The sequence below is a fragment of the Hibiscus syriacus genome, unplaced genomic scaffold (genome assembly GCF_006381635.1).
Source record: "Hibiscus syriacus cultivar Baekdansim isolate YM2019G1 unplaced genomic scaffold, ASM638163v2 tig00112353_pilon, whole genome shotgun sequence".
NCBI lineage: Eukaryota > Viridiplantae > Streptophyta > Magnoliopsida > Malvales > Malvaceae > Hibiscus > Hibiscus syriacus.
Window position 1 is genome coordinate 79,817 of NW_024063313.1, and position 116,850 is coordinate 196,666.

The window sequence follows — 116,850 nt, forward strand, 5'->3', positions numbered from 1 at the left end:
ACTGATTATGAACAAACTCGGTGAACAATCGACCGATGAGTTCCGAACTTGGTCGTTGCTTTAGGGAGCAATGCCTTCATTAACAACTACTTGATGCCCGGTTTATAGTGATTCCTGGAAATATAATGATGTTCAATACTTTATGGAAACAATTGAGAAACAACTCCTGGTGAATTGATTACTGATCAAACATTATTCATTTTCGACTGCAAGGCTAATTGATTCTTTTAAGATGTTGCATAACTTGGGAGCACGAAAGTTAATGGTTTTCGGACTCAGACCGATGGGCTGCATAGCACTGCAGAGTGCAGAGGGTGTTAAGTACATCAGGACAATGCCAGGAAAGAGCAAACAAGTAGGCTATCGGTTTCAACAAAGCCGCAAGCCAATTATTAAGCAACATGCAAAGTAGACTTCCCAGTGCTTGTTGTGGAATTCGGGTTAATTTCCACCAATAATAACAAATTCACATTGAAAACTATTATCTAGGTGACTAGTGTGAAAACGATTGTACTAAAAATCACATTAAGGTAGTTTCCAGGAAAGAGGAGGGGTCACAATGGACCCTCTTAAAACCCACTTTCCTTAGACAGAACTACCAAGACAAGTAATTTTAATAGGACAATAATTAACAAATACTATACCCGACAATAGCTATTAAATAGACATAAAGAGAACACCAAAGATTTAACGAGGTTAGGCCAAAATTATGCCTACCTCCTCGAACACTACTAAAATAATATTTCACTAGTAGAGGAAATATTACAAAGAGAAAGAAAGAATATAAATAGCATTTAATATAGAAGAAGGCTTATATTTGTGGGATGATTAACTAAGGAGGAGTATGGCTTTATTTATAACAAAAGAATTTCCCCTCCTCCTTATACACAACCAATGTGGGACTTTGCCAAAAACCAACAAATCTCCACCTTGGCAAATTCCATACACATCTCTAAAAAAACAATCTTTTAATTTGTAACAATATTGACCAAGTCTAAACAATGTTTAAACTTGACTGCAGTTACCACTTTTGTCAATATATCAGCAGGATTCTCAATGGTCCAAATCTTCTGGATTATGACTCCACCTTCTTCTAGAATCTCTCGTACAAAGTGATATCGAACATCGATGTTCTTCGTCCTTGCATGGTAAACCTGGTTCTTTGCTAAATGAATAGAACTCTGACTGTCACAGTGCACTTTGATGTGCTTTTGTTTCATTCCCAATTCACCAAGCAACCCTTGAAGCCAAATAGCCTCCTTCACAGCCTCTGTAACTGCCATATACTCTACCTCTGTAGTAGACAAAGTCACTGTTGACTGTAAGGTGGACTTCCAACTGACTGGTGCCTTTGCAAATGTAAACACATAACTAGTAGTTGATCGACGCTTGTCCAAATCACCTGCATAGTCTGAATCACAATACCCAACTACACACTGACCGTCTTGTTTGTCCTGCTGAAAGACCAAACCAACATCTACGGTGTTCAGAATATACCGCAGAATCCATTTCACAGCTTGCCAATGCTCCTTTCCAGGATCATGCATATACCTGCTCACAACCCCAACTGCATGTGACATATCGGGTCTCGTACACACCATTGCATACATCAAGCTACCAACAGTACTTGCATACGGAACCTTTGACATGTATTCCCGTTCTGCATCATCCTTAGGTGACATTGATGCACCGAGCTTGAAATGAGAAGCAAGAGGTGTACTAACTGGTTTTGACATCTCATTTATGCAAAAACGTTTTAGTACCTTCCTTAGATATTCTTTCTGAGACAAACAAAGCCTCCCCAATTTCTTATCCCTTGATATCTCCATGCCTAGAATCTTCTTCGCTTTACCAAGATCCTTCATCTCAAACTCCCTGTTCAATTGAGTCTTTAGTTTCGCAATTTCTGTCTGACTAAAACTATCAACATATCATCAACATAAAGAAGAAGATATATATAGGATCCGTCTTCTAGCTCGCGTAAATACACACAATGATCATATTTGCTTCTTTTGTACTTCTGCCCTATCATAAACTTGTCAAATCACTTGTATCACTACCTTGGAGATTGCTTCAATTCGTACAACGATTTTTCTAATTTGCACACCATCTCTTCTTTTTCAGCAACTTTGAATCCATCTGGCTGAGTCATGTAGATTTCCTCATCCAAGTCTCCATGTAAAAATGCAGTTTTTACATCCATCTGAACTAGTTCCAAATCTAACTGCGCTACTAAAGCCAACAAAATTCTGATGGAGGAATGTTTTACAACTGGAGAACATACTTCATTATAATCAACTCCCTTCATTTGAGCGTAGCCTTTAGCCACCAATCTTGCTTTGTAGCGGATGTTATTCTTGTTAGGAAATCCATCTTTCTTTGCATATACTCACTTGCACCCAATTGCCTTCTTTCCCTTCGGAAGACTAGCTAGTTTCCACGACTGATTCTTTTGAAGGGATTGCATTTCTTCATTCATGGAGATCCTCCACTTTTTATGTTCTGAACTTTGAATTGCTTCATTAAAAGTGACAGGAACGTCATCAATTGCAATTGGTGATGCAAAAGAGACCATATCAGCATAACGAGCAGGTTGTCTAATGGTCCACTTTCCCTTTCTGAGTGCAATTGATTCATGTTGCTGTGGAGGTTCTTGGGTCTGAACCTCTTCTTCATCTGACTCTTCTTCTACCATAGGAGAGTTAACATCAGTTTCTTTATTGGTTGGGACAATATTGATTCCTTCAAACTCCACCTGTTTGGGAGTTCCATCTGTTTGCTCCAATTTTTCTGAAGTCACCTTTCTCAACATGGTAGATTCATCAAAGGTAACATCCCCGCTGAAGATTATTTTCTTTGTTTCTGGACACCAAAGACGATAACCTTTCACACCAGAGGTGATCTCCATAAAGATCGCCTTCTTTGCTCTTAGATCCAGCTTTGACTCCTTAACATGGTAGTATGCAGTGGAACCAAACACATGTAAGGAATCATAATCTGTAGCAGGTACTCCAAACCATTTCTCTAATGGTGTTTTACCACCAATAGCAGTCGATGGTAAGCGGTTGACAAGGTGACAAGCATAGACCAAAGCCTCAGCCCAAAATTCTTTGCCTAACCCAGCATTAGACAACATACACTGAACCTTCTCCACTAATATCCGGTTCATATGCTCTGCCACCCCATTCTGTTGTGGTGTACCTCTGACAGTGAAGTGCCTGACAATACCTTCATCTTCACAGACTTTTAGAAATGGATCATTTTTGTACTCTCCACCATTGTCTGTACGGAGACGTTTGATTTTTCTGCCTGTTTGAGTCTCCATCATCTTTTTCCATTTAAGGAAAAATCCTAGCACCTCATCATTTGTCTTCATTAGATACACCCAAACTCTCCGGGAAAAATCATCAACAAATGTGACATAATAGTGTGTTTCTCCCAATGAAGTTGTCTTGGAAGGCCCCCATACATCTGAATGAACATAATCCAAAATATCTTTAGTATCATGGATTACTGTTCCAAATTTCACCCTTGTCTTCTTCTCTTTGATGCAATGCTCACAAAAAGCTAATTTGCAAGCCCGAGCACCCTTCAATAATCCTTGATCTATCAGCAATTTCAAGGATTTTTCACCAATATGCCCCAAGCGCATATACCATGACCTGGTTGCTTCTGACTCCTGTTCATCAGTAGAAGCTGCCACTGCTGCTCTCCCAACAATTGTACTACCCAGAAAGTAATACACATTGTTTCTTTTCCGGATTCACTTTATTATCACCAGTGCACCAGAGATAATCCTCATAATCCCATCTTTTGCCCTCACTTCTAAACTTTTTGACTCTAAGGTTCCCACAAAGATGAGATTTCTCATTAAATCTGGTACATAATGGACACATGTTAAGGTTCTGATTGATCCATCCTGATTCCTCAAGCGAATTGAACCAATCCCAAGTGTGTCAAAAGGGGAATTATTTGCTGCGTAGATAATTCCACCTTTTAGTTCTTTAAAATCAAAGAACCATTCTCTATTGGGGGTCATATGGTGGCTACAAGCTGAATCTAACAGCCATGAACTGGAACAGCTGGTTGATGGCGTAGCAGCGAATGCGAAATCTGAATCTGCATCATCATACTCGACCACATTTGATTCTGAGACAGCCTTTCCCCTTTCAGGTCTGCCTTTGTTCTTTAGCCTGGGACATTCTTTCTTCCAGTGCCCTTTTTCTCGACAAAAGACATATTCATCTTTGCTCAATCTGGACTTTGACTTCGATCTCCCTCTCTTTCCTTTATTCTGACTCTTCGAACGGCCTCTAACAACAAGAGCTTCTGCTTCGACACTTGTGTTTTCTTGTTTGTCTTTCTTTCTCAATTCATAACTATACAAGGCATCAGTTACTTCACTGAGAGACACATCAACTTTCCCATGAAGTAGAGTAGTTTCAAGATACTCAAACTCATCAGGAAGTGATCCCATCAACATCAGAGCCAGATCTTCGTCTTCAAAAGTCCCGTCCATATTCATCAGATCAGTTACCAGCTGATTAAAGCTAGTAATGTGATCATTCATAGTGGTACCTGGTACATAGTTAAAGCGGAACAATCTCTTTTTCATGTAGAGCGTGTTCTGACCGCTTTTCTTCAAAAAATTCTCCTCCAGTGCCTTCCACAATTTACTTGCAGAAGTTTCCTTAGAAAATGCATACTTCTGCTCTTTAGAAAGACACGATCGAATAGTACCACATGTCAATCTATTGATCCTCTTCCATTCTTTCTCCTCAACATCATCTGGTTTCTCTCCTTCAATAGCAATGTCTAGACCCTGCTAAAATAGGGCATCTAGAACCTCACTTTGCCACATGCCGAAATGACCGGTGCCATAAAAAATCTCCACTGCAAATCTAACATTTTTCACAGTTGTTATCGACGATGTGGATGTTTTTGTTGCGTCTGTCATTTCTGCTACAAATTCTATTTAATAATTGTCAATGCGGAAATCCAATTATCCCAAGGAAAATTTTTCTGATGTGAAAGATCAGCCTAAGCCACAACCACAGAGCATACTAAAATAAACCAATAGCGCTGATACCAATTGTTGTGGAATTCGGGTTAATTTCCACCAATAATAACAAATTCACCAATAATAACAAATTCACCTTGAAAACTATTATCTAGGTGACTAGTGTGAAAACGATTGTACTAAAAATCACACCAAGGTAGATTCTCAGGAAAGAGGAGGGGTCACAATGGTCCCTTTTAAAACCCACTTTCCTTAGACCGAACTACCAAGACAAGTAATTTTAATAGGACAATAATTAACAACAACTGTACCCGACAATAGCTATTAAATAGACATAAAGAGAACACCAAAGATTTAACGAGGTTATGCCAAAATTATGCCTACCTCCTCGAACACTACTAAAATAATATTTCACTAGTAGATGAAATATTACAAAGAGAAAGAAATAATACAAATAGCCTTTAATATAAAAGAAGGCTTATATTTGTGGGATGATTAACTAAGGAGGAGGATGGCTTTATTTATAACAAAATAATTTCCCCTCCTCCTTATACACAACCAATGTGGGACTTTGCCAAAAACCAACAAATCTCCACCTTGGCAAATTCCACACACATCTCTAAAAAAACAATCTTTTAATTTGTAACAATATTGACAAAGTCTAAACAATGTTTAAACTTGACCGCAATTACCATTTTTTATGTTCTGAACTTTGAATTGCTTCATTAAAAGTGACAGGAACGTCATCAATTGCAATTGGTGATGCAAAAGAGACCATATCAGCATAACGAGCAGGTTGTCTAATGGTCCTCTTTCCCTTTCTTAGTGCAATTGATTCATGTTGCTGTGGAGGTTCTTGGGTCTGAATATCTTCTTCATCTGACTCTTCTTCTACCATAGGAGAGTCAACATCAGTTTCTTTACTGGTTGGGACAATCTTGCTTCCTTCAGTGCTAACTTTAAGTTATGAGATGCTTGTCGAAAACGTGATCCAGAATCCGGACAAATACGGTGAGTCCATGTACGAGAAAAAGAAAACTAACAACTTTAACTATACTGCAAAGTTATACATGCATATTTTCACAAGGCTTCTATAGAGTATTCGTCGCCACTGAGTTCCGTACTTCAATGTTTTGCAGGGTTTAGTGAACCCGATTCGCCGTTGTTCGTAGGGAAGAATTAGACCGGCTCTCACATGCTTAGCGGAATCGACCTTGTGTTCAGTTCGAAGTAAGTACGTGTTTTGGGACGAGTATCATCCGTCGGATGGTGCCAATCAGCTCATCGCTAATGAACTTAACAAAAAGCTGGGGTTCCTTAGTGGTACTTCAAATTCTCCTGCACCCGCAGCAGAATCTGCCGTTGCTCCACCTCCAGATGAAGAAAAATTATTTAATTTTTTTCACAATTTTCATATGCTTTAGCATGAATAATCCATTTTGGATTGTAATCATATGAAAAATTCTAGTAAAAATGATCTCTATTCATAATTTGGTTCACAGCTACCTAATCTCGAACCACTGAGTGCAAGACAAGAGATGGTTGTCTATTCATAACATTAGAAATTGAAGCATTTTAAGTAACATCCAACTTGTTATGGGCCCAGTCCCCCCATTGGTTGAGCCCCACATGAACATGGTTTCATCTTCATCAACAGGAGTCGGCAGATTAAGATCAATAAACTCAGGGATTTGATGGATTTTTGGGTTTGTATCAGTGAGTAAATGGGATCTCTTGTGACCACCCAATGCCTGTCTCGATGTGAAAACTTTGAAACAAATGGGACATTCATGCCTTGTCTCATCTTCCTCCACAAGCTTTCTTGTACTATTTTCAGTACAGCCGCCATTGATTCTCTTGTGGCTGGCTCTGTGGCCTCCCTGTGCTTGGTGAGAGAGAAAATCTTTGTTACAACCACTGCATTGAAACTTTCTTTTGCTTGATTCTAACTTCTTCAAGCTATTTGCACAAGTTTCATCCATGGCAACCCATTTATCCGTACCTCTAGAAAGCATCATCAAGCTCAAAGCAACCTCTTCTTGTTCTTCTTGCACGATCTCAGTCATGGAAGATGAATTTGCAGGGACAACCTCGTTGTACCTTGTTCTTCTTTTGGTTTCGGATCTAAAAACAGAATTGTCTGATGAATAACACTTCATGTGACCAAACAATGATACTCTACTCCATTTCTTCTTGGGTTTCTGTCTTAGAATATAGCCGCCATTAATGTCTGGTTCAAGCTTCTTCTTGATGAATTTCTCGTCTGTTTCAGCTGAATTATTCATGTGAGACCTCATGTGACCACCTAAAGATCTACCACAAGGGAAGCTTTTCGGACAAAACTTACATACTTGAATCTATCACCTTCTTCCATTGATAAAAAAAATGCAAGAACTCAGATCAGAAGAAAAAACAAAACAGGAAACTGAAGCTTACAAAATCTGGTCGAACAATCGTTAAACAATGCTTCTATTTCTCGATCTAATCATTCATTAAAAAAACAGATCAAAACATGTTTAAAAACAATGGATTCTGCTGAGAATTCAATACAATTATCTGGTGAACTCTAAGTTGATTCAAGTATGAACTATAGCTTAAGTATGGAGAAAAGATCAAAACTTTGAAGGAATTGGGGAATTCTTTTACTTTTTTTTTAACAGATGGCGATGAACAAAGGCAAATCACAGTTTTCTGAATTTAAAGAATTTTCTGGGAATTTGGAGGAGAAGTCCATGCAAAGAAGACAAGATGAAAAAGATAGGCAGCACACGTGGACTAAATTGAGAATCCTACGCCATCATCATCAAATTTCATTGGCTGCGATTTGTCCAGTTCAGCATCTGTATTCTTGAAAAAAATAAACACACAACTGCCCTTGCCTATTCTTTCCTTTGTCCTACTAGTAAGGAATAGCCATTAGCCAGTCCCCACCTTCTTTTTAGTTAATTGTATATAAGGTACACAAAATATGACCCTTATTTTAAATTAGTTCCTAAATTTTAATATGTTTTATATCAATCGTTAAATTATGACCCTCATTCTAAATTGGTCTCTAAACTTTAAAAATATTCTATATTATTCTTCAAACTATCACTATTATTCCATTTTAATCATTTCATTCATTATTATTAACTTTACTGGTTACAAAATAATCTACTTTTGAAGGCCATGAAATTTTTTAGAATGTCGTGAGTTCAATTCCTAGGACATACAAAGATAAATTAAATTTTTTGAAATAATAAAATTATCAGTACGTTAACAAAATGATCAAGATAGAATGATATTTTAAGGATTGATATAGAATATGTTAAAGCTTAAGAAACAATTTAGAATGTAGGTTATAGTTTGAAGATTGATATAAAATATTTTAAAGTTTATATATCAGTTTAAAATGAGAGACATAATTTAATATATAATTATTATTTTTTAAATATCTAAAAAAATCTAAATTCGAGCTACTGCATCTACATAGTGTATACATTTTTAATTGACTAACAAAAATTTCGAATACTCTTGTCATATTCACAAGGTAATATATTGTTAGTATCATAGTCATGATTAGGGATAGGCATTTGATTCAATTTGCTTGTCAAACTTCTTCCTTCTTCCTTTGAATTCTTGGAACCCTTCCATCTGAACATTTTCTCTGTTAGTAAATTTCCCCAGGAAACTTGAACGATATCTAGCACTGAATAATGGAGATACTCGCTCGCTGAAACTGATCCATTGAAATAGGATTGTCATGAAGCGCGATATTCTGAAGAGCTTTGCAGTCTTTCAATAAATTAGGAGGAATCTGTCATCAAAGTGATATCCGTCTATAAATCGCAAGCAAACTACTTAACATTGCCCTCAAACAATGTTTATTGAACAAAAACCACGGAGCTTAATATTCGGAATTTCTCTTCCCACTCAGTAGCCTGAATCTACAATAGTTCCTACGTTCATATTTGTATAAGATGCATTCACATAAGGAGTTACATGCTATGCTACTTGAACTCGGATGCTGACTGTTGGGCATATTTTTTGTAGGTTTATCCAGGTATTGGGAGGATCCTCGGAAGATCATATCCCTATACCCACATTCGAAATTTTCAGACGTGACAAATCTGGATATCTTAAGGAATATAAAGAGTTGAAGCAACCAAGGTTCTGTGCAGCCGATACACGAGAGAAATCTTAAGAACTATGTTGCTCAAACTCTTTATTTTTGTTTAAGTACGCATGTTCGGCATTTGTGTCCTATACATCTCCGGACATAAGGGGATATGGCTTTCCAAATACAAAACAAAGGTGTCAAAAACTCATGTCCAATACATGGGTACATGGATATGACCTCCAAGGATCCTCTGAACACTTCTGATCATACTTCTATCAAACACATACTTGCATTCGACATTCCACCTGAATCTGAGTAACCAGCACAACTAATGCAAGGGGTAAGAAAAGAAATACACACACTACCTAGTGTTGTGCAGCAGGGGAAGTTAGAAATGGTGTGAACAGTGTATTAACTACCTGGGTGACTTTGTTATTGTTTAAGCAAAGTGACTTCAAGTGAACAAGATTGCAAACAGATGCAGGAAGTTCTTCGATAAGATTATCTGCAAATTTGCACAGTTGTAAACCCATACGATACAGAAATATGATAGAAATACCTGAAAGTGTACCACCGCAACTATTGTAGTAATTAATTACAAATCTACGTGAAATATAGAGTTCAGATTTGGCCACGAAACCTTTCATCACCTATCCACTAAATGACAACCAGAAAACCTGACACTAGCATTTTATTTTAGCCGGGCTATGGATTATGCATCCCAACTCTGGGGGACCAAGGCCGGATCTTATTTATAGCTCATAAAAATATCTCAACTACAGTATGAAGCTTTTCCGGGTAAACACACCAGAAAATTTTCAGAACCAACCATGATGCTACTAAACCAAAGACAAAACACCATCTAACAGGACAGACAGCATCCCGAACAGATATTCAAAAAAACTTATTTAACTGGTGATCTTTTGAAAGCAGACGAGCAGTTTTAGTAACAGTTAAATATGCATGCATAAACATACCATATGCTTGCAGTTCTTCCAAAGAAAAGCAGCTCCCAACTGATTCAGGTAGATACTTCAACTTGTTGTTAGACACATTAAGCAATGACAACTACTTTACAAAAAACGAAAATAAGACCCATGAACTATCTGAAACATTCTAAACATATGATATACTCCACTCATTTATTGTTGGTTTACTTAGTGAGTTAACGAATGTTTAATCCCTCTTGGCATTCTTTTTCTTCATTAACATATGACAACATAATTACTCATAAAAATAAAAAAAAAAGATCAACTTGGTTGATCTCGAGATTATTACTGATGCTTAAACCTGTTGCGGAAGACGGCTATCGGATAGAGCAAAATCGCAACTGATAATTTGAGAAAATAAAAATGAAGATAAAAAGAGATTCAAAATTTACGTGGAAAACCCCTAAATAATATAAGGTAAAAACCACGGGCAACGGTAGAAGAATTTCACTATGAGAAAATAGGAAGTATAACCTCTCTCGATCTACCAAGGAGAAAACAATGATAATTCTCTCTTGATAAAAAAGAGAAAACAACTCTCAAGAAACTCTCTAAATTCTCTCTAGTATTGGAAGAAAGCTAGAATGCTTTGGGATGGTTTTGAAGCTAAATGAGCTAGGGTATTTATAGTTGAAGCTTTAAGGACTAACTTGAAAATACCCTAAAGTACAATGACTAATTTTAGCTATTTTACCATTTATTAATTTAATAATTGGTGGCCAAAATTGATTAAATTAGCCGCCCATTAATGTTGAAGCCGCCCCATTATGTTGCTTTGATTTTTCAACAATCTCCCACTTGAAGATTTGATTAGAACAATCATATCTTCACACCATTCTTTCTACCATGTACCTTCATGTTGCTTACGTCTCTGACAGGCCACAGGAGGATCGACACCAAGTAAATTTATCAGCGTTGATCGCCTTCGTCATAAAATCTGCTATGTTGTCTTTGGTATGGATCTTCTACATATCTACTGTCCCTTCTTCCACCTTTTCACGAATGAAATGGTACTTGATTGTGCTCAAGCTCCTCCAATAACATCTTCAACCATATTGCTTCTTTATTGGCTTGTGTAGCTGCTACATATTATGCTTCTGTTGTGGATGTAGCCACAACTGACTGCAACTTAGAAACCCAGCTTACAACTCCATCAGCAACTTTGAACACATATCTTGTTGTAGATTTGCTTTTATCCAAATCCCCTGCATAGTCAGAATCTACATACCCATTGATTAATAATTTTGATCCTCCGAACATAATGCAACATTTGAGGTCCCTTTGATATATCTCAGGGTTCTCTTCACAGTATTCCAATGCTCTTTGCCTGGATTCGCCATGTACTGACTAACCACTCCCACTGCTTGTGCAATGTCTGGTCTTGTGCATATCATAGCGAACATTAAACTTCCCACTGCTGATGCATACGGTACTCGAGACATCTCCATCCTCTCTTCTTCACTGCTAGGACTCATACTGGAGGATAATTTGAAGTTAATAGGAAGAGGGGTAGAAATTGGCTTACAATCTTGCATGCTGAATCGTGACAAGATCTTCTTCAAGTAATTCTTTTGTGAAAGCCAAATCTTCCTATTACTTCTATCTCGGTGAATTTGCATCCCTAGAATCTTGTTTGCTGATCCCAAGTCCTTCATTTCAAATTCCCTAGCCAGTTGTGCCTTTAATTCTTCAATATGATCTTTGTTGGGTCCTGCAACCAACATGTCATCCACATACAACAACAATATAACAAAATCGTTATTACCAGACCTCTTGAAATAAGCACAAGGGTCTGCATTAAGTCTGTTGTATCCAAGGCACATAATGAAGGAATCAAATCTCTTATACCAACACCTCGGCGCCTACTTTAGACCGTACAGAGATTTGTTCAACCTACAAACCAAGTTCTTCTTTTCTTTTTCTTCAAAACCTCAGGTTGGAGCATGTAAATCTCTTCTTCAAGATTTCCATGAAGAAAAGTTGTTTTAACATCTAGCTGCTCTAGATGTAAGTTCAATGTACCACACATTGTCAAAACTACTCGAACTGTTGTTAGTCGAACCACAAGAGAAAATATTCCATTGAAATCAATACCTTCTTTTTGAGCATATCCTTTGACCACCAGTCTTGCACGATACCTCTCAACTTGATCGTCACCATTTCGCTTGATTTTGAAGACCCATTTGTTACCAATTGGATTTCTTCCTTGTGGTAGTGGCACAAGGTCCCATGTATTATTTTTATGAAGGGCTTCAATTTCTTCTTGCATCGCCATCATCCATAGTGAAGCATCTGAGCTGTTTATTTCCTCCTCGTATGTTGATGGCTCACCGTCCTCTGTTAAAATGCATTATGCAATATTTCCTTCTATAATATAATCTGAGTGCCAATTGGGACGTCTTCTCACACGATCTGATTGATGAGATGTTGGAGCTTCAGAACTCTCTGGTTCTTGTTCATCATGTGCTGGTTCTGCTTCAGAAGAATCTCTTTCTTCAACCTCCTTTTCCACATGTATCTGTGTAGTCTCTGACTTTTTAGTGCTATCATCGTCTTCTTTTCTCTGTAGTTTATCTTCTACAAAGATAACATCCCTGCTGATGATCACTTTGCGGGTAGTGGGATCCCACAAGCGATACCCCTTGACTCCATCAGCATACCCCAAGAATTTGCATTTCCTGGATTTTGGATCCAGCTTTGAGATTTCTTGGGAGTTATACATCACGTACACATTACTTCCAAATACATGGAGGTTTGAATAATCAGCTGGTTTACCAGTCCACATCTCCATTGGTGTCTTCATCTCTATTGCAGTTGATGGAACTCGATTCACCAAATAACAGGCGGTATTGACTGCTTCTGCCCAGAATGATTTTTCTAGGCCTGCATCCCTCAACATTGCTCTTGTTCTTTCTAACAAGGTTTTGTTCATCCGCTTTGCCACTCCATTTTGTTGAGGAGTGTTCGCCACTGTGAACTGTCTTTTGATGCCTTCTTTCCTGCAAAAGTCATCAAATTCTTCGCTTGTGTATTCTCCTCCATTATCTATTCTGAAACACTTGATCTTATTTCCAGAATCAAGTTCCACCCGCGCTTTGAAGTTTTTGAAAGTTGAAAACAAGTCTGACTTCTTCTTAATAGGGTGCACCCAACATCTCCTGGAGTAGTCATCAATAAATGAGACAAAGTATTTTGCTCCACCTAGGGATGTTACTGGTGCTTGCCATACGTCAGAGTGAACCAATTCTAGAACATTTTTGCCTCTAGAATTTGATGTGTTGAATTTCAACCGGTGCTGCTTACTTGTTATGCAATGCTCACACAAAGTAAGTGATACCTTTGTTAAGTCTGGAAGTAGCTTTTGCTCCACAAGGACTTTCATTCCTTGTTCTGACATGTGTCCAAGTTTCTGATGCCATAGAATTGTATAATCTGAACTACATGAGGCAACAGAGGCTTCTGCTTCTAGCAAAGTTTCTCCCTTCAACATGTACAAGTTTGCTGCTATCTTTTCGCCTTTCAACACCACAAGTGCTCCACGGAACACCTTCATGATTCATTTCCGTGTTTCAATCTTGCTTGCATTATTATCCAACAATCCGTAGGATAATAAAATTTTCTTCAGGCCTTTCACGTGCCGCACATCTCAAACAACTTTGATTGTTCCATCGTACATCTTCAATTTAATGGTTCCCACGCCAATGATCTCTAAGGCATGATCATTGCAACTATACACAGATCCTCCTGAGACAGGTTCATACTGATGGAACCATTCTCTTCTTGAGGTCATGTGATATGTTGCTCCCGAATCAATGAGCCATATATCTGCAAATCGTTTTCTACCTTCCACGGTGGTTGACGCTTCACAACATAGAGCATCTCCATCATTTGAAGTGTTTGCGGTATTGCCTTGTGGATTGGAGTTTTTATTTAGACTCCAACAATCCTTCTTCAAGTGACCCTTCTTTCCATAGTGGTAGCACTTTAAATTCTTTTTGCTTCTTGACTTCGATCTACCATGTTTGTGACTGCTGCTTTGGCCACGTTCTGTTGATCTCCTTCTCATCGTTGTCAACGCTTCTGCTTGTTGCAGATTCACTTGTCTGTCTTCCTTGTTCTTGCGCCGATTTTCTTCTTGGAGAACAGCAGCTGCAACATCATCGAAGACTAGACTGGTGACATTACTGTTTGTCAAGTTGATGATGAGTTGATCATACGAATCAGGTAGACTTTGAAGTAGAAGTTCAGCACGTTCTTGTTCTCCAATTGTACATCTTAGGGATGTAAGCTGAGAAAATAAAGTGTTCAGCTTGTTTAAGTGCTCCGTCACTGAAGTAGATTCTGGCATACGGAGAGTATACAATTTCCTCTTAAGGAAAATTTTATTGTGTAACGATGTGGCCTCGTACAATTTGGTGAGATGATCACATATCTCCTTAGCTGTCTTCTTCTCCTCGATGCTTGACAATACTTCATCTGCTAATGCTAGATGAAAGTTTGTCATAGCATTCCCGTCCATCTCGTTCCATTTGATGTCATCTGCGAAATCCACCGGCCTTTCATTGATAGCCGCTAGACACCCGTCTTTCCTTAGGATGACCTTCATCTTTAATTTCCACAATGAGAAATTTCTCCCATTGAATTTTTCAATATCAAATTTCGTTGCCATAGCTTCTTTTACGGATAGCTCCCACTATTTCACTATCGTGAATAGTTCTCTGGAACCTTCAAAGAATGAGTAATAACTTCTTATTTTCTTATGTTTGAGGATCTACCTTTTGGTGGCAACCACAAAGACAATAAGCATATGTTACACACTCTAATCTAGCTCTGTTACTAATTGTTGCGGAAGACGGCTATCGGATAGAGCAAAATCGTAACTGATAATTTGAGAAAATAAAAATGAAGATAAAAAGAGACACAAAATTTACGTGGAAAACCCCTAAATAATATAAGGTAAAAACCACGGGCAACGGTAGAAGAATTTCACTATGAGAAAATAAGAATTACAACCTCTCTCGATCTACCAAGGAGAAAACAATGATAATTCTCTCTTGATAAAAAGGAGAAAACAACTCTCAAGAAACTCTCTAAATTCTCTCTAGTATTGGAAGAAAGCTAGAATGCTTTGGGATGGTTTTGAAGCTAAATGAGCTAGGGTATTTATAATTGAAGCTTTAAGGACTAACTTGAAAATACCCTAAAGTACAATGACTAATTTTAGCTATTTTACCATTTATTAATTTAATAATTGGTGGCCAAAATTAACAAAATTAGCCGCCCATTAATATTGCTTTGATTTTTCAATAAAACCAGGCAAAGATGCAAATATCTTTTGAACCAGTTGTCAAGAACTGCTCCACAAGGTTAATCGTTCAATAAGTAGAGTCACTTACATTGCGCAAGCTGTCAATAGTCTCGGGCAAGGACAATAACATATTTCCAGAGATCGATAACTTCTCAATTCTTACCAGCTGGCCCACTGGACAGAAGAATGGAGTTAGAAGCCATTGAAACAGTGCACTTAACCCATAAAGTTTGTAGAAATTGACGCGTAGCAAATCTGCAAATGATGGAGGCAAAGAAATGGGTATATATTAGATTTTTCTTACTTATCTAGAAAAGGGTATTACATTCATCTGGCAAGGAAGTAATTTGATTCCCATCAAGTATCACAACTTTCCGAGACTGAAGCTTCCCGAGATTAATTGGTAGTCACTCGATAAGATTAGTGGCTAAAATCTGTGCGGGGAAAAGGAAGAGATACTTTAAAAGGTAGCTAAGCTTTCACCATCTTGATACCATCCCATCTTTCAATCTTTCTTCTAATCTTCCTACTTTTACTCTAAAATTTAATCAAAATATATATATATATATATATATATGAAGAAGAGAAGAGGAGACTAAACAGATGAGTCAACAGCTTTGAACACTCTTCATATTGTATTTTCTGGTTTTACGACCGCGTTCGTTGCGGACTTATGACGTTTTCTGTTTATAATTTGGATTGTAAGATGGGTCCTTAAACTTGAAAATATTTTCAATCAGGTCACTGCACTTGGATTTTTAGATTATGCACTCTAATTCCCATGATAATGCTAGCGACTTGGTACAAAATTCAATCGATCAAACAACATTTAAAGGCATAAAAATCCAAATTTCACGTGGTAATATGGGACTGTGGATTCCGATATTTGCTCAAATTAAATCCAAAATCGCGGTGGAGGTATTATTTATTCAAATTGTAATGTTTAAACTTAATAAATGAAATCAAATTTTAAACATTTATCTAATAAGATAACGACTAGATTTATATACCGTCATGATTACTTTAATTGAAGGATTAGATAGAACGAATGCTATAGTTCGTCATGATTAAGGGGGAAAAATATGATTTGCCAAATGAATTTAATTCATTTAGTGCTGTTGTCAGAATAATATACAAGAGATCAAATATCCGTTTCATGGATGAAGAAAAGTCGGAATAATGTAGACAAAATAGAAAAGTAATCTTAATTTCCTCCATGCTCCATTGTCATCCCTAGCAAAATAAGAGATGATGAGAAATGCAGAAACCCTTTTACTTATGAATGAAACGCATCCAAAAGGCTTAATAAATACACAAACAATATTCGGCTTACCCCTCAAAAATATTTCAGACTCACCTTTTTCTTCTTCCCTATTTACCCAAAAATCATGGGGCCTTATCCCTCAATTTCTCTCAACATTCATTTTCAGACCAATATTCAATGATAAAACTTATATATCTCCGCAAATCAACTTGAATGGCCTCCAATGGTAAGATCTAAGAGCCTCCATTGCTTTTAAACTTAGAGATGCGTGAGGGACGAGAAGATAATTGGCCAAAAAAAGATGGAAAAATCTTTTTCAAGTAATTATCACAGGGAAAGGCATTGTACTCTGTCAGGGAGATTCCGGGGCATAGGTAGAGCAATTACGTATCTCTGGGAGAAGAATTTGTGAGAATTATCGGAGGACGATGAGGTTTCAGTCCCGTCAGCTTGCCCCCGGCCATGGAACTTGGCGAAACGATTGATGACAGAAATCTTCTCTAGATCCTGACATTCCAATCTTAGGTCCAAGATTGAGGCTCTCTTGTCCAGACTGCATAACAAAGCAGAAACATTCGAAGATGAGATAATTGCCACGGTCGTAAAAAGTGCTTAGGGCAAAATAATTAATGGGGCAGCCGTGGGAAACCAAAGGTATAATTGTTATACGCTAATTAGCCATCTTATCCATTGAACTAGCTAGAAGCCATACTTCAGGTCAAAGTACTAAGCAAAATAACAGTAAACATATGCGGCAGCATACTTTCAACAGGCAGAATGCACCTCAAAAGCCATCTTATCCATTGAACTAGTTAGAAGACATTAATAACAATGTTGCAAAAGACTAACAAAAGAAATGTTATGCATAAAAGAAATTGGCAAGAACTAGATGTGGGTTACCTCTGTAAACCATTTTCAAGTTTCTTTGCTCTGATGATAAAATCTTCTGCTGCCTTTAAGGTGGACTGGTTTCTCTCCTTATGCTTTTCCGAGAGGCTAAAAGCAAATTGAAAGGGGGGAAAATCATCAGATAGTACCAGTTAATAGCAACAATGATTGGCAGATGAGATCCGGTAAAAACAGAATTCAAGGATTTCGAAGGATATTAACATGTTCTTACGTGCTTTCACTGTCGGGACGAATAGCAGTACCAGTTTCCAATATACATGCTGTGCTGCATGCATCTCCTAAGACTGATCTGGCAACAAAATAGGCCACAATCTCATAGTTTTTGCTAGCACCTGCAGTAAGATATGATCTTGGAGGAGCATGAAGTAGTTGCTGCATAAGCTGCCTTGTCAAGATGAGCCTTCTTTTTGATCTAACCACTGGTGGCCAATCTTCAATCATTTCAGGTTCATCTTCAACCTGTGATTAGATCAACGTCTTTAAGCTATGAACTGTCACAGCTCTAAGAAATACTAAGATAACAACAAAATAAAACAGTTAAAAACTGAACACACCTTCTCAATCAATCGATTTACTGCATGTGCCCATTCCACCTCTCCCACACTGCGATCAACAGAAAACTTCAATATAATTCCAAAATTAAGAAAAACATATATATAGTGAAAGAGGAGAGCAACTAATTTTTGCATAGTAACAGTATTAGAAAATACTTGAGTGTTTTCGGTCATTGACATCTATATTGCTACAAGTAATTGCAGCAAATGGGTTACTTATTCCAGTCACCTGATGTTCTGAGATCTTTGAGAAACTTGTGTCACTTCTCTATACCATGGTAGAAGCTCAAATGCCATACTTTTACGCTTTCTTGCTTTGATAACAACCAAATCCTGATTTGTGATATCAGGAGGCAACGAGTGAGAGGAGGTATGCTCAGTCAATATTGGCTCTGAGTTTTTACAGGCACTATCGAGCTGACTAGGATCAGCAGCGGCAATAACCTGCTCACTTGAATGAAGAGCATGCGAACTGTCAAAAGGTCTACCAACAATAAATGCTTTTTCTGCAGCCTTCACCATGGCAATTTCTCGAACATCATATAGAGAGGACATTTGCTCATTTTTAAACGTGCCATACCGATCAAACCAGGATGGAGCCATCTGGGGACTTATTTGAGAGTGTCCACCCTTGAGATTAGCAGCTGAATTATTAGCACCAGAGAAATGACGGGAATCATTCTGAGTGAATGCCACAATATCATTAGAAGGAGCTGACACACTATTGACAAGAGCATCTTTCATCCTAGTATCGGATCCATAAGATAACTGCTCTGAGCCTTCAGAACTTACCTGCTCTGAGCCTTCAGAACTTACCTGCTGAGTATCCAAAGCAGAGTCTAGACTTGGGCATTTAAATCTTTTGGCGCTCCTATTACTTGGTTCAATCTCTATATCTTTCATGGACGGCACCTGATGCAACAATGAATGGTTCTGATGTACCGTATTATTTGGTCTCAAAGAGTTGCCAAGAGCATCAATGTCTCGGAGCATAGCTGCAGGATTTGGGCTGGCACCATTCTCTGCCAATAACTGCTGATCTTTTTTTGCTGGTTGCTCCTCTCCAACAAAGCTCTGTGGTTTAGCAGAGCCTGCAGGTGACACAGACTGACCAAAACCTCCTGCCTCAGCAATTTGATTGTCCAGCTTCTTTGTTCCAGGAAGAGTTGTTTCAGAGTTAATATTCGATTGATGATGGTACTTAAACAAATTTTGGGAGTCCCAAGATGACTGTCCTCCTAGTAAATGCTGTGGGGCTGAAACACTGGTCCACACATCAGGCATTTTGGTAAAAGCACCTGGCTTTGGAGATTCAGATGTAGCAGATGGTTGGGAAGCTGGCAGAGCCTTCAAAACTGGAAACTGCTGGCCTGGATCCCTTGCATGGATTTGGTCACTACTACTTGGCCGAGAAGTCTCTGAAGAAGCAAGATTGTTATCTGCAGTAGATTTAGGTATGCGAGGTGCTGGTTTCCTTCTCAATTGACTAGTTTGAGCTCTCTCGGAAGATTCATCAGTCTGCTTGGCAAGAGATGCCAACCCACCAAAAGGTGCATCCATAGATGCACTTAGTGTTACCTGACTACCCACATTAGTAACATGCTGGCCTTCAAGATGACTTTTTAAATGGTAATCAGAGGTAAAACCAGTAGAAAAGTTGCCCTGAATACTATGTGGTGACAACTTATTACTGATTTGACCAGAAATACTTGAAACATTATTCCTAATGTCTTCAGAGGATGCTCCATGAGTTGGGGACTGTACCGAAGTTTTTGGATCCAACCATGCATGACCCTTCCTTCCTACCACAGAAGAGACATGAACTGAATTTAGAGAATTAACTACTTGGGGAGAACTCTGTGATGAGATTGCACGATCAGGAATGATAAACCTTTGAGATGGAAGACCTAATTGTAAGCCAAAACCTTGGGAAGTAGAAGGCCTGTTATGCTGAATCTGGCCTACAGATCCATCAGAAGTTTCTGTATCAGGCAATTCAGATGATAGATTGCGTTTGGACGAGCTTAAATGTGTTGCACTATCATGTTCTCCTAGCTGATCAAACTTGGGAAGAAGCTCCAGCATGTTTTGACTGAAAATTACATTAAAAGGTAAATAAGAAAACCAGTACAATGATAATAAAAAACAGATTGCAAATATATGGTGATGGATACATTTTTACTATCATAGTTTTAACAACCAAAGAGTATTATTTGTAGCTAAATGTTTTGAGAAAAGCAAGAAATTCAACTCAAGCCAAAAAAACAAGTGCAAATGTTCAACTACCTCATTGGAGCTGTCTTGTTTGGCACAGAACCAACAAAGGATCTGTCAGAAGCAGAACCTTGATTTGAGCTTTTTGAAGGTACCTCGTCTACTTGAATGCTGGGAAAACACCCCTAAGCAGGAGAAAAATAATAGAAGATTATTTAGTTTTCCAAAGGATTATATATTCTAAAAAAGTGAAGTAAAATTCAGCAGTTGTACAGAGGACAGAAAAATATTTGACAGTTTAACACCAAAAATTACCTTCTCAGTTTCTAAAGAATCTCTAGAAGCATGACCAGTAAATTTTGACTGCCCAAAGTATCCTTGGTCATGCCCTTCCAATCGTTGTGAAACATGTTGTGATATTGACTGTGAATGTGCAACACCTTTAGTTCCATATGAAGGTTCCGCCTCAATATCCAGATCCCCCATAGGATGATACTGAAATTTACGGATTCCAGAAGGCTTATGACTAATACGAACAGATGACTTCTGTTTTCCTCCACATGAATCATTTACATCCATCCAGACATTGTCTCTCATGCCACTGGTAGAAGAACGGTGGAATGTGTTTGGATGAAAACTGTCATTGCAAGTTTTTTTGATACTCTGATCCTCCAACATATTTGCTTCATTTTCTCCCTTGTCCAAGCAATCATTTCCAGATGAATCAAAAGCTTGATAGTTCTTATCCTTAGCTTGAACCTTGCTTTGTACAGAGTTTAATTTAGAATCAGTACTTCTCCTGAAATTAAGATTATGATTGTTTGGAAGTTGCTGGCTGCTATCAGTGACCCTTATTGATCTTGAATCTGTTACTGCAGCAACATTATCCAAGTCAGAACCTTCCCTATTCATCTGTGGGCTTCTCAAGCCGGAACTGAAATTTCCCTGCTCGATATTTGCATTAGGAACAGAATGATCAAGAGCAGAACCATGACCTTCCTCCTCATGCAGGGCACCTCTATGATCACTATTATGAGAAGGTTGTAATGCACAATCAATATCCCGACTTTTTGATATAGCATTACCACTATGTTGTGAAGAATCAATGAAGTTCCAACCATTTGGCTTATTGTGTGGCTGTTCACGCATAGTATGTACAGCTATGCCTTGTTGGTAACCTGAAAAGCTCTTTGCACCCACTTGCAAATTAGGAGAATGGGCAGCATTTCCAAAGAATTGCACACTTTCAGCTACAGGCTTCTGTAGAGGACTGCAATCTATCCATTTGCTTCTTTCTCCTGTCAACTGTTGAACAGATTTCTGAGATGAATCGATATGCATTTTCTCATTCTGTTCATTTGCAATCTGGACTCCTGATTGCTGAACCCCAGGGATGCTGAAAAAATCAAGATTGATATTGGCATAACTAGACATTGGAAAAGGTTTAGAGTTCGATGTCGAGCCAGTCTGCAATTTGTTATTAGCCCAAGCTAATTGATGTTTGCTGTCATCATTGACACTTTGTGATGGCACATTCAGGCTTGGAGGTTCACTATCCTGCACACCTAAACCACCCCACTGGTCCTGTACCCCTAAATCATTACTAGATGTTTCTGCCACAGCAGACTGCATAAGTGCACTCCAACTGCCACTTTGCAAAGAAGGCAAAGCCCCAAAAGAGTCCACACCATCCAACAATGATCCCATGTTGGTGCTCCTTCCAAAGATATCCCACACACTATCATCTGAACCAAACAAAATCTTTTCTTCAGTTTCATCTAGCGTGGCCACACTCTGTGTGGGGGCAGCCTGAATTGCTGACTTGTCCAGGGATATTTCTGATGGACCAGGAAGTTCTTGCCTTCCACAAGACTCCTGCATCACAATGTTTTTGGGCTGGATAGTCTTTTCCTGTAAGTTTTCTGAATGAAATCCAGTATTTAAGCCTTGTCCTGCTGCAGCCCCAAACACATTTTTACCCTGATCAACCTGTCTAGAAACCGAAGTTCCATCTTGCAAGCTACCTTGATCTGTAAATACAGCATACTGATTACCTGGAAAAAAGTTACTGCTGGCTGGTACCTGCTGCATTGAAGGTTTATTCATTTGAACAGAAGAATGATGATATGGGTTTCCTCTTGCGCCATCAGTTGAGATACCATAAAATGATTGATCAACCTGTTGAGGAACCAAACCCATCAAAGACATCTGCCCTTCCTCAGGGGAAAACGTAAATCCTCCAGAGGATACATGCATGGCAGAAGATGCACCATGCTGCAGCCAATTTGCATTTGGTGTCATGTGCTCAGGCTGCCAGGAATAATTTGAAGCATCATGGAGAGGAAAGCCATTGATTGGAGCTGGAGAAAGGCTACCCAATGCCTGTTTTACAGTAGAGGAAACCTGACTTGCGGAGCTCAACTGCCTTGCATCTGGTAGCTGAAACTGTGGCTTCAGGAGTTGTTGCCTCTGTAATTCATGCATTTGCATAAGCATAGCATGTTGTTGTTGCTGTAATAGCTGCATGTCATTCATTCCTGACTGCTGCCTGGGCAAAGGCTGGATCATGCCGGAATGCTGTGCACTAATTTGGTGTTGCCGTCCAAAAAAATTGTAATTTACGGGAGATTCAGTAGATTCCAACCTCAGGGAATTTTTCTTATGAAGATCAGGACCATTTCCTATCTGTGAATCAAGAGGTGATAAGCATCTAGATGTTGCATCCACTCCCAAAAAGTTCGTTTCATTCTGCCTTGCCTGAAGAGCCTGATGCCCTAGAAAATAGCCATTTCCATTTGGTGATTGGTTTTGTAATTGACTTCTAGCTATCTCAGACCTCAAACCTGAGTGAGTGAAGTTCATGTCCTGCTGCTGACTAGAAGATTGACCACTATGTCCTCTGTCAGACTCAGCTAATGCCAAAAGAATATAATGAAGACAATTAAATAGTGTTAGGAAGCATGCTACAACCGTGCGCTAAAATCAAAATTATAGTAACAGGAGAGCTAGATGTCTTCATATTACCTAATTGATGTGCACTAAAATTCTTCAAACTGGAAACAAGAGGTTCACCGACTTGTCTCTGGCCTCCAACCCATAGATTGTTACTTAATCCAGGCCAGGCAGAGTCAAGGAATGGCGAATGATGCTGGCCTTGGGACAAACCCTCTTGACCAAGGAAATTATGGATCCTGTCTCCAACTTCGTTGCCAGGCATAGAGATAATCCAAGCCAAAAATACTCAGCAGCTAAAGCTTTGAGAGGAAAACTAGAGCCTAAAAAGAATTAAGTCTTAACATGTTTTCAATTCCATTATATGCCACACAACCATAAAAATCCTTCTTTAAATCAAAGTATAATTAGAAACAAACCTCTTCTGTACATTTAAACGTTCACCCTGGTTGTGACGTTTCCTGCATGGATAAAATCCAACATATCACCTCTTAACGGAAACAGAAGTTAAAGCAAGTTAAGGCAACTATCTGTTCATGAAAATTGTTCCACCTTTCTTTTCTTAATTTGGTATAGCAATCTAATCTAATGCCAAACTTCGTCTTTGTTTTCTAGTCAATTTATGTACCACACTCGATAATCAACATGAAACACATGCTTCATATTGATGAAAATTAATGAAAGGTAGATTCATTAAATCAATAAATTTAGATGTACATATGAGAAGTTAGCAGTCTGATACATCAAGTACATAAAGATACGCACAACAGAAAGGTAGTAATAAAACCAATAGCGTATCAGTCGAAGGAAAAAGATACCTCCCAATTAACAAAAAACAAAACATCAAAGGCTACCATATCAATGTCAATGAACTCTAACTAACACACAAAAAAGAAGACACTCGAGAAGCGTCAAAGCAGAATACTACAAGTTCAGTACGAACATAAATTCACTAATCACTACTAATGACAAAGCCTTGAAACTAAATTATTTATAAAAACCAAAACATTAACCTTTCATAGAGATGAAGAAAAGAACTACTACAACCTCAGCTCAATTTAAAATTCGCAATTCCCATCGATGAAGATCTCTGGCGCCCCTACCTTTTCTCGGCAAACAAACAGACACTAAACTCAAAAATTCCGTAAAAATCGCACATTTCTAACCTAGCCTACATATGAAGATCGAAACGGCAGCAAGCAATCCCCGTCACTAAAACGAAATACAAACGACGCAGCTGCCCATCCCTGTACTATCAAACCCTTACCATCGATTCAGCATCTCATATAAAAAAATATTTGAAAAGTGGAAAATTTACGTTAGGTACCCTAGAGAGAGAGAGAGAGATGAGAAATGAACTTACACTGGAGTGGAGATGACATTAAAATGGAGCTCGAAAAACGATCATTGAAAGAGTGTCAAACTTGTTGGAAAATTTATTAGGGTTTGAAAAATTGGGCGTTTTTTGTTATAGCTAGAAGATAGAGATGGAGATAGAGCGATAAAGTGATCGAAATAGTGTGCGAAATTTTCAACGAACAGAGGAGCAAAATTGAGGTTCGGATCAGAAGGTAAGCTTTGGGAGGAAAAGTAAACGAGGTTTGGAGTTGAAGCTGAAAGGAGAAGGTTGAAGGAAGGAGGAATTGGGGGTGCAATGTTTGGGTGCACAAGGAAAATAAATAATTTTGATGGTCCTGTCACCATACCTTGACACCTGTAACATCATACGGCGGCTTACCCTCTTTATAAAAGTTGAGGATTCCACCGTTCGATCCATCTAAAACGTTATCTTACTTTTCTTCGTTTCAATTTAAATTAGGATAAACTACACAAATGGTCTCCGGTTATAGAATAATGTTTAATTAAATCTTATGACTATTAAACTTTACAAAATAGTCCCTAAATGTTACTTTGTTGATTCCTTCGAATATTAAAAGTTACAAAACATGATTATATCATTGAGTCAGTGCTTGAAAGCAATGACGTTGCCAGTAGGCATTATTAAAATATGATTTTATCATATCTTATTCAACATGTTAATGTACAACTCAAATGACAATCACTTTTTTACTGGAAAATGAAGAGTTTGGAACATATGAATAGTTGAGTGATCATTTGTAACTTTTAATTTTGAATGACTCAACAAAACAACATCCTATAGTCGAGAGATTAATTTATCACTTTTAATAATCGAATGACTCAACAAGGCATCACCTTATAGTCGAATGACAATTTGAGTTCTTTACCTTTTAAATAATTATTATTTTCAAAACATTAAAAATTTGGGTCAACTATACAAATGATCCCTATGTTTTCATATCGTTCGATTTTGGTCACCGGTTAAAAAAATTTATTTTGGTCGTTTATGTTATCAATTAGTTTGGTTTTGATCTATCAGTCATTAACTCTCATTAACCCATTAACGAAAGTTTGAGTTAACAATTAAAAAAATTCTTCTTCTTCTTCTCCTTCTTCTCCTTCTCCTTCTCCTTCTCCTTCTCCTTCTCCTTCTCCTTCTCCTTCTCCTTCTCCTTCTCCTTCTCTTCTTCTTCTTCTTCTTCTTCTTCGAAGTACTTTTTGGTTGCAAATACTACAAAGTGCTATTTTTTTATCAGAAGACACTGAATTGTGTTAAATTATTCTTTTTCTTTCAACAATTATTGACTTTTCTTTAAACATAGTCGGTGGTCAATTCAATTTTAACTTTAAATTTTCAAGAAGAAGAAGAAGAATCTTTTAATTGTTGACTCGGATTTTCGTTAATGGGTTAACATAAGTTAACGACTGACAGGTCAAAATCGAACTAACCAATAACGTAATGAATCAAAACCATTTTTTGAACCGATGACCAAAATTGAATAAACAAAAAATATAGGGGACCATTCATATAGTTTATCCTAAAAACTTAATGGTAAATTAAACAAATAGTCATTGAACTTTTAGGGTACTTTTACTTTGATTACTGAAATTAAAAAAGTTTCATCGGAGCTATTATCATTAAGAAAAAAAATTTAATAGTCATTAGATCATTAAACCATTAACAATAGTTGACATGACATCTTAAATATTCTAGTAGTCGATGTTCCTTTTTTTTCAATTCAAACTCATCAGAAAACCTTCTAGGCTTCTCAAATTTCACTCAAAACTAAAAGTTAATTTTTTTTAATACACCACTATCTGTTGGATCTACTTGAAATAGTATTATGCTAATTTTTTGATCAAACGAAACATTTCCATCATTGAGACTGACCGAAATTGCTTCGTTCATCATAAGCTTAACCTTTACGACGACTACCAATTTGGAACATTAAGATTTTTTTATAGAAATTTATTATGTCATGTCAAATTTTCTTAATGAAATTTAATGATTCTAAAGTGAGTTTTAAAAGTTTGATGATCAAAATAAAATGTCATAAAAATTTAGTGACCATTAATGAATTTACCCTAAAATTAATTGATTAAATGTTAAATGAGGGTTGTATACAGAAAATAGAACAAATTTTGAGAAATGGTGATACCCAATTACTATTCAAGAAATTGTAGTGTTTTTCATAACAACAGAAAGTTGTCCTTGAAGTTGAATGTTTCGCGAACACATATTTTCCACGTGTAAAAGCTCATACTGTTTTTTGATAAAATAAATTTATTTTAGTTTATTTTTTTATTTAATTTAGAATTTGTAAGGTTTTTGAGTTTGTACACTTTAGTCTTATTCCAGAGTCGTCAACAATTAAGCACAATTTTAGAGAATTTGATGATAATTATTGATGATTGTTATAATATTTTTTATTAGATAGTCTTATTAAATTCATTAATTATTTATATATTTTTTAATATTGCATATAGATATTTGATATGATTTTTCATAATTTATTTTTTTAATTAATTTGAGGTGATTATAAAATAATATTTATTTGAAAGATTTTTAACTATTTAACCATAAATATTTATACACTCCTTATAATCCAAAATTTCAATAAATAATAATTATTCTTTTAATCATTAAAATAACTTAATTAATATAAATTAGTGTATATCTTATTCATTTTGTATTGTATCATATCTTTACATTATTTGTCAAAGTGATTTGCACTTGATTTTTGTGTTCGTGTTAAGAATCAAATCGCTCCATATTGTACATAATTTTTTTTACATTTTGGTATTTTTTCGATCGTTTGATCGTCGTTTTTATTTATCTTTTTTTAAGGATTGATTATACATCGTCACAACTAATAAAGATAACACTTATATAATATATTATTTATTTTCTCTGTTTTGGATCCTCGAATTGGATTTCGATACCCGTTATGCGTTCGTAGATAACTTTTCACATCGTTCGAGTCTGATTTGTAGTTTTTCGGTGGTTTAACTTCATGTTTTTGTGGTTAGTTTGTCGATGCGATCATGTATGTTTATATCTATATCTTTGTTCGAGTTTTCTTGATTAAATTTTAATATTTCATTGTATGGTCTTTATGTGATCTTAAGTTATTAGTTTTATTTTAATATTATAGGAAATTATCTTAATTATGTGCTTAATTTAATATTATAATTGTAAATATTTATTAATTTAAGATATTTATTACTTTGAATAAAATTAGTGATTTATTTAAAAAATTAATTATTTTAATTTTAATTAAAACCACGTCGTTCGAAAAGTGGTCAAGTGCAAGACAAGCCTTGAATATTGACAGGAGCTGCTAAAGGTCAAACCCACGACTTAAAAATTTTCCAGCCAACTGAGAGACAGAATTTAACTCCATGGTTTTTAGAACCGGATTGGTTAATAAATCGGTCATACTATCGGTTCATTGATTTAATCGGTTTAATTAGTCTGACCGGTCGAAAAAATCAGACGATGTCATAATTATTTAAAAAATTAAATAAAAATACCAAAAATATTTAATAAAAAATAATTTTTTATATCACAAGTCATATTCAAAGCAAATAATAACATATATAAGTTAAAAACCATAAAATCAAGTGAAACAAAATGATTCAAATTAATTACAACATAATATTTAAGGTAAAACATATTAAATAATAAATATAATTATATAACTATAATTAAAAAATAAATTTATGGCTAAAAATAATAACAAAATGATATTGTTTTGTTTAAATTTTTTTAAAAAAATTAATCTCACATAGCTAAGAAACATAGAAGAACATCCCAAAAGTCTAAAGAGTACAAATATAAGAACAAAACAATCTCACATGACTAAGAAACATAGAAGAGCATCCTAACTAACTCCTATAAATAATAGAGTTAATTTGACATTCAAAATTATGGAGCCTTTTGGTGAGCATTGAGTGAATTATTCTTTCACTTCAATCAAGCTCGAATTTTAGGCTTCAATCGAGCTTCTAAATTTTTTTTGAGTTCAAACATTTTCGAGTTCAAGTTTCAATATTATATTTCGAGTTCGAGTTGAACTTGATGATTTTTAGCTCGTGAGTTTGAGTAGAGTTGAACTTACTTTTAAAGTTTTCAAGTTTGAGTCGAGCTTAGCAATACTCGAGTTCGACTTGGCTCGTTTAACAATGTTTGGTTTAATTTTAAAAAAAACAAAACAAAATTGGTGATTTTTTTCGGTTTTCAGCCCGTCCGGTTCGAACGGTTCAGCGGTTTCAACCGGTTCAACCGATGTAGATTGAACCGGATTAGGCAACGGTTCCCGGTTGAATCGATTGAACCGGATTAGACAACGATTTCCGGTTGAATCGATTGAACTGACCGATCCGATCCGATTTTCAAAACACTGTTTAACTCCTTCGAAAATGGAAAATAACATTAAATATAGTTCAATAATCAGATTTTAAAAGTAGAAAAATAAGAAAGAAAATCCGACTTCTGCATTTTCCCACGAAATTTACCTCTTTATCTATCTAGTTTCTTTCAAAACCCTCCATTTGACGTTCGTTTGCCTTTATTCTTTTTCTGGGTTGATGCTGCTGGATTTCTATGATTTCAAGGAAAACAAGTTCTAAGGTATGATGGGTTTCTTTTCATTTTCTTCTGAATTTTTTAAACTATTATTTGCCATGTTATCTTCAAGATTAAATTTCATTCAATAAATGGCTAAGTACAACCTTACATTTGTCATTTCAGCTTAATCTTTGTTCGACTAATGTTCTAAGTGGATCATCTGAAAATCCCTTTTGATTTGTCTGGGGTGGAGAGTTATCAAGTTGTAAACTGCTTGATTGATTTCTTCGAATTCGAAAAGGATCCATTTGTGTAGATCTGAACTCAATGCAAATCATCATCCTTTTGATTTATCAAGTTGCAAACCGTTTGATTGATTTCTTCTAATTCCAAAGCATCGGGGGTTTATTGAATTCGAATCATGGTTTTGGCTAGTATATGGTTTAGGTTCTATATATCATCGGTAAGTTGAAAGGCTTGGCTTTATTGCCTGGGAAGTTACTTGGTGTCGAGTCGATTACTTGATTGGTTTGTTCGGTTTCTTTTGTGTATTCTTGGTATTGATATGGACGGATGTCAATATACCATCCCGACATACGAAGGAGATCTTCATGTTGTTGCTGCAGCTCATCATATTGTCAAGGCATTAGGAGCTATTAAGAATCTTAGCGATGATTTGCGGAAAATCCTTATCGATCTTGATGCTCATTTGTCAATGATAAATTTGAATACAGACAGCAAGGGACGAAGGGGATTTGTGGATGTTGAGGACCGACTCAAACAAGCAGAGAGAAAGATTCTGAGTTGGGAATCAGATCCGATGATGATATGGGATTCTGGGCCTAGGGAAGCTTCCGAGTATCTCGAAGCTGTTGATGAAATTCAGACACTGGTTGATGGTTTACAAGGGCTATCCGTGCATAAAAATAGGAAGCAGAAGGAACTTCTTAATCATGCAACGAATGTTTTGCAGATTGCAATGTCTAGGCTTGAGGAAGAGCTTATTCATATACTTGTTCAGCATAGGTTTGAGCCCAAACACGTCTTCTCGATCTACTCGAAGGGACGTTGTTTACGATGATGAGTCATTTGTTTCAGTTGAAGATGAACCAGCCGAGGAAACATCTAGCCAAAACTGCTCTAGCGATGAAATTGGTGAGGACATTGTAGATTTGGTGCATGCAGATGTAATTCCTGATATTAAGTCCATTGCAAAGGTTATGTTTACTTCAAATTATGGTCCGGAATTTTGTGAAGCTTTCATTGGTGTACTGAAAGAAGCGTTGAAGCAGTATTTTGCCATTCTTGAAACGGAGAAACTCAGCATCGAGGATGTGCTGAAAATGGAATGGACTAGCATGAGTAGCAAGATGAATAAATGGACCTGGTCCATGAAGATAATTGTCCGGGTCTATCTTGCTAGTGAAAATTGGTTATGTGATCTGGTCTTGGTGGACTTCGGATCTGTTAGTTCGTTTTGTTTTCTTGAGATTTCTAAGGCAACAATTCTTTGCCTCTTGAACTTCGGAGAAGCCGTAGCAATGGGGCCTCACTGAAAAGCTGCTTTGTTTGCTTGACATGTACGAGACTTTGGCAGGTCTTCTTCGAGACATAGATACATTGTTCTCGGGAGAGGCTACTTCTTTTGTTCGGCTCCAGTTCCATTAGCTTCTGGAGAGATTGGGTGGCTCTTCAATAGCAGCATTTGAGGCATTTCAAGCTGCTATTTCTTCTAATGGATCCTTTTATCCCTTCCCTGGTGGTGGTGTTCACCCTCTCAATAAATATGTAATGAACTATATCAGGATGTTCCCTGAATATTGCAGCACCCTCAATTTGCTTCTTAAGGACCAACATGCTGGTGTCTCGGAGCAAGTTACTGCGACAGATAATGGGCCAAATGTGTCTCTTTCAACTTCTTGTCCCATGGCTTGTCGCCTTCGATCAATCACAAGTTCTTTGGAATCCAATATTTATAGGAAGTCACAATTATACAAGGATGAGGCTTTACAGTATATTTTCTTGATGAACAACATCCATTATTTGGTTCAAAAGGTTAAGGGATCGAAACTCAGACTCTTCTTAGGAGACGAATGGATTCGTAAGCATAATGGAAAGTTTCAGCAGCATGCAAAGAACTACGAGAGAGCCACTTGGAGTTCGGTTATTTGTTTCCTCAAGGACGATAACCCGGGCACAAGTTCCTTGTCGAAATTGACCTTCAAAGAACAATGCAAGGGCTTTAGCATTGCTTTTGAGGAGGTATACAAAACCCAGACAAGTTGGAGTATCCCAGATCCTCAGCTCCGCGAAGATTTGCGAATTTCAACTTCACTTAAAGTAGTCCTTGCTTATCGAACTTTCCTTGGGAGAAACCCAGGTCATATTGAAGACAAATGCGTTAAGCATACAGTAGAACATGTGGAAAAATTGCTCTTGGATCTTTTCGAAGGATCACCAAGATCATTGCGCAATTCACGCAGATGGTGAACACTTAAGGTCATAAGTTTCGACCATTCTTTCTTTCTTTGTCACTCATTTTCCGTTTTCGGAATTTTCTTTTTCATGATAAAAATCTTGCTCGTCATAGATGTAAATGTGATTATAGTTAACATGTTATAGTACCAGCAGTTGGTTCTCTGATTGCATACAAATGGCTGAGCCCGTGGTTCTTTTGGCTTGAAAAATAACATGCTTAGCTATCCTACAAATGTTAATCAATACTTTTATGATAAATTCAGTCCTAGGCATATGATCCATCTCATTCTGTAGGTTGATTCTTGAGTTAGGATTGTTTGTTTTCTGGTAGCTTTTTTAAAGTATGCTTTCTACATACATCTACTCTATGTTACTTTGAGTCAGGCTCGGGTGTGTGTTTGGCACGAGAACTTAATTAAGAGTATATACATGTGAATCTGAAGCTTTCTTACCTTTCACGAGTGCTTTAAATTTCAAGTGGGACGCCATTGATGCCCCCACTTAGCTTCTCTAGGTTTAATGAAAGAGTAAAAGCTTCATATGATGCTGATGTAGCATTTTATATTATATTAATGCGTAGTCATGGATATATGTAGTTTTCATCATGGGAAAAGGACCTTCACATTGACGGTGTTAATGTGAATGTGCGAAATGCAAGTTATTGGTCAGTTAGGTACATCAAAGGATTTAAATAACGGCTTGACCCTAAATATAGGGCTCAAATTTTGTCCAAACACATTCGTATTTGAAAATATTAGAGACTCATCTCGGAGTACCCTTGCTACTTGAGACAAATTTGGCAACTCATTGCTCCACAATTGACTACTGGTACACTAGAAGTGCACATTCCGGGTCCTCTCAACCAAACTGTCTGACAAAGCTCTGTCAATATAAAATTCATCCCAACATCAAACATGCCTGAATGCATGTATTTACTTCTTTAAGAACTCCATTGTTGATCTACTTCCATTTTGATTTTAAAGGCATACATGCATTAGAGATCTATAATAAGTAACTCAAAACAATTTCAGCAACCATCTGAATGTGTGCATTTCGTTCAATTCCAAACATTTGCATATTTAATGGTTATAAATCAACCGAGGCTATTGTCAAGTTCCTAAATTTTCATCCTCAAAAGTCAAAAGCAACAAACGAATGCATTTCGAAACTGTTGAGGCAAGGAGAAAACTACACCATCGTACTAACTGAATATGAGATCTCCCGGAAGCTCTTAGTCTCTCCTTGGTTCCTTATATAGCCATAAGATCACCATAATTGCGCATTAGAAGAATTGATCCAGCGAATAACCCAGCAGCTCGCACCAGTTTCTGCAGAAGGGGGGGGTGAAAGAAACATAATTTCTCAGGAGTCAGGATGCAAATGGAGAACTCTGAGACATGATCACACTAAGAAGCAAACTTTCATTTCAAGTAATAGAAGTGAACTGATGAGAAGGTATCAAAACCTTTTAAACCATGTTCAAATTTTTAGACTGCTGGACGTGCACTGTTTTCCCTCAAGAACATGGTGAACAAAGGCTAAAGCGGAAGGAAATTACAAGAGGCAACATAGATCAAAATGCACAATTTGGATCTATTATAATCGGCGTTGCTCATAGAACCCTAAACAGTCAAATTCTTAACTTTTGACAACAATAAAAATGGGAAATGATCAATCGAAACAAGAATTGTATTTCTTATAATCTCTTTCGTATGTACAAACATCCACACACTGATGTATCCATGACCATAATAGTAAGTTTAATTCTTCAGAACCAAAATATTCATTTTCTTCTTCGCTGTTCCCCCCCCCCCCAATTTCCTCATATCAATGGAAAACACATTCCCAGAAACCCAAAATAATGTAAACAAAATCACATTAAAACGCAACCAAATCGAAAGGAATACCAAAGAAAAGGAAAAAGGGAAAAAAATGAGATACCATGTTTTGCGTCCAATTTTCCTCATCGTGGACTTGAGAGTGCAAGAAGCCTTTCACCTTTTCAAGAGAGATCATAGCGTCCGCCATTGCTTTGCTGAAAAATAATGCTTTGTTGCCTTAGTACTCAGAGGGTTTATTGGGGACTTACCGTTAGAGATTAGGGTTTTATTGATGAGACTTGAGATTCACAACAAGACTCGTCCTTTTAGGTCAAATTTTGACATTAACATTGTTCTATGTATAGATTATAGAATTAATTTTTATATTTTAAATCGATTAATTTTAATCTTTCTAGTTTTTTGTATTTTAAAATTTCAGTCTTAAATAAAAATATTTTAGTTGTATCTACCTATATTATATAAAAATTAATTAAATATTAAAATTTTAATAAAATAGGGTAAAATACACAAATGGTCCCTCGAATGTAAGGTGTTGCTTTTTTGAGTCCTCTGGCTTTAAAAGTTACAAAATATTCTCCAATTATAGAGTATTGCTTTATTGAGTCCTTCGACTATTAAAAATTACAAAATGATTATATGAATATTCATATGTTTCAAACTCGTTATTTTCTATTTTAAAAATTAATGGTTGTTTGAGTTGGACGTTAACTTATATGATAAATTTATATTTTAATGATGTCTATTAGCATTGTCATTACTTTTAAGCACTGACTTGATGGCATAATGTTTCAAGTACTGACTCGATGACATATTGTAAACGGAGACTCGATCCACAAGTTAACGCCTAGTTTAGAAGACCGTCATTTTTTTTAAAAGGAAAAGGATAAAATTTGGAACACATGAATAGTCGGATGCCTATTTTGTAACTCTCAATGATATGGAAACTTTACAAAGCAATGCCTTATAGTTAGGTGACTATTTTATAATTTTTACTTATTGAGGACTTAATAAAACAACGTCTTATAATCTTCGATTGATTGTGTGCTTTACCCAACCCTTAAAGTTATTTTTAAAAATAATTTTATCTTATAAATTTTTTTAAAAATTAAATGTTATTTTTTCACTTTTATATAGTGTTATATTAATATAGTGAATTATCAAATAAATAAAGTGAATTATCATATCAGTATAATTAATAATTGTGTTATTATAATAACAACCAACATCGATCACAAAATTAAATTAATATATAATTTACAAGTTCGAGAGTTAATTAAATAATATTTTATGAAATGATTAAATTGATTTATTTGGTATGAGTTATGGGGGAAAATACCCTTTTCATGCCTATTTATTTATTTATTATTTTCGCAAGCCAATTTGGATTACCATTTTGAGTCATCTTCACAAAATTTCTCCGTCAAGAGACAAACTATCAATGGCGTCCAAAGTGAGCAGCTCCTCCATTTTCCAAAGCCTGAAACGGTACATCAAGAAGCCATGGGAGATAACCGGACCTTGCGCCGACCCAGAGTACAGGAGCGCTTTGCCCAAAGCCACGGAGTACCGTGTTCGTTGCCCGGCCACCACTTTGCAGAAGCCCATCGTTCCCACATCTGACCCCGAAACTGTCTTCGACATCAAATATTACGCCCGCGATCAACGCCGCAACCGCCCTCCGATCCGCCGCACCATCTTGAAAAAGGCAGATGTGGAGAAAATGATGAAAGAGAAGACCTTCGATGTCAACGATTTCCCTAAGGTTTACTTGACGGCCAAAGTTGAAGAAGATGATAATGCAATTGGTGGAGGCTACCAGAAATAGGTCAGTCAGATTATCGAATTTCTTAAAATTCGAGGCTTTATTTAGCTGTTTGTGATGTTTTAAGTTGTGGGTATTGTTTTTTTAATGATTTTTTTTTTATCTTTTAAAGATTTGGTCATTGGTTAATTTTCTGATTTGAGATGCGATGTTTGGTTTATCACTATTAGTATGTGTGAAGGCTTCCATAAGTAAGTTAGATGATCGATATTATTAAAATTTGAGGCTTTATTTGGCTACTCCTGATGTTTTAACTTTAAGATGTGGGTATTTATTTTTGTTAACGAACTTTGATGTTATAAAGATTTGGGTGCTGGTTATTTTTCCGCTTTGTGATGTGGTGATTGATTTCTCACTGTTGATGTGTGTGGAAGCTACCAGAAACAGATCAGATTATTATAATCCTGAAAATGATTTGAAGCTTAATTTAACTACTTGTGATATTTTAAGATGTGGGTATTTGTTTTTTTAGTGAATTTTGATATTTAAAGATTTGGGTGTTGATTAATTTTCTGTTTTGGGATATGGTGATTGCCTGATTGGTTTTTCACTGTTGGTCTGGTTTGGGTTTTTAGCAACTAAGGTTTCGTGTTCAATTTTATTGAATCTTGATCATGAGTTACTATATGATTGTGTAGAAGTGAAGATATTGAGGATGAATGTGATTTTCTAAACTATGTGGTTTTCAATGTTTTCCCTAATTTATTAGGTTCTAGAAGGTTTAGTTTTGGATGGATTTGGGGTTATCATGAGATTTTAAATGTTGCCTTAAGGATGTTAAAGTTTGAAGGTATATACTTCTACGAGATATTATATGTTGCTTTGATGCACTAGAGGTTGATGACAGTACATTTTTTCATGCTCAGCCTAGGTCTTTCTTCATAGTTTTTCATCTATGTGGTAATTAGACTTGCCCCTTGGGAATCTGTTGGGTCTTTTAGAAAGACTCAATCAAAGGGGGCACAAACAGTAAATCTTTTTTGTGGTAATCTTGTAAAATTCCACAGCCAGCTTTCATTTCTGATCTTCTGATGTTAGCAGTAAAAGTTATAGATCCCACTGCATGCTCTTATTGTTTCCACTTTATAAATTTGGATCCATAAAGCAGATTTTCTCTCTCTCTTGACTGCAATGCAAAATAATGCTATCAAGCATTTCTTTTGTCTTTGGTGGTGGACGCCTACGTGTGTCTTTGAATTATACCCACCATATTCTACAAGTTCAGTATCTACTTGTATTCATATTTGAACTTATGAAATAAAAGACCTCACTGTTTCTATGCTTACCGGGGAGAAGGATAGATAGAGCAGAGTGATGCAGTATGGTCATATATGATATAATAAGACTTTTATGTTGCCAGAAAAGGTTTATTTATGTTAGCCTATATTACTTGGACCCGGATGTGAATGCTGAATGTGGGTAGGTGTCCACTGTCCAATATGGGTATGTTTAATATTTTTCTTTCAAGATTTCCATGTATGTGGAGGGTTACACCCATGTTTGATATGCGTCATACACAGTTTCTTTAAGAAAAAATGAAGAGTTGAAGCTCTTTAGACTCTTTAATCGATATGTAATTCCAATACTTGTAATCTCATCTAGATTGTGTCTTTTGTTTTGTTACTAAAACTAATATTACCTACTTCTATATTGTTTCTGGCATGTGCTCAGGCCTCTGGGGAACATGTGGAATTTTTTAATGTGCCCCAGTTTTCTTTTGTCTTGCTCTCTTGTCGGCCTTTCGTGGAACAAATGCAGGCTATCTAAGCATTAGCTGTGTCTTGAGACTCTTGAAATTAAGGAGTGTGCAGTGTTCAACATTAATAAGGTTGTTTTCCTGGATTTTGTTTATTCCATTAATCGACATGTTTGCTTGAATGTATAAATCCAGATGCAACTGCAGTGGGATGATGGACGATGTGATTGATCGGTTCAATCTTGTACATTTTTCTTTTCTGAAAATCTTGCATACTGGTTCTATTAGTTATTTCTGCAATAAGAAATGAAAAATATGGAGCCTGCTCTTTTGTTCCTAGTTCCATTACTCCATGCTTCTATCTTTATTTTAATCTGAACCAGGTATGACTATTGTATATGGGTACATGTTTGACATAAATATGTTTCATTTCCCCTTTTTTTCGTGGAAATTGGAAAATAGAACAGATACGGTTGATCCATAAAGTTTTAATCTCAACCATCGGTGTAAACTCATTCAATGATTATATGGTTTGTTTTCCAACTGCGATGATACAGTTAAAATCCAATGTCGGATGACAAAATTTGCTTAAAACATGAGCATATGTGTAAAAGATCTCATATACTTTTTCATACATACATATGTGTATGGTTTCATAATCTGATAAAATGTAACATTTTTTGTGATATAACAAAGGACTGCAGTTCTTAATCTTATCCATGAATTATTGAACTTTCGTGCAAAGAAAAAAAAAATCAGAACAGAGGGAGAACAATGGTGAATGATGAAGAAATAACCAAGACATTTTGCGAACAGTTTACTTGGAAAACGGCTGACGCCTCCAACGTTGTTGTTGATTAGATTGCAAAACACCCCCTTAGCCGATCACGACCTCGTTGACTAAATCCTTGAAGACCAACCGTTCAACATCGAGAACCATCGTGGAAATATCGCGGTTGAAATCTGTCCAGCTTTCGGATCGACACATAACATCTTCCCACAAGATGCTTTTCAGACTATATTCCTCTTCGTCTGTGTTGCTGTTCGATTTATTGGCTTGAAGGAGCTCTATCTCCGTACAGAGTTCCTTCAAAAGCTTTTGTGCATTTAGGGTCTTCCTTGCCAACTTCCCGGAGTTCATCCAAGGCTCCGGAGAGGCTCCGGCTAAAGCTAACTTTCCAACAAGAATCTTGTTAACCAAATCAAATATAAGCCCCCGATGGAATTTCTTGTGATCTGGCTTTAAAAGCGAAACCTTTCCAGAGTTGCTATCTTCTTTCGCTAGCAAAGAGCTCGCTTTGGTTTGCTCCAAAACGAAGAATAGCTGTGGGTTGATGGGATGACCTGATGGATGGAGCTGAAGCATCGTGGAACCAGAACCTAGGTCTCTCAGTAGAAGGCCAGAGGCTAATAATATCTCAGAAATGTATCTGTGATCCGAATTTGCATTATCGCAAAGTGATGCAATGTAATCTGTACCGGCTTCATCATGAGTGGAGTTCAGTCTTCTAAGCTTTTGGACCAAATGCTCGATCTTCTGTAGTTTCTTGCGATTAATCTCCGAGACAGGACCAGACCCCACATTATTCAACAAGCAGTTATCTGCAGAGTTCCATTGCTCATCTTTGTGTCCGTCATCGAAACCTTCAGCAGCAATACCTGATACAACAGAGATATTAAAGTGAGATTCAGTTCATAGATCCCGAAACAAATGTAATCTCTCTAATATAAACCTAGAGACACATCATCTTGCATTGGAAAATACTAGAAAAATATGCATGCCTCTGATAACATCTTCTCATTCCATTTGATTCTTTGTTGTTTACATCGTGATTATTTTCTCTCTTTCGGTATCATCCAGTCAGGAAAGGGTATGAAAGCTTAAAAGTTACTCGGAATCACTCCATAACAACATTAGCAATGGTGGTGACCACAATGAAAGATGATGATGATAAAATTTCCATCATGTTGCCTTGTGCACAATGGAAATGCATTGCAGCCTAAAAACTAAGGTAACTACGAGGAAGAAGTGAGCGGTAAAGTTTGTAAAAAAAAGGTTGCCGGGATAAAGCAAATACGAATCTTCCTTTAATTCACAACAGTTTACATCCAAATAAGCACCGTAGAAAACAGACGTGTTACCTTCTGGGATGTTCAATATCTGCTTTACTGGTGATGAAGCATCATCTCTATAAACTGAGGTGTCAAGAACAGAAACCGGTCTCAGATGTTCTGGAGCAGCCATAGCAAGTTCTGCAACTGATCCATCCTCAACCAGTCTTGATGTTGATTTCTGACAAAATCAAAAGGTGCATGTAAGGTTAGGTAACCAAAATGAACAATTGAATAAATGGCAAAGACGAGATTTAATATAACCTACTTTCTGCATTATGCCAGAAGTCAAGTACTTGGCAGCATTCATGGATGGTCTTTGACTACTATTGGTTTTCATAGATCGTTCATGACTGGTGACTTCCATATCTAACTTGGACTCCAAGTTAATATTGCTGTCTGATTGCAGAGATATCTCATCTCCTTGGTGACTCGAAGTACATGATTCGGAACTTAGCCGACTCAGTTGGTCGTCACATTGCTGCATGTTGTGAGATTTTGGTCTACGATTACCTCCAGGGGAGCTTGATTCCAACAAATTCCGGTTGGGTTGCCTTCCAGGTTTGCTTGGATCAGATGGTGGAGTGGGCGGACGAGATCGTCTGTCCAACTCAAGCATTTTTCGCTGCAGTCGTGGGCTCCTGGATCCTCCTGAACTCTTTATTGAAGTTGTTGTGCTTCCTTTTGGAGGTTTTCTTGAAGGTTGTATGGATCCGTCATTCCTACTACTAGCTCTCTTATCAGTAGAGCTGACAGACGAAGTGCTTTGACTGCTTTGGGCAGTATGATCTCTAGTTGATCGACTACTTATCGGACCTTGCCTATTATCTACAGATGCCCCACTCAGAAGCTTGGGGAGACTGGAAATGTCATCTATGGGAATTACAGTTGAAGCATGCATACCACCTTTATCAATAAGTTTCGCAGGTTTCATGACCACAATAGGAGATTCATATGTTCTCGTAGAATCTGAACCTCTAGTTGTGGAAGTGTTGATGCGAGTATTCTGCAGGTTTCGCTGACCTCTCAGATTCTGACCAGGGCTTGTGCATTTTGGTTCAGAGTTTCTTTGAGACAACAAGTTTGCAGTTTGTTCTTCTTTCCCGGTCTCGAGGAGGCCCTTCACTTGCATTGCTTCAAGTATCTGTTTAAGAGCTCTAAGATCCTTTCCAGAGTGTTTAAACTCTAGATCTTTCAATCTTTTCTCGATCTCACTATAAACCGATGGGGAAGAATTTGGAGTCTTGGGCGGAACTTTTACAAGCTTAAGATGTTTCTGAGAACCTCGAATTCCATCCGCGTGTCTCCATGGTGCTGGCTCAATAGGGAACCTTGAACTGGAAACAGGCTTCATGATCTTGTTGGGATTTTTCCACTGTGGTGAAGTTGAATCTTTTAAAGAGCTTCTTGTGCTGTTAGAAGTGCGTGTTGGCCTGTTTGGATCGTTTGATCTAAGAGGCTGCGAGAAAGGATTGTTACCCTCGACACTGCAGGTTTTCACCACAACTAACTGCTCATCACCAGTCGAGGAAGAATCTGGCAGTGGACCCAAGCCCATCAGCTTTGCTACGATATTGGAAGGGCTGGTGCGGGATTGCGGTGAATTAGTAACTCTGCCATTCAAGTCGTCAATATTATGGAAACCTTTAGCAAGGTACTTTGAACCCTTCATTGACCTTTCTCTACCATCCAAAGAAAGTCTTGGTTGCTCTTTAAGTTTTGGTGTAGATTTGAAGGTGTCCCTTGATTCAAAAGAGAAACGATTAGTCTCCCTTCCATCGTAAGAAAATCGAGGAGTGTCCCTTGACATTGAATTCCACGAGCCGTTTGCTTCACTTGATGATCTTTCAACTTGTCTAACTTCATTGTTGTAATACCAAGGTGCTTCCTGAAGTTTTGCAAGACCTCTAACAGACTCCTCCAGATCAGCAGACACGTTTTGCTTTCCGTTGACCCCAACACCATAAGACCTGTCCATCGAATTTGGAATCGAAAATGGCCTTGGGGAATCTCTATGCTTCACAGCACTGCCCAATACTTCCTCCCTGCTCATTGCTTTAACTGATAGTCCTCTACCTTCTCGATACATTGAGCCCTTGACCACATCTCGAAGGTCAACAACACCTTGTGACCCTAAATGAGTAGTAGTAGTTGGTTTGTTCATCATGGTCTCCCTAGACAGAGTTTCGGGAAAATGGATTGTATCAAAGGAAGAGGCCTCTTGCTGAGGTGTCTTGTTACTATCAAGGGATGACATGGAAGACGAACATGACGAAGAGAAGGAGGCTCTCGAAGACTCCGTGGAGATTCTTTGTTTCTCAAACAGGGTTCTGTCCATATTCGTTTCCTGGAAATCAAATGAGTGTTGGACAACAACTAAGAAATGAAGCACAAAACACACAGAAAATTGCTGGGAACAAACAATTGAGGTGTGGCTTTGGTATACATTATTGGGACCACCTTCTAGGACTCCATTGTTAAACAGGGAATTCCCTGTAAAACGATCAGATAGTTCAGATAGTCTACATCTACACATAACTCGAGTTTCAGACAAGAACATAATTTTCAACAGTTGAAATTGAATTCCACCTACATTCATCAATATACAGACAGATAGCAGTTGAAATGAATAGCATCTGTTGGAAAATCGGCCCCTCCATGCGTAAATATACATGGTCTAATTCATTTAAACCAGAGAGCCTAACATTAAATTCAGAGATAAAACACCCTACCTGCAGCTGCTAGTTTCCGATGGCTCAGACGCTTGGCGGTAATCATATGATGCGGATCGAAGACGTGGAAAATCGCGGTCATGCATCCGATTTGCTTCTGCAATTCCGGGTTTTCATCCGCCAATGAATGTAGCAGCTTCGCAGCCATCTTCCAGCTCCGCTTGGAAACTCCTAGTCACTACTCTCCTAACACTTGAATTGAAATCATCATTTCATCTTCAAAACCAAATTAAATTTGATCCCTTTAAGCCTCTTTGAACCTATACACATTATAACTGATACTGCTTTGAACCTATACAGCTCAAAACCAAAAGCTTTTGGCTTCCCTCAATATCAAAATTTGTCTTTTTGCCATGAAAATCTTCAAACTTTATTTTCTGAGCAACCAAACAAAAGTGCAAGAAAGGAAGGGACCCAAATACCCCATTTCACTAAACGCACATAATGTAAGAGCAAGTGTAAAAAGGAATATGCTCAGATCCAATAAGGATTTGAAAAGAAAAGAAAATGGTGTCCCTGAGACACCCCCAGAAATGATAGGAAGGTTTGTTGTTATGCCACCATGTCAAACACCGATTCTGGTCAATCATACCCAATTAAAATATGCTTGTCATTTGTATGTGAGGGAGGTCAGAGGAGAGGAAGTGGACATTGGAACATTACATGCCATCATAATACTATAATCAAAATTAATCCAAATACGATGTAGGTTTAAATTTTGAGAATGCAGTCGTATTGAAGATTATAAGTGTTTTATCTGATACATAATTCATAAAATATTTGAAGGATATAAAACAAATCAACCAGAGCTTAATCGGTGTAAACGTAGGGTCGTATCCATGTGGGTGGGTCTGCCTTGCCATGTGATTCTGTCAGTATCTACCCATTCCGCTGCTTTTGCTTTTTCTCCATCTTAATTGCTTTAATATATAAATTACTCCTTGAATTTATCAAATTGGCCTATAATTTTTTTATTTTTTAATTAATAAAAACAATTAGTATGCTTAGTTTAATACATTTTATTTTACCAAAAAACTCTCTTTTTTTCTTATTATTTTTAAGTTATAGAATAACATGGCCTTTGGACATTCTTGCTTTGTCTTTGCATCTTTGCCAACTCAAAATAATTAAAAATTAAATAATAATGTAAGCCTCTAAAATCGCCATACATGGAGACCATGAAGCCCTACATGTTGTTTTGTTTTATTTTATTTCTCCTTTTCAAATTAATTAGATTTTTTTATTTAATTAATTAAAAAAAAATCCAGTTAAACTTAGTTTTTTTAATTAATCATTGGTATCCGATCTATTAACCGATTAATCTAGATTAGGTACTACAGAGATGAGAACGACATTCCTAACCCAATTTACTCCATTCGAAAACACTAAGACTTTAAGCTAGCTTGATCAGTTTTTAATAGGACAAGAGTGGATTGGGCTGATTTTTTGTTAAAATTTTTGGATTGAATTAAGACCATGTTTAGATGAAATTCATCCAACCCCATGTAATTATTAAAATATTATTAATTGTATTTTATATGATATATTTGATGTTTTTATTTAAAAAATAATCCAAATAAAATAGGATCGAATTACATTTTTATCATTTAAACAACCACAAAAATTAATAATGACTAACAATAATCCAAATAATATATTTTTCTGTTGGAAATTATTTATTCAACTCTCCAACTACATTTTAGTGGAATTTGACTTCATAATGAACATAAATAAATATTGTAACATTATTTACTATTTTTTTGTTCAATGAGAAAATAACATAATGTATCAATAACGAGTAAAATAAGACTTTATTTTCATATCCGTCCACCCCTCTTAATGGATATGTGATTTTTCAAAAGCATGAGATTCGTGTTAGTCTTATTATCGTCAAACTAAAATTATATTAGGGTCAGATAATTTGTCTATATCAATCTTATGTTATTAATTTAAAGTTAAAATTAAGTATAAAATCGAATCGGATTAAATTCATTAAACATTGTTTTTCTTATAAGTGAGATTCGGATTAGAAAACTTTAACTATACACATAAAATAAAGTGAAAAATAGAAGAGAATAATTAGGGTATAGTACAAAGATTAAGTGGACAAGAAAGAAAGATGTATCATGTATTAGGAAAAGAATTATTAAAATATTTTATCAAACAATTTGAATTCTTTTATAATCAAGATACTCGAACTTGACTTGATAACAATGGAATTAGGAATATCACCTTAAAACCAAGCCTTTCCATAATATAATTTACTATTATTGAATTCTAGACCCACTTGTGATGTCCAAGGCTGGGCCTAGCTTCATTTCGGCCCAATATTAGTAAATTATATTATCAAAAGTTGTAATTGGGGCAAGACTTGTGATGGCCCGTAAAAACAAATTATTATTTGATTAATCTAAATGTAAATACAAGGTAGTATCTGTTCAAAAACAATTATTTACTATTTGATATTAAACCTCACAACTCTAGACATTCACGGTGCTCGAATCCGGGACCTCAAGTTCATTTACCACTAAGATCGTGCAAAAAATATATATATCGATTGAGTATTAAATAATTTATTTCATAATAGATTTTATATATTTTCATAATTTAAATGAAAATCACTAATATGGCCATAGCCCATAGGATCAGTCACGAGTAGGGGACGGGGTGTGCGCATCAGTTGAGTTTTTACTCCCCGACTCAAATTTTATAATGGTAATATTTTTTCTCTTATACTATCAGTAAGTTCAATCATTTGAAACGGATAAACAAATAAATGAAACATTTAATCTCCAATTTGAATTTTAAAACATTAATTTAACCTTAAAAAATAATAACGAGTAAAAGAAAAGGGAAGGTTAAAATGTTGGTAGTAATTAAGACAAGTTGTAACTCCACAAATTTCTCTTAATTATTTCCCTTGATCACTCCAATGTGATCTCCCTTTTCATTCAGTGGCGGTAACTCTCTCTCTCGTTACTTCCATGCATTCTCTCTCTTAATTTTCAAATTCAAATCCCCCATTCGCTTCTACCAATCAAATTATTGCAGTGAGAAAACATCAAATAAGAAAAATGTATACTCCATCACTATTTACAAGGTTTGTTAGATGGAGAGTAAAAGACTTTGCTTCATGTTTCTTGGCTTGCAGCTTCCCTGCAGGTAAATACAGTCCATACTACGATGTCTCGGGTCGCTATTTCCATTCGTTTTTGTTTCTGATTGTCATCTTAATTGATTGAGATGACATCTTTACTGATATATTCGTAATTGATTGTGACAACATATTTTGTGTGTGTTGAATTATAACGTTGATCATTGTTGTGATCTTGCTGGTTACTTAATATGATGTTTCGGGTCGGGACCTTAATTGATCGCCAAAGCATATCCGATGTGTTTTTCATGTAGAAGAAGAACCAGCCGAGACTAATCCACCTTCGTCATCGAAACATCCGAAGGGAAACATTGTTTCCGAAAGGAATGTTGACTCCGGAGGTAAGGAGATTAACGAAAGACGGAATGAATGCGACAACGGAAGACGAAGGCGAACCCTGAGTTCGAAAAACAGAGTTTCAATGGACGATGGAAGCGAAAACTCAAGCAGGCCATGCTTTTCTGATGAAGAATACATAGTCTTCTGTTTTAAAGAAGATGGAGCGTTTCTAGTTATGGAAGATGGCAACAAATCAGAAGAATCCAATACAAGTTCATGGGCAGTAAATCGAAAGGTTAAGTACAATGTTAGTTGGACTCTTCATTTAGCTGATTTATATGATCCATAACTAAATTAACCTACTTCCTAAACTGGTTTGGATGGGAACAGCTTGATTTTGCTGAAACAGATAAGCACACAAGTGACCAAGGAAGATCAAATGAAGCAGAGATCAATGCTGCTAAAGATCAGGTCAGCCCTATGCTTTTCTTTTCAATATTTGTTCACAATTTTTTTCAACTTCAAATTATCAAGCTTTAATTTAGCTTAGCTTATTTTAGTCCTCAATCATTAGTAGGATTGTAAACGGGTCACTAAAATTTTAAAAAAGTTATAAATATATCACTCAATTAGTCGGTTGTTACACCTCCGTTGTAAATAGAATGGATGTTAACTTTTTTTTAGTTACAATCAAGTCACTTAGTATATCTATTACAACAATATAATCACTTTAATTTATCGATTATCCGGGTAATATTTTGATAATACGTATAGGGTGAAGGAGAAAGGAGTAGCAATTGGTGGGAAGAAGAGGAGACACCAAACCACCGTGGGACCGTTTCAGTTGAATCAAGTGGATCCAATCAATCTGATGGCAGCACTGGATCCTTTGCCTTTCCCGTGTAAGTGCAAGGGAACTCTATTTCTATGCTGCTCGGATATTCTCGAGTGAGTGTCGGATATTCGTGTCCTACACATATATGATCAAAACTCTCTTTTTTATAGTATATAGTTGAAGAATAATATTTGAATATAAATATCAAATACGAGTACTTAAACGAACGAAAAATCGTAACTTTGGTGAAAGCTGTTGCAGATTAGGATGGGAGTGGATGGGAAGTCCAGTGCAAATGCCAAAATCACAAGGCATTATTAACACAAGGAAGAACAAGGCCCCTTCTCTTCATTTTCATTGTTTTAGATTCTGATCCTCCACTTCTTTCTTTTCCCACAACATTTCTTTTTTAAATTATGTTTCTTCTTTTATTAAACTAATATATGTTAAATGAATTCCAATGAATATCAAATATAAATGTGTCAAATACGGTTAAACATAAGTTATATATATATATATATATTGGCATAATTATATTCGTATACTCCATCTGAATATGTCTAATTTTTGTTGTTAAAAAAAATATCAAACCCTTGGATGTTTAATCGGTTAATTCAATTGATGGCTGAAATGAATTCGCCAAGATCAGATTAATAAATTTTTTAATTGTTAACAAAATAATTTTTTTTTTGAAAATTTATTAAACAAAATGAACAGAATTCGAGTAATTTGTTCAATTTTCAAATTAACCAAAATTCGTAATAAAAATTTTTAGTTAGATTAATTTTGAATTTGATATATGTATTAATTTTCATTTGGGTTAAAATTTGATAGTCTTCAAAGTTTAATAGGTCTAATGTAATTAAAACAGTTGGATCTTGATTCTTAATGGATTGATGCTAAATATATATATATATATGTAAAGTATATAATATTTAATATTTTCGGTTACTTCGATTAATTAACCGATTTTGAACCGAATTAATCGATAATTAAACTTTGAATTTTTTTAACCGTTAACCAATCTAACATCTAATTACAACTGATCAACCGAACTAAATTTCGATTCAATTGATTAATTAGTTCAAACCGAACAATGAACACCCCATCCAAACCCCGGTTGCTCGGAAGAGAATTTATTTGTACATGTAAAAAAATGCATGCATTTAGTAGACAATTACGAACAGAAAATGCCATACATAACATAAAATAATGCCATACAAAAGTAAACTAATGCTGCAGCACGAACATGATATCCCAATGCATAGGAGTTCGTGTGAACCTACTTTGACATTAAAAAAATCCTTACATTGCTTTTCTTATGCAACTTCCAATTTGAAAAGAACGGATTGGAGATACAACCTTGCACTGGCTGCAGCCGCTAGCGATTCTTCATCTTGCTTCTCTTTGGCAGCATCGACAGCAACGATGTACGCCCGCCTCGCTTCTTCCACTTTTGGCATCTCCTTGTCATCTACATCATCCTGTTTATCCCAAAACCATATGATTATTGACTACGACATGGTAAAATTCAAATCTACACTTAATGGAATTTAAGGTAATGATTTTGAAATAACAAAGAAACTAGTAGCACTTAAGAAAACATATTCTTTCTAGCAATTTCCTCCATATGCTATTACCGAGTATGCACAACCACCATTTGATTTTTCCAAATGGTGCAAATTTACAAATCAACTATGGTACTCGGACTTTGAGTGAGTGTCAGATACAAGCATGTGCTTGAAATGGATATGTTTTTTTTCCATGTTTTGGATGATTCTTGCACCCATGTCTGGATTTCATTCAATACAAATAAGTGGGAGCAACATAGTGAACAAAAGCCAGGAAAACTCAAATTTAAATAAGATGATTAGGAAAAGGATGGTGAGCTTACTATACATGGGAGATGCTCAAAATGATATGGTGCTACATCGTAATCTTCAGCAAATGCGGTGCGATTATTCTTTGTCAAACCATTTAATAGCTGCATAAAAGATGAAAATTCTCCTTGCATGGAGTCTATATCATTTTGCAGCTTCTCCGACTTTTGCCTAGATGTCATTGCTTTCCATTGTGTCTTTTCCAAGGCAGCCTGCTTGTCCGCTAGCTTAATCTAAAGAGAGCAGCACTTATACCAATAAGGAAACAAAAAGGAAGAGCTCCGGCTTCATCTCAGCAGGTTCATGCAACTATATTATGAGGCGGTATTAATTAAATCTGGGATTTGAATCCCAACCTCTTCTTACTACCTCCAAATTATGGGAATAAGAAAATGAAGTTTAACTCATCGGTTCATACAACCATCTTATGAGGTGATATTGAGCAAATCTCGGATTTAAATCCCAGAAACTATAATCTCTCCTCCTATCTCTATGCCAAGGCCCCCTCTTTATATCAATTAAACAAATAATACTTATAAAATCAATCTTAACTTCCAGAAATACAGTTACTTATTGCAATTGTAACTGCTTTTTCTTTATCAATTCCTGAATAATTTCACATCCAAAATTTATCTACAAATAATATAAATCTTAATATTAATCGATATAGACTCCATATTTATATTCATCTGCTGCCTCCTACAAAATTTCAAAAGATTAGTTTTCAGAACGCAATTACAATGCACTACAAATTATACAAAATCTATGTTAATTGGACTTGGGTGCCGGTGATGGATAGAGGTATGTCTCTGACACAGGTAATGATAGATTTTTCTAAATTTTTACACGCATTTGAGGGGGTCCTTAGAGGGTCATAACCCCATTTCCATGTACGGAAATGTATTGTACATAAGTTTCAGACAAGGATACTTCAAGAAAAGCAAAAAAAATAGGAGCGACATAAGAGAGAGATATACATCAAACGTGTATACCTTGGCATCAGAGAGTTGCAGCTGAATAGACTTGATTAGAGAGTCCTTTTCTGCAGCATGTTGATTCAGTTGATCAAATTCTGTTTGAACAGCATTAATCTGGTTCTTTAAAATCTCTGCTGATTTCAGAAGCTCCTCCTTCTCCAGTAACCTTTTTTACAGATCCTCCACTTGTTCTCTCAGTACAATTAACTCCTCGTTTTCTTTTCCTGCTATCAAATCCCTCGAGGAAAAGATTGATAAACTATCACCATTTTGGTCATTACTACCATTCTTGTCTACTCGATCCTTTTCTTTTTCACTGGAATATACAGAGCTGCATTCCTTCCTTTTACATCGCTAACCTTTATGAACAAAAAGAACAACATGATACATTTATATAAAGAAATTATATATATATATATCTAACAGAAGAAAAGCTATTAGATTAAATCCAGGAATATGAGGAAAAATGATAGGGAAAAGAGTAGTATATTGTAATTCATGGAAAATTGTAATTGAAACCCATTAAACACTAGATGTTTTATATTTTATATCTTTGCTCTCCAAACAAATACCTAATAAAGAATCAATTATGCATACTATAATAAGACTACCACTTCAGTTAAACAAATACCTAATAAAGAATCAATTATGCATACTATAATAAGGCAGCCACTTCAGTTAAACAAATACCAACAATTGATACCCAAAAAGAAAAACAGTTGAATTTAAAACCTTCATAATAAAGAACCACTGCCAGTAAAAAATATGTCAACGCCTTCTGAAGATTCCTGCCTCCCAAAAAAGCAGCGCCGCCGCGATGAGAATCCACCAGACGATCCAAACCACCAGCCTGGCCCCCCGATCACCTCTATGGACTGCGATAACTCTTCTGCCCCTGACTCTAGTGATAATCCCACAAAGCCAATCATCTCTTATAAAGATATGGTAATTGGAAAATCTGAAAACTCCCCCTCAAAGATCTTCTTCCCCTTGATGATGATGATGGTATCGATTTCTAGAGGAAGATATTCGGTAGGAGAATCTGACGGAATGCCCTTCATCGATTTTTCAGATCGTGTTCAATACCTTGCCCTAAAATGCATGGAGTTTACCCTTCTTGTCAAAGTCCTTGGCAGACGAGTCGGTTACAACGTTCTTCAAAACCGTATATTGTCCATATGGAAGCCTTCACACCCTTTGAAATTGATTGATATTGAACATGACTACTTTCTCGACAAATTTTCTTCGAGAAACGATTATATTCACGTGCTTTCAGATGGTCCGTGGACAATTTTTGGGCACTACCTCACTGTCGAACCATGGTTGACTAACTTCAATCCTTCGCAAGCACATCCGAGTAGAATCATGGTTTGGATCCGTCTCCCGGGGCTTTCTAATACTTGGTACAAACGAAGTCTGATTGAAGCAATTGGAAACCTCATTGGTTCGGTTGTTAAAATTGATTATCAGACCGATAATAGACATCGGTGCAGATTTGCTAGGATGGCAATAAACATCAATCTGCGTAAGCCTTTGGTTTCAAAAGTCTTAATTAATGGTCAGATCCAATTTGTGGAATACGAGTCCCTTCCAATTGTTTGCTTCAATGGCGGCATATATGGTCATTCGAAGGACTGTTGTCCTCAAAAGTTAATCAAAGTAGTGATAATCCCGCTGACACTGCTGCTGCTCAAACTGTTGTGCAACCCCCGATACAGCGAGACCCATATGACCCCTGGATGCTTGTTGAAAAACAACAGAGGCGCCAGACCAAACAACAAATCAATCCAGAACCTAAAGGTACGCCCATTCCCATTGAAAACTCCAGGTTTAATCCTATTTATGATGAAAAAATGGATGTGAATGATTTAGCCAATATGACAAAAAATGATGTGGATGCAATTCCTGTTGAGTCACCCAGGATATCCCCCACAGTTCCTTCTTTAGATCATGCCCCAAAAGGAGCTCAAGGAAAAGAAAATTCCCCCCGACCATCTGATTCAGAAAAGAACAAAGGGAAGGTTGTTCTTTTTCCCCGAAAACAATAGGCTACTCCTCTTGGTCCAAAGAATCTGAATTTATCTATCTCTCGCAAATCAAACACGGGTTCTACAAGTACTTCTCGTGCCACAAAGGGTCGTCCTTCTCTCCTCAATCCCTCAAAGCACTTTGCTATAGAACTCCAAACAAATGCAGCACCTACTATGGTAAAGTCTCAAATTTGTGCATTCCTCAAGCCAAAGACCCTACAGCTTTGGTTAATCAAGAAATGCATAACCAATCGAGTGATGGGTGTGATAGTATTTTGCCACCCTCTGTTCAGAATGATCTAAACCGGACATCAAACTTATCCAGTGCTACTCCCTCCTCAGATATTCAAGAGATTCCCGTGCATGGTCCCACGGACATGATTGAATAACATTGATTTCTCTTGACTGCTTTTTTTCTTCCATCATTTTATGGATTTGAAGACCTTTGTATGGAATGCCCAAGGTTGAGGGCATAAAAATTTTGTTCGACTAACAAAGCAGTAAATTCGTGATCACCACCATGATATTTGTGTTTTTCTTGAACCTCGGATTAGTGGTAGCCATGCTGAAAAGGTTATCGCTGCCCTTGGAATTCCTAATTCCCACAGAGTTGAAGCTATCGGATTCTCCGGAGGTATTTGGCTTTGTTGGTTTGATCATGTACATATTGATATTCTTTCATGCCATTTTTCAATTAATCCATTGCAGGATTTCTAGCTCTCATTGTCATGATGCTTTTTTAGCCACTTTTATCTATGCAAGTCCGAATTGCAGGTTGCGTACTTTATTATGGTCTCATTTGAAAGATATTGCTATGTCCATTTCCGAGCCTTGGATAGTTCTGGGGGATTTTAATGCTACTCTAACTTCTGATGAGCGCAAAGGTTTTTCCAAGATTTCGCCAGAAATTGATTTTCAGAACGTGGCTTTTGATTGTGGTCTTCTTGATCTCGGCTACCAAGGTTCTACCAAGGTTCTAGTTTTACTTGGTACCGTGGGTTTTGTTCAGTTTCTTGTCAGGTGTTTCGGGAATGATCTCTGGTTACAATGCTTTCCTGAATTTGTTTTGCATCATCTCCTTCGTATGAAATCTGACCATAGGCCTATTCTGCTCTCAACTTCTGGTTTGTCTCGTCTTCCCAAGAATAGACCCTTTCGCTATCTCTCGGCTTGGAATCTTCATAAAGATTTTGATCGTATGGTTCGAGACAACTGAACTCTAATCTTTCCTTTCCGGAATCTTTAACCAACTTCACCGTAGCTGCGACATCTTGGAATAGATATGCTTTTGGCGTAATTGGTACAAACAAGAGGCTCTTAATGGCTCGCCTCCGTGGGGTCCGACGATGCTTGGATCAACAGTGAACACAAAGCATGGTTAAATTAGAATACAAATTGCTGCAAGACATTGAAACCATTCTTGACCAGGAGGAGCAGATTTGGAAGCAAAAATCACGTATAGACTGGATAAATTTCGGTGATAAAAACACGAAACTTTTTCACTCGAAGGCTGTGTGTAAACGAAGAAGAAACACCATTCACATGCTTAAGATGAATGGCGAGGAATGGCGGGATGACACTGTTGCACTTAGGGATGCTGGCTCGGTTTACTTTGAAAGACTCTTTGCTGATGATTCGGCTCCTCATGGCAATTATCCCATATCTGGGTTGTTCCCTACCTTATCGGATTTTGATCTTAACTTCTTAAATTCCTGTGTTTTGGATGATGAGATACGAGACGCTCTTTATTCCATGGCTCCTCTCAAAGCCCCACGAGTTGATGGTATTCACGCTCATTTCTATCAGAAGAGTTGGAGTATTGTTGGGCCGTCGGTTTGCTCCATGATTCGTTCAGTCTTTAATGGAGCAGTTTTGGATCCCATGTTCAATCAAACGTCCATTGCTTTAATTCCTAAGACCAATAACCCGGAAACTTTTGCAAACTTTCGTCCGATTAGCTTATGTTTTGTCCTATACAAGCTAATCACAAAGGTTGTTGTTCGTCGGTTACAACATGTTCTTCTGAAACTCATAGGACCTCATCAAACCAGTTTCTTGAAGGGACGAAGTATCTCAGAGAATACGATTATTAATCAAGAAATTGTTCACTCCATGCATGCAAAAAAAGGGGCTGCAGGTTGGATGGCAATTAAGATCGACCTCCAAAAAGCTTTTGATCACTTGAGGTGGAAGTTTATTGAAGATACTTTGGTAGATGCTGGACTGCCAGGTGATCTTATTTGATTAATCTCTCACTGTATCTCCACTACTTCCATGCAAGTCCAATGGAATGGCGAGCTAAGTAGAGAATTTAAATCTCGTAGAGGTATCCGCCAAGGTGATCCCTTATCGCCTTACCTTTTCAATTGAGCCATTATATTTCGCTTTCTGTTTCTTCTGGACAATGGACAGCTTTCAAGCTTGCTAGACATGGCCTCCCTATCTTGCATTTATTTTTTGCTGATGACATGATGCTTTGCGCTAAGGCTGACATGGTTAATGTTGTGAATATTGATTCTATTCTTTCAACCTTTGGCCATTATTCGGGTCATACTGTGAACAAGCACAAAACAAATATTTTTTCTCTCCTAATACTTGTCATGATGTGCGCTCTGAAATTTGCAATCATCTTGGATTCCAAGAAATCACAGATATGGGAATGTATCTTGGGGTCCCAACTAGTCACATTGGTTCTCCAAAGATTCTTTATAATTCTTTGATTGATAAGATCCAGAGGAAACTTGATGGGTGGTCGGCTAGGACCTTGTCTTTCACTGGTCGGATCACTTTAGCCAAATCTGTTCTTCTGAGTATCCCATCATATATTATGCAATCATGTAAATTACCTCTCAGTATTTGTGACAGAATTGAGAAACTAGTTCGTCGTTTTATTTGGTGAGGAAGCTCGGATGCAAATCGTATCGCCTTGGTCAAACGGTCTTCTCTCTGCCAACCTCTTCAGAATGGTGGTCTGGGTATTCGTAATATAAGAGGTACTAATACTGCTTTTCTTATGAAATTATGTAATGCTCTTGTTCAATCTCCAGATGCACTTTGGGTTCGGCTACTCCACGAGAAGTATAAGAATGCAGTCTCATTGTCCGTCTTCTATTGATCATGCCAATAACTCTTCCTTTTGGCGTACCCTTATTGGAATCTGGCCTACTTTTCATGCCAACTTAGCTTGGTCTGTAGGGAACGGCGAGTCTATTAATTTTTGGCAGCACAATTGGATTCCTGAAATTGGCCCTCTCAACGGTTATGCTAATTCTCGAATCAACACTGATGAAGATCTTCTGGTATGCAATTTTGTTTCTAGTAATGGTTCATAGAATTGGTCGGCTCTACACCATGCTCTCTCTCTGATTGTTCTCCCTTATTTTTGCAATAATCAGCCCTCCAATCACTCTCTCGGGCCAGACTACTGTTATTGGAAGGATGGCTCAAAGCGAAAATTCTCCACAAAAAGTGCTTATAATCTCCTTTGCTCCCCCCCTTTGGAATGAAAACGACCATAGCTGGAAGCTCATCTGAAAACTTTCGGTGCCTGAAAGAGTCCGAGGCAAATTTTATATATAGTACACGATTATATAGTTACAAATCTGACTAGCAAATTACAACAACGCACCACATCAATATTTTTCTAATCTTACTAGTAAATGTTACTTAAGATGAAACGGCAAGCTCTAATTCACTATCAGTATGAATTCCACAAATTTTGAATCAACGTTTTTGGAAACTTAGATCATACATTGTCATTGAAGAAAATACATATCATTTTTCAAATTCTTGAATTTTTTAGATGCTAATTTATGATGAACTTGAAATGATGAATTTAATACCTTCCATATATATGATAATACTGAATCTTATCCAATTTATGCATAATATAAGCATTCCATTCTCAAAATTAATACGTAATATCAAACTCAATCCGAAATTTTCAAGTCATTTTTCCAAACAAGCCACAAGTAAATTCAACAAATTAAATTTAAAACGAAGGATCTAAGAACTTACTTTACGGGATAATGATTCCCTTGAAGGTGTCTTGGTATACACAATCGATCCACGCCTTGTAAATGAACTGTTTGGTTTACGCTCCTAATCAAATCAAAGTTTACAAAATAATACTAAATCAAAACTTAAATACACACTTCTCTTTGCACTTTCCAGATAGTGAAAGGCAAAATAAACTAATATTCTTTATTTCCTTCCATTTTTCTTTAATTTCAAACAGAAACTGAAAAAACAAAAAACAAAAAAAATAAAAATAAAAGGAGGAGCGGAGATTACGATGAGGGACTGAAATAGAGAAATCATCTCTACTACGAGATCCTTGTAGAGTTCACTATCCACATTTCCGGGGACAGAGCGGGCGAGTAAGGACTCAGCTCGATGGTGAGTCGGGGACGAGTTGCTGTTATCCCCCGACAGCCAGGATCCAAAACCTGAATTTTCTTGTAAATCTACTAAATGTTGCGGCTCAAACATTTTTTTTCTTCTAAAAATTCAAAGAATAGAGAAACATTTGTTCGTAGGGAATTGAAATATGTGAAGTAATTGTAATATGTAAGAATTATAATCTAAATTTGAAACTTTATTTAGTTGGCAGTAAATTGAATTAGAATTTAATTTTATGTTTTGTTTGGTTCGCAGATATGTCAGATGAATTTGATTTTAGTAATGTAAAATGATATAATTGTCTTTCTTATTTTTTTTTTTGCTTAATTTTAGTTTGTTTTATAACTTACATGTAACAATATATTATAAAAATTTTAAAAAATATTAAATTTTCATTTTATTGATTGATTATTCATTTCAATAAATTATAAAAAACATACTAATAAATATTATAAGTTAAACTCATCCCAATTAGGGATGGCCATGTGTTGGGTTGGGTCGGGTTTTTGATCTACCCGACTCGACCCGAGAACAAGGGAACCTCCACCTGAGACCCGACCCAACCCAATCTAACCCGACTAAAATAAAATTTCACCCGACACAACCCAACCCGACCTAAATATATAAATTAGAAACCCGACCTGACCCGACTCGAAATAATAAAAAATTTGTTTTTATTCAATAAAAACAGTGACTTAATTAAAATATATATATATATAGTGGTATTATTGTAATTATTCCTAAATATATAAGGTAAAATTATATATATTTTTCGGGTCGGGTCGGGTATTTTTCATCCTAAACCCGAACTCGACCTGAACTAGGGATGGCAATGGGTCGGGTCGGGTCGGGTTTTTGGGCCACCCGACCCGAGAAGAAAGGGGTTTTCACCCGTGACCCGACCCGACCCGAAATAATAATAAAAAAAATTTATTCAATGAAAACAATGACTTAATTGAAAAAAATTATATATGGAGGGATATTATTGTAATTATCCCTAAATATATAGGATAAAATTATATATAATTTTTCGGGTCGGGTCGGGTTGGATTTTTTTCACCCTAAACCCGACCCGACCCGAGCAGTACATTAAAAAAAACCCGACCCGACCAGACCCGAACCCGAATTTTTTTTAAAAAAATCCGACCTGATCGAGTCGGGTCGGGTCGGGTCGGAACCCGTCGGATTCGGGTTGAGTTGCCATCCCTAACCTGAACCCGGTTTTTTAAAAAACAAATCTGACTCGAATACCAAAATATTAATGAGGGTAGTATGGTCAAATTTCACATTCTCTCCTCTAAAGGATTTCAATTCTATCATGTTATGGATGAAATTTACTTTCCCTCCCTTGATGAAATTAGATTCCAATTTTCTCTTTGAAAATTTGAACTAAACATAAAAAAATGATCGAATTATATTTCAATTCCCCATAATTCTAAAGGATTCCAATAAACCAAACATCACATAAGAACCTGAAAGAGTTTGAAAGCGTAAGCGAAGCTATGAAAACTCTCGGTAGTTATAAATGGCTTTTTTTCTTTTCGTATTTTCTTTAAATCCCAAACTTATGATGAAGGTAATTTATGGTATTACTAAAGCACCCCTGAACTACCTTTAGAATACGATGAATACAAATGCCCAGGACAAAAAGGAAAAACAAATTGATTTCATTTTTTGTGATTTATTTGAATTTTTACAATTTCTCAAGTAATTAATCTTTATTTTTTTTTTCGTGCAGAAACTATGAATTTGAAAATGGGTAAATTATATTATTAGTCATTAAACTTTAGTTGTATAGCGAATTTAACATTGAACTTTGAAATATTTCAAATTTATCCCCGAATTTTAGTTTAGGTTTTTAATCAAGATATTAGGTTCTTTGGTCGATTTTAGCTAGTTTACATTTTTAATTAGGATAGTATCAACTTCTCCAGTCGTCCATCTTTGATAGCCATTCGCAATAAGATTAATACAAAATGTTCATATTTCACTCGTAACTTTTAATTTTTGATTGATTTTCTACACAATTCACTCAAAATCGATGAAAATTCATACATAACTTTAATATTCTAATGCATCAATATCCTCTTATAGCCATATGATGACGTTAGTTTCTAGTTATATTTTTTTGTATTATGAGAAGAATTTTTTCACTATTTAAATCCGAGAAAGCCTTTAGACCTAAAAATGATATGTTTTATATTTGGTTTCATGAGTTTTTAAAAAGATTTTGAGTAGTTTAAACAATAAAATGATAAAGGACAATCAGACTTGTTTATATATGTATAAGGTGACTCTAAAAGATGTCATACAATAGTTGCCTCTAATGATGACGACTAAAATTATGTGAAAAATCTTAATTTTGATGAATGGTAAGATAAAGTAAAAATAAAAAATAATTTTTGAACTACAATGTCGGTATATGTCAACTTCCGTAACAATATTAAACTATTACTTCATCTGCTTTTAATTCCACTATTATTGCTCTTGTCCCCAAAATTCCTAATCCTTGTAATGTTAAAGACTTCAGGTCAATCTCCTGCTGTTCAGTCATCTACAATATTATTTCTAAAATCATTGTCACTAGATTGACTGAATTCCTGCCTGACATTATCTCTTTAAACCATACTGCTTTTATCCGAGGTCGTGATATCATCGATAATGCTCTCCTTGCTCAGGAGATGGTAAAAGGATATGGTAGGAAATCCATCTCTCCAAGATGCTCAATGAAGATTGATCTTCATAAAGCTTTCGACTCATTGCATTGGAATTTCTTATTAGCAATCCTAAAAGCCCTCCATCTTCCTCAAAAATTTATTGATTGGATTGAAATCTGTTTCTCTCAAGCTAGGTACTCTATTGCTTTTAATGGTACCTTAATAGGCTATTTCAAAGGGGCCAGAGGTTTAAGACAAGGGATCATCTTTCCCCTTATCTTTTCATTATAGCAATGAATGTCCTCTCTAAAATGCTTAATATAGCTGCATCCAAATGAGTCTTTGCTTTTCACCCAAAATGCAAGAAAATTGGGTTAACTCATCTCTCATTTGCAGATGGTTTACTGATTTTCTGCAAAGGAAACAAGGACTCAGTAGCTAGAGTCTTGAGCGTTCTCCACCAGTTTTATCAAGTTTCTGGACTTCACTTAAATCCCTCCAAATGTGAGATCTTCTCTGTGGGTATCTCTCCTAGGGAATTTGAGAACCTAAAAATTATCTCTGGTTTTAAAACAGGCTGCCTGCATGTGTGGTATCTTGGAATACCTCTTGTTACTCGAAAACTCTCTCTGAAGGACTGTGAACCACTCCTTGACAAAATTAGGCAAAGGCTACACCACTGGTCTACAAGAAATTTAAGCTATGCTGGCAGACTCGAGCTAATCAGATCGGTTCTTTTTAGTGTCAGTAATTTCTGGTGTAGACAATTAATTGTCCCAGCTACTGTTTTAAAATCAGTGGACCAATTATGCTCAAGGTTCTTTTGGAAATGAGCTGACAAATCGGCTGATGGAGCAAGAGTTAGTTGGGACCAAATATGTCTTCTAAAATCTGAAGGAGGCTTAGGATTGAAAAACATTACCACTTGGAACTAAGCTTGCATTATGACCATAACTTCTGGCAGTTTAAGATTGGGTCTAATATCAGCTGGAATATTAGAAGAATTCTCAAACTGAGAAATTCTGCATTTCCCCTTTATTCTTCTGGTATTCTGCAGGTGAAGGAAATATGGGGGAAATCCGAATGCAAGGTCAGAAAGTGCATTGGAACCGTCTAGCATGGTATCCTATGCACCTACCAAAGCATAGTTTGATTACTTGGATGGCCATCTTAAATAGGTTACCAACTTGTGATCGCTTACAATGCATGGGATTAGTCACTGCTGGACTGTGCGTTAACTGCAGGGCTGCTAACGAAAGTAGGGATCATTTGTTTTCTCAATGCCCCTTGGCTATAGACCTCTGGAAATCTGTGCTCCAATTGAATGGTATGAACTACACTGTAATGACTTGGGAAGAAATGGTCTATCGTGCAAGCTCTATGTGGAAAGGGAAGTCTCTAGTCACCACTATATTGAAAATTTCATGGAATGCTTATATCTACTTTTTGTGGCAAGAACGTAATCCCATACTATTTCAAGGAAGATCTCGAACTGTTGATAACTTGCTCAAGGAAATCATTGAAATAGTTAGTATAAGACTTAGAGGAAAAACTATAAACATGCTTAATTGCACTAACTTTCATCTTTGTAATGCTTGGAGTATAATCTAACCAATCTTTTGTTCTTTTGTATGTTTGTAATGTTCTTTTGTCTTGATTGGTGATTGATTGTAATTTATATTACTCTTGGATAATAAAATTCTGATTTATAAAAAAAAAGTGAAAATATATTAAAGTTGAATAGTAAGATTCCTAAAATTTAATTACATTAACCTTTGGAAAAAGTACACAACAGTTTCCAATAATATAGAAAACCAAAGTGAGCGGTAAAAGAAGATAGTTAGTGGACATCAACTATTTGTTTAAAAAAAAAATAAGCTATTAGTGGAATTGGGTATCCACTATGTCAGAGCCATCATATCCTATTAGATCTAGTAGTATTTATTTTCTTTAATTTTTATATTTTGGAAGTTAGTCATCCCTCAGGTCCAATTCATCTGCTAGCAGATGAAGTTCATAACATATATAAACTAAAAAATTTATCACATTCTTTATATATTAGTTAATAAATAATTTCAAAGGGAGATAAAAGGTAAAGATATAATTTACGGCAGATATAATGTTGGCTGACTTTGATTCCGCTACGTCCAATCAACTGCTCCGTTACAAAGATCAACCAACTCCGTCCGTTGTTCTCCACTCCCTTCCCAATCTCCTCCACCCTCCGATCTCTTATGCAATTTTGAAAACTCAATCAGCACCGTCTCATCAAACATATTTAGCTGCCACCGTGCTTGATCAGTTAACAGAGAACCGAAACCAAACGGCACCGTTTCATCCTTCCACGATGTGTTCAAGCTGGAAAAGCTCCACATCTCCGTCTAGCCTAAATTATTTGGACTCCCGTAAAACTTCGAATCGCTGACGTTTAACAAGCTAGATTGAGATGTTACTGCCGACGACGCTTCGGTGGAGATATTTTTGTTCTCTTTATTCGTCGCCGTTACGTTAGAATTGGCTGCAGTAAGACTCGAACTCTCGCTGCTAGAAAGGGAATTCTCTTTGAGTTGATGTTGATGTATCCGTGGATGTGCAGAGACGGAATCGGCGGCGGAGTCTGTGATGATTTCGGATGAAGGTTTGATTTTGGAGCGCTTGGCTTTGCGGCAGCCACCGCCGACGGGAACGTTACGAAGTACGCCACCTCTTGTCGAGTGACGACGGCAGCTCTTGCAGAAATGACGTGGCTGATAGAGGTTGTAGTTGTTGTAGTAACAGAATTTTATGTTGAGAGAGTCGCAGCGGGGACACTTGAGCGGTTGGTGCTGGTGCTGTCGTAACCTACTGTCATCTCCACCACCGCTTCCGCCGCAGAATATACGGTCACCACCTAAGATGGAGTGTATGGCTTGCATTGCTCGCAACAATTTTCGCTCCGAAAAAAAAGGATATTTATTTTTATTCCAAGAAAAATGATAAAAAAAAAGAGAGAAAAACACAGAAGAGTACTGTTTCTTTGAGCTTTGGAAAATATCGTTTTGTATACATGCAAATCTATATGCACTCCATTTCATATAGATATATAAAATTATTGCCATTCACACTGCATTTATTTTTCATTAAGAACACTTTCACAATATAACATGAAGTAGGTTTTGAGGGATTATTAGTCATTTAATGCCATTCTTGTTCTTGTATATGGCTTGACGTGGTTAATCATTGCCTTGGAAAGTGGCATTGTGATGTAGCGTAAATTATAGATTTATAAATTAATTTGAACTCTAGCTCGATATTAGGTTATCTTGATATTGATTGATTGGATTTTAATTTAATGTTAAGATTAAAAGTCTCAAATAGTATAAATCTTATATCAATTCATGAGTTTCTATAATATTTCTACTTAGACAACTTTTTTAAGAATGTAATGTTTGAAAAAATATTATATTTATAACAATAAATAAATAAATAAAATTGCACAAACTAACACTAATCAATCAAAATCGATGCACAAAACAATGCCCAAGTTTGTCAATAATATAAAGACAATATTGTCAATAAACGCACGTAAGCAATTTTCGTTCTTTTTTCATCCTTTTAGAAACAATGGTAAAATATGTAAAATCGAAAATTTTGCTGCTAAGCAAAGATAAGAGAATACATACTTTGTTTTCTTAAGTAGTATTGAACATTTATATTTGTATCCAGCATCTGGCTAAATATGAATTTGAGTAACGTGACCCTTGAACAAGGGAAGGCTACTCCAAAAAATAACGTTAAAAATGTGTAAGCTATACTCTTTTTTTTTTTCAGGTTTTGAGCTTCTTTATGAGTCGATCAGAATCCTCAATAAATCCAACTCTTGAATGTGCCGTCCCTTGATTTGTAGGAGTCTCTCTACTACTCTAAAGCAGAGTAAAAATTGGGAATAATTAGGTTAAAATTACTTATAATAAGAGAAAAATGGAAAGATGATATATATTTTCAGGGCTTTTTCATTATAGGTACAAGTTTGAACATATATGTTTTTAATTATATAAAAAATAAAGATATATATATATATATATATTTAACACTTATCAACCAAATTTAAATATGGATACGATTTTTTGGATAAATATGTACGAATTTATGACATTTACCCTATTCCGGATAACACAGAAGGAAATAAATAAATAGCAAAGGCAATGGAAACAAACCTTAAGTGTGGATTTTGGAGCAGTAGAATTAATACTAGATTGCTTCCCGAGGTCAATTTGCACTGATATGCTGGCATGTGACAAATCCACTCCAGATGTCTGCAGTGCTTGGGTTAGAGTACTCGGCAACCTGTCTCAAACACCATGGTCGATTATTACAACCTCTGTTTCATAAAATGTATGTTTATATAAATAGATCATTCGTCAGATTAAAAATAAAAATGCTTACCCTTGAGAATATACATTTGAGATGCTAATTGTGCCACCTTCAACTGTCAGCTCTTGTACTTTCGGCTTTTTAATTGGAAGAGGACCATTGGTTTCTGCATCAGATAGCAATCTGGATGTACTCTGGGGAGAGGTAATCAAGTTCGGCTGTGGTGACACAAGAAAGGGCATTGCCTTATTCATCATAACAGGACCAAGGTCTATTGGTCTCAACGTGGTAGCTGTGTTCACATCAGATTCTACAGGGTTCGTTGCAGCTCCGGGGATGTTTGGGGCGACCGAAAATGCCAAGGCCGGAGTCGACATGCCATTTATAGCTTGAGTTTGATCAGCATGATCTTCACTGGGTCTTTCGTTGTTGCTCTGTTTTGGATAAGGTCGATAAGTTGTTGATATTCAAAAGCAATTTTTAATTAATAAAATCGAGTATAAAATGTACCCATGGCACCGATTTTGATGGTTCGTGGTTCCATCCTTGATATGCTCCCTCGTATTTGTGTACTTTTTCTTGTAAAAACTGAATGTACTCTATAACCTGTGAGTAGATTGAACACACCATTGTTAAAAGTTTTAAAATTTCGTAGATAGACAAAAAGAACAAATCACAACTATTACAAGAAATCTATGTACCTCTAATAAGAATGAGGCCTTATCCCTCTTTTGATCACTATTTGGCATGATACCTCTTAACATCTGAAATCTGCAAAAGAATCTCTGGCTTTTAATATCTAATAATGATTAGTATTTAGGTTTTGGACTTGAGTGTAAGTGATGAATACAAATATATCTCATATATGAGTTATAATTGTACTTGCCTGTCATTAATTTTACTCCGCCTCCGCTGTTCGGTAGCGGAATGCTTCGATCTTGGGGTGTTGGCCTTCTGATCGGCTGCACTCTTTCCATCCACTTTTACTCTCAGTTCTCCAGCAAAAAGAAGCAAAAACAATAAGGCAATAATATACAGCATTATATTATTCTCACTTATTGGATACCGTTTATATCCAAATCCGAAAATATGTTGAATTCATATGTTCGAATATGAATATTTTAAAAAGCTATGAATGAAGGAAATGGTTATGTTTACTTTGGGTAGTAGTAGAACTCTGTTTCTTGAGAATGAAATCTTCATCCTCCTCAAAATCGTCATATTGTGCGCTACCCTTTGCTGATGTTATCATTGCCATGAAGCTTTTCTGCTTTGATGATGGTCTGGTTGAGATCCCAAAAATACTCTATCAATTTTAAACGAAGAAATAGAAGGGCAACGAAAGAAACGAAACTGAAATTGGACTAACCGAGAGGAAGAGAGAGAGCTGAAACTGTTGTGATAGTTATTTGTTGACGATTGCGATGCTCTCTCCAACGATGATGTGGCCCATTGAGGCTCCTTCCTTGCCGCTTCTGTCAAAAGTATTCGTCAAATTACATTCAATCGTACCAACGTAACGGCTTTTATGCTAATGGAATAAATATTTTTACCTTATGCGTACAAAATTACATCTCATCATATTTTCCACATTTTTATTTGCAAATTTTGGTATTATACTCTTAAAAGTAAACTAATTAATAAACAACTTATTTTCACGGAGTATGATTTTCATAAAAAGTAAAGGAGTAATAATATAAACACCAAGTATTAAGTGTTGAATGCAATGATAATACGTTACATTTTCCACACAAAAAATTATGTCGAACTTAAGATAATATTATAAGTAATAACCATAAGTTTAGAATATGAACAATAAAATGGACAATGGACTCTAAAAAAGGACTAACAATACAAGAAGAATAACAAATTACGAAATATACCCTATTTTCATATGTGGGGATTAAATCATTGATCATATCGTTAAGGGACAAGATGAATAACCACTAGTTACACCTCGTTATTAACAGGTACTTACCTAAATTTGTAACATCGGTGCATGTGGTCATCATTGTCTAATAAAAAACATGCATAAATCCATCAATAATTAGTCGCGTCGAGATCAGTTAGGTAAGCCTTGTATGCTACGAAAGCCCCACCCCACTCACCAACTTGAAACTATAATGATTGCATGCTCATGCAAATGAAATGGGAAACAAACAAAAAGTAGCATTTATTTTAGGTATATTTTAGCTGACATTTTTCTCGTAAATGTAATCTCATGTGCTAATAATGGTGATGCTATATGCATAAGTTTATTTACTTAACCAAAAATCTGTAAGGACTAATTCACTCATGTCCTAGTTATCACGATTATAATCAAATTTGAAGTACTAGAAAAGACCAAGAAAAGTTTTACCTCTTACGGCGGGTGTTTTTCCGGTATTCTCATTCCCTGTCTTTCTCTTAGTTGCTGCAGATTCTTCCCATAGAGTGAAACCACTTCCAGTGTAAGAACTACAGTTGGAAGTTTCATCATTTCTCTCGCTACTACTCCTTTGAGCTACAGTAGTGAATAATGGCCCCTCTGTTTTGTAGGAAATATGACTTATACTGTAAGTTCCAATTCCACCCGGAAGAATATGTTCCACAGAACGAGGTGGTGGTGCCGGAGGTGCCGGGGCCGGAGCCGGAGGCTTCTCAGCCATTGCTTCCTCGACTGGGGTTTCTTCTTTTGCAGTTGCCTTCCCTAGTCGTTCCAGTTGTAGGAAGTCGTGAGTTTTAAGATACCCACCTGCTCATTTAGATGACCAAACAAAGCAAATTTAGGATAAGAAGAAACAGCATTCTAAGTGTTTATACACACATATTTGCATAATTTTTATATGATTTATGTGTCATTGTTCTTAAATATTTATTATCAATATTTATTAGGAAATAGAATTTAAAATTCAACAATAACTCGATTTTAATATATTTTTTAGAATTAGTTCTTTAACGACTGTTGTTCCGAATAATATATCTTCTCTCATTTATTTCATTTCTAACGACGGCCCCTTTGTTTAATTTAATTTCTCATGTGCCCATATAAAGTCTCGATCGGGCAATTCGTTAACGGAAAAATACAGTCACGTGCACTCCACATCCCAGATGCTGAATAAAACTCTATAGATGGCCACCGAAACACACTAGAACATGAAAACAAACTGGAAGTGTAAATTCGGCAAGAGAAGCGTAAAAATATAGTTCAGGAGGTGGAGGATATTGAGTTTTTTTTTAACTATTATTTTTTTCCTTCGGATCTTGAAAATAAGGAAGAGAGAATTACCTTGAGAAGGTGGCCTTGGATCTTGTTGGACGTTTGAATGACTGTAAAGTGACAAAAAGTCGTGCGTTGATTTCCTGCCTGTTCTTCAAAACCAAATTTATTATTAATAAAACCTTTAATTCACACTTATTTCCAGTAAATTTCTGCTGATTTTATTTTCTCGTAAATTTTCAGTAAATTTACATTAGGTGTAAATGGATCTTAACCTTCAAATGAAAGGAAGAAAAAGCCGTGGTAAAGTAAATTACCTTCAGCTTCCAAAGGCCAAGATCGAGGAAGCTCCATCTATGGCTTCAGATTTTTTTTCCTTCTTGGCGGTTAAACTTTGGATCCGAAAATATTAACTATGTAAGATGATTTCTGACGAATAAAATTCAAAATTCTACAGCAATTCGATGATTACGAAGAGTTTGAACTCTAGGATTTGAAGGGAAAAAGCGAAGAGACAATTCTCCAATCCGTATTGCTTTAGATCAGATCTGTTTCACGTCGAGACTCGAGAAAGATGTTCGACGGGAAAATTTACGCCTCCACCTGAGATCGGAGTCGCATTCACAGACGCTTTCAAAATAAAAAGCTTCCAAACAATTGACTTCAGATTCCAAATAATAATAATAATAATCCGAACTCTCGTAGTTTTTTCACCGAGAAAATTCGACAGATTACAGCTCCGCGAGATCTACTCCGCCACTCGTTTATCTGACCGAAAGGCACAAAAAAATTAAGAGAAAAACGGTGGTTTAAACAACTTCAAAAAAACTCAATTATGTATAGTTCAAGTCCAAAACTAGCTAACTAGTCCAAAACAATAACAATCCACGAAACAAAAAATGAAGAAGATAAAGGACATACCTGCTTTGATCTGGACCCAAACAACCAATTTTAAAGTGGAATTTCAGCTGAACCAAAGATTTGAACCAACAAGAACCGCTTATATGAAGATTCTGAACACTGAATTGTATACTCGGAAAGAACAATCGTGTAATGATGCAGCTACGGAGAAAATGAAACTCTCGCTTGCTCTTTCTCTCTGATTTTCTTTATCAATTTATCCGTATACCAGGCTTTTGGCGTCGGAGAAAATGAAACTCTCGCTTGATCTTTCTCTTTGGTTTTCTTTATCGTTCGTCCGCTTTGATTGAGAGATCTTTTATACGCTTTCTATTTCGCGTTATTACTTTTTCTCATATTATATATACCGGTTTCTGTTAACGGCGTTGAAGTAACGACGTTGCGGCTGGGTTGACGACGTTAAGGCTAAGTTGACGGCTTCATTCGATTCTTTTTTCCTTTTAAATGTCATTCGGGTGTGGCATTCTATGGATCACGGAACTCGATGATTTAAATTATGTTTTTTATTTGAAAATAATACTCCACATATATTTTTATTTATTATTTTAATGATTATTCCAAAAAAATCACCTTTTATATCTTTATATACCTCTCAGACACTCTTTCATCTTTATTTACCGATTTAATAATTTTTGTAGAAAGGAATCTTACGTTGATCTGGTGCTACGTGGGGTAAGGCGTGCCCCCTGCAGCGCGTCTTATGCTAACATGGTTACACGCTGGCTAAGGCGCGGGCCCTATGCCAAATAGGAATATAGTGCGGTACATAGGTCGTGCCTTCCTGCAATTATGACACGCGTCAAAAAGACGCGCCCCTATAGCGTCTCTTTCCTTTAATTACCTAATTATCCCGCCCGTTCACACCTCATTCCCTCCCTATAAATACCTCCATTCTCAATCACTTTCATCAAATCAAATCCTCTAAACTTCTCTCAAATACTCTTATAGCTCTTTAAAATATATTTTATTATATTTAGTATTTTGTTAGTAATTTATTTAACTATTTAATTTTTTAAATATTTTATTTAATTAATTTTTTTGCATATATAAAATGGAAGGCGATCTATTTCGTTTGGATGAAAATCATATATCTCGATATTTTGCTGATATGGTAACATTTTAACATTTTAATTTAATTTAAATTATTAGTAATAATTTATTTATTTAATGCATGATTATTAGTTTATAAATTAATTTTTGTAATTATTTATATTTTAGGAGAGCGACCGTATATTAGATCTTTTTATTAGGAACCTTAAGTTAGCGATACTCACACATTCCATCTTCCGTGCGGAGAGTGCACGATTACGCTTGAGGATGTTTCTATGCACTTGGGGCTTTCGGTGGATGGAGATGTGATTTCAGGAATGACGCACGGTAACTGAACTACTTTGTGTCGGGATTATCTAGGAGGTGTCCCGCAAAATTTTAACGGTGGTCGGATACCGTTAAATTGGTTATATGCAAATTTTCGGGAGTTGAACGAGGATGCCTCTGATGATGAGGTTAAAATGTATGCACATGCATGCATACTGTAACTGATAAGAGGGTTGCTGATGCCGGACAAATCACGCAACTAAGTTCATTGTATGTGGTTGCGACATCTTGACGACTTTCATATGGTCAGATCACTGAGTTGGAGCTCGGCAGTTTTGGCTTTCCTGTATAGGGAGATGTGTCGAGCAACTGACAACAGAAAAAATGTTATTGGTAGATGTCTCCTTCTGCTGCAGTCTTGGGCATTGTATCGCTTGCCCATTTTATATTATGTTGTGAAGAATCCATTCGTATTTCCGCTACTATTGAGGTAATTACAAAACTGATTTCGTTTATTAATCATTTTACCCAGTGTATAATAAAAAAATTCCCTGAATAAGTGGTCTACTGACAGGAAAAATCATCGGGAGCTACCTGATGATTTAGAAAAAATGAGGGTGCTAATCGATCAGAAGGCTGGCATAGAGGTATGCATTTTAATGTTTAAAATTCGATTTTTATTATAGTTATATAATTAGATTATTATTTTGATAAAAATTATATATATTTGTTTTAGTTTGAATGGGTTCCATATTTTAATGATGATGTGAGGATATGCATCCTACCTGAGTTGAGGGGCCCATCAGATGTTTGGATGGTGGCGATCCCTCTGATCTGTTATGCGATCGTCGAGTGGCACTCCACTGATCGTGTGCTCCGGCTATTTGGTTTTATACAACCAATTTAGGAAGCACCTCGTAATATGGACGAGTTGCATAGCATATATTGACGCGGCAAGACAGATACAAATTGGCTGGTAAAGCATCATGAGTGGGTAGTGATGTGGGAGGATCGACATCGACCCCTTCCCCATAGAGAGCCCATTTATGATGACCTCTTGACGGTTGCATATGATTATTATGAGTGGTTCAACAGTAACGGGAAACCGTTTCTGCTTTATGAGGATGTACGAGGGCGGAGCTTTTATCGACGTCGACATAGACGTGTGCCGTCAAAATCCCATCGTCCCCCAACTCGTGGACGGAGAGCAGGTGCTTCTAGTTCGTCCTCAGCTGCACCAGCAGGACCTTCACAGTAACCACCATCTGCAGCGACTTACATACCTCAACCATATATGATGCCGCCACCGCCTTTCCCTTACCAAATGTCGCTGCCTCTATCATCACCTAGTTTTATGACCCCGCCGCCGCCACCATCACAGAGTTATATGACCCCTCCTGGAGGATATTATAAGTCTATGTTTGTAGATCTGACTTGGGGTTCATATACTGGTTATTTGGCGGGTGCAGCCTCATCACCGATGGCTGCCGCACAGACACCTCATGTACAGTTTTCACACTCATCAATGTCTGGGTTTTATGAGTTTTCATAGTTATCTATGAGCGATGGGATAGTCAGTCATACACCTCAAGGGTCCTTATTCTATGGAGGTGCTACATCGTCATTAGTTCCTCATCAACAAAATGTATCTGCTCCTGACGACAACGATGATGATGTTGGTGATGATGATGACAACGACGAGTCAGAATTAGTTATACGAAGAAATCCTCCTCGCGAGACAGACAAACACCGCCCTGCGGAACACATTCGCATCGCAGACATCGATAGATTTTGATATTTTAGTATATTTGTTTTTAGTTATTTATTGGACTTTTTATTGTGATTTTTTATTTATCATTTAATACTTACTTTATTTTGTTAATTTGGTTGGATTTTTTTTTAATTATTTTTGTTAATTTTGTTTATTATCATTTAATATCAGTTATTGTAATTTGGTTATTATTTACCATTTAATACTTATTGTAAGTTTGTTGTATTTAAAATTATATTCAAATACCAAATTACTATTAGTTTGATAAAATTTAATAATTGTGTTCGATAACTTTCTTAAGTTTGTCACTTATTATCACTTTTATTATAATCACATACAACGCCAACGTCCAATCTCGTTTTCTTGTATCGTTTTTTTAATCTTCATCAGCGGTTATCGAATGACATTAACTTTAAGTAAATGCAAATTAAAGTACAAGAATTATTATTTGATAAACAACAACTACATCAGTTCCTCATCAATGGTTACTTGATGATAACAGAAGTGGACATGTTCTCCTAGTGTGTCATGAGTTTCTACCACATTTTTTGTCGTGTCTAGATGTTTCTCGAATATCCACATCACAATGAATTCGAGTGGATTTTGGAAGACCACTGTCCCTTAATAAAGTCGGGTCTGGTACAATTGAAACCCAATTCCAAACCTCATTAGGGTCTTCGTCATTACCTATAGGGGGAACTCAAATTCGTTTACCTTAAATACTTCTAATAGTATGTATACTTTAGAGCTTGAAAAAACTCGCAGTCGCACCATATTTCCTATAGATTTACTCTTAACGACACAACTTCAATCCCTTGAAGAGGTTTCGACAACTCTGTGACACGAAACAATTCATGTGTTCTAGAGAAGCTTGTTACAGACATTTCATTTGATGCATCAATTTTTTTTGTAGATTTGCAACTAATCTAGGGTGATAGACATGACCTCCTTGCATCCAGGTTTGAGCTTGTCCCCTGAGCTTCGCAAGAAGCGTCCCCAAACAAAAATATATAGTTTTTACCAAAGCCGCTACAGGTAAGTGATGTGCACCCTTTAAGGTCAAATTGATTGCCTCAGCCAAGTTGGTCGTCATGTTTCCATATCGATATTTACCATCATATGCGTTTATCCAAATTTCTTTATCAATGAGGCTGATGTAATTGTATAATTCCTCGTTCTTCACCCGCAAATCTTGAAGCATGGATTCAAATGTTTGAGGAAGTAGTTCGTAATATGATAAAAAATATAGTACTAACTTTGTTTCCTTAAAAAATGAAAATGATCAAAAGAAAAAAGGTGGTTTTGCTTACCCATACGCACAAGTAATTGACGCTCATAATTCTTCTTGAACCGTCCATGGTAGTTCGCAGCAATGTGTCAGATACAATACCTATTTTGGACAAAGGATGGTTGCCACAATAGACCTAAAGACTCTATTGCTTCTTTGATCTCAGCTTCGTGATCTGAAATGACACAGATTTTCTCTCGTGATAACATGTGAACATAAGTTTCGGAGGAAAAAACCCAAGAATCTGTATCTTCTCCTTCAACGAGAGAAAACGTAACTGAAAGAATGTTTCTATTACCGTCTTGGACAACTGTCAATAGTAAAACTTGCTTGTATTTTCCATACAAGAAAGTCCCATCTATTTGGACCACAGACTTGTAGTATTTGACAGCATTAATGCACTGTGGGTAAATCCAAAAAATCAGGTAGAATTGGCATCGATGGCGAAGAACTCGATCATTATGATATGCATGAGAGGTTTCGAAGTCCACAATTATCCCAGGATTCAACCTCCGCACCAGCCTAAACCAACTTGGAAGTTCGTTGTAAGATGCATCCCATTCGCCGTAAAGTTTTTTAATGGCCATCTGCTTTGCCTTCCATGCTTTTTTGTTTGAGACGGAATACTCATACTGCAATTGTATAGCTGAAATCAACACAACAATAGCTATATAGGAGCTCGCTTTTACCATGGGCATGATGACTTGGCAGATCACTTCATAGTCTAAGTTGGGATGATCTTGGTTGATCCCTCCAGCACAACATGTGTGAGGACCGTTGTATACTATTAGTTCACATCTATTGTTTTTTCTCTTCGATACGCGAACCATCCAATTGCATCCGTTTTCACGTCGGACACAGTTGCAGACATACTTTTCTAGCGTAGAGCGGTCGACTTTGGATTGAACAAAATTACGGATATTGTAATTTTTTATAGCCATCATAGCTTCTTTTTTGGTTGAAAACTCCATGCCTAAAGATAACTCACAATTGTTTATTGATGAGTAAAATCCATAGTCACCGAGATTAGGCATATCCGCAAATTCTGGCCCGTACATTGCACCATAATCAACTTCATACATATGTGCTGGAGGGTCAGTTTGTGCCACATTTGAGGGAACTTCATCTTCTTCATCATCATCATCGGAGTTGAATTGCGGTGATTCTGGGTGAATGAATAGTCCAGTCTCAACACCATTCTCACCTGGCTCACGAAGCGGTTCTTCTGGTGGAGATGATGGTTCCTCCATGCTCTCCATATTTAGGTCGAAGAACCTACTACTTGCACCCCTTCCCCTTGAACTAGAAGGCATATCGACATTAAGATCAAAAAAGCTCACAGTCGAATGCCTCCCCCTGGAGCTTGAAGTTATCGTGTCAAATGGAAATTGCATAGAATGTTGCGTCGAGGGCATCTCCATATTAAGGTAAAATAAATTTGCAGATGAATGTCTTCACCTTGAACTGGTCTCGATGTTGTCATACGAATTGTTCGTGTACCCACCTCGGTACAGATCGTAAGGAGTTGTTGATGAATGTCTCCCCATTGAAGTTGATAGGACGGCAACATGATGCGAATTTCCCATTATGGAATTAAAATCATTACACATTACTGTTGTCGGGTTGTCAACTTGTTCAGCTAGCCCATAGTAGGAGCTTAATGACAGACCCCAAACAGCACGCACTTGAACAAAGTTTGCATACATCTCAATATCGGAGTCTGAATAATTACTTTGAGAATCAACCATCATTTCAACATCATCATTGTTCGATAGTTCGAACGTTGTATAAGTTAATGACAACAATGATGTTGGAAATCTGTACTGCAACGACGACATTCTTCTACTACTTCCAACAAGAACCTTCCTTGAAATATTCGTTATCAGCTCCTCAAGAGTTATGTTTCTCTTGAATGATATTTTAACATAATGATTTGATACGAAAACAACACCGGTTTCATCTTCTCGAATTTCTCCATCATAATAAACAATAGCTGAAATTCTCTCAATTCTTAGAGTTTAAAAGTGCGATAATATTATATCTGCAAAAAAAAAACAACTGAAACAAACTTAATTAAATAAATAATATATGAACGAAAATATAACACAATAAATTTTTTACACATAAACGTAAATAGTTTAAATAATTTAATTTTATATTATTATTGTATCGACAAAAATATTTCGATGTACGCTCCTGCTTTCCAATATTTCAACCACAAAAATTAATTGAAAATAATTAATAAAATATTTTTTTTCAAATAATCATATATAATTATAAAAAATATTATAAAAATTACCTTATAACGAAAGATCGAACGAACTTCTGAATAAAATATAAAAAGATTGCCGGGTGTTTTTTTACTGGTTGAGAGGATTATTGTAGTAGTTTCTCGGTTGAGAGGGAGTTGTGAGAGAGTTTTAGGGGGAAGGGGTATTTATAGCAGAGAGACGATGTTTTAAAACCGAAAAATTCGGCTGAAATTATGCAAGGCGCTGCCAGCATTATGCATTTGATAATTGGAAGGCGTGACCCCTACACCTCACTACACCCCTACGTGGCATAAGGGGCGCCCCAGGGGCCGCACCTTAGCCAGCGTGTAACCATGTCAGCATAAGACGCGCTGCAGGGGGGCGCCTTACCCCACGTGGCGTCTGATCAGCGTAAGACGCGTATCAGAGGACACATTTTTCTGTAAAGGGTGTTAGATCGATAAATAAAGATGAAAGGGTATGACATGTATATAAAGATATAAAAGGTGATTTTTCGGAAATTTTTGCAATCCCGATTAATAATTTTTAAAAGAAATAATTATTTAAGATTTGTTTGGTGGAATAGAAATGTAAGAACATGGATAAGTGTTGTGGAAACTTATAAATAAAAATAAAATATGTTTTATCGGTATATGATAAAAAGTTATATGTATGTTTCGATATTTGATTCATTTGTTAATTGATTTGTGCTCACTATATATTAAAAATTTATTATGGAATAATTTCTTTAATTTAATTTAATTTAAATTTTAAATTTTAAAAATTTAATTTTACATAAGATATTTAATGTCTTATTCTGTTAAATCAATTGATAATTAACAGTATTGATGAACGTTAATTCAATGATAATATAAAATTCAGTTTATATTTTAAGTTTGATTTTTACTATATATAAATTCATATATGTGATTCTTAAATCTTTATTATATTATAATTTTAAATTTTATCCCGTATGAAGTTTGTTTAGATAAAATTTAATTATTAATACATTTGTGTTTTATTATAATAAATTTGTATAATATTTTTTCAGATTTATATATTTTTTTGTTTACAATTATGACTATAAGAAGCTAGAGTAAAAATCGAATATTTCTTATGATCCTCTTACATTGCTCTATGATACTTTTTACCTGATTTTTTATTTTAGCATTTTAAATATCTAATATAAATTAATTATGGGTATAAACTTAATACTCATATAGAACATTTATAATATTCGTGAATACATGTTATTTTAGTATATATTACGGTCAATTACACCATTATGACCGATATTTTAAATTAATTCTTCAATTTATAAAATTTTAATCGAATCTTCGAATTATTAGCTTCGTATCAATTAGATTCTTATATCAGTTAAGTTGTTAGTTTTCTCGTTAAATGTTAGCAGTGATTCGACATAAATTTATTTAAAATATTTAAATTTAAACACGTGTATACCAATCACATAAATAATCAAGATCTGACATATTAAAAATAATCCTCTTAAATCATAGTAACATTGCATTTTTTAGTATATTAAGGGTTAGTTTGATATTATTTTTGAAAAATGATTTTAAAAGTGATGTAAAAAATAGTTTTAAAAGTATTTTTGAAAAGTATAATTTAAATTTTAATTATTTGAGATTGTTGTTAAAAATTGATTTTAAAAAGATAAAATATTCATTTTAGATATTATGTTGTAAATTAAAAATATGTTATTTGAGGATAAAAATTATAATTTCACCCAAAAGTGATTTTCACGACAAAAGCTAGAAATTTAAGCTTATGAGGTTAGGTTAAAAATCACTTTTTCAATCATAATTTTAAACCAATTTTTGAGTTTTTAGTATTGCTTATAGGACGAAAAATCATTTTTTTCATAGCTATAAGCATTCCCAAACTGAGAGTCATAACATGCATTTAAAAATTATTCTCTTGTTTTAAATATATTGTACACTAAGTTCAAACTGATATTCAATTACTAATATAATATTTGATGAAAAGATTTGATTGATTTTATTGATGGAAACAAGTTAATTTCGTCGACGATTGACAGTCCATTTCTTATGATTTGAGTAGAGAATCGTAATTGGTAGAAGATCAATAGTGAATCGATGATTTTCAATGTAGAAAAGAGAATGAGAAATGTCTCAAGGAAGAAGAACGAAAGAGAGAAAGAGAGAGAGGCACATTCTATATGTTTTTTGGGATATAAATAATCTTGTTATAAGGCGTTTGATATCAGACCTATAATGATAATATCTGTAAAGTTTGACTATAACAAATTATGTGGAGTTGTCATAAGTTTAATCATGAGATTATCGTTGTTTAGGGAATTTTAAAATGATAGGAAATTGGAGGTGTCATGCGGTTTTTGAGAAATAACTATAGGAGATATTTTCGAGAGTATTTCATATATACTATTAAAAATCCAAAAATTAATGAAAATGTTTTACATGAAAACTTGTGATGCATGTAGGAAAAATTGGAATAGATGAGATTTGTAAATAAGAAAAATAATTTGAATAGAAAGTGATGATAATCGTTAGAGAAAATAACCTCAGTGACAAAAAATACCTTATAATATACGATTTTAACCAACTTTTTTTGGATTTGCCAAAATGACCAACTAAATCGCAATGCGATCGATAATTCGCAACGCGATCTCCGGTATCGCAAATCAGTTTCCAGATTCGCAACGCGATTCTGACTATCGCATTGCGATTTTCCAAATTCGCATTGTGATTTTCCTAATTCGCAATGCGAATATGTAAATCGCAATGCGAATATGTAAATCGCAACGCGATTCTGACTATCGCAACGAGATTCTGACTATCGCAACGCGATTCTGACTATCACAACGCGATGCTGTCGCAACACTGAATTTCAAATTCGTAACAGGTTTTAGTTTCGCAACACAAATGTTTTGGGTATAAAACTACGCAGCAGAAGCAACTCATAACCTAAATCCCTAAATTGTAACTTATTCCATCTCCATCTATCACTCTCTCCGGCGACATCCGTTCCTATATCCAACGACATCCTTCCCCATCCGGTAACAGGTTTTAGTTTCGCAGCTCGTTTGTTTAGTAAATTAATTTACAATAATGAAATCATCTAATGTTGGTCATGTTTGGATAGATTTGTGTTTTGGAGGGTCATGGGAGAATGTTCATGGTGTTTTACAATATATGCCTTTACCCATGAATCTTCAACTAAAACTTTCATTAAAAAAGTTAACTTATGAAACTCTAATGTTACGTGTTGCAAATAAATTGAATTTAGAGCCCTTAAGTGGATTTAGGGTATCTTATCAGAGAAAAGGTAAAATTTATTTGTTAACCGACAATGAAGATGTTGAACGATTCATTGCTTACATTAGTGTTTCGCAAGATGATGTTATATTGTATGTTGTTGAACCTAGAAGTAGTGAAGTTGGGTCAGTAGCGGGTAGTAATCAACTAAGTTTTTCAACCCCAGTTTATGGTGATCAAAATTTAATGGTTCCACCACAATTTCATCACCAAGCAAATTTTGTTTCACCACATTTCCAATACCAACCACAATCTCAAAACCCATAACCTTTCCCTAATCCAAATCCCAATCAACTTTCAGCACCAAATTGCGGTTTTCGTATTAACCAGTTAGACAATGATGAGCCAACAGAAAAAATTGTGACTACTAGTCGATATTCGAATTTTGATCTTGGTCAATACCCAGACTTTGATCTTGGTCAATACTCGGATTTTGATGATGTTTCAGAAGAAGAAACAGACCCTGCGTGTAATGATTTTGATATTGGTCAATACCCGAATTTTGATGATGAAACAGCCGCTGTCGAGGAAGATGTTGTTGATGATAATGAGCAGGAAGTTACGACTGTGAATGAACATGTTGAACATCAATTCTGTAATTCATATAACCCTGAAGAAGAAAAAGAAGTAGAAGAAATCCCCAAAGAAAAGTCCCCGAAGAAAATGCCACGGGAGTATAACTGGAATATGCCAGAATTAATTCAGATACCGGAAGAAGAGTTGGTAAAGATAGCAGTTGATTGTTACACAAAAATTATTCGTATCAAGAAAGATGATTGTTTTGATACAAAGGAAGACTTGAAGATAGCTTTGTATACGAAATGTGTGGAAGATGGCTATCAAATAAAAGTTAACAAATCAAGCAAAGATCGTTTCGAAACAAGGTGTATGATTGACAAAAACTGTACGTGACATATGATTGCAAAGAGGATAAAAGATTGCAAAATGTTTCAAGTTAGGACTTTTATTGATAAACATAGAACCCAAGTTTTTCCTCACCATAAACAGGCAAACAAAAAGATGTTGGGTGGTTTTCTAGCTGAGTTAATGTTTTTGAATGACAGGGTATATCGGGGACATGAAATTATGACTGACATGAATACTCGGTTCAAGATTAGTATCTCATATTCTCAAGCTTGAAGAGCCAAATGTTATGCATTGGAATTGTTGAGGGGGTCGCCAAAAGCATCGTTTGCTCAACTGTCGGCTTATTGTCACAATTTAAAGCTAAAAAATCCTAGGTCGGTAACTCATATCAAAACATATAGAGATGGATGCTTTGAGTTGCTGTTGATCGCCATTGGTGCTGCGGTTAGTAAATCAATATAATTTTGTTGACTCATTTTTGTTAGTTATATGCATTTCACATTTAAATGATTATATTTCTTATGTATATGATTTTGTAGATTCGTTCATTTATTACTTGCATGCGCCCAGTTATTATAGTTAACAGAGCACATTTAAAAGGTCGATACCTTGGAGTAAACTTATTAGCAGTAGCCATGGATGCTAACAATGAGATATTGCCAATAGCTTACGGGGTTGGTAAATCTGAAACCTCTGATTCATGGACATGGTTTATGGGGGCATCTTAGGGATTGCATAAGTCCTATTAGCAATCTGAAAATCATATCCGATAGGGCAAACTCAATTGACAACGCTGTTAGAAGGTGTTTCCCAGATGCTTTTCATGGACTTTGTGGTGTTCATTTGTATAAAAATCTAAAATCAATGTCGGCTGGTATAAAAAATCACAAATGGACATACTGGAAGGCTGTAAAAGCTTATCGGGAAGTGGATTTTAATAAGCATATAAATTGTTTAAGACGTGTTTTGCCTCAGTGTGCTCAAACACTAGAAGATGTCGGGTTTGAAAGATGGTCAAGAGTACATCAACTTGGAGCAAGATATGGTTTCATGACGTCTAATAGTGCAGAATCAATCAACGCTCTAAGTCGTCATTCCCGGAAATTACCCATTACTATGTTAATAGAGTTTTTTCGAGCCTCTATTCAACAGTGGTACTACAAGAAAAGAAACCATGGAGGTATTATTTCTTTAAATTCGTAACTTATCATATATTTTACTAAGTATTATTTATTTAAATTTACAGGAACATTGGAACATCGTGTTACACCATGGACTGAAAAAAAGATAACGAAACGTGTTGTGAAGTCAACGTCATGGAGAGTTGAACCATGTTCAAACACTTTGTTTGACGTATTGGATAATAACTTAAATAGGCTTATCGATCTAAATGTAAAGACGTGTAGTTGTATGAAATGGCAAACATCTGGTTATCCGTGTGGCCATGTTATAAAAGTTTCTCTTCATCTAAACCAAGATGATTCAAGCGCATACGCTATGGATTGCTACACTATAGAAGTATATCAACAAACTTATGACGAGATTATCTACCCTATTCCACATCCTTCTGAGTGGGACATATCAGATGACTTACAAACAGTTTTGCCACCAGCCATGGACAGAAGGCTACCTGGCCGACCAAAAAGTCACGATCGTATACCGTCTAAGGGTAAAGAGAAGAAGAGATCGACATGTAGTCGGTGCAAGGAAAGTGGTCATACAAGGTTGATATGTGGATCACCAGTGCCATCACAATCATCTTTTCCTCTACCAAAATATGGATCCTCATCAAAATCCAAAGCTCATATGGTGTCAAGAAAAAGGCAATCAAAATCGCAATCAAAATCAAAATCCCAATCACAACCGGCTTCACCTTTTGGGACTATTAACTTAGGTGATTTTTAAATGCAAACGTTGTATTATGTGTATTTTATGTGTAAACTTTTAACATTTTCAGTTAGACATGTATTAGTAACTTGAGTTTGAACATTGCTATGATTTGTTCAGTTGTTATCACTTATTACACATTCATTTGAATATCGCAACGCGAATTTGACTATCGCAACGCGGATTTGATTATCGCAACTCAAAAATCGCAACGCGAATTTGACTATCGCAACGCGAATTTGATTATCGCAACGGGTATTCGACCATCGCAACGAGAAAATCGCAAAGCGTAATAGACTATCGCAACGCGAATTGACTTTCGCGTTGCGATTTTGAGTTTAGCGTTGCGAAAGTGTACCTTCAACAGGTCTTTTGCCTTCAATATGATGCAGATTGAAATCAACAAATCAACTTTTACATTTCAATCAATTAAACAAGCACAAATAAGAATTATTTACACATAAATATTAAACAAATCAACTTTTACAAATCAATTTTTACAAATCAATTAAACAAGAAAAAATTGCTAACAATTTTTATTTTTTCCTCTTCAATTAAACAAATCAGACTTTTAAGAATCAATTAATCAATCAAAAAAAGTGTACCCCAGACAGTTGTTTATGCACTCATACATCAACTTCACGCAGCTCACTTCAGGATTAACCTGCAGAAACCAAACATTTGCTCAAACAACACTTTCTACACATCTAAAACCAACAAACAACAAATTATTATTGAATTCTAGGTACTTAACAACACTTGCATTTGACTTACAAATTGTTTATGGACACTTTCATAACGCGGATGCAGGTAGGCAGCGTCTCGCATATATCGCTCTAGCCATAAAATGCCGAAACCACAAGCCTACTGCACCTCTATCTCTATCGGTGGGAGGTAGAAACTGTGTACTTCTTGTCGTCAAACACTCCAAGCACATGCATACGAGAGGACCACAATCCCCTCTGGCTTCCTTCGTTTGTTGTGGTGCGGTCTCGTCTCTGATAACTGTAACATTGAACTTCTTTGGCTTCTTGTTTCCAGAATAAGTCCAATAATTAATCGCATCCAAGAATTTAGCCAAATGAGAGCTCCATCCCTTAATAATATCTCTCAAATCAGACAATGATATGTAATTTATCATGCTGTCATATACTATTATCTTTAGTGATGAGAGCTGAAGCTCGACGAGAAGCCAATGAGTACGTTCCAAAACAGGGATAAACATATGCATCGAAATGTAATAATTCAAATTGCGCACTTATTTATGAACACCTTTAAAATATTTAAACAAATAAATACTAACCTTATCGACCTCCCACCATGCAGGATAAAGTTTAGCTTGTTCATTAGCCAACACATATGATTCATGTCATTGATTCTTCAAGTGAACTACGTGAAAAGACGTCGGCATAATTGTATATCGCGTATTTTTTTTTATTTTTCTTCAATTTCCTTACTATTAGAAGACGTGACACCCATGCATCAATATGATGTTTTACAAAAAAATACATGTATTAGTGAATTACATAAATTTAAAAAAAAAATTAATCAAAATGAAATATAAGAAGAAATATAAGACTTACCCCCATCGAAATAGCCATTATCTTCAACCCCTAATAACACACCCAACCAAGACCGTTCAATCAACAAATGCATATCATCGTTGAGTTTGTATATGTCAGCGTAAAACCCTTGGCTCCGCTCATGTAGATAAAAATCAACTGCGGTCTTAGCCCAAAGGGTATTATCCAGAATTGTTTCCGATAGTTGTTTCATCTCCACTTCATCTACCAGAATGGTACTGGCCGGTAACTTATACGAAAGCCAACAATCATCCATCATGTCCGGTACGTGAGGGGGTTTCTCAATAATTCGATATATTACGCCGTGTGAATCGGGCTCTAGAATGTTGGGAGGGACCTCTTCAACGATGACAGTGGCCTCTGGAACGGTGGGAGTGGACTCTTGAGGGATGATAGGGGCCTCTTGAACGATAGGGGAGGCCTCTTGAACGATGACAAGTGAGTCGGGCTTTTTCTTACGGATTCTTCGCACTATTGGGGTGAACGGAGACGTAATGGCACGTGCACGCTGTCTGATGCGTGAACTTCATCTTGCAAGAAAAACCCGACATAGAGCATCCACATTAGCGGGCCGCTAAAAATAAATTAATACATAAATCAGTAAATAAACAAACATGATATTAAACAGTGAAAATAAAGACAAATATATTTCAAACTTGTACGGTATTCACCCAAGTCATTATTATATGATTGTTCAAAAAATGCATCAGATAACATTCCAGAAGTAATCACTTATATAAACATTTAAAAGGACAACATATAGGTTTAGTGCAGGTTCAATGACAACATAAAGAGTAGTAGTTTATTCTTGAAACTTAAATTTTCAACACTGTGAAGTTAGTATTTGTCTTTGTCTTTTGGTTGAAGTAATGCAATTCATTCAAGTTTTAATTTGCAGAAGAAGAATAGAATCTGAAACTTAAAATCGCAACACGAATGACTATCGCAACGAGAGAATCGCAATGTGATTTTCATTTCGCATTGCGATTCTTTCGTTGCGATAGTCATTTTCGCATTGCGATAGTCATTTTCGCGTTGCGAAAGTAAACTATTCTTCTTCTGCAAATTGAAACTTGAATGGATTGCATTACTTCAACCAAAAGACAACCAAAAACAAATACTAACTTCACAGGGTTAAAGAATAAACAGTTTAGCAGTATTGGCAGCAACCGAATGAATTTACTAAGCAATCTAAGTGAAATGGTTAATATAAGTGAAATGGTTAATCTAAGTGAAATTACAAGTAAATTTGTCATCAAGTTAAATATGAAAAATATTAAACTTAACTCGTTGCGTAGAGTATAAACCTCATTCTGCAACGATGCTACTATCTCACGTAGAGCGGTTACCTCACCACGTAAAGTAGACACCTCAACACGCCATGCACCATTGTCATCGCATAAAGTACCAACCTCCTCACGTAAGGCATTGACCTCATCACGTAACTCTCCTAACTCATTCCGTGGAGGTGGAGAACAGGGAGATAAACGTCGTGGCATCTTTGTCGGTCGCATATCATGAGGTGATGATGGAGAATAGGCTCGATGATGTGACATAATAGGTGATGGCTCTCGTTGTGGAGTTGTATAGTCGGGTCGATCAGGTGATGGCTCTGGGTGAGGTGATGGCTCTCGAAGTGGAGGCTGCTCATCATCCGTGCCATAAAAAAATGCTTACTATCTTGCCACCAATCAGTGGCAAGCTCAGCTTCCGTGGGTGTCAGCCTCTGTAATGGAGTGTTGGCCTCCTAACAATATAAAAGCTCAAACAAAGTTAAACGTGTACTAGTAATAACTTGTTTATAAACATATGGTAGTATTTGTGTTAACTTACATTATTTATTGTCGTATATGGTAGTAAATCTTCCCATTGCTGCAAGGTCCATTTCCTCTTCCAGGAAATAGCCCTAGGAATATCATTAGAAGTTTTTAATGCATATGTCTGCATGGCGGGAAATGCCTCAAATATCCAAATCTACAAACAATATAATAACAAACATTAGTAATTGTTAATTAATTAATTATAATTTTGGAAACATTATATAAAAATTCTTACCTTAAAGGCTCAAATAAAGCCTGACAAATTGTATTTGGAACCATCGCCACGCAAACTTTTTCGATCATCAAAGACAGACGACAACTTATTCCATGTAGCTTTCCATAGATACGAACCCCACGGAAACAGGTTCCATGCATTTAGGTCCTCTACCAATTTAATTAGATCATTAGGAATAGGTTGTCTGGCCTCTCTGCATAAAAAGCCGGCATGCAAAAGTATTAGAATGCATACTCAGACAACATCGTCGTCGTCCATCCGAGTAAAACCATATTTCTTATTCAATAATATCGTCAATTCTTCCACGTGTAAATTCGACTTCTCCATTGACAGCTCAGGAAAAACCCGGGATAACCATGATAGGCGAGTAATATGTCTAGTGTACCGACCGACATCATCGTGTCCGAAGCGTAGACCGGTGATTAAGCAAAACTCCTCCCACCCAAAACACGTATACGCCAGTGGAAAATCAAACCATATCTCTTCATCACGACGTTGTATAGTCTCTGGTAGATCGCTAGTCATGGTTTGAAGAAACAGATGGGTCAACATAACATCTCCACCCGGATGTTGTACTTTCAGCCATGGCCCGAAGCAAGTATCCTCAAATATTTTTTTTTGTGCAGGTGAAAGCTTCGACGCAATTGTTTTGGCCAGGCTTAATTTATTTCTTAAGGTTAATTGAGCCGAATAAAAGTTCTACAAAAACAATAAACATGCCAAGTTAGATATACCAAAAACTACACTGTGAAGATATACCAATAACAATAGAGTAGTAGTTTATTCTTCAAACTTAAATTTGAAACATTGTGAATTTAGTATTTGTCTTTGTTTTTTTGTTGATGTAATACAATTCATTCAAGTTTCAATTTGCAGAAGAAGAATAGTTTATGAAACTTAAAATCGCAACACGAAAATGAAAATCGCAACCGAAAATGACTATCGCAACCCGAAATGAAAATCGCAACGCGAAACTAAAATCGCATTGCGATTCTGTCGTTGCGATTTTCATTTTGCGTTATGATTCTCTGTTTCAAATACTAAAATTGAAACTTGAATGGATTGCATTACTTCAACCAAAAGACAAAACAAAGACAAATACTAAATTCACAGGGTTTAAAGATTAAACAGTTTAGCAGTATTGACAGCAATCGAATGAATTTAATAAGCAATCTAAATGAAATTATTAATCTATTATTGAAATTACCATTAAACTTATCATCAATTTCAATATGAAAAACCTAATAATAATGCAAAAATTTCAAAATAAAAATAATTAAAAAAACTAACCATCGGTGTTTGATTTGGTTGATTTTCCATTTCTGACCATGAATGATTGTGAGGGTGGCTCTGAGAGATGGAGATAGACGGATTTCGCCGGAGATGGGGACTGATTTCGTCAGAGATGGGGACGGATGTCGCCTTAGAGAGTGAGAGATGGAGATGAGACTGAGTTGTGATTTAGGGTTTTAGGTTATGAGTTGCGATTACGGGATATACTGTGAACGGTTCAGTGTTCCGATATATTAATATTCGTGTTTGGAATTTGAAAAAAAAAATATGCGTTGCGATAATAAAGGCGCTTTGAAAATCGCATTGCGATAGTTAGCATCGCGTTGCGATAGTCAGAATCGCATTGCGATAGTCAGAATCGCATTGCGATTTACATATTCGCATTGCGATTTACATATTCGCATTGCGAATTCGGAAAATCGCAACGCGAATTTGGAAAATCGCAATGCGATAATCAGAATCGCGTTGCGAATCTGGAAACTGATTTGCGATACCGGAGATCGCGTTGCGAATTATCGATCGCATTGCGATTTAGTTGGTCATTTTGTCAAATCCAATTTTTTTTTATTAAAATCGTATATTATAAGGCATTTTTTGTCACTGAGATTATTTTCTCTAATCGTTATCAAGTGTCGATATAGTTACGGGTAGACTAAGAGTAGGTAGGCATATTGTACCATTTACTTGACATGTGAAGATAGGCCGTAGGCAGCTGCCCATTCAAGGCATCCCTCGCCCTAGATTTCCCCAACACACCCCTACTTCAAATTCTTTCCCATCCCTCCAACTTGGCTCATATTATTCGCCTGCTCGTTATTTCCTTTAATATAATCTAATTTCGTTTAATTTTTTTCTTCAATTATCTTCTGCATTGTCATTATATCTTTTTTTTACTGTTGTTTAAAAAACCCTGTTGCCAAATAAAGGCTATCACATACGTATAAGGGAAATTTTTTAAAAATATTAAAAATGTTTGTTTATATTATAAAATAAAATAATAAGACATATGAGAATTATATATTATTTTTTAATATGAAGTATAAAATTGAAAAAAAATATTATGTTTAGTTAATTTGTGAGAAAAGATTGATGGAATACTGGAATTGGGGTTACCTAGTTAATATGGTGGCGACGAGTTAATGACGGTGGTGGAAGATAAAAAACGACAAATAGAGAAATCGGAGGATGGTGGTGATAAAGGAGAAAAAAAGTCACGTCTCTGCTCTTTTTCCTGTCTGCTTCAGGTATGGCCTCCATGTGCAAGGTTTTTAGATTATCTTTCCGGTAATTTCCTTCCAATCTAGCTAATCCACTTATACAAAATTTTACATCTAATCATCAATGCTCACATTCAATTACCAACTTCTTTATCACTCGTATACTATCAGACAATGTCAAAATTAAAATCATATCCTTTGTTGAGCTAAACCCAAGTTGCTTGTAAGCACTAATCCTAATTCATATATCATGCCGTGTTAGTATATTATATATTTTTCATTTTCAACCATAGTATTTTAATTTAATGTACAAAATATTATTGAGAATAGAAAGCATATATGTTAGGGCAGTTGGTTAATTAAAAGAGCAAGAATCGTGGTGAGCATAGCATTAGGAACAACCAAACAGCTTGCCTTGTCCGTATCAAAAATATATAATTAATCTTCTAAATTTGTATGACATTATTATATACTAAAAATCAGTTTTGAACATGACATTATTATATGGAGCTGATTGACAAATTTACGTGAAATGGTGAGGTGAGGTCAGTTTCATGCACTTGGGCGTGGGCCACGTGACTGTAGCCTCCTACTCACGTGAATTCTTACAAAGAACACCTGGATAAGCACCTCATCTGTTTCGCGGACCAGTAATATTTCAGCTCGAGTCGGTTCTAAAATTGTATTTTTAGCCGATTTAATTGTTTGATTTTTACATTTATTTCTTTTAATGATATTGTTTCTTAATTTATTGATCTATTAATATGATTGAATACGGTATATGTATATATTTTATGAGAATGATATTTCCAATTTAAACTTTTTTATTTACAATGTTAGAATTTGGGTTTTTGGTTGAAGATAGACATGTGTCCCGAACCAAATTTTATAGGATGGAGTTCTTTTTAGTTCGAACATATTTATGTTTAAGGTCAAAAATATTCAATTCAAAAAAATAAAACAAAATTATCACATGTCGTTAAAACTTAACCGAGAAGATGATGCATTAGTTAAAAAATTTTGGTATAAATATACATATGGTCCCTATTACACAAGGTGTCAAATTAAATTTAATTTTCATTAAATTTAATAAATTTAATTCTCTAATTAAATTGTGACTACATATTTTAATTGAGTCATAATTATGTTAATATAAACTTGAATTGAAATATTTGTCAAATTTTAAAAAAATATATATGTGACTTTCTAAATTGAATTGTATTTCCTTGTAGGCGAGCTATTGTTGTTTGATAAAGTGAACAACAACTCTAGACGATGATAAGATAGTGGTTTTGATAATGTTGATATGGTTTTCTCGTGAAGAAGTGCGTGCATACCTTTGCTATATGTTGCATGACTATTTATAGTGTTTTGGACCCGTGTTGATTGAGAGTTATTGATATTAATTAGACGTCTTAGAAAGTGATTGCTCAACCTGATTTGTTATCAAATGAGATCACATATATCAACACGTGGTTGTTGAAGATTTTATGCAGGATGAATTCGCAAGGATTGTATGTGATTAACCCGTGGTCATTGATGATTGCTAGCAGGATACGCTCCTCGGGTTTGAAAGTTCGCATAGGTTAAGGGTCGCATGCCTGGATGTTCGCATATAATAAAATATATTATATAGTTTTATTATTGTGTTAATTTATAACTATACGATTTTATAAGAACAAAAAACACAGTTATATATTTTATTATATGCGTTGTCACTAAGAAGAAATATATTTTAATGAAGAAGTGTTTGTTTTTAGTAGCAGAGGCTTCCCCTTCCTTTTGTAAAATGGGCATTCCTTTGCTAAGGAATCTGTTTAGGGATCGGTTAACAATAATTATTTATTTTTGGTTGTCTTGCGATATTAATGACTCCTTTAATTAATTTAATTGGAGTTTTAAATTCCATATTTTTTTTATTAAAAATAATATAAGTGAAAGGACAGATGCCAGTTGCTCCGTGAAATCCGCATATATCACGTGATTAAAAATGTCTGCCCACCACATCCTCACTTCCCAAATCACGTGTACAACTCACGCTGCGATAATTGTGGGGCCTGGTTCAAGACATTACGCAATTCCATTTTCACATATTTTTAAATAATAAATATAACTATGAGATTTAATTATATATCACTAATTAAAAGTTATCCCTCACGATATTAGATTCAATGGAGAAAGCCTCCATCAAGGTAGATCAAAGTTAATTTGAATGAAGTAGATTAGATATCCATTATTGGATATTGTTGATTTGTGTAAAATTCATTCAGAGCATCATATAAATAAAGGAGAATAATTATGATATTTTAATTTATACATATTTTGAGTTTTAATTCTTGAGAATTCTAAAATATTTAATATCTGATTACAAAAACTTTACATTTGATTAATCTTTACTTAAATGAATAGGTAGAAGACATTTGTAGTTCATACAAAAATAATACGTCGGTGTTGATTATTGATGTTTTTTTTTTTATTGTTGGTTTTGTTTTGAAGAGAAAAAGAAAGGGAAAACAAATTATTAGCATAGTATGTATAGCACGTGAGGCTTGGGTGATGAGGGGGCACCTACTCACGTGCGCCCATCCTCTGCCGTTAATCTGTCACTCTACTTGCCGCCTTGCGTGCGGTGGGGTCCCCTCTATTGGGTGTCTATAACTCTCTATATATATATATAAGTTCTATTTAACGCCGTCAAGGCAACGTCGTACTCTGTTGGTAAAAAATGTGCAAAGACGTGTACGCAGGGCAGGGCATTGAAAATAAATCAATCCAACTTAACTGAATTGGATTTAGTAGCGTCCTCGAAATACATTTGGAGTCTGTAACAATAATAAAATATTAATTGGTAACGCGGATGAAACATCAAACAACAAATATATAAATCAAATTCAATATATATGGATTATAAATTATTTTAAAAAAAAGCAACTTTGGAGTACGTCAATGGTTGGATAATAAACGATTTGAATCACCATCTTCTTTATGTATCCTACTAGGTTTAACATGGTATGGATGGGCTTGTGCGACAGAAGAAATCAATCAGAGAGAAGCTCGTTCAACGCTTTACGCCTCACTATCGAAATCGACTTCAGGGTTTTAAGTTTTCCCCAAGAATAGATTGAACAAGATAAATTCCAGAACAATTTGCAGTTTTAGATAGATCAAGATCGATCACACCTTTCTTAGCAGGATTGTCAAGGCCTCATTTATGATTTCTTCCGAGGGATTGTCCGACAGAAAAAGAAAGAATCATTCTATCAACCATTTACTCTTCGGCTGCCATTGCTGATGGGTTTACAAAGCTAGGCTTTTCTTTTATATACACAAGTCATGTATCATATCTAGGGTTTAGGGTTTGACTAATTTATTTTACATTTTATTCTATTATAAAAAATAGAGTTGTTGGGCTATATCTGCTATAAAGATGAAGCAAAGTAGTGCTTGAGTTGGGCTAGAAAACAGGAATGCTGATTGTTGATCATGGAGAGTGATCAAAACAGTATTATATAAAGGTGTTCATGGATCGAATAGACACACCGACATGAATCCCAATAACTTATATCAAATGGCAAAGGTAAGGCGATCGTTTAAGATCAAATTGAACTGAGGTAATCCTTTATCAAACTCAGCACTGGGGTAGCATTGGGAAACCCCTCCAATCTCTGGAACATAATTCCATCCATCCGAGCTTGAACACCGTCAGCAAACGTCAAGTCTTGCAGCAGTTCTTTTAGTGTTCGGTCTACTCCGACTATGGAGCTCCCTATCCCACTTAACACCTCCGGAAGTGTTGGCGATGGCCTCGATACCTCAACAAGCGTAACCTAATCCATTATTACCACATACATCAGTATTTTCCAAAACGACAACTAACTTCGGACAAAGAATAACTTAAAATATGTCGTCCTTAAATAAATAAAGACCAAAAGCTTCGATATGATATGAATCGATAATGTATAATCGATGCCAAATACCATAAATTTGTACCGCATCCTATTCCATAGCAGGGTGCAGTGCTATCACACAGAATTTTGTTTCGATACTAATCGGATATAGGTCGCTAATTTCATGTTGCTGATGGCTACTAGGACTAACAATGCCGATAACTTTATTTCCTACACGACGCTAGTCAAGGAAAACATAAATGGTATGGACTGATGAAGACATCTCACATATGTCCTGATAAGTCGGAAAAACCAAAGTAGTTCGCGATAAAATATGGACATCCTCGGAATAAGTTGTCTTAAAACAAAAAGAAAAGAACTAACCGGCTTGTCTTGGGGTATATTGATTTTATGTTTTGCAATGGCGATGGCCCGAGAAAGTCCCCCAATAGCATCGACCAAACCCCGTGATGCTGCATCTTTACCTGCCCACACTCTGCCCTGTGCAACCTCTTCCATCTTTTCTACCTTTTCAATGGTTCAAGTTTTTTTTCAAAGGATTTCCCGTTCTGAAACTTGACATTACAATGTAAACTGGAGATAAAAAGGATAAACATACAGGCATTGATCTTGAAGAAGCAGCTTTGTCTCGAAACTGTTTATAAGCATTCTGTGCAGACTTTGCAAATAGCTCGGCTTCATCCGGTCTGGTATATATCAAAGTTAGTTCTCTATTAATTTAAAAAACAGAAAAGTAGCTGTTGTTTTGTGATCTAAATCCTCCAAAGATAACAGTCAGGAAAAGAGAATAATTAATAGATAAGAGCCAAAACTCATCTTTATAATCACAATCTATATTATTGCAACTCTCCATTATTTTTTGAGGTACTCATGTCCAACACCCGTGTGTCAGACACATATCCAAACATGGACATTACCTTCTAAATATATGGAAAATATTTATAATTGTCAACATACGTTCCAATATCAAAATATAATGAAATCTTGACATCTTTTCACTTTCTATCTAACCAAAATATGCAACCATGGCATTCACCTTAAAGGCCGCTGCTCGGCTGCGAGAAGTTCAGCATATCTTCCCCTTGATATGACCTCCTTATTGAAGCCAATTTTTTCATATAGTTTCCCAAAGTTAAACTTCCCTGCAAGCAAGAGAAGAGGGAAAACAAAGAAACATTGATTTTATGACCTGCAAAAATCCGAAAGGTCTATGTAGGAATCCAGCATTTCTGGTTTTCAGCCACAAGCAAGTAGTTCAAAGAAACAAGGAAATGGTCAATTTGTTCAACAGGGGCATTCAAGGTCACAAAAAATACAACAGTAACCCAGTACAAAATGAGATATAAGGCTATGACCATTTCATGTTTCAGATTTCTGCCGCTGGTAAACTGGTATGAGGCTTGGAAATTTTAGCTTTGGAGAACAGATTCAAGGAATAATATTTGATTTTCAAGGTTTTTAAAGAATTTTTCTTAACTTTGTTATAAGTTTCAGATAACAGTGAGCCCGAAATAGTTTCTAACTCAATCTTTTGGATTTGTAATTGTTTTTCCCAGACCACAGTAAATTCCTTTTGCTTATCAAGTTTCAGCGAGTTAACAAACCTGTGACAACTCCAATTGAACCAGTTAAAGTCAAATTTTCAGCAACGATAGTTTGAGCTGCCATAGCCATATAATATCCCCCACTAGCTGCCACATCGGACATGGATGCGATGACAGGTTTCGATGCAGCTAAAAGTCTGATTTCCCTCCACATTCTGGATATTGTAAACATCATCTATAGTTAGCAAACATACATGGTAGATATTTTTTTCCTTTTGCATCCAATTATGTATTTCAGGAAATAAAAATGCTGAACATCAGCACATAATACCCAAGTTTCAACATGATACATAAAAGGTTAAAAAACAAGAATGACAATTCATATCAGACAATTTATTTAAATTATTGAGTTTAGAAGTTTTAGGTTTTATAGAAAGATGTCATATATCACTTCACAAACAATATTGCATGGATACCAAAAGCTCATACATTCTTAATTGTTTTGACAATCATTAAATCCCTAAAATGAGAATTCACTTGAAAGAGTCAATCTTTAGAAGCACTTACATATCTGAAGCAAGAGCATCACCACCAGGGCTGTCAATTCGTATGATAGCAGCCTTGTATTTTTTTGATTCTACAGTAAAATAATAATTGTATTTAAAAAAGTTCACTTCGAGGGTGGTAAAATTTTTATTTTAAACATCAATAGCATGAAATGAAATTAAATTCTATGTGAATAAAAATTAACCTCATACATGTAAAGTTCAGAGCCAAATTCCATTTCATCTACTAATCATTGTATGCAAGGTAAAATGAGGTATACCTCGGACCCTGCGGATCTTCTCAATGATCTGCTCTGCAACGATACCAGAATTAGTACTTAATGGACTCCGCACACGGCTAATGCTCCCAGAGGCTCTGATCACAGCTATTAGGTCTCCACCACCTGTTAAACCGAGTGTCCACTTCCTAACTTTGGAGTATTTCCTACATTTACAGAGGAAGAAAATTCTTGAAGTAAAATGTTCAGAGAAATTTAAATAGCTAGCAATGACATAAATGTTACGCTAGTTTTGGTCCAAAATATATTATCTCCAAAGAAAACAAAATGGCATATATAAGAATACATATAACGGAAACTTCATAAAAAGATCAAGAAAATAATAGAGAAATTTCATTGCCTTAAGATTATATGGCCTATGGGAAAAGAAAAGAATGACAGAACCCACTTGTAATCAACCATATGGAGAATTTTATCCTTTTGGACACCAAGCCTCTCTTTTAACATTGATATAACCTGCAGAAGTTACAAAACATCAAATATTATTCGTATAAATCCATATAGGTAACTTAAAAGTAAAACTATTGACCAAACTGTCACAACAGTCATCATTCTTCAATATATGGTACAAGGAAGGCAAATGGTCTGTTTGAAGTGCCCGAGTTTATGTATCTCGATAAACTTAAATAGCATTAATGTTGGATACATATTTCCTAATGTGTTAGAATATTTTCCTTCCTTTTTCATCTCTGAGGCTCTCAGTCTTGGAGAACTTTATCCCATAACAACTCCTAAAGAGATAGGTCTATGTTAGTTGGACTAGGGTGTGAGTGTTGGACAAGGATATGAGTCCTGCACGGGTATGTTCAATTTTCTCACAAGATTTCCAAGTATTCAGAAAGTTCTAAGAGGATCACTTCCCCATATGCATGTTAGGATATGTGTTGGAAACAGATATGTCAAGAAAACTGAAGAATTAGAGAACTATTATCAACTATGTGATGATTCTACCTCATCATCATAACGTATATTTGTTATGAATCCCTCCTCTTTCAGCTTTTCTACTTGATAGACCCCTTCATTAATAAAGTTCTCAACAACTTCTCGTTTCTTTCCTGTATAAGATTTGTGTGAGCCAAAAAATTTCTTTATCGCTTTGAGATCAACACACAATAATAGAACATAAAAGGCACCTTTTGAAGAGGAAACTACATCCAACCAATTCCCATATATGTTATCAAGCAAAGCAGTAAGCATCTCACAATTTTCTTCTGACATACTCTTCCGAGTAAGCTGATCACCGGCACTTTTATATTTACCAATCCTTTGCACCTGTGGTTCAATTCCTATTTTCTCAAAAACACCTGCAAATAGATTTAGACCACCAATTTTATGTTCAAATTCAATTGGTAATAACATGCATGGTATTAACAACACTATTAAACAAAGGTAGACTACAAGTTGAAAATTTGAATGTAAAACAATCAACCGAGGTACATAAAAGAAAGTAAAGCAACGGCAAGGGAGTTATTTTATACGTCGATGAGATGTAAATCGATTACCTACTGGTTCCATGAATCTTTGATGCCCAACTCTTAATTTTTCTAGTGAAGTATATGTATCCCATGCATGTTTAGACATGTGTATGCGAATATGGCCTCTCAACAACCTCCAAAATGTGGTAACACTTAGACAAAGTTGAACATGCCTGTGTCGGCTACATACTCGTATCTGACACTCACACCCAAGTCCAACTAACATAGACATGAATTTCCTGCCTATTCATTTTTTAATATAACAAATATAGAGACTGTTCTTATAAAAAAAATATATATAGAGACTGTTAAAATGATTTTCATTTCCAAGGGCCACTTTAATCTTAAAAGCATAATCAACTAGAGTCACGACATAGCCAAAGACAGCCTAGGCCATAGAGATGTATATTGCAACTCTTTTAAAAAGGGCTGTAAAAAGTTATGTTGCTGCGATTCTTCATTTTTTCATGAAGCACCTGTTTCCAACACTTATGTTTGACACATTTCTGGATGTTCATATGGGGATATGACCCTTCAAGGACCCTCCAAATGCATAAAAAAATAGAAAAATTTAAACATACCTCTGTCAGATATAGCTGTATTTGGTGCACACATTTGAGTACAAGTAAAATAGGTAAAACATATGCTAAAAATCAATTGAACTAAGCCTTAGTTTGCAAGTGAATTGAAACCAATGGCATGGGTGATCTACCATCTTCTCCTAAACTATAATAGCCCACATGTGCTTATTTAAAAAAAAAATTCAATTAAAAAAAATACTCAGGTGCTATCCACTAGGTTAAGATTCTCTTACGCACAAGTTTCTCAATTATAATTAAATGAAAACAATAACAAAATAAACATTAGAAAGCGAGTAAAATAAATTCTGGTCAACTAACCTCCAAGGAATGAAGCTTGAACCGTCAGGCCATACAAAGAAAAATAAGCACTTGATGGTGCATAAATCTCTTCACATGCGCAGGCAAGGTAAAACTCTTTCTCCGCACATGCAGGGATATATGCAATAATGAATTTACCTGTAAGTTTCATAAAAGATTAAAATTTAAATTCATTTCCTTCAAAAATAAATTAAGTAGTTAAATAAAATCTAACATTCGGATAGAAGAAACTTGTTTTCTCCGGATACATATATCTACCAGGTACATGCATATGTTAGAAATATGCTTGAGTAAAAAGGTTATCTAAAATCAAAATGACAAGAAAAAAGTTAAAATCCAAGCTGACTTAAGGTATGGACATTTTGGATCATGCACTTGTCAACTCAAAAATACTTTAATGTTCTTTAACAGCAGTTAGGCAAAAGCTGTGGATTACAATACCCAAAGTAATCCAACAGTTCAATTTTTGAACGGATATAAAAAATGGAAGTGAGGCAATGAACTAAATGAACTTACCTGATTTCTTAAAGTTCAAAATATGCCTCCGAATTTCTTCAACTTTCCCCCACCCACAGTTCAACGGTTCAATGTGGAGATAGACACCAGAAATACGAGGATCATATGCAGCTTTTACTAAATTCTCGCAAATTTGTGGCAGAGATAGTCCTGAAGAGAAACGGCTCTTTAGCTGATCAGATATCTGAACATGGAAAGAGTAGAAGTTATCAAATCCCAAATACAGCAATCATATAAAAAGTTAAAGAATGCAAACAATCTATAGGGAAAGTGGAGTACAAAAATAAATTAATGGCATTTTTAACAACCTTCAGATCTCAGAGACTCAGACACACCAAAATCTGGACAGTTTAGTGATTTCAAATATCAAACATCATAGAATTCTATCTTTACCCCGATTTCCCTTTTCACTTGCAAAACATTATAATCTAAATTAGCAAGAAATGTGCTGAAAATCTAAAAAGAATAAAAATGTTTATCAAACAATCAGACATATTTACGACTCAACTAAGCAAGATTAAAAACACCGAATTCTTTAGAAAAAAGAACCATGCTCATAAAAATGGATATATATAATCCTTCTGCAAACAAAATAATTCCTTTAAGCTGAATTCCTTTCACCTTAAAGTAGGGTCTCCACTACCATCAGAAAAAAACCCAGCTCTTTTTATTTCAGGATTCTCAACACAAATATTCATTTAAAAAAAAAGGAGTATTGAGAAGAAGCAAACCTGGCCACGCAGTTTCATTGTCAGAACACTGCCCTTTCGAACCCTTTCCCACGGTAAAGCAATAAGCATCTTAAACTTAACGAAGAAACTCTTCCACCAACTAAACTTCTCATACTCCAATTCCCCACTAGGATACTCCTCAATCACCGGTTTTTCCACAATTTTCTCTTCTTTTTCATTCTGGGTATCGGCAGAAGATGAGGAGTCATCGAAAGCTCGAGTTGAAAAAGAAGAAGATAACGAAAATCTTGGGCTATGGAAATGGGATTTGAGAGTAGGCAAAGAAACTGAATGAAAGGGAGAAATGGGAGAGTAACATTTTGGAACTGAAGAGATTGAACGAGGTTTTGAGAAGATCGAAGCAACAGTTCTGGGATGGATTCTGGGTGTTGAATGAACTGTTTGAAAGAGTAAACATTTAGACATTCTATTGGGTTTTCGACTGAGATTCTTCTGAGCTGAGGAATTGAAGCTTGGGAAGCAAAATTGGCGGAAATGGATGAGGAACAGACAACTGGGAAAAGTCCACGTAACACTTTTGGGCATTACACGTTGTTTTTGTGGACTGTTTGGGCTAAACTCTTTTTAGTCAATTTTTCTCTTCGGCCCCAGATATTTTGCTAGATGTTAATCCGATTTTAATTAATATTAATTATTTTAAATTTTTTTATAACTATCGATTTCTGATTTATTGATCGATTAATTATGATTAAATAATTATTTTAATTTAAATTAACTTATAGGAAATAACATATCATTATTATTTATTATATATATAATATTCATATCATCTAACACATTAATATGTAAATCCATTTATGATTTATATTCATTAATATAATTGTTATTATATTTTCAAAACAAATATTTAGATTCATAAGAAATCATCCAATTAAAAGATCTTAATAGACTCATTTATTAATAAATCTGAATTTAATGATTCGAAGATTATTATAAGATCATCTTTTTAATTTAATTTTTTTATTCAATCTAATATATATATATTATTTATAAATTTCAGTTAATTTGGTTAACCGAATAAAATAATCGAACATAGTTCGGTTCAGTTAAAATATTTTTAAAAAATTTGATTAGATTAACAGTTAAAGAAAATATCAGTTAATCCGATTAATAGTTATTCGGTTCAGAAGGTGATCGAATTAACTGAATGAATACCCCTAATGTGAATGGGTTGAGCCTAGCTAAGTTTATTCCCTTCTTGAACTTAAATCGATCCAAATTTTATATCCTTCACCTGTAATCCCACCCGGCCCAAAGTTAGAGAGATTTTACTTGACTTGAAATTTAACTCATTTTTTAAAAATAAAAATTCACACATAACCATATATAAATATATTGTATAGTTTTTATTTTTATTTGATAAAATAAAGATCTAATTAAAAAATATAGATATATATATATATATATATATATTAGAACTATCTTTAAGTAAATATGAGATAATTACACCGTCATCCTAAATTAGATAAAGTTCATTTTTCTTTTTTACTTTAAATTTAAACTCGTCATGACTCAAACTTGAATAATAATTGAAGAAAACACTTGACTCTATAAAATCAGAATTCATCGAATCCAAACCTCTTCCTCGCTAGTCATGTATTTATATATAATTTATATATCAAATGTCTCCTAATTATATTTAGAAACAAATGAGTTTTAATTTGAACTATAAGTGAATTATTATTTAAAAATCTGTACTTGAATAAACTTCTAATATTTTAAGAAACTAAAATTTGATCAAAATTTTTTAAATAATAAATTAATAATTCATTTTATCATATATATATTATATAAAATTTATTTAATTTAGGGTTTAGATTAAAAGTTCAATTGACTTTTCAATTAAGAAGAGACAATTTAATAAGAAAACTTTTAAAAAATATAGTTAATACCAATTTAAACCACGCGATATTTAATGGATTTTCCAAACACGCACCCAGGCACCACACCCACTTTTTGCGCGAAATTTTCCGAATCGCCTAAAGTTGGGGCGTGGACATCCCGCGTGCTCAAGTGAAATGTTCGGGTTCTTTTTTTAAAAAAAAATATTTATTTTTGTTGTTAATTATTTTTTGCCCTAATCGACTGCGATTGAGAAGTTCCTCTCTTTATCGTTAAGCCCCCTCCTTTTGCCTTTATCTGATAAACTCCATAAATCAAGCATGTCCTTCCTCTTGAATCCCCACTCAACTCGGATCACGACTCGCTTGACTCGTTTATCGTTTTTCTTTCCGTAGGAATATCACGTCCCGACGTCTTAACTCGGTAACTCGGTGCGTCAATTCTCTCCCTCGGTTTCCTTGCTCTCACGTTTTAGATCTGTTTTCCCTCTGTTTGATTTTGTCTTTTTTTTTTAAGAATTAAAAGATGGAGCCGATGGATATCGTAGGGAAGTCGAAGGAGGACGCTTCGCTTCCCAAAGGTATTTTTTTCGTTCATTTGCTTTCTTGTCGTTGTTTTTATTTTGTGTATTTGTATTTATTTGGTAATTTTGATGGATTTTTCTGTCTTTTTCGTTTGAAATTCCTCAACTGCAAGACTTGAATTTGCTGGTGGTTTTATCCACCATCAGAGTTGGCCCAGAATGATTATTTCACATCCGTTTTGTTGCTTAATTTAGGGTACTGGTATATATCTATGTCAACTTCTGCTATGAATGCTAGTAAATAAGTGAATCAGTTGCAATTGAAAGTTGATAGTTTTTATTTTCCTGAGTAAGCTACCAAAGGGTGAAAGTTTGCATAAACTTGAATTTGACAACGTTAAGGTAAGCACGACGGATGTAAGAAAGTATGTATCTCTCATAATATAAAGCATAAAGTTGTGTTCAAACCTTGCCGTTGACTAGCTTTCTATTGTAAGACTTTTGAGCTTTTTCCGAGGAGCTATCTTTTGCTTGGTCTGTCAAAGATGTTTAAAAATTTTATTGGTTATTATATGCTTATGTATATTATTATTATTATTACTATTATTGTTATTATCATATGTATACATTATGTATAAACCTTTTTGTTTTCAAACTCCAAGTGGGAGGTTATTGTCTATAGCTTCTATGAGAGGATTCCATTGCGTTGGTTGAGGACTGTAATGCCTTTGATATTGTATAATAAATATTGTATAAGAAAGCAATCTATTCCAATGCTGCTCTGAGAACTAACAATTGGCAAGAGTTGCAAGTGTTTTGATATTATGCCTGGTATGGGTTGATGTATTTGCTTTCCCTGGTAAGCTTTTTTACCTGGTAAAATGGTGCTTATGAGCTAATAACAGGGCTATAATATTTTTAAACACTTTACATGGTTCACTTTTGAGCAGTTTACGATTCTAATTCTCTTTTACTTTTTAGTGTTATAAAGAGAGGGTGAGGGTGTCAAATTTGTCTAAGATAGCCAAAATCCTTCTTCATTCACATGCAAATTATACAATGGATTGTTTTATTGCTTTGTGATGCCAATTATATATATATATATATATTCTTTTTTTCAGCTACTATGACAAAAATTATAAAGGAGATGTTACCGCCAGATGTACGTGTTGCAAGAGATACTCAAGTAGGTTAGACAATAAGTTTGATCTTTCTTCCTTTTTAATCTGTTTGGAGTAACACATTTCTACTTGGTTTCTACTTTCTACAGCCAAATTTCTCATTTTTTATGTTTTGGCGATCACTTACCTGCCATTAGTTTGTCTGACATTTTTTGGTATTTTAGAGCTATTCTTTTGCATGTTAGTGTCAATATATTCAGTAACTATTATTGCTTAAAGACAACTGACGAATGAATGGATCGTTCTTCTCCTGTTATTTTTTATTTTTCACTACATGTCCCAGTGGCTAGTCAAGCCAGGTTAGAGACCTTTTAATTAGCTAGCCTCTTTACAACTGTACATTAGTAATTGACAGGTTGAACAATTGTCACTATCGTTCTCTTCTAAGTACAAGTACTTGACCTAACATTACTGTGAATGCAATTTGGCAGTTTAGTCTCATCTGGTTATACTCAACAGTGTTTGTCGCATCATTGAAGGTTTTGGTGGGAAAAAAGTTTTTTCTTGTTAGAACTATGTTTGGAAAATTTATGCACCATCTATATAACTTGTAATTCTTATACGTCATTGGATTTTTACTGTCCCAAGGACCCAAACCATAACATAATTGCTAGTATTTGCTTCTTGTTTGTTGGAACTGATTAAAACTTTAATCCTTTTGCAGAGTTTATTAATCTCATTTCATCGGAGTCCAATGAAGTTTGTAACAGAGATGAGAAAAGAACCCATAGACCCGAGCATATACTGAAAGCCTTAGAGGTATCTATGTCACAAACCTCTTTAACATTTTAATTTGGTTCTTTTTAGGCGTGTGATTTTGTTATTTTCTTCTTGATGCCTTATTTGGATTTTAAAAGTAATGTATTGAATAGGGCCATTGCTGTTTGTCAGCAGTATCTTCATGCTCGTAGAGACTCTAGCCTGCTTCCGATCTTAAGTAATTTCAGATAGGATATGAAATTGCTTATACCATGAAAATTCCAGCAACTGAGGATCTAAGAAGGATTTTTTTGTGTTTATATTAAGCCGTGCCTTGACTAACCCTTGCTCCATCTGAAAGATAGGTATAACTATTAAATATGTTCTGCATATTTATTTCCCCCACAACCGGGTGAAGTCAGGTAGCTTTAAGTAAAAGTTGTGCAATTGTCCATGGAATTGGTTCGTACTAGTGATTTCTGCTGCTAACAGTGATATGATATTGGCACATTACCGTTGTGCAGTTTACTGCGTTGCATTTATTCTGAGTTTCAGAAAGGTAATCGTTACTATATGCATGCATGCAATTTGTCAGGTTCTTGGGTTTGGGGAGTATATTGAGGAGGTATATGCTGCATATGAGCAACACAAGATTGAGACCATGGTAATTATTTGTCTTCTTGTTCCTTGGCAATCTTGCGCTACTCTTTTTCTGTTGGTATGTTTTGGCAGCGGAGACACTGATAGTATTCTTGAAATGCAGCACGACTCCTTGAAAGGAGGCAAATGGAGCAATGGAACAGAGATGACTGAAGAAGAGGCTGCAGCTGAGCAGCAGAGGATGTTTGCTGAAGCACGAGCGAGAATGAATGGTTGGGCTGTGGTTCCCAAGCAACCCGAATCTGACCCAACTTTAGAGAGCTAACCGTTGTAGGATTTTATTTTGTTTCACCATAGGCCATTAGTGCTTCTGAAGTTCTAATCTCCGTATATTATGTACAAAAAGAATGCCACCGGTTTTAGTGTATTGGCCCATGTGAATGATATCTTTAACTTGATGCAATTAGCAACACTACTCAACCATTTTATCTACCTACCTAACAAATTTTGATCCAATGATGTTTCTAATGACATACAATTTCGAGTTTCTCCTATAAAGTCAAGTTGAAATTTATTGAGTTCATCCCTAATCATATACATATTTAGTTCTCTCGAATTTCATTTCAATTTCCAAATCAAATACACGTTCAAATATTGAAAATGTAAAAGCATGAACCTAAATAATTACACAAACACATGGGAAATTCTGAAGATGTATTACATTAAAGAGCTAGCCAAAAGCTGATGTATATCAAGGCCTTCAAAGGAGTTGCAGAAGCTAGTACTGCAACAGCATTATTTTTCATGGGCCCCAGTCTATTAGCAGTGCCGTTCTTTGATTGCGGTGAAGAAGTCATATCCAACATCTTGATGATCATCTTTTGGCCTTTCCGACGTTATCCGGTTACACCGCTGATAAAATAAAAGAAACCGGGTCGGTTCAATGTGAAGAGAGTGTCACCATTATTGGAGAAGAACTGCGGATGCGAAGTCTCGCACTTTTCATACTCCTCTTCTATCACCACCATCACCGAGTCTTTCTCCTACTTGAAACCTTATTGTCACTTTTTAGTAAGAGTGGGGAGTACAATTTTCCATTTAAGAAAATCTATAAGAACATAAACACCCTCAAACTGACCATTTTTTATAGGAAAAAAATACAAATATATAAGTTGATTTAAAAGGAAAACGATACGGATACTTAGGAATAACATTACCAACCATGAATCGGTTTTTGGATGCCCATTTGTTGTAGATACGGTGGGAGTCGTTATGCTTCGGTGGGAGCCAACCATCATCGCCGTTAACATCGAATTCAACACAAAATGCAATGGGAAAACATTGGAAGAGAAATAGGAGAATTTTGTGAAAAGGAGGAGCCATCGGAGATGAGAATTATGGATGAAAGTGCAAGTTCCAAAAATGAAATTAAATTGAAGTCGGTTTGAGAAAGTAGTGATAGTGGGTTTTGTTGGCGGTTAAACGGTTGAGTTTTGATTATTATTTAGTTGAGTTGGCAGAAAGAAAAAAACTTGAGTTTCAAGAGTCAGCATCAATTTACTTCAATTTAGAACACTAAAAAATAGTAGAAAAAGTAGACAAATCAAATTCAGTATCATAAAAGAGTAGGGATTTTCATCATCTTAACACTCAAGTTATTCGTATTTAAAATGAACCACCTCTTCCATTATTATACCTACAAAGTCTCCAACATCCTCCATAACTTCACTTCCCCATATTTCCTTTCCTTTACGCATTCGCTTTGTTAGTTGCAATCAATAATACTTTAAGACCGTCATTATATATGTTCTAGTATCTTTTATTGATGTTTTGTCAAAGATTTACCATTTGAAATTATAATCGAAGACTCCTCTGCTTAACACTGTATTTTTGTACGTAGGTGGACATAAATAAAACTACAAAATGAACCTAATTAATAAAATAAATAAGTAAAAACAATAAATTTAAATTTCAAAATGATGATTTTCCAATTAAGCATGAAACTCCCATAATGGAACACATTAAAACCAAACACACATGTAGATATCAAAAACTTAGAGCCGGAGTGAAAATGTCGGTGATTAAGTTGATATTTTCGTTTTGTGTATCGACCCATGAATTGCTTCAATGTTTTAACTTGGGAATATAAAAGTAACGGCTTAACCTCATTCCATGCCACTTCATCAAATCTTCCAATCTCATCATTAACCCTCTAAATACATTTATAAGAAATTATGCAAATGTATATCTATTAATTAAATTTAAAGTAAGTTAAGATATTTCAATCATGCATTATGAACAAACTAAATAGAGTTTAATAGTAATACTATGATCCGTCAATCAATGATAAACGTATAAAAGAATTATTATTATTATTATTTAATATATTATCGATAGAAAAAATATTTATACAAAATGATTTTAAAAACGATGATATTATTATTTGATACATTATTAATAGAAAAAAATTGTTACTTTGACGAGACTGAATGGTTACAAAGAATATAAGATGTGTAAAATTTCAAGTATATTATAATAAAAATGAATATATTTTTGGATTATATAACTTTTAAGTTAATTTCATTTTGGGCAAGTGAATATTGATTTTGAGATGGTGGAGTCAGGGCGTCTTAATTCAAACCTCAAATTCGATGGATAGAAAAGTAGATCCAGAAATGTGCGGTTCCATTCTTGAATTCCTTGTCCTGAATTCAGCCAACGATTTGTTGGTGAAGAAACTCATTAGTGCTTTCCCTCCATTTACCCCCAAGCCTCGCTTGGAGAAAGCGATCAATCTCCGTTCCATCCGAAGTGAAATCCAAGCCGGCGAGATTACCGAGAAAAATACTCCACTATTTGGAGACCATCGCCCGCACCCACTGTAATCAAAGGCTCCAGATCCCCCACTCCATGAAGGAAGCTTACTGCGCCGTCGCACTGGATTGCACCGCCAAGTACTTGGCCGGAGATGCCAACCCGGATGGCCCGTACCTGGATGCCGTGAACAGAATTTGGTGGAACCAAGTTGAAGATCTGGAAAGAGCCGGCATGTCCGATTTGGTTTCCGACCGACTGAGAAACTGTCGGCGTCAAGTGGAGGCTGTGTTTGAGGACGATGAGGTGCGCCGTCGTTTAATCGCAATCAATATGCGAAACGACTCCATACTGTTGACAATTGCGCATGGATTGTTGATAATTACGCAGAGTATTGCATGAGATTCTAGATGAATTGTTGATAATTGCATGGTATTCTGGATGACACCATCAATTGTAAGAATTCTAAGGTAGGTTGTTTAATTTTATTGAAATTAGTAAATGAATAATTATAAAATTGAGTCATTAAACTTTAGGGTATTTATAAGATTAGTCATAAGCTTTAACTATAAATATCCTAATCTATTTAGTTTCAAAATCATCCCAAAATCTTAAATCATTTCTTTTTTTCAATACTAAAGAGTTTTTTGTGAGTAGCGAGTATTTTGTAAACACCTGTAAATTATCTCTCTTAGTAAAAGATCTGCAGCAGTCCGGAGACGTAGGCAAAATTGGTTGAACTCCGTTATCAATTTTGGGTATTATTTTTCCGTTTTTATTTCGCATTTTCACTAATATAGTTATAGGGAAATTACTCGTACTCAGTTTATTTCCCAACAACTATCAAAGCTTTTGGTTGTGAATTTTGTCAATTTTTTGTGAGGTTACTATTCATGTAAATAGTAAATTTCGTAAATAGTAATTTTATTTTTGGTTGGCGATACGAATTTGTCGACGGAGGTGTTCTAATACACGGTGGTTCGCAAGAATTGTCAGAAACGATCCAAACAAAGCCATATTCGAGTGAGAGCGATGGCTGTAGACGAATGAAATGTGAAAATTGAAAAGTTCGATGGTGCGGACTTTGGCTTTTGGAAGATGCAGATTGAAGATTTTCTGTATCAAAAAAATCTATATCAACCTCTCTCAGGAAAACAACCAGAGGGCATGAAGAATAAAGACTGTGTCCTTCTCGACAGACAAGCCCTCGGAGTTATCCGACTGACGTTATCCCGCAATGTTGCTTTCAACATAGCAAAGGAAAAGACCACGGCGGGTCTTATGGCGGCTCTTTCCAGTATGTATGAGAAGTCATCGGCCTCAAACAAAGTTCATTTGATGAGGCGATTATTCAATTTGCGGATGACAGAAGGGGCATCAGTGGCTCAACACCTAAATGAACTCAACACAATCACGACCCAGTTGAGTTCCGTGGAAATTGAGTTCAATGATGCAGTTCGAGCTTTAATTCTCTTATCATCTCTACTAGACAGTTGGAATGTTACTGTTACAACAGTCAGCAGCTCGTCGGGAAACAGCAAATTAAAATTCGACGATGTTCGGGATCTGGTATTGAGTGAAGAAATTCGACGGAGAGAATCGGGTGAAGCATCAACCTCATCAGCCTTGCACACCGAGTCTAGAGGGAGAACTTCAGAAAGAAATTCAAATCGTGACAGATCGAAATCCAGAAGGGGCAAATCAAGAATAGGAAAGAAAGATTTTACTTGTTATAACTGTGGCAAGAAGGATCACTTTAAAAGAGATTGTCGAGCACTGAAGAAAGATACCGGTGCACAAGAATCTGCCAACATGACAGAGGAGACAGGTGATGCTATGATTCTAAGCGTCAACAGTCCGATTGAATCATGGATCTTGGATTCAGGGGCATCTTTCCACTCCATCCCATGCCGAGAAATCATGGAGAACTATGTTAGTGGTGATTTTGGGAATGTTCATCTAGCTGATGATGAAACCTTGAAGATCGTCGGAAAAGGAGACATCTGATTAAAGTTGCCAAACCAGACCACTTGGACGCTGAAAGGAGTAAGACATATTCCTGGCCTCAAAAGAAATTTGATTTCTGTAGGACAGCTTGATGGAGAAGGATATAGCACAACATTTTCAGACTGTGAATGTAAGATTACCAAATGAGCACTCATCAGTGCTCGTGGTAAGAAGATCGATACTCTCTATATAACCTCAAATTTAGAGAATATCATTGTTGCAGCAGATACTGATGAAAAATCAAACCTATGACACCAAAGGCTTGGCCATAGGAGCGAAAAAGGGATGAAGACACTTTTTTCAAAAGAGAAGCTGACAGATCTAAAGAATGTAGATGTCAGACTATGCGAGGATTGCATCTTTGGCAAACAAAAAAAAGTCAGTTTTGCAAAGATTGGCAAGACACCCAAGGCATAAAAGTTAGAGTTGGTCCATACTGATGTATGAGGACCATCTCCAGTTCCATCTCTTGCAGGCTCATTATATTATGTCACATTCATCGATGATTCTACAAGGAAGGTGTGGGTTTATTTTCTGAAGAAAAAATCAGAAGTCTTTGATACCTTCAGAAAATGGAAGGCCATGGTGGAAAATGAGACTGGTCTGAAAGTCAAGCGGTTAAGGTCTGACAATGGAGGAGAGCACAGAAATCGTATATTCAGAGAATTCTACGCAAACAATGGGATCAAGATGGAGACAACAGTTCCCATGACACCGCAGTAGAATGGCGTAGCAGAGCGCATGAACAGAACTCTAAATGAACGTGCCAGAAGCATGAGGATACATGTCGGCTTGCCCAAAATGCTATGGGCTGAAGCTATCAACACTGTAGCTTACCTGATCAACCGTGGGCCCTCAGTTCACTTGGATGGTAGAATACCATATAAAGCTTGGAGCAAGAAAGAAATAAACCTTTCACACTTAAGAGTGTTCGGTTGTATTTCTTATGTACACATAAACTCTGCTGAAAGAAGTAAACTTGATACCAAGTCCAACAAATGTGTCTTTGTTGGTTATGGTGGTGATGAGTTCGGTTACCGATTTTGGGACTATGAAAATCGGAAGATCATCAGAAGCAGAGATGTTATTTTCAATGAGAATGTGATGTACAAAGACAGATCAACTATATAATCAAGTAGCTTAAACACCGAAGCTGAAACAAAGGAATTTGCTGAGTTTGAGGAGATTTCTGAAAATGATGTTCAGATCAGTCCTGAAGCAGTTCAAGAAGAACCAAGCACACCGAACTAAGATGTTCCTCCAGAATTCCTAAACCAACCCAGCGGTATTCTCCTTCTTTGCACTACTTGTTGCTGACTGACAATGGTGAACCAGAATGCTATGATGAAGCAATGCAAGTGGAGAATTCAGTCAAGTGGGAGTCTTCCGTGAAAGATGAGATGAACTCGCTTATGTCAAATCAGACATGAGAATTAGCTGAATTACCATCAGGCAAGAAAGCGCTTCATAACAAGTGGATTTACAGGATCAAAGAAGAGCAGGATGAGAGCAAACAATGCAAAGCAAGATTGGTTGTCAAAGGCTTTCAGCAAAAAGAAGGTATTGACTACAATAAAATTTTATCTCCAGTTGTAAAACTGTCTACAATCAGACTGGTGTTGAAAATTGTAGCTACAGAGAATTTACATCTTGAGCAATTAGATGTAAAGACAGCTTTCCTTCATGGTGATTTGGAGGAAGAAATCTATATGAGGCAGCCAGAAGGCTTCATAGAGGCAGGAAACAAAAACCTGGTATGCATATTGAAGAAGAGCTTGTATGGTTTAAAACAAGCTCCTAGACAGTGGTACAAAAAGTTCGATAACTTCATGAATAGCAGTGGTTTTACCAGATGCCAAGTAGATCATTGTTGTTATATCAAGAGGTTCGACAATAGCTTAATTATTTTATTGTTGTACGTTGATGACATGCTCATTGCAGGCTCAGGTATGCAAGAGATTATAAACTTGAAGCAAAAATTGTCGAAGCAGTTTGCTATGAAGGATCTGGGCGCTGCAAAGCAGATTCTTGGGATGAGGATAAAGAGAGACACAAAGTCGAGGACTTTGATGTTATCACAGGCTGAGTACATCAACAAAGTACTCTCCAGGTTCAACATGCAAAATGCTAAACCAATAAGTACACATTTAGGTGTTCATTTCAGACTCTCCAAAGAACAGTCACCAAAGAAGGAGGAAGAACTTGCACACATGGTGAAGGTGCCGTATGCCTCAACAATTGGATGTCTGATGTATGCCATGGTTTGTACCAGACCAGATATTGCTCATGCAGTGGGATTTGTTAGCAGGTACATGAATAATCCAGGCAAGGTACACTGGGAAGCTGTCAAATAGATCCTAAGATATCTGCGAGGTACTACAAACAAAGCACTTTGTTTCAAAAGTGGAGATACAATACTGACAGGCTATGTAGATGCTAACTTAGCCGAAAATGTTGACATCAGAAGGAACACTACAAAGTATGTCTATACTCTAGGAAGTACTGCAGTGAGTTGGGTTTCTCAACTACAGAAGATAGTTGCTCTCTCCACAACTGAAGCAGAATATGTCGCTGTTACGGAAGCCAGCAAGGAGATGGTTTGGCTCCAAAGTTTCTTGGAAGAGTTAGACAAGAAACAAGAAAACAATATCTTGTATTACGACAGTCAAAGTGCTATCCATCTAGCAAAGAATCTGTCTTTCCATTCCAGGACGAAGCACATACAATTGAGATATCATTTTATCCGGTCTCTTCTGGAAGATGGGATTTTGAAACTTGAAAAGATTAGTGGAGCTCAAAATCCGGCATACATGTTGACAAAGACGGTGACTACGGACAAACTGAAGTTGTGTTCAGCTTCAGTTGGCATGCTAGTATAACAAGACCAGAAATACTGCTGCATTGATCGAGGTGTGAAGACATATTAAAATCAGTCTTCAAGTAGGAGATTGTTGACAATTGCGCATGGATTGTTGATAATTACGCATGGCATTGCATGGGATTCTAGATGAATTGTTGACAATTGCATGGTATTCTAGATGGCATCCATCAATTGTAAGAATTCAAAGGTGGGCTGCCTAATTTTGTTGAAATTAGTAAAGGAATAATTATAAAATTGAGTCATTAAACTTTAGGGTATTTATAAGATTAGTCCTTAAGCTTCATCTATAAATACTCTAGCCCATTTATCTTCAAAATCATCCCAAAATCCCAAATCATTTCTTTCTCCCAATACTAGAGAGTTTCTTGTGAGTAGTGAGTGTTTTGTAAACACATGTAAATTTTTTCTCTTAGTAAAAAATCTGCAGCAGTCCGGAGACGTAGACAAAATTGGCTGAACTCCGTTATCAATTTCGGGTATTATTTTTCCGCTTTTATTTCGCATTCTCACTAATCTGGTTATAGGAAAATTACTCGTACTCGGTTTATTTCTCAACACATACTTAGCCTCAGGCTTTATATACGCGAAGCGCTTGCCTCGATGAAGCCGCCGATCCTCGAAAGAGTATACCTGCGGTTCACATCACGCCAGTAAACTACTTCCTTCACGAGGTAGTTTTTACTTTTATTTGTCCCCCATGAATGCAATTCATGGTATTACCAGCACTTGGTTGTGGTGAAGAGATTTTGGAGGGACCAAATTCAAAATTTTGAAAGCATCCATTTTGGTTTCCAAGCAATTGGCATCAAGTGGAGGTGGTCCACTGTGCTGAGGCCATGGTTCTTGTAAGATCATTCTTGGAGTTCACATCACTCACTCCATTAAACTATGCATATGTAGTATGCCTAAAAACTCATTTCTACTTGTCGTTTTGGAATTAAATGTGATATGTGTTTCTATTTAAACATATGGTAAATGGTATGATCTCCTACTCTCTTTTAAGCTAAATCAACTCTAGAAATATTGTATCCAGAAATAGGAATCCTGAACTAGTTTGTTCTTTATTCGGTATTAACCCACTTCATATTTAATTCAATCCTTCTAATAGTTTAACCATAAACAATTAGGAATCCTGAAGCAACTACCTATGAAATTTATCAGTTAGATCTCCAAACAGGGGGCAAGCTCTTCAGCGCCTGTTTCTCAATCTACAATAATCTGATTCAACATCTCTATAGCTTTATCACTCAACTCAAAGCTAGGAGCATCAAATTCTTTATCACTTTACTCATTGAAGTCCTTACCACTCGACTCAAAATTACTCATCACTTGATTCAAAGCAAAAGAGTATCAAATTTTTTACCCCTTAACTCGAAGGCCAAAGCAATAGCAAAGGTAAATTATATAGAAAAAAGGCACAAGTTGGCAAAAGAAACAAATATGTTAATTCATATGCTAAATTTGTCGCTTTCTTTTTGTATTTCCTAACAAGAATTCGAGCTATTTTCCTATACACACAATTCCCTTTACTTGACAATTGATAATATATAACAGAACCACGAAAAAAATACCTACCATGTACATACAAATCCAAAACAACTACAATAATTATAACAGCAACCCAGATTTCCACAAAAAGTTCAAAAGAGTATTAATCTATTTGATATGATGGGAACGGGAGGATTAGTTAGCAAGTTAAAGTAACTTAAAAATCAAGAAGTAATTGAGGGAGAGCTCTTTCTCAATTAATTGCTTCAATCCTAGTATCAGCTTCAGCAATCGTAGCAGCGCGCTGCACAGTTTCTGTCCAAAAAATTAAATAAATTAATATTTTTAAAAATCTAATATAAATTCTCAAAAAAATGACCTGTAATGAAAATTCGAACAAGTTCACAACTCAGCTTTAGGGCGTTTTTCCCGAAAAATCACCGGTGATCGGTATATTTATCGATCTAACACCGGTCAGATTATATTTCTCGATCTAACACTCGTAGCAGTAAAGCGCGCCCCTTGTCCCGCGCTATATGTTGATTTGACACCACGTGGGGTATAGTACGCCCCTTGTACCGCGCTATACGCTGACATCGTTTAATTTGCGGGCTTTTTAGCCCGGACCGTTAAACCCACGGGTTTAATGGGTATAACCACGGGCTACCCTCGAAACCCGTTAAAGCCCGCTTAATTTAAAATTCATAAAATTTTAGAGAAAATAAACTTAAAGAATTTTATAGAAAAAGAAAATAATTTACCTATAAATATGATGTTACTTATAACTATTGTAGTTCTTAAATTTATTAGGATATTTGTCATAATTGTACTGCTGTTTGATATTTTTTTCATTTAAATATATATCATTATCATTTTGGTATTTAAAGATTTTTTTTATTTAATTTTGACCTTTATTTTTTTTCATGATTGTTCTTTAATTATAAAAAATCACGTGATATTCTAATAATATATCACATAACACGTAATATTTAGATTAAAAATAAGAAAGAAAAGCAAAAGAAAAAATTGAAAACATACTTTTCAACTTTTAAAGACTTTTACAAAATAAATATATTTTATCAATTTTAGTATAATTGTATCTTTCAAATTTACTCTTATGCTGTAAGTATTTTATTTTATATTTTCATATTATGTTTTAGTCTTTCTTTAAAACATTCATAAAATATAATTATTAGGACCACTGAACAACTTTCTTTTAGATTTGTATAATGTTTGACTTTGTTGAATTTTTATGTTTGAATTTCTACTTTCAGACACTTTTGTGTCTTCATATTATAGCCTTGGATAATCGTGTTTTATAAAAGTATAATGTGGTTATTGTTTTATTTGTTTTTAAATTTGGTGATATAAGTGAATATTGTTTTTTTAATTTGAGTTTAAGTAATTATATCATTATATATATATATATATATTAATGATTAAAAAAAATTAAAAAAATATTATTTTATAATCATTTCTGGCTATTTAAAATAAAAATTAAATATTATTTATTATTTTGATGGTGCTACCTTCTTTTTCAAGTTGCTCGATCATTTTTAAAGGTGTAGTAAGCTAAAACATTATTTTTTATTGCATTTAAAGCATTTAAAATTATTTTTATTAAATGGGCCACGGGTAAGCCCGTTTAGCCCGCGGGTTAAATGGACGGGCCACGGGCTTTAAAATTCAAAATCGTTTATGAATGCGGGCTTTTTAGCCCGCTCCATTTAAGCCTGCACCGTCAAAACCCGTGGACTAAACGGGCGGGTAGCCCGTATACCCACCTCTAGTTACACGTGTGTATAGCGCGCCCCCTGATCCGCGCTATACGCCACGTAGGGGTATAGCGCGGATCAGGGGTCGCGCTATACCTGGTTATCTGACACGTGGGGTATAGCGCGGTACAGGGGGCGCGCTATACCTTTAATTTCCCACCCGTTCACACCCCAATCCTCCCTATAAATACCCCCATTCTCAATCACTTTCATCACACCGAATTCTTTCAAATTTTCTCAATTTCTCTCAAATACTCTTTGTTTAAGGTATATTTTATAATATTTTTAATATTATGTATTTAATTTATTTAAGTATTTTACTTTATTTAATATTTTACTAATATAATTTTTTTTTGCAGATATATAATAAAAGACAGTCTACTTCGCTTGGATGGAAATCATATATCTCGACACTTTGCTGATACGGTAACATTTTAACGTTTTAATTTAATTTAAATTATTAGTAATAATTAGTTGATTTATTTAATGCATGATTATTAGATTAAGAATTAATTTTTGTAATTATTTATTTTTAGGAGAATGACCGTGTATTAGATCCTTTTATTAGGAATCTTAAGTTAGTGATACCTAGCTGTGTCTTGCCGTATTTAGTAGAGGTTGGATTTGGTTACATAAATAGATATCAGGGTCACTGTAAGATAGAACCAGACCTTATTTCTGCCTTAGTAGAGCGGTGGATGCCGGAGACCCACACATTCCATCTTCCGTGCGGAGAGTGCACGATCACGCTTGAGGATGTTTCTATGCACCTGGGGCTTCCGGTGGATAGAGATGTGATATCAGGGATAGCTTCCGGTTCTTAGACTACTTTGTGCCGGGATAATCTAGGACGTGTCCCGAAAAGTTTTATCGGAGGTAGGATACCGTTAAATTGGTTAGATGCCAATTTTCGGGAGTTGAGCGCAGATGCCTCTGAGGATGAGGTTAAGATGTATGCACGGGCATGCATATTGCAGTTGATAGGAGGGTTGCTGATGCCGGACAAATCGCGCAACCTAGTTCACTGCATGTGGTTGCGACATCTTAGCGACTTTCGTCTCGCCGGATCATTCAATTGGGGCTCAGCAGTTTTGGCTTTGCTGTACAGGGAGATGTATGGAGCCACTAACTACAGGTGTAATGCTATCGGCGGATGTCTCCTACTGCTGCAGTCTTGGGCATGGTATCGATTGCCCTTTTTATGTCATGTTGTGAAGAACTCATTCGTATTTCCACTACTTCTGAGGTAATTATAAAACTGATTTTGTATATTAATAATTTTATACAACGTATAATAAATTTTTTCCTTGAATAGGTGGTCTACTGATAGGAAAAATCATCAGGAGCTACCTGATGATTTAGAAAAAATTAGGGTTCTAATCGATCAGAAGGCTGGCACACAGGTATGACTTTTAATGTTTAAAAATCGATTTTAGATTATAGTTATATAATTAGATTATTATTTTGATAAAAATGATATATTATTTGTTTTAGTTTGAATGGGTATCATATTCTACTGAGATGTGAGGGCGGTGATCCCACCTGAGTTGAGAGGTCCATCAGATGTTTGGATGGCGATGGTCCCTCTGATCTGTTATGCGACCGTCGAGTGGCACTCCACTGATCGTGTGCTCCGACAGTTTGGTTGTTTTCAACCAATTCCGAAAGCATCTTGCAATATGGACGAGTTGCATAGCTTAGATAGACGTGGCAAGACAGATACAAATTGGCTGGTGAGGCATCATGAGTGGGTCGTGTTGTGGGAGGATCGACATCGGTGCCTTCCCCATAGAGAGCCTATTTTTACTGACTTCTTGATGTATGGTGATGGTTATTATGAGCGGTTCAATAGTAACGGGAAACCGTTTATGCTTCCCGAGGAGGCACGAGGGCAGACCTTTCCGCGACGTCGACAGAGACATGATCCGACACAGTACCATCGTCCCCCGACTCGTGGACGGAGAGCAGGTGCTTCAGTTCATCATCAGCTACACCAACAGGAGCTTCACAGCAGCCACCGCAGCCATTTATGATGCCGCAACCATATATGATGCCGCCATCGCCTTTCCATTACCAGATACCGCCGCTTTCACCTGGTTTTATGACCCTGCCGCCGCCGCCATCATCGTCACAGATGACCCCTCCTGGAGGCTATTATGGGTCTATGTTTGTAGATCCGACTTGGGGTTCATATACTGGATATTTGACGGGTTCAGCCTCATCACCCATGGCCGTAGCACAGATACCTCCTGTACAGTTTTCACACTCAGCGATATCTGGGTTTTCCCAGTTTTCGCAGGCCGGTGGGATAGTCAGTCATACACCTCCAGGGTCCTTATTCTATGGAGGTGCTTCATCTTCATCAGCTTCTTATCAACCTAATATATATGCTCAGGACAACGACGATGGTGATGATGATGAAAGCGAGGAGTTAGAACCAGTGATACGAAGAAATCCTCATCGAGATCGACAGCCACCGCCCTGCGGAACACATTCGCGTCGCAGGCATCGATAGATTTTTTTTATTATATTTGTATTTACTTTATTTTGTTAAATTGTAATTTTTTATTATTTCTTATTTAATACTTACTTTATTTTGTTAAATTTGTTGGACTTTTTTTAATGTATTTCAGTTAATTTTGTTTATTACCATTTAATATCAGTTATTGTAATTTGGTTATCATTTAATACTTATTGTAAGTTTGTTGTATTTAAAATTATATTCAAATACCAATTTGGTTATCATTAACTTGAAGTAAATGCAAATTAAAGTACAAGAATTATTATTTGATAAACAAATACATCATTTCCTCATCAATTGTTACATGATGACAACAGAAGTGGACATGTTTTTCTCGTGTGTCCTGGGTTTCTACAATGCCCATATCTTCTGTCTTGTCTAGATCTTTCTCGAATATCCATATCTCAATGAATTCGATTGGATTTTGGACGACCACGCTCCCTCAATAAACTCGGATTTGGTACAATCGGAAGCCAATCTTGAACCTCATCAGGGTCTTTGTCATTACCTATGAGGGGAAACTCAAATTCATATACCTTAAAAACTTCATATAGTAGGTATACAGGATCCACAAAATGGTTATAGTATTGACGTGTATGCGAGCAAGCTGCTATCACATGAGAGCATGGATACTTCAGAGCTTGAAAACCCCCGCAGTCGCACGTTCTATCCCTTAGATTTACTCTTAACGACACAGCTTCAATCCCTTGAAGAGGTCGCGGTAACTCTGTGACACGAAACATTTCATGCCTTCTAGAGAAGCTTGTTACAGACATTCCATTTGATGCATCAATTTTTTTCTGTAGATCTGCAACTAATCTAGGGTGTAGACATGACCGCCTTGCATCCAGGTTTGAGCTTGTCCCCCGAGCTTCGCAAAAAGCACCCCCAAACAAAAATATGTAGTTTTTACCAAAGCGCTACAGGTAAGTGACATGCACCCTTTAAGGTTAAATTGATTGCCTCAACCAAGTTGGTCGTCATGTGTCCATATCGATATCCACCATCATATGCATTCGTCCACATTTCTTTATCGATGAGGCTGATGTAATCGTATCCTTCCTCGTTCTTCGCCTGCAAATCTTGAAGCATTGATTCAAACGTTCAAGGAAGTAGTCCGTAACCTGATCAAAAAATGTATAACTTACTAACTTGCTTTCTTTTCAAAATTAAAATGATCAAAAAATGTATAACTTACTAACTTGCTTTCACTTACCTATGCGCACAATTAATTGACGCTCATCATTCTTCTTGTACCTTCCATGATAGTTCGCAGCAATGTGTCGGAGACAATACCTATGTTGGAAAAAGGGTGGTTGCCACATTGGACCCAAAGACTCCATTGATGCTTTGATCCCAGCTTCGCGATCTGAAATGACACATATTTTTTCCCTCGTGATAACATGTGCACGTAAATTTCGGAGGAAAAAAGCCCAAGAATCTGTATCCTCTCCTTCGACAAAAGCAAAAGCAACTGGAAGAATGTTGCGATTGCCATCTTGGACAACTGCCAATAATAAAACTTGCTTGTATTTTCCATACAAGAAAGTCCCGTCGATTTGGACCACAGGCTTGCAGTATTTGACAGCAGTAACGCACTGTGGGTAACTCCAAAAAACTCGGTAGAATTAGCTTCGATCGCGAAGAACTCGATCATTATGGTATGCATAGGAGGTTTCAAAGTCCATAATTATCCCAGGATTCAACGTCTGCACCAGCCTAAACCAACCTGGAAGTTTGTTGTAAGATGCATCCCATTAGCCATGAAGTTTGACAATGGCATTTTGTTTTGCCAACCAAGCTTTTTTATAGGAGACAGTGTACCCATACTGCGATTGTATAGCTGAAATCAACACTGCAACAGCTATATGAGAGCTTGCTTTTATCATGGGCATAATGGATTGGCATATTATTTCAGAGTCCAAGTTGGGATGATCTTGGTTGACCCCTCCAGCACAACATGTGTGAGGACCGTTGTATACTGTTAGTTACCATATGTTGTTTTTCCTCTTCATTTTCGATACGCGAACCATCCAATTGCATCCGTTTTCGCGTCGGGCACAATAACATACATATTTTTCGATCGTCGATCAGTTGACTCTGGACTGAACAGAATTACGGATATTATAATTTTTTATAGTCATCATCGCTTCTTCTTTGCTTAAAACTCCATGCCTAAAGATAACTCACCATTATTTATTGATGAGTAATATCCATAGTCACCGAGATGAGGCATATTCGCAAATTCTGGCCCGTACATTGCACTATAATCAGCTTCATACATGTGTGCAGGAGGGTCAGTTTGTGTCACATTTCCTGGAACTTCATCTACATCATCATCATCGGAGTTGAATTGCGGTGATTCTGGGTGAATGAATAGTCCAGTCTCAGCACCATCTGCACCAGGCTCACGAAGCGGTTCTTCTGGTGGAGATGATGGTTCCTCCATGCGCTCCACATTTAGGTCGAATAACCTACTACTTGCATGTCTTCCCCTTGAACTAGAAGGCATATCAACATTGAGATCGAAAAAGCTCGCAGTCGAATGCCTCCCTTTGGAGCTTGAAGCCATCGTGTCAAATGGAAACTGCACAGATTGTTGCGTCGATGACATCTCCATATTAAGGTCAAAGAAATTTGCAAATGAATGTCTTTCCCTTGAACTGGACGCGATGATACCATACGGATTGTTCGGGGACCCACATCGATACATATCGTAAGGAGTTACGGATGAATGTCTCCCCATTATGAAATTAAAATCATTACACATTACTGTAGTCGGGCTGTCAACTTGATCAACTTGTTCAGCCAGCCCATAGTGAGAGCTTAATGATTGACCCCGAATAGCACGCACTTGAACAAAATGCATACATCTCAATAGCGACGTCTGAATAATTACTTTGAGCTTCAACCATCATTTGAACATCATCATTGTTCGAAAGTTCGAACGCTGTATAAGTTAATGGCAACAATGATGTTGGAAATTTGTACTGCAACTACGACATTCTTCTACTACTTCCAACATGAATCTTCCTTGAAATCTTCGTTATCAGCTCCTCAGGAGTTATGTTTCTCTTGAATGATATTTTAACACGCTCATTTGATACGAAAACAACGCCAGTTTCATCT

At 35.9% G+C, this 116,850-nt stretch overlaps 9 protein-coding genes, 1 long non-coding RNA gene and 2 pseudogenes across 19 annotated transcripts; 4 read left to right on the plus strand and 8 right to left on the minus strand.

Annotated features, from left to right (window-relative positions):
• Window positions 1-6,528: 6,528 nt before the first annotated feature.
• LOC120178571 (zinc finger protein ZAT1-like) lies at window positions 6,529-7,562 on the minus strand. The gene has a single exon (XM_039184384.1). It carries the CDS (start codon window positions 7,315-7,317, stop codon window positions 6,571-6,573), a length of 747 nt encoding a protein of 248 aa, XP_039040315.1. The 5' UTR covers window positions 7,318-7,562; the 3' UTR covers window positions 6,529-6,570.
• A 1,016-nt stretch (window positions 7,563-8,578) lies between these two features.
• Window positions 8,579-15,736, minus strand: LOC120178555 (plant intracellular Ras-group-related LRR protein 7-like). Its single transcript, XM_039184374.1, has 6 exons — window positions 15,721-15,736; window positions 15,505-15,590; window positions 10,097-10,187; window positions 9,539-9,624; window positions 8,730-8,816; window positions 8,579-8,653 (listed from the first exon to the last, which is right to left on the minus strand). Coding segments are annotated over exons 1-6 (426 nt in total). The 5' UTR covers window positions 15,722-15,736.
• Window positions 15,737-16,670: 934 nt separating this feature from the next.
• Window positions 16,671-24,944, minus strand: LOC120178547. 5 transcript variants are annotated; one of them, XM_039184366.1, is made up of 11 exons: window positions 24,673-24,944; window positions 23,729-23,770; window positions 23,382-23,632; window positions 20,673-23,269; window positions 20,430-20,542; window positions 18,724-20,235; window positions 18,373-18,594; window positions 18,144-18,192; window positions 17,801-18,048; window positions 17,581-17,676; window positions 16,671-17,233 (listed from the first exon to the last, which is right to left on the minus strand). In XM_039184366.1, the coding sequence occupies exons 3-11, from the start codon at window positions 23,572-23,574 to the stop codon at window positions 17,008-17,010; spliced, it is 5,256 nt and encodes a 1,751-aa protein (XP_039040297.1). In that variant the 5' UTR covers window positions 23,575-23,632; window positions 23,729-23,770; window positions 24,673-24,944; the 3' UTR covers window positions 16,671-17,007. The 5 variants fall into 5 exon arrangements, with proteins under 5 accessions (XP_039040297.1, XP_039040296.1, XP_039040294.1 ...); XM_039184365.1 differs by having other exon boundaries at window positions 18,373-20,235; window positions 23,382-23,605; XM_039184363.1 differs by having other exon boundaries at window positions 18,373-20,235.
• A 4,205-nt stretch (window positions 24,945-29,149) lies between these two features.
• LOC120178565 lies at window positions 29,150-31,930 on the plus strand (annotated as a pseudogene).
• A 3,005-nt stretch (window positions 31,931-34,935) lies between these two features.
• LOC120178549 lies at window positions 34,936-37,331 on the plus strand. 3 transcript variants are annotated; one of them, XR_005521526.1, is made up of 2 exons: window positions 34,936-35,438; window positions 35,535-35,638. XR_005521526.1 is itself a non-coding variant. In XM_039184370.1 (2 exons), the coding sequence occupies exon 1, from the start codon at window positions 34,996-34,998 to the stop codon at window positions 35,380-35,382; it is 387 nt and encodes a 128-aa protein (XP_039040301.1). In that variant the 5' UTR covers window positions 34,936-34,995; the 3' UTR covers window positions 35,684-35,807. The 3 variants fall into 3 exon arrangements, 2 of the variants coding, with proteins under 2 accessions (XP_039040301.1, XP_039040300.1); XM_039184370.1 differs by lacking the exon at window positions 35,535-35,638 and adding an exon at window positions 35,684-35,807 and having other exon boundaries at window positions 34,936-35,382; XM_039184369.1 differs by lacking the exon at window positions 35,535-35,638 and adding an exon at window positions 37,051-37,331 and having other exon boundaries at window positions 34,939-35,382.
• Window positions 37,332-37,730: 399 nt separating this feature from the next.
• Window positions 37,731-42,067, minus strand: LOC120178548 (protein LONGIFOLIA 2-like). Its single transcript, XM_039184368.1, has 5 exons — window positions 41,920-42,067; window positions 41,610-41,680; window positions 39,456-41,534; window positions 39,218-39,368; window positions 37,731-38,734 (listed from the first exon to the last, which is right to left on the minus strand). Exons 1-5 carry the CDS (start codon window positions 42,065-42,067, stop codon window positions 37,953-37,955), a joined length of 3,231 nt encoding a protein of 1,076 aa, XP_039040299.1. The 3' UTR covers window positions 37,731-37,952.
• Window positions 42,068-44,980: 2,913 nt separating this feature from the next.
• Window positions 44,981-46,576, plus strand: LOC120178556 (protein BREAKING OF ASYMMETRY IN THE STOMATAL LINEAGE). Its single transcript, XM_039184375.1, has 5 exons — window positions 44,981-45,081; window positions 45,328-45,659; window positions 45,743-45,823; window positions 46,127-46,254; window positions 46,449-46,576. The coding sequence occupies exons 1-5, from the start codon at window positions 44,994-44,996 to the stop codon at window positions 46,558-46,560; spliced, it is 741 nt and encodes a 246-aa protein (XP_039040306.1). The 5' UTR covers window positions 44,981-44,993; the 3' UTR covers window positions 46,561-46,576.
• Window positions 46,577-47,296: 720 nt separating this feature from the next.
• LOC120178545 lies at window positions 47,297-55,595 on the minus strand. Its single transcript, XR_005521523.1, has 5 exons — window positions 55,368-55,595; window positions 55,092-55,175; window positions 49,060-49,403; window positions 48,082-48,300; window positions 47,297-47,671 (listed from the first exon to the last, which is right to left on the minus strand). It is a non-coding gene; the product is annotated as an uncharacterized LOC120178545 (long non-coding RNA).
• A 4,678-nt stretch (window positions 55,596-60,273) lies between these two features.
• LOC120178557 lies at window positions 60,274-61,047 on the minus strand (annotated as a pseudogene).
• A 790-nt stretch (window positions 61,048-61,837) lies between these two features.
• Window positions 61,838-66,753, minus strand: LOC120178541 (transcription factor BIM1-like). Of its 2 annotated transcripts, none has more exons than XM_039184357.1 (12): window positions 66,606-66,753; window positions 66,002-66,452; window positions 65,754-65,831; window positions 64,845-65,219; window positions 63,855-63,960; window positions 63,639-63,768; window positions 63,372-63,484; window positions 63,187-63,256; window positions 62,996-63,091; window positions 62,558-62,919; window positions 62,329-62,458; window positions 61,838-62,034 (listed from the first exon to the last, which is right to left on the minus strand). In XM_039184357.1, exons 2-12 carry the CDS (start codon window positions 66,036-66,038, stop codon window positions 61,939-61,941), a joined length of 1,593 nt encoding a protein of 530 aa, XP_039040288.1. In that variant the 5' UTR covers window positions 66,039-66,452; window positions 66,606-66,753; the 3' UTR covers window positions 61,838-61,938. The 2 variants fall into 2 exon arrangements, with proteins under 2 accessions (XP_039040288.1, XP_039040289.1); XM_039184358.1 differs by having other exon boundaries at window positions 61,841-62,034; window positions 65,754-65,836.
• LOC120178540 (serine protease SPPA, chloroplastic) lies at window positions 64,140-95,910 on the minus strand. 2 transcript variants are annotated; one of them, XM_039184355.1, is made up of 16 exons: window positions 95,370-95,910; window positions 94,639-94,822; window positions 94,123-94,260; window positions 92,882-93,052; window positions 92,700-92,803; window positions 92,137-92,204; window positions 91,731-91,894; window positions 91,472-91,541; window positions 90,965-91,119; window positions 90,397-90,502; window positions 89,959-90,046; window positions 89,724-89,867; window positions 89,041-89,279; window positions 74,511-74,518; window positions 72,632-72,638; window positions 64,140-64,165 (listed from the first exon to the last, which is right to left on the minus strand). In XM_039184355.1, the coding sequence occupies exons 1-13, from the start codon at window positions 95,793-95,795 to the stop codon at window positions 89,049-89,051; spliced, it is 2,049 nt and encodes a 682-aa protein (XP_039040286.1). In that variant the 5' UTR covers window positions 95,796-95,910; the 3' UTR covers window positions 64,140-64,165; window positions 72,632-72,638; window positions 74,511-74,518; window positions 89,041-89,048. The 2 variants fall into 2 exon arrangements, with proteins under 2 accessions (XP_039040286.1, XP_039040287.1); XM_039184356.1 differs by lacking the exons at window positions 64,140-64,165; window positions 72,632-72,638; window positions 74,511-74,518 and having other exon boundaries at window positions 88,944-89,279.
• Window positions 95,911-97,429: 1,519 nt separating this feature from the next.
• On the plus strand, window positions 97,430-100,722 carry LOC120178542 (protein Dr1 homolog). Of its 2 annotated transcripts, XM_039184359.1 has the most exons (6): window positions 97,432-97,663; window positions 97,749-97,812; window positions 98,877-98,945; window positions 99,601-99,695; window positions 100,231-100,299; window positions 100,399-100,720. In XM_039184359.1, exons 2-6 carry the CDS (start codon window positions 97,758-97,760, stop codon window positions 100,558-100,560), a joined length of 450 nt encoding a protein of 149 aa, XP_039040290.1. In that variant the 5' UTR covers window positions 97,432-97,663; window positions 97,749-97,757; the 3' UTR covers window positions 100,561-100,720. The 2 variants fall into 2 exon arrangements, with proteins under 2 accessions (XP_039040291.1, XP_039040290.1); XM_039184360.1 differs by lacking the exon at window positions 98,877-98,945 and having other exon boundaries at window positions 97,430-97,663; window positions 100,399-100,722.
• Window positions 100,723-116,850: the final 16,128 nt, after the last annotated feature.

Bases quoted from the DNA above. Each gene is read 5' to 3' on its own strand.
- LOC120178541 (XM_039184357.1), bottom strand. From the start codon at position 66,038: ATGGAGCTTCCTCGATCTTGGCCTTTGGAAGCTGAAG. The intron at 65,220-65,753 runs GTAATTCTCTCT...CTAAATGAGCAG, and splicing joins TCCAAGGCCACCTTCTCAAG to GTGGGTATCTTAAAACTCAC. The intron at 63,257-63,371 runs GCAAGTACAATT...ATTCTTTTGCAG, and splicing joins CGGAGTAAAATTAATGACAG to ATTTCAGATGTTAAGAGGTA.
- LOC120178555 (XM_039184374.1), bottom strand. The intron at 10,188-15,504 runs GTAAGTGACTCT...TTTGTAAAGTAG, and splicing joins CTATTGACAGCTTGCGCAAT to TTGTCATTGCTTAATGTGTC. The intron at 8,817-9,538 runs GTAGTTAATACA...CTTTGATGACAG, and splicing joins ACAATAACAAAGTCACCCAG to ATTCCTCCTAATTTATTGAA.
- LOC120178549 (XM_039184370.1), top strand. From the start codon at position 34,996: ATGGCGTCCAAAGTGAGCAGCTCCTCCATTTTCCAAAGCCTGAAACGG.
- LOC120178540 (XM_039184355.1), bottom strand. From the start codon at position 95,795: ATGTCTAAATGTTTACTCTTTCAAACAGTTCATTCAACACCCAGAATC. The intron at 91,542-91,730 runs GTATACCTCATT...ATTTTACTGTAG, and splicing joins GAAGATCCGCAGGGTCCGAG to AATCAAAAAAATACAAGGCT. The intron at 90,503-90,964 runs GTTTGTTAACTC...TCTTGCTTGCAG, and splicing joins TTCAATTGGAGTTGTCACAG to GGAAGTTTAACTTTGGGAAA.
- LOC120178548 (XM_039184368.1), bottom strand. From the start codon at position 42,067: ATGGCTGCGAAGCTGCTACATTCATTGGCGGATGAAAACCCGGAATTG. The intron at 41,681-41,919 runs GTAGGGTGTTTT...ATCGTTTTACAG, and splicing joins TCGGAAACTAGCAGCTGCAG to GGAATTCCCTGTTTAACAAT. The intron at 41,535-41,609 runs GTTTGTTCCCAG...TTTGATTTCCAG, and splicing joins ACCAAAGCCACACCTCAATT to GAAACGAATATGGACAGAAC.
- LOC120178542 (XM_039184359.1), top strand. From the start codon at position 97,758: ATGGAGCCGATGGATATCGTAGGGAAGTCGAAGGAGGACGCTTCGCTT. The intron at 99,696-100,230 runs GTATCTATGTCA...GCAATTTGTCAG, and splicing joins ATATACTGAAAGCCTTAGAG to GTTCTTGGGTTTGGGGAGTA. The intron at 100,300-100,398 runs GTAATTATTTGT...CTTGAAATGCAG, and splicing joins AACACAAGATTGAGACCATG to CACGACTCCTTGAAAGGAGG.
- LOC120178556 (XM_039184375.1), top strand. From the start codon at position 44,994: ATGTATACTCCATCACTATTTACAAGGTTTGTTAGATGGAGAGTAAAA. The intron at 45,660-45,742 runs GTTAGTTGGACT...GGATGGGAACAG, and splicing joins ATCGAAAGGTTAAGTACAAT to CTTGATTTTGCTGAAACAGA. The intron at 45,824-46,126 runs GTCAGCCCTATG...TAATACGTATAG, and splicing joins TCAATGCTGCTAAAGATCAG to GGTGAAGGAGAAAGGAGTAG.
- LOC120178571 (XM_039184384.1), bottom strand. From the start codon at position 7,317: ATGAGGTCTCACATGAATAATTCAGCTGAAACAGACGAGAAATTCATC.
- LOC120178547 (XM_039184365.1), bottom strand. From the start codon at position 23,574: ATGCCTGGCAACGAAGTTGGAGACAGGATCCATAATTTCCTTGGTCAA. The intron at 18,193-18,372 runs GTGACTGGAATA...TGTTGATCGCAG, and splicing joins CAAAGATCTCAGAACATCAG to TGTGGGAGAGGTGGAATGGG. The intron at 18,049-18,143 runs GTGTGTTCAGTT...ATCTAATCACAG, and splicing joins TAAATCGATTGATTGAGAAG to GTTGAAGATGAACCTGAAAT.